Source organism: Dasypus novemcinctus, chromosome 30 (genome assembly GCF_030445035.2).
Source record: "Dasypus novemcinctus isolate mDasNov1 chromosome 30, mDasNov1.1.hap2, whole genome shotgun sequence".
In the NCBI taxonomy this organism is placed as follows: domain Eukaryota; kingdom Metazoa; phylum Chordata; class Mammalia; order Cingulata; family Dasypodidae; genus Dasypus; species Dasypus novemcinctus.
The window spans coordinates 39,887,821-40,031,999 of NC_080702.1; the positions used below are offsets into that span (position 1 = coordinate 39,887,821).

General features: G+C 37.8%; 1 protein-coding gene and 1 pseudogene across 1 annotated transcript; one reads left to right on the plus strand and one right to left on the minus strand.

Annotated features, from left to right (window-relative positions):
- Positions 1-17,023: 17,023 nt before the first annotated feature.
- Positions 17,024-37,561, minus strand: LOC131276825 (vomeronasal type-2 receptor 116-like). Its single transcript, XM_058290400.2, has 6 exons — positions 37,329-37,561; positions 24,930-25,221; positions 22,790-23,596; positions 21,840-22,067; positions 20,916-21,039; positions 17,024-17,946 (listed from the first exon to the last, which is right to left on the minus strand). Exons 1-6 carry the CDS (start codon positions 37,559-37,561, stop codon positions 17,024-17,026), a joined length of 2,607 nt encoding a protein of 868 aa, XP_058146383.2.
- A 3,053-nt stretch (positions 37,562-40,614) lies between these two features.
- On the plus strand, positions 40,615-98,553 carry LOC131276826 (vomeronasal type-2 receptor 116-like; annotated as a pseudogene).
- The last annotated feature ends 45,626 nt before the right edge of the window (positions 98,554-144,179 follow it).

Genomic DNA, 144,179 nt, shown 5'->3' on the forward strand with positions numbered 1-144,179 from the left:
TTATAGCCATAAATTCATATATCAAAAAAGAAGAAAGAGCAAAAATTGAAGAACTAACTGCACATTTGAAGGAATTAGAAAAACGACAAAGTAACGAACAGGAAGAAGAAGGAAGGAAATAACAAAGATAAGAGCAGAACTAAATGAAATAGAAAATAAGAAAGCACTTGAACAGATAAACAAGACCAAGAGCTGGTTTTTTGAGAAGATTAACAAAATTGACAAACCTTTAGCAACACTAACAAAGAAAAAAAGAGAGAAGATGCAAATACACAAAATAAGAAATGAGAAAGGCAATATCACCACTGACCCCACAGAAATAGACTATCATAAGAGGATATTTTGAAAAACTATATTCCAACAAAAATGACAATCTAGACGAAACGGACAAATTCCTAGAAACACATAAGCAGCCCATATTGACAAAAGAAGAAATTGATGATCTTAACAAACCAATCACAAGCAAAGAGATAGAATCAGTTATTAAAAATCTCCCAACTAAGAAGAGCCCAGGGCCAGATGGTTTCACAGGTGAATTCTACAAAACATTCCGGAAAGAACTGACACCAATCCTGCTGAAACTATTCCAAAAAATCGAAACAGAAAGAACATTACCCAACTCCTTCTATGATGCCAACATTACCCTAGTACCTAAGCCAAACAAAGACACCACAAGAAAGGAAAATTACAGACCAATTTCTCTAATGAACCTAGACGCAAAAATACTTAACAAAATACTTGCTAATCGTATTCAACAACACATTAAACGTATTATACACCACGACCAAGTGGGATTCATCCCAGGTATGCAAGGATGGTTCAACATAAGAAAATCAATCAACGTAATACACCATATAAACAGAGTGAAGGAAAAAAATCACATGATTATATCTATTGATGCAAAAAAAGCATTTGACAAAATACAGCACCCTTTCTTGATAAAAACACTCCAAAAGATTGGAATACAAGGAAATTTTTTGAACATGATAAAGAGTATATATGAAAAACCTAAAGCCAATATTGTTTACAATGGAGAAATCCTAGACTCCTTCCCTCTAAACTCAGGAACAAGACAAGGATGCCCACTGTCTCTGCTCCTATTTAACATTGTCTTAGAAGTACTTGCTCGAGCACTGAGGCAAGAACCAGAAATAAAAGGCATTCAAATTGGAAAGGGAGAAGTCAAAATTTCATTATTTGCAGATGACATGATCCTATACATAGAAAACCCTGAGAGATCTACAACAAAGATTCTAGAACTCATAAATGAGTTTAGTAAAGTCGCAGCTTATATGATCAATGCGCAAAAATCAGTAGCATTTCTGTACACCAATAATGAGCAAGATCAGGAGGAAATCAAGAAACAAATACCATTCACAATTGTAAATAAAAAAATCAAATACTTAGGAATAAATTTAACTAAAGAGGTAAAGAACTTATACACCGAAAACTATACAAGATTGTTCAAGGAAATCAAAGAAGACCTGAATAAATGGAAGACTATTCCTTGTTCATGGATAGGAAGACTGAACATTATTAAGATGTCTATCCTACCAAAACTTATCTACACTTTCAATGCAATCCCAATAAATATCAATGCAGCCTTCTTTAAGGAACTAGAAAAAGTAACTATGAAATTTATTTGGAAAGGAAAGAGACCCCGAATAGCCAAAGACATACTGAAAAAGAAAAACAAAATTGGAGGAATCACACTACCTGACTTCAAAACATACTACAAAGCTACGGTGGTGAAAACAGCATGGTATTGGCATAAGGAGAGGCACATAGACCAATGGAATCGAATTGAAAGCTCTGATATAGAACCTCACATATACAGCCACATAATATTCGATAAAGCCACCAAACCCTCTCAACTGGGAGAGAGTGGCATATTCAACAAATGGTGTCTGGAGAACTGGGTAGCCATATGTAGAAGAATGAAAGAGGATTACCATCTCACACCTTATAAAAAGATCAACTCAAGATGGATCAAAGACCTAAATATAAGAGCCAAGACCATACAAACCTTAGAACGCAGTGAAGGGAAACATCTACAGGACCTTGTAATAGGAAATGGATTTATGAATATCTCACCAAAAGCACGAGCAGCAAAAGAACGAATAGATAAATGGGACTACCTCAAAATTAAAGCCTTCTGCACCTCAAAGGAGTTTGTCAAGAAAGTAAAAAGGGAGCCCACACAGTGGGAGAAAATATTTGGCAATCATATATCTGATAAGAAACTTATAACGTACATATATAAACAACTTCTATATCTTGAAAATAAAAAGATAAAAAACCCATTTAAGAAATGGGAAAAAGACTTAAACAGACACTTCTCCGAAGAAGAAATACAAATGGCAAAAAAGCACATGAAAAAATGTTCCAAATCTCTAGCTATCAGGGAAATGCAAATCAAAACAACAATGAGATACCATCTTACACCCATAAGATTGGCAGCTAAGAAAAAAACAGAAAAATACAAGTGCTGGAGAGGATGTGAAGGAAGGGGAACACTCATCCACTGCTGGTGGGAATGCAGAAGGATCCACCCATTCTGGAGGACAGTATGGTGGTTTCTCAAAAAACTAGCCGTAGATTTGCCATATGACCCAGCAATACCACTGCTGGGTATATACCCAGCAGAACTGAAAACAAGGACACAAACCGATATATGTACACCAATGTTCATAGCAGCATTGTTCACTATTGCCAAAAGTTGGAATCAACCCAAATGCCCATCAACAGATGAGTGGATCAATAAAATGTGGTATATACACACAATGGAATACTACTCGGCTGTAAGAACAAACAAACTACAAACACATGTGATAATATGGATGAATCTTGTGAACCTTATGTTGAGTGAAGCAACCCAGACATTGATGGACAAATACTACATGACCTCAATGATATGAAATAAACAAGCTGGCCTAGATAACAAGAGACTGAACGATAGGCTTACAGGAAATCGGAGGGTGGAGGAAGGATATGAGCCGATGTCTGCAGGGGTGGAATTTAAGATGAGATGTTGGTAAGTATGAACACAAAGAAGAGATAAAAGGGGGACTAGGGGTTGCCTTTGGTTGGGGCTTTGCGGGTTTGAGGGTGGCTGGGGAGGGGCGGATGGGTAACATTGCCCAAAAGTGGGGGAAGGGAGGGGTAGCATACGAACACAGGAGAGGGTCAGGTGTTGGTGGAGAGTAAAATGCCGAGAAAATCATATCAAAATATAATAAAGAGGGTTACCTGTTTAGAATGCTCGGAGGGGAGGGTCTGATGCAGGACGGGCTCCTGGGGAATGTCTAAATGCTCATTCTGCCAGAGTGGGCGTCACCATGGGGTAGAAACCCAAGTAGTGAGAGTGGGGGTGAACCCACATCCTGGGGAGGACTAATGCCACCAAATAGAGGGAACTGTATCCCTCGAGAGAAAGGGTGGCTCCCAGGGCATTGGGGCAGTTGAGCAAGTTAGGCCCTGAACACTATTCCATCTATCTCTGAAAGTGGCTCCTCAGGAAACGGAGGTTGGCTGTCACTGTGGGCACCAAGATGGAAGGGAAAATGGACATTAAATATGTGTAACCAAGGTAAATGGGGGGTAAGAGAGGAGTTTCTTGAGAGTACACAAGAATGGATATAAAACATGTAATATTACACCATAACATATAGGAGATGACAGACTGATAATGTAAACCATAATGTAAAACATAGGATAACTAAGAATGTAAAGAACTGTGTATCCTAAAGTATGCACCATAATGTAAGCACAGATGTCACCTTGTTAGAAAGCTAATGTCTCAGACTCTGTACATCACGTTAAGTAAATATGATGTGAATAGGGTGTAAGAGTATCGCTGTGGAAGGAAAAAGGTTTTGTGGTGGATGTATGGGAGTGCTGTATATTATATATATGCATTGCTGTGGTCTAGTACCCCTGTGAAGAGAAGCTGAATAATTAGGGGGGAAAAAAAAAAAAAGATAGGATGTAGAATTTTTTCAAGTCAACATTCTTTATCTAAGTTCTTTATCTAACTTTATCCAAGTTCTTTTTTTTTTTTATTGACTTTGTAATAATATTACATTAAAAATATATATGTGAGGTCCCAGTCAACCCCACCCCCCCATCCCCCCTCTCCCCCCCCAACAACACTCGTTCCCATCATGATGACACATCCATTGGATTTGGTAAATACATCTTTGGGCACCTCTGCACCTCATAGACAATGGTCCACATCATGGCCCATACTCTCCTCCATTCCATCCAGTGGGCCCTGTGAGGATCCACGATGTCTGGTGATCACCCCCAAGGCGCCATCCAGGGCAGCTCCACGTCCCAAATAGGCCCCCATCCAAGTTCTTTATCTAACCTTTAAACCCATCGCTATATGCCATTCCCTAGTAAGGGACCATGACATTATATTGGGCTTCAAATTTCGGGGAGTTCTGGATCACAGAGTGTTTCAACAATGGCAATGGAGGGATACTGGTATGGGATACCAATGACAGGTGAAATATGGCTGACAGGGAGCTGTACAGAACATATGTCCAGGGTGCATGGTAATGTTTGGATATACTCATAGTGTCAACAATTAAAAACCACAGCAGGGGGGGTAGTGGGTTCCTGGCCAGTGGTGCTCTGTCGTGGTCCCTAGGGGAGCAGCGACAGTCTCCCAGGTGCAGCGGCGGGGACCGGGAGGGAGTGAGGGTTCAACAGTGAGCCCCTGATACTAATGACTATGCTTGTGAGCTGATAAGCCTAAAATAAGAACAAGGCCTAGAGCAACATTATGCCTGGGAATTTCCTCCTGTCAGCCTTCATGTTACTCAAATGTGGCCAGTCTCGAAGCCAAACTCAGTATGTAAATGCAATGCCTTCCCCCCAGCGTGGGACATGACACCCGGGGATGAGCCTCCCTGGCACCGAGGGACCACTATCAACTACCAACTGATGATGCAACTGGAAAATGACCTTATACGGAAGGTTCAATGCGGATCAGCAGAATATCCCTGTCTACATAAAATAACATGACTTTAAAATGCTGTTTGACCTAAAGTAAGGGGGAAATGGAAAGGAGAAATGAGTTATATGGCTACGAGTTTCTAAAAAAGAGTCTGGAGGCTGGCAGAAGGATTGCCCTCATGCACAACTGAGCAGAGGCAGAGAGACAGATAAAGCAGATACAACCCCCAGATATTGGTTCCTTTGAGGGCTAAAGAGACCCATGGGAGTTATGGTCATGGCCAATGGGGTTAACTACCAGGTCAGATGGCCCCTCTTTGGAAATGGTGTTTATGTGTAATGAATCTGGACTCAGATGGGATCTTCTTTCATAAGACTTTCATGCTAATGTGCTGGAGGTGCAGTTAATGTTGGGGTTTAAGTTATATTTAGGGGATTTGAATCTCTGGACTGACAATGTGATAGCCAGGTCCTGAGCCTCAACAGACTCCAGCACCTACAATCTGATTTATTGGACTTACCACACTCAGCTAAGATGGAGTTGAAGAAGGACAACCACCACACCATGGAGCCTAGAGCGATTACAACTGAAAGTGGGAGGATTGCATCCAGCATCCATGTGGAATCTGAGCCTCCTCTTGACATAGAGGTGCAATGGACACAACCAATCCAATGTCCACATAGAAGAGGTGGCATTGGATTGGGAAAAGTGGACATGGTGGCTGATGGGTATGGGGAACGGCAGGAAGAGATGAGAGGTGGAGGCGTCTTTGGGACATGGAGCTGCCCTGGATGGTGCTTCAGAGGCAATCACCGGGCATTGTAAATCCTCACAGGGCCCACTGGATGAAATGGAGGAGAGTATGGGCCATGATGTCGACCATTGACTATGAGGTGCAGAGGTGCCCAAAGATGTACTTACCAAATCCAATGGATGTGTCATGATGATGGGAACGAGTGTTGCTGGGGGGAGGGGGAGAGGTGGGGTGGGGGGGTGGGGTTGAATCGGACCTCACATATATATTTTTAATGTAATATTATTACAAAGTCAATAAAAAAAATGAAAAAAATTAATTTTTCTAACCACACTGGAGTGAAACTGGAAATCTGCAAGGGCCAGAGGCGCAGATTTCACACCAAGATATGGACATTAAACAGCACACTCTTAGAAAAACAGTGGATAAAAGAGGAAATCTCAAAAGAAATTAATAACTGCCATGAAACTAGTGAAAATGATAACACAACATACCAAAGGTTATGGAATAGAGCAAAAGTAGTACTGAGAGGGAAATTTATAGCCATAAATTCATACATCAAAAAAGAAGAAAGTGCAAAAATTGAAGAACTGACTGTGCATTTGGAGGAAATCATAAAAAAACAAAAACGTAACCCCATAGGAAGAAGAAAGAAAGAAATAACAAAGATAAGAGCAGAACTAAATGAAATAGAAAATAAGAAAGGAATTGAAAAGATAAACACAACCAAGAGTTTGTTCTTAGAGAAAATCAATAAAATTGACAAACCCTTAGCAAGACTAAGAAAGAAAAAGAGAGAGAAGACGCAAATACACAAAATAAGAAATGAGAAAGGAGATATCACCACTGATCCCACAGAAATAAAGACTATCATAAGAGGATACTTTCAAAAACTATATTCCAACAAAAATGACAATTCAGAGGAAATGGACAAATTCCTAGAAACCACATAAGCAGCCTCTATTGATGAAAGAAGAAATTGACGATCTCAACAGACCACTCACAAATAAAGAGATAGAATCGGTCAGTAAAAACCTTCCAACTTTGAAGAGCCATGGGCGAGACTGCTTCACTGGTGAATTCTACAAAACATTCCGGAAAGAAATAATGCCACTCTTGGTGAAAGTCTTTCAAAAAATCAAAACAGAAGGAACATTACCTAACACATTCTATGATGCCAACGTTACCCTTGTACCAAAACCAAACAAAACACCACAAGAAAGGAAAATTACAGACCAATTTCTCTAATGAACCTAGACACAAAAATCCTCAACAAAATACTTGCTAACTGTATTCAACAACACAATAAATGAATTATACACCATGACCAAGTGGGATTCATTCCGGTTATGCAAAGAAGGTTCAACATAAGAAAATCAATCAATGTAATACATCATATAAACAGATAGAAGAAAAAAACCCACGTGATTATATCTATAGATGCAGAGAAAGCATTTGACAAAATACAGCACCCTTTCTTGACAAAAACACTGCAAAAGATCAGAATACAAGCAAATTTTTTGAACATGATAAAGAGTATATTTGAAAAACCCACAGCCAACATCATTTACAATGTTGAAATCCTAAAATCTTTCCCTCTAATTTCACAAACAAGCAAGGATGCCCAATATCACCTCTTCCATTTAACATTGTCTTAGAAGTACTTGCTTGAGCACTGAGGCAAGAATGAGATATAAAAGGCATTCAAATTGGAAAGGAAGAAGTCAAAATTTCACTATTTGCAGTTGATATGATCCTATACATAGGAAAACCAGAGAAGTCTAAAACAAAGCCTCTAGAACTCATAATTGAGTTTAGTAAATTCGCAGGTTATAAGATCAATGTGCGAAAATCAATAGCCTTTCTGTACCCCAATAAAGAGCAAGCTGAGGACAAAATCAAGAAACAAATACCATTTACAATAGTCAATAAAAAATTGAATATCTAGGAAAAAATTTAACTAAAGATGTAAAAAACTTATACACAGAGAACTACACATGACTGTTCAAGGAAATCAAAGAATACCTAAATAAGTGGAAGAATATTCCCTGTTCATGGATAGGAAGACTAAATATTATTAAGATGTCTCTCCTACCAAAACTGATCTACACATTCAATGCAATTCCAATAAAAATCAACACAGCATTCTTTAAGGAACTAGAAAAACTACATATGAAATTTATTAGGAAAGGAAAGAGGCCCCAAATAGCCAAAGTGCAATGGCAAAGACCAATAAAGATGGATGGTCCAATGGTGAGTCCTTGATTCTGATGGCTCCGATTATGAGCCTGTGTACCTGAAATATGAACTAGACCTAGAGCTTCGGGATGCCTAAGAGTTATGTCCTGAGAGCCTCCATGTTGCTCAAATGTGCCCACTCTCTAAGCCAAACTCAGCATATAGATGCATTGCCTTCCCCCAAGCATGGGGCATGACTCCCAGGGATGAGCCTCCCTGGCACCAAGGGATTACTACCAAGCATCAAGTGATGATGTAACTACAGATACACCATGAACAAAGAGGTCAGTTCAGATCAGCAGAATATCTTAGTCTACATGTAATATCAGGTTTTAAAAACTGCATTTTGACTTTGGATGAAAAGGGGGAAATTGAAAGGACAAGTAAGTTTATTTTGCTAAGAGTTTCCAAAAAATACTCAGGAGGTCATTAGGGGGTGATGCTTATGCATGCCTCAGCAGGGTACCAGAGACAGCCAAGGTAGATTGAAACTCAGGTGCTTGTTCTCCTGAGGGCTGCAGAGACCATATGTACCATCGTCATAGCAGATGGCTCTGGAGTTCAGGGCCATGTCACTTGGCCCTACTTTGGAGTTTGTGTTCCTGAGTGTGATGGAGTTGGACTCAGATGTGACCTTTCTACACATGTCTCTTCTGTTACTTTTACAGGACCTGTGGTTGTCAGAGGGGTTGGTGTATACTCAGGATATCAGAATCTCTGAACTGTCTATGTGATGGCCTAGCCCTGGACCTCAGCAGTCTTGCATTGCAGCTCCACCTTCTGGTTTCTTGGACTTACCCTGGCAAGCTGACAAGGAGGTGAAGAGGGTCAATCACCACATCAGGAAGCGAAGAATGACTACAGATGCAAGCAGGAGAATTTCACCCATCATCCATGTGGAATCTAAGCCCCTTGTTGATGTAGAGGGGGACTGGACATAACCAAACCTGTGTCCACAGGATAGAGGAATAGTGTATGGATTAGAATGGAATTACTGGTGTTCTGTTGAGGAACTATTGTGATTAGTAAGGGAAGAAATTTTAGTGGTGATGTGGATAGGGTGGCCACGGTAGTGGCTGATGGTAGGGAGATGGAAGAAGAGATATTGTGTTGGGGCATTTTCAGGATTTGGTGTTGTCTTGGCTGGTGCTGCAGGGATGGATGCTGAACATTGTGTGCCCTCACATGGCCCACTGGGTGTACTGGGGGAGAGTGTGGACTATGATGCAGACCACTGTCCATGTGCTGCAGTGGTGCTCCAGAATGTATTCGCCAGGTGCAGTGGATGTGCCGTAATGTTGGAAGAGGTTGTTGATGTGGGAGGGGTGGAGTGGGTGGGGTGGGTGGGATATGGGGCCTCATATTTTTTAATGTAACATTTAAAAGAAAATAACGATGGGATCTCTCTTCATAAGACTTTCATGCTACTGTGCTGGAGTTGTAGTTGGTGTTGGGGTTTAAGATATATTTAGGGGATTTGAATCTCTGGACTGACAATGTGATAGCCAGGCCCTGAGCCTCAACAGACTCCAGTACCTACAATCCAATTTATTGGACTCACCTCACTCAGTTAAAATGGAGTTGAAGAAGGACAACCACCACACCATGGAGCCTAGAGTGCCTACAACTGAAAGTGGGAGGATTGCATCTAGTATCCATGTGGAATCTGAGCCTCCTCTTGACATAGAGGTGCAATGGACACAACCAATCCAATGTCCACAGAGAAAAGGTGGCATTGGAGTGGGAAAAGTGGACATGGTGGCTGATGGGTATGGGGAATGGCAGGAAGAGACGAGATGTGGAGGCGTCTTTGGGACTTGGAGCTGCCCTGGAAGGCAATCACCGGACATTGTAAATCCTCACAGGGCCCACTAGATGGAATGGGGGAGAGTACGGGCCATGATGTGGACCATTGAACATGAGGTGCAGAGGTGCCCAGAGATGTACTTACCAAATGCAATGGATGTGTCATGATGATGGGAATGAATATTGCTGGGGGTGAGTGGTGGGGTGGGGGTGGTGGGGTTGAATGGGACCCCATATATATTTTTAATGTAATATTTTTACAAAATCAATTTAAAAAAAAGAAATTAACGAAGAGAAAAAAGTATGAGATTTTCTCACGTTCCCCACACCCTACCCACATCTCCTCCTACATCAACAACCTCCTTCATCATTGTGGCACATCCATTGCATTCAGTGAATACATAAGATCAATTTTTAAATTAAATAAATTTTGTTTTTGCATAACATTGATGCAGAAAATAGAGGATTTCACTATAGCACCCTACCCCAAACTCTCCCATTCATGTGAAACATTGATTACAATTGATAATAACACCATTTTATAATGTCCTATATTTTACAGAAGTAGCCAGAATTCAAAGAGCGAGTTTATATTCTAGACACCATGAAAAGCAAATTACATGAACACCCATTTAAAACACCCAATACAAAGGTCTGTGAAATGCTTCCTGTGGTTATTGCATTAATTTAAATTTGAGATATTGTAGGTTTAAAAAAAAAATACAGCATTCCCTTATGGGCCCATATACTTGGCACTTTGCATTAGTGGTTTTCCTTTATTACAGTTCATGAAATATAATTTAAATAGTATTATTCACTATCAACCAAAGTTTACATAATATCTATTTCTTCACATATAGCAGCCTATAATTACCTCTTTTATTAAACATGCCATATACCCATTATAATTCATGCAAGAACATTCTTATACTAACACTATTAATTGTAGTCTTTTGTCTCCAAAAGGCTCACTCTGTTCTGTGTTATCTTAAAATCTTTTAATTTTATCTTTTAATTTTTTTATCTTTTAATTTTTTCTAATTACCTATGAGACTTAAAGTTTTTACTTTTACCTATAAATTTCACTGTTGGTAATTATACTCTAAATACTGTGCCTCCAAAATGACAGCCTTTTTAACAAACATCTCCCACTCCTCTTGTCAATCTTTCAATGACCTTCCTTGTTCTTAGAATAAATTTCAAAGCCTTAAATGAACTACACCACCTGTACAATCTGACTAGGGGCTTTCTCATCTCACATCTACTCCCTCCTCATTAAGTCCTGGAGACTCTGTTTCCTCTCTGCACCTGGCAACCTCAGGGCCTTTGCTTACGATGTCCCGTGCTTGTAAATTTCTTTTCTATCTCACTGTCCCTTTCCCCTACCTACTCCTAAGTGCCTGTTTCTACCCTACTCCTGCCCATTCTCCAGGTACCTTCTCGTGTTTTTCTTTTTCCTCACTTGCTATAACAAAGTGCAAACATTCCCCTTTATTCTCTCATTGCACCCTCAATTTCCCTTCACAGTCCAGTGCCATCCAATCATCTTTTCAGCTAGATTTGTGAGGGGAGCATGAAGTCCTATTGTGTTTACTTTTATATAAACACAAAACACAGTACTTTAAAGAAACTGATATCATATATGTTGAGTGAATGAAAAAGTAAAACAAAATTAATACACATTCACAAGTTTATTCAACTAATATATTGATGTCTATTATGCACCAGGCCATGTGCATAGAAAGCATTTCCTCTGAAGATTTGTGGATTTATAGTCATAATTTCACTTCAGAGAGGAATTCCTTATGGATCAATAATGCATTATCAACAATATAATAGTATGCACTTAAATTAGACTCAAAAGAATTAGAATAATCTGATCCCAACTTCCATTTTAGTAATTTTACTAAGCAAATGTGCTCATTGAAAAATGTTTCAGGTGAGAGAGGTGTACAAAGGTGGATTAGGATGATACGATGACAAAATCTGAGAGCTGTGTACTGCCCACCTCCACTACCCACACCCATGTGGTAAGACAGCTTCTTCATCCAGTTCATGCTGGGTGTATGAGCTCCTCACTTCTGCCTGCAGTTGGTCATCCTGCCTGTAGTGATGGGATCTTGTTCTGGTTCTTGCAACAGAAACCGATTAATGTTTATTTATTAGCTTACTCTATATCTCAACTGTGACAACCTTCAGTGCTACGAATGCTGCGGTGCTTATCCATGCACTATCTATGCTAGGAATGATTTTTCATTTCTAGGATCATTGGTTTCTATTTGAGTTCAAATCCTGGAGTTATACAAAACAATCTTTGATAAGTGGTTCACAAGTTCCCCAAAGGTATCAGACTGGTTGCTTTACTCTAAATTTACAATGACCTTGAACACATTTGCTTATGATTTGAGACTTAAAAACAAAAGCCATAGTTTTTTTCTGAATGTCCTGTATTTTTTCCCCATAGAAAACATTTTTGCACATTGTGGAACACATTGTACAACAGTGGTCAAAAGAACATAGATTATCATGTTGGTACAGACAAAATAGTACATGAAGAAAGTGATAAGATCTTTGAACCACTTCTTCTTAATGATGATGATGATGACGGAAAAATTAAGGGATAAATAAATGGATTTCCTTTAACAGTAGATCTTGCTTACTGTTCCACAGCTAATTTGCTGTGGTTTGGGGCTCAGTTGACTCATCTGAGAGACAAGGTGTACAGATTACAGGATCCTTATGCTCAGTTTCAGACCAGTGCTCCTGTGACTTGCTGTAAGCAAATGAAATACATAAAACATAGAAGAAAATACACTGAAACATTCCCTGATTCCATACTTCCTAAGAAACTTAGCAGTTTATCAGGTGATTTCAGATATCAGTTTACTCTTTCAAATTTAATTCTCTTTATCCCCTTCCCAGAAACGCACATATGGAGATGGAAAAATCAGCCAAATCATTTGGCAAAAGAAGTAATAGATCAATCTAAAAGTTATGTTGTTCTATGTCATCACCTGATTCATTTCTTCATTTTGAAAGGAAAAAAATTTTCACTTTTAGTCATTCTAGTAGTTCAGAATACATTGTGGTCATCAAGGCCTTTAATATATCAAGCTCCTTTGTAAGTATTATTGGCCATTTTTATATCATAAATTGCAAAATTGTTTAAGTTTTTGTCCATTTCTGATGTGGGCTATTCAGCATATATTAATGCATCATGGAGTTTTTCAGGTATATATATTGAGAATATTTTCTCCTAGAGTGTGGACACTTCATTTTACACAGTACTCTTTTTTATTTTTATCTCTTATTGCCATGAGGATTTCTTCTTAATATAACAACCCAGTTATTTCCTTTGTGGGTATGATATAATGTGATACATGCAGACATGCACTTCAAAAACATTTCAGTTTAATTAACATATTGATATTAACACCATGGTTGGAATTTTAAAATGAAATAATGTGTATGCTTTAAACAATTATTGAATACCTCCCAATAACTATATGAGTCTTATACCAATTCTAAAACCCTAGATTTTGAGGAAATTGCTTCTTTCTCATTGTGCAGAAAATATGTGGTTGGGTGCTATCAAACTGACTTACACCGCCGGCATCAGCTCTTTTGGTTTAAGCTTTTAGAATATTCCTTTGCATCTGGTGCAGTCCATGGGTCAAAAATGAGCATTTGGTCCAATTTCAGCAATGGGAGGAAGTACATTTCAAGATTGATGGAGAAAATATAATTTACACATGCAATGAACTGCATTCTTCTGCTTAAGCAAATTTGAGTTTTGTTTTCTGTTGCTTGAAACCAAAAGATATCCAGGTTATTCAGTGACTTTATATAATTAAAATAGAATTTATGAGAGCATCACTGGGTCTGTCTTTATATAGACAGTCAACAGTAAGACTGATTTTATTTTAGATGTTCTGTTTCTTCTTCCTCTGTTTGCTCACCTGTTCAGTCTTATCATCTCACTCTACTTTCATTTAGTCTTTCTATTCATCAATTGTACTAATCTCCTTCTATTCCTCTATGTAGTCCTTTTTCCATTCCTCTCTCTTTCTGCCTTTCCCTCAATTATTTCATTCATGAATTCATTCCAAATTTTTCCCTTTGACTCTCTCTCTCCATTCATCCATCCCTCTATCCAGTCATTCCTCCCATTGATTCATTTAACAAACATTTTTACTCTCATTTGTATGCTTAAGAATCCAAATAGTATTGCACTAGAAAGAAAAATTATAGGCTAATGTAAATTTAAACAGATGTAATAACTTTTCATGCAAATTTACTTCAGTCTAAAAGAAGATCACAAAATGGCCCATTAAAGTTTTTCCCAATAATTCATATTCAGTTTTATTAATGAAATTTTTAAAGTTAACAGGCAAAGGGAAAAAATATACAGTGTGAAAAAAGTAAAAACTTACATTGTCCAAATCATTATAAATTTCTGAAAAATCTGGAAATGAAAGAAATAGTTTTTATCTTAAACAGTTATGATAAAACAATTTGCCACTAAACCTGGATGATCATGAAAGTTTTGACAAATTTCCCACTTAAGACATGAGAAATAGAAGGAGTTCCATTAGCAACTCTAAGATTATGAATCATATTCAACAAATAAAGAAATAAGACATAAAGAATTGGAAAAAAAAAGGAAAGGTGAAGTTGCCTATAATATATATATGAACCAAGAAGTAAGAGAAATAATAGTTTTGTGTACAACATGAATAACCTTTGAAAATGTAGCAGCAAAAAAAAGACCTTCATATTACCTACAACAAATAGAATTTATTGTCCTTATATGTAAAAAAAATAAGTATGCAAAAAAAACATATTTACATAAATTATCAATGATTGGTGATTAGTAGAGGAGAGAATGGAAAGAGATAGCCAATCCCTGAGAGAGAAAATTTGCCTGTTGCAAATATATCAGCTTTCCCACAAATTAATCAATAATGTAAATTTATTTCAAACCCGAATCTAATAGTATTTTTTTTATAGCTTCTGACAAGCCTTTCCAAAGGTCAAATGAAAGAAAATAAACAAAAATAGCCTTAGGTACCAAGACCAGTCCTCCTTACTTAAATTGTTGTTTTATTCTGTCTCGATTTCCTGGGGGAGAAGGCTGGAGAATGGATGCAGATGGGCAAACAGAAAGTATCTAGCACAGTACTTAATTATAATGCTCATCCTTCCTCCTTCAGTTGCATTTTTCTCATAAAGCAGTACTTACATAAATTTGAAAATTAACCCCAAAGACTTTTTCAAAAACTCTCGTTTCAAAAGGCAGTCATCGGGAAGTGGACTTGGCCCAGTGTTTAGTGCACCCGTCTACCACATGGGAGGTCCGCGGTTCAAACCCCAGGGCCTCCTTGACCCGTGTGGAGCTGGCCCAAGCACAGTGCTGATGCGCACAAGGAGTGCCCTGCCACGCAGGAGAGCTGCCCAGTGCAAAGGAAAGCGCAGCCTGAATAGGAGTGGTGCCACCCACATGGAGAGCTTACACAACAAGATGATGCAACAAAAAGAGAAACAGATTCCCATGCCACTGACAACAGAAGAGGACAAACAAGAAAGCACAGTTAATGGATACGGAGAACAGACAACTGCTGGGGGTGTGTGTGAAATAAATAAATAAATCTTTTTTTAAAAAGGCAGTCATCAATTAGTTTGATCCACATAGCACTTTCTATTAGATAAGCATGACAGGTGGTATTATACTGAGGTTTAGGAGTGTAAGTGACTTTTCAAAGACCAAATAGGGTCTAGGCTTATAAAGTAGATCCATCACATCTATGTGAAATCTCAGAGGTACCGATCTTGAGAAAGGCTCTTTGAAAATGAACAATCTGAATAAGATGAAAGGATCATAAACACCATCATTACCACTGTACTTCCATTGGGCAGAAAGTTGCATCTCCAAAAATGAATTTGATTTTAATTACAATAGAGTTCTTACCCTACCATCCTTCCCTCCTCCTTCCTTGCTTCCTTCCTTGCTTCCTTCCTTCTTCCTTCCTTGTTTCCTTCCTTCCCTCTCCTCTCCCTCCCTCCCTCCCTTTCTCTCTCTCTTATTGACTTTCTTTTTCCTCCATTCTTTTCAAAAAAATTTACATACTTGGCTAATAAAAGAGAATGAGAAATTCAACAGAATGGGATGGAAAATGATTCAAATCCTTTGATCTACTTGCTAAGGCTGAGAATCAAATTTGAATCTGAGTTACTTGATACTAGTAAGTAATTCAATTCTCAATAATTGGAAAAGAAGAATATGTTATTTTCTCAGAAAAAAATGTCAAATATTCTTAGAGATCATATCTAAAACATGTTCTTAAGTAGGACCCCTAATTTAATTAAGATTCTGAATTGCAAAGTAAACATAGTACATCATAAGATTTACAACTAATAAAATGGAATAATATTCCATGATTATTTCTTGAAATCAGGGTAAAACATTAAACTCACTGCATTTCAGAAGCTAATGCTCAGCACATAAAGCTTCCGTCATTCTCTGTATGATCAGACCTGGAATTTACAGAAGCTAGAAAGGAGAACACAAATCCTGTCTCTTTTACATTATCTTCAATACAATTAGCATTTCTGCCAGACACGCTTTTGAGTGGCTTAGACACATTGAGGTTATTCTCTCCAACAAATCCAGAAATGGTGCTGTAATTAGGAACAAAATGTACTATCAAGTATAAAATAAAAGATGTAATCCTATTGAGCATAGGAAACATCGTGGTTTTTGTTCAAGAGGGGAAAAGTCAAATAAATACATTAGGGAGTTCAGAAAAATGAGTTATTTATACATAAGAATTTATTATTCTTAAAATCTGGTCATGGAAATCTGGGAACTAATAAGGAATATTCCATAAATGTTATTGGATCACTAAGACTACCATAAAGAGATGAAAGAAAGGAAATGCTGATAGTGTTTATAAGGGAAATTAGAAAAACAGAAGTGCAAAACAAAGTGGGAGAATTTCTGTAAATTTAGTAATTACACACACAATGAATGCAGAGCACCCATATTCATCAGTGTATTTGATATGAGGAAACAAAAACCTAATTTAAAGTTAAAAATTTAGATGGCTGAAAGATGTGTTCCTGAACACTTTGAGAGAATGTAGGAAATCCATGTGTTAATTGATGGCAAATTACATTATATTTTTATCTAATACCTGAATGCAAGCATGGAATAGATTTTCATCAGTCCCCTGATTTGTTTTAGGAACAAAATGAGTTAAAACTTAAAAAGACTTATTGCCCCCAGAATGTGTTTTATTCCATAACCCATGGTGAGTGTTCTTGTCTGGCCTGAAGAAAATAATATAACACTTTGGAGCAAAGATGCAGCCTAGTAACCCAGCACTGGAAGCCAAGATGGAGAAGATCTCCACAGCTGCCATGACCTTCCCCTTGGTGCTGTGGTAGACAGGGAGGAAAGCGACCCAAACACTGCAGAACACCAACATGCTGAAGGTCAAGAACTTGGCTTCATTAAAGGTGTCAGGCAGGTTCCTGGCCATGAAAGCTACAATGAAGCTCACAAAGGCCAAGCAGCCCAGGTATCCCAGGACACAGTAGAAGGCAGTGGCTGAGCCCTTATTGCACTCGATGATGATATAACCAGGCTCAGAGTGTGCATCTTTATCAACGAATGGGGGAGAGGTTCCCAGCCAGATGCCACAGAGTGTCATCTGGATCAGGGAGCAAAAGGGAATAACAAAGATAGGTGCCCCTGAAATCATCCATTGTCTCATCCTTCTCCCTGGAGCAGTGACCTTGAATGCCAGTACCACTGTGATTGTTTTGGCCAACACAGTGGACACAGCCACAGTAAACACAATTCCAAACGTGATTTGTTGGAGGATGCAGATGGCTGTGTCTGGGCGACCAATGAAGAGTAAGGAGCAGAGGAAGCAGAGCTTGAGGGAGATGAGCAGGATGTAGCTGAGGATCCTGTTATTGGCCTTGACTATGGGAGTGTCTCGGTATTTCACAAAGACCCCAAGAATAACAGTGGTGAGGGAAGAGAAGCAAAGAGCTGTGCAGACCAGAGCCATCCCCAAGGGGTCTCCATAAGCCAGGAAGGGCACAGCTTTTTGGAGGCAGTGATTTCTCTCACTGTTTGCATACTGATGATCTGGACACTTCACACACTCGTCCATATCTGGTGAGAAAAGCAATGTGTCATCAGCTCAGGTTCAGTAATTTTAACTTATTTATAAGTCCCTAAAAGAAACACATTGGGTAATTTTATCCATTTTTGTCAACTTGCATTGACTTCAAGAAAGTGTGTGTTATAATCTGTTTATTTTTCTTCTCTTAAAATTTCTCTTAGAGCTCTGACCTTCTTTCGACATTCAGAACCTCATTTGGATAGGAGATGCTCTTTTCATTCACTGTTGAGTTTTCGTTCAGTTCTTCTTAAAACTTGTACACTGGTGGATAACATATACTCATAAGGGCATCTTTAGACATCCAGTACAAATATGATGTTCCATTACCTGGCCATAAGCTACTTAAATATTCATCTTTGTAAATAATGCCATCCACTTTTCCAACTAGTTACACTAGCTTAAACTCCAGCAATCAACATTCTTTCCAGTTGTACCATGTTCCCTTAGACCATTTACATGCATGTGGTTTAATCTTTGCTATTATGGGGGATGCTTTAAGCTTTTTCACTATGACTTTGGTTTGTAATTTCTTGGTGAGTAATTAATCTGAACACGAGCTCATAAGTGCATTGCACATTTCAAAATGTTTTTGAGGAAAGAGTTTGAGCTCAAGCCATGCCCTTTTGATTGCTGTATTTTCTGTCTCTCTTGTGCTTTAGTAAAAGTACTCTATATATGCTAGGAATGATTTTGCACTGGCTAGATCTATTTTACACATTTTATCCAACTTTGGTCCTTCCCTTCTATTTCTAATTTGGTAAACAATGGTTTTGTTATATATTTTTAAATAATGAATGAACGCTCAATTTTATTCAATATTTTCCTGAATTTTTTTTGAAATGATGGGTTCTCCTTTTCGAGGTGCTCATGTACTGATTTATTTTGCATTAAATAAACTTAGTCACAATAAGTTCTTTATGTTATAGAGCTGGATTTGGATTGCAGCTTTTCTTTTCACCAAATGTGAGTTTAGGCTCAAGAGAAAAATTGACCCATTAATTTTATTTCTTACAGCAATGTTACCAGACTTTGGTACCAATGTTAAGCTCTTCTAGTAAAATTAAATGTGCATTTTTCCAGATTTTCCTAATATCTGGAAAACTTTGTGTAGATAAGGATTCTTTTTTCCTTGAAATTTTGGTTGCATTTTTCAGTGAAGTCATTGGTCCCCCAATTTTTTTTAAATAGATATGTCATTTTAAACTATGGTTTAATATCTTAAGTAGATACGAATATTGTCAGATTTTCCTTTTTTCTTGGGACACTTATGGTAACTTTTATTTTTGTGGAAATTTGAGAATTTATTTTAAATTTTCAAATATATTGACATAAAGTTATTTTTACTATTCTTTATGATTTAATATTTCTGTACATATTCCCCACTTTTAAGTCTTTTCGCTATTTATTATGCAATTTTTCTTAATCATTATTCTATCAATTTATCATAATCTAACAATTTGTCTTCCATTAGATTTAGCTTTGAGTTTTATCCTTTCATATTTGTCTTTTATTACGTTTCCTTTTTATACCTATTATTTTCAGTCTTCCACTTTCTTTAGGTTTACTCTAAGGTTATTATTTTAGCTCATGATACTTAAACATCAGATTTTTTTTACATTTAAATATGCGTACTAATAATACATACATAGGTATATAAAATTTAACATTAAACATTATTCTCTGAGGATACCTTTAGCCTTATCATTAAGACATGAAATGTGGCAATTTCAATTTTAAACATTCCATAAATCCTATCATACTATTTACTTTAAACCATGGGTTATTTAATAGTGTATTTCTTAATCTCCATATGTGTGGAAATTGACTTTGTAGATACACTATTCTTTTACATGTGCACAAGGAGCATTTCCTCAAACTTGCTTATAACCAATGTGTACATAAATCATTTTCCCAAGTTGACTAAATCCAGGTTATATCATTAGAACAACATGTTTTGAAATACTGAAACAACAGTAACCATTTCACGGAATTAAATTGCATATTAACCACCAAAAGAAACTTAGAAATCTACCACCATAGAAGAGTTTCAATAATTTAATATCATGAATATGAATAATTTCAAGATATTAATTATATTACGAGAAGAATATTAAAGACTATTCTACATCATATCTCAAACCCCATCCTGAATATTCTGTGTGATGCTGTCACATAGAAACTCTTTTCCAGTACTCTCAATCTCTGACTATTATATGCAGTGGTGGTTTCCTTTTCTTCATTTATAATAATTTGGCCAAGATTTTATTCCTCCCTTCACTCACTTTACATAATACTAAGTTCCTGCCTCTCTGATGAACCCATGAGACCCATCCCCCCAATGAAGATGTGGGTCAAGAGGTTCCTGTTCAAACATTTACTGTGTGCTTTAAGCATGGACGAAAAAAGTCTATGTCTTTCTCCCCAATTATCTGGGAACTTGAAGAGAGCAGAAACTAAAACTCCTCATTAAGGATAAGTTAGATCATCCTCATTTGTACTCAATAGAAATAAATATTTCTAAAATCATTCCCAAACATTCTGAGCATCTGCTCTGTGTCATAAACAGTTTTAGGCACAGAAACCGAGGAAGGTCTAAACACATTACTTAAATATAATCTAAACAAGCTTTCCCTCAATATGGAAATCAGGTAATTGTAACACCATGTATTAAATTCCAAGAGAGGGAGGAAAGGTGTATTAATTTGGTGGTATCAACAAAAGGGATTCCTAGAGACTATTTGGCTTTACATGTGTCTGAACAATGACACAAATAAGCTAGTTCTGGGCAGAGAATTGTTGTCATTTCAAAGGGAAATATTTTTTATTGTAAAAATGAAATTACTAAATAAAGGAAGGAAGAATTTTGTTTCTTTAGTTGTCCTCCAGATTCTTTCTAATACCTTGTATGAATTTTGGATATAAAGGAGATTTGGGGACATTTTTGTGGGCATAAACTTACCTGTCTCATTGGAAATCTCATTCTCTGGGCAGGGAGTGCAAAGAAAACAACAGGCAGCCCTTCCCTCATGAAAGGTTTTCCTGAATCCAGGAAAACACTTCTCACTGCATACAGATTTAGGAGTCTGGGAAGAAATCAGATATATGCTTTTAAAAGTGAGACTTTAATTCACCAGTATTTAAATTGTTGGGGTATTGGAGCATCAACAAATTTAAATTTCAAATACCTAAGTCAAATTAATTGATAAGATATCAGGTTTATTACATGATATGAAATATAACAATTTAGATATGTATCTTTAAATAAATGTTTTCTTTTTCCATCCTTTGGATAGTAGGTGGGAAAATTTATCAAGTGAAAAGGTAAGTGGTTAAAAGAATAATTAGGTCATTTACTTAGCAGGAAGGAAGGCAGACAGCCTCTGTGATGGTTAGGTTACAGTGTTATCATGGTCAGTGTTTGGTCAAGTAAACTCTGGGCTAATTGTTATAAAGGATATTTATGGACGTTAGTCATCATGTAATAAACTGCATAAATGGCTGGTTACATGTACAATCAACCAGGGAGATTTCTGTCAACAAAGAATGAGGTTTTATACAATCAGTTGACTACCTTAAAGGGGGAATTGATTTCAGGATTTGGAGAGAATTTCCCAGCTCCTGTTTGGACAGGCAGCGTCTCCTGGGAACTGATCAAGGGTCTTCATGGGACCTTCATTGGAGCCCCTGTTTTCAGCCTGCCTGCAGAATCTGGACTTGGCCATCCCCGTGGTCACATGAGAGAATTTTATTGAATCTCATACTATTCACAGATACCTCCTGTTGATTCTGTTTTCTTAGAGAAACTTGACCATTACAACCTCCATGACAAGATTTTTTTGTTATGTTGGTGTAATACTATGCATGGTAGTTGGATCCTACCCACCTCTGAAAATCCTGTGGCCCATTCTATCACCTCCTCAGATATAGACAATTGTTGATCTCGTGGCACATCTGAGTCAAAATGTCCTACTTTAACTTTATGTCCAAAACCTTCTGGGAAATTCCAAAAGTTGAGAATGTCATACCGGGCTTCCAATTTCCTTTCATCATCAAAATACACTGGGTCACCAGCAGGATTGTTAAATTGGATGTTCTTCAGAAATGGATGCAGCTAAAAGAGACACACCTGTGAGGAAGTGTGTCCTCTGATAAAGGACAGAACACCAAGGTCGGAGCATCTGATCCTCTGTAATCCCTCCTTCCTAATGCAATTTTATTATTAACATTCAATTAAGTAAAAAAAAAAAACCTTAAGGAGGACTAAAATGTCATAGCATAAAATACTAAGTTTCAGTGGAAAACTCCAAATACAACGAGATCAAAACAATCTGTGAGTGTGGGATACTGACAAACCTATTGGAAGAATCAAATCTAAACACTCTCAATTGCTAACTGAATTCTCCCCAAGCAAGGTCATCAATATCTGAAGAGTTTGCAGAATTAAATGATATAATTTATATACAGTATCTAACACAGTGCCTAAAACTAATTTTAAAAAAGTTTGTCTCTGCTGTCATGCAAGAGTTCAATGGAAGAGGTCTAGGTATTTTATATTAAAAACTTTAGGTGGGCAGAATATTGAGGGCTTTAGTAAGAAGAAGCATTGCCATTGATTAATAACTCCTTCCCTCCCTGCCATTGGCACCTTCCTGTTCATTACCATTTCTGCATTGGGCTAGATTTACCTCCTAGATAGTGAACAAGCAAATCATCTCTTGCACTTTTCAAGAGACAACCCTAAACTTCCTGACTTGAGCATGTGCTGCGTTCCAAGAAATTCATGATTATGACATGTTGTAAAATACACATGCTGTTCTATGGAAGAGGTATTACCTGCCAAGGGTAAACCACCAGTCCATCTTCATTTTCCACTGACCGCATTTGGACATTTTGAAGAAGCATTTCATGAAAGCTCTGAGCCACAGCATACACTGCATTATAAACATTATAACTTCCTTCATTCATGTCCTTGTCAAATAGCCACCAAGGCAACAACTCCAAGGAGGCATTGGGAGGACATTTCTCCAGAGTGTTACAATCAGATTCGGAAACAAAACAATCAAAAGAGAGGTACCACAATTTAGTGAGGTAAAAGTCTTCTGGATATTTTGAAGGTTTAACTGTCTGGATGAATGTTTTGAATCCAGGCATATCAGCAAGTTGGTGTGAAAAAATGAGGGTCCCATGGTGTGAGTCAAGTAAAAAGTTTCTCTCACTGGTGGTAAAATCCCATTGTGAGGTTGTAACCCAAACTTTCCCTAAAACTAAGAGTCTGTATCTCCAAAAGCTCAATCCCATTAGGGAGTCGGAATCACCATAAATGACAGTCACATTCACTGATGATTCTCTGATCCGTAAATGATATTGCCAGTCTTTTGAGCTAATTGGCCTCTCAGTGACAGGGATCATTTCCAAGAAGGCTGCACAGACTCCATTTTTGTCCATCTCTGCTCTCAAGTCCCATAGAAACTTCACACCTCTCTTGTCTTCTGAGATGACTAGTCCCACCCAGTTCCAGCTGAAATGGAGCAGCATTGAGACCATTGCAAGGGTCAGAGATGTGTCCTTGGGAGCCAACTGATAAAGAGATGACCACTTGCCATCATCACTCAGTTGTGGGTCATAGAGGCCAAAAGCAAGCTAAAGGTAGGAGTGAAAGTGCCAGTATGAGAATGAAGATTGGTCTGCAGCACAAAATCAGGTCTGATGAAAATTAAACAATGTATTATTTTTATTTATTTTATTTTTTATTAAATTGTCTTTTTTAAAAATACATAGATCACATAGAATGTTAACTTAAAAAATATGAGGTTCCCACATACCCAACACCCCAATCCACCACTACTCCTACATCAACAACCTTTTTCATCAGGGTAGCACATTCACTGCATTTGGTGAATACATTTTGGAGCATTGCTGCACCACATGGATTAGAGTTTACATTGTAGTTTACACTCTCCCCGCCAGTACATTCAGTATTTATGGCAGGATATTAATGTCCAGCATCTGTCCCTGCAATATAATTTTGGGGAACTCCAAGTCCCCAAAATGCCCCTACATCCCATCTCTTTTCCCCTCTCTCTGCCCTCTGCAACTAGAGTGCTCACTTTCTCCAGATCAATGCTACAGTTTCTTCCATCACTAGTAAGAATATTTCTTTAGTAGAATACCAGTAAGTTTATTCTAATCCATTTTACTCCTCCATTCTGTGGACCCTGGATTGGTGATGTCCACTCCACTTCTATATCAAGAGTGCACTCAGATGTGATTTTCCTACTTTGAGTTGTAGGCACTCTCAGTTCCTAGTTGTGGTGGTTGACCAACTTCAACTTCCCTGTTAGCTGACCTGGATAAGTAGATACAACCGCAGGTACTGGTGCTCCAGAGGGCTACAGAGACACACAGGTCTATGATCATGGCAGCTGACTCTGGAGTTTAGTGCCTTGTCAGTGGACCCTATTTTGGAATTTGTGTTCCTCAGTGTGATGGAGGTGGACTCAGATGTGACCTTTCTACACATGCTGCTTCTGTCACTTTTACTGGAACTGTGGTTAGCGCTGGGGTTGGTGTATATCCAGGAGACTGGAAACTCAAGAATGACCAAATTGCAGCTGGGCTCTGAGTCTCAGCAGAGTTGTAAATCCTACTCACTTGTTCATTAAACAATGTTTTAAACAGGAAAAAGGGAAGATTGGCTCTTCTTATTTTCTAATCATCTCCCAATCCCTGAGACCATAGTGGAAACTAATTGATCAGTTTCAAGGGTCTACTTAACTCCTTTGGCTTTTATTCACTTGGTTTCACATATGTTCTAGAAAATGACATGTGAACATTGCACCATGTCTTTGTATACTGGCTGTAACATTTGAGACATGAGTAAACACAATTCCTTCATGTGACCTTTTCTTTTAAGGCCCGTGAAATTAGCAAAGGAAATATTCATTTATCTCCCCTCCCATCTAATGAGGCTCACCTGTGGAATTTTGTAGAGTTCCAGCAGTGTTCCAATCTGGGCAGAAACTGCCCATGTTGTTCCTGTAAGGGCTGCTACAGACTTGCTCTCTTTCCTACAGGTGTAATTAGGAATGTCCTTGCCCAGTCCTGATTGCCAAATGATGGGATTCTCCAATGTCCTTTGTTCACTGTGTAATGAATTGTACAGATCAAATCCCAAAGTAATGTTGGGCAAAAGATGGGGGTTCCTGTTGATCTCTTCAATAGCAAAAACCAAGGCCAGAACATACTGGTAGTTCTTGGTCTGAAACCTGTATGGAATGCCAAGTTATATTTAGGCAGAAAACTCAAATCATGATTCTATTCAAATTCAATAAAATTACTAAATTAAGGATGAAAGCACAAGTAGACTCATTCTAGATTAGCTCTTCTGAAGCCTTGGAACGTCGGCTAATCCTAAAAGAGCTAAAAGGTATTTGCATGCTATGATTGAATTCTGCATTCCTGGAGGAAGATGATACTGTTTACAAAGGAAAGTGTAATGAGTGAAAAAATTCATAAAGAAGTTTTAATTTATTCTTTATGTCAGGAAACAAGAATGATTTCTTCATATTCACACATTATTAAATGGTTTATATAATAGCAGGATTATTGACATGAGTTTAGAGTAATTCCAACTGAAGGGCATATCTCTCCAAAATTTCATTTCCACAGCATAAGCAGAATTGGATGAGAGAGGCAGAGGAGCATAACATCTGTTTGGTGAGAAGCGTCCACAAGAAGACTGATAATCAATTAGCCTTAGGTTCTACCCCATCAAGTTGTGGACATGCCCTCTTCCAGTGGTGACATACTGGGAAGAATGTCAGAACACAGAATAGGAAGAATCATGCAAGGCAGGAATATTTGGGAGAAGAAAACTGATGAAGTGCAAGGTGATCCCTACCTATACCTAACAGGACTGGAAACACTCTAGTATACTAAAGGGAAAGGTGTCATGATGTTTAGAAAGTCTCTTAACCATTTCTTAATTAAAATATTACAATAATAACATTAACAATTAATCCAAGATCTTCCTTTGTACTCCCTTCATATGACCCTAATTCTTTTGATCTTTATTGCTGATTTGTGTCCACTTCCTTTATTAATAACTCATTTTGCAGGACAAATGAAGTTCCTTTCATTTTTTTTTTACCTGGCAACTGAACTTCCAAGAAGAACAAAAGTCTCCTGCATCCATTTCAAATATTCTTTTTCACAGGCTTGATTAACACACTAATAGCTATCGCTTACTGTACATTTCAACAGTTGGACACAGGTTTCTACATGTGCTCAATCAATCAAACTTGTTAAATTTTTCAAATATAATTTATATTTAGTCGATATATGTAGTCATTTCAGAGAGAAATATTGAAATTTCTCACTATGATACCTTGTTTATACCTTGTTTCATTGTTTATTTGAGGATATTATATATTTATATGTTTATAATAATTGCTATTTCTTTGTGAAGATTTGAACCTTTATTTTTATGAATGTACAACTCAATGCCTAAGGAAGCATTTTATCCTCATTCATATATAAATATACTTACCTCTGGTTAATTATGGTTATTATCTTTAGTATTCTAAGGTACCTTTATTGCTAAGTATACACATTGGCTTTCAGGTTTTCATTTTTCTTTAAATGTGTCTTATAAACACATTTTACAAGGAGGTAGGATGGTATAGTCTCTATGGAAAAAATTGAATTACCTAGTAGAAATCTCTTCCACAATATAGAAAAAAGAAGGAGCACCATAACCATGACAAACACCAAGAGAAAATAATATGAAATTATCATAAAATGTACTATTAGCAAATTATATAATAGTTTACTATCAGTCTTCATTTTTCTGCAATGATAAAAAAAGTGCACACTCAAAGAAGTAGATAAAGCATTAAAGAACATTGAGCATCTAACTGAGTATATTTGTTTAGGAGAAGAGTATTTTCTTAATATGATTAAACACAAAAAGAAAAATGCACTCGAATTGAGAACTTAGACTTTGCTTAATGCAAAGATAGTGAATCAAAATTGGAGGTGGCTGAAGGTCAGGCATGGAAGGATCACCCCCACACAGGGGCTGATCTGCACAGTCTAATACTCTCCCCATTCAGGATCTGAATGAGCCAAAACCATTAGCCAAGTTTGCTGATGCAGAATGTCATATGCTTCATGTATTGCGGTATGTCCTGTGCTTGAAGAATCCCTGAACAAAAAGCATTCTCTTTAAAATCAAGGGGAGGATGAGGTCTGTTAATTCCAGGATTGCTTTTACCTTACTGGCATTGCTAGCCTATTACAAAACGCAATAAAATAACAGGCAAAAAAGAATGGAAAGAAAGGAGCAAACCACAATCTTGCTGGAAGCAAGATGATTCACATAGAAAACCCAAGACAAAATGTGAAAAGTATTTGTAATTGATAAGGAAGTAGTCAATCAAATATAGACAACACAACGTTTAAATATAATATCAATAATTTATTAAGCTTTATGGGAAATAGATATGATAGCAATAGATTAAATTAAATTCTTAATGTTAATAATGTTATAATATTGGGCATTTTCATTTATATTTTTAATACAAATATTAATTAATATAATTAATAATTGATGCCATTAAGACATATTTTAACAACAAATTCACTGTAAATTTACCTATAAATAAATTTGTCCGTTACCTGTGAACAAGACCACAAAGCTCTACTGAGGAAAATAAGTGCATGACAAACAGGGAAGTGGGTCTAATTCAGTGGATGTAAGAGGTCCCACACTCAATCCGTCGTACATCCCCAAAAATATTACAACCATGTCAAGAGTCTACAAACGTTCTATAAATGTTTAGTAGTATTATTATTGAATTAACGAAAGTTTTCTGATAATGATTGAAGTAATGAATGCAGAAATATGTGATAATACCAAATATCATTGATTGTACACTTTTGATGAATTGTATGCTTTATGAATATGTATCAATAAAATTGATTGTTTAAAAAAAAGTTAGCACAATTAGTAGAGTACCAGTTACCAGGGCGCAGAAGATGAGGTAAAGGAGAAGGTGGAATTATTTTTTAGTGCTTATGGATATTTTCTTAGAGATGATGTACACATTTGGGTAATGGATGTTGGTGATGGCAGCACAATAATGTGAATATCATTTGGAAAATTTAGGTGGTATGTATGTTACTATAAACTATTTTTAGAAATCACTGAGACATTTATAAAGTTAATGTTAATACAGCTTGAGGTTTCTGGAAATATGGTAAGTTCAGGAAATTATTGAAATAATTGAGAACACTATGGGGAGAATATAGCAGAAAAACCAATAATTGTAATATTTAATTAGGCACAATATTTTAAATAGAATGGGAATGGCATTGGAAGATATGAATAAATCAACAGGACAGAACAGAAAAAGGAGACTTAATCTGTGTTTAAGTGACTGTTTCACGCATTATCAAGCTGGTCTTGGAATAATGAACTGTTTGATTAGTGGTGAAAGTATATAATTTTGGAATATACAATTGAGGTAATCTACTACATACTTGAGGCAAAATCTTTCCAATTCTCAGAGGAAACACAAAGTATTAGAATAAGCATATCTATTTATCAACCTGTAGATTAGGGAGATATGGCCAAAAAGGCACTCAAAATAAAAGAAAATATACCTAAATTTTACTTGAACTGAAAGTTCATGTTGTTTTTTATTTAAAGATACGTTACAGAAAAATATTTAAAGCTAGCAACAACATAATGATGAAATGAATTTTTAATGAAAATGCTCTTGTTAATTCCACTAACAACAATATTCTTAAAAACTGAAAAGGCCTAGAAGTGAATAGAAAAATGGCCAAAGCCTTGAAAGGCAAATCGCCACACCCCAAGGTGGTTTGAGTGGATAGCAGAGTGTAAGAAGAAGAGCAGTTAGTGCTTCCTCTTCAGTCAGACATTACACCACTCTTTCCCTCGGCCTTATAGGGTTCTTAAAGCAAGCTGGCACAGATGAGAAAAGTTGGCCTTCTACCCCAGGAAATTCATCTCGAAATGTCCCTGGATGAACCAAGCTGTACTCCTGCATTAAAAGACAGCAATCAGCAGCATCCTTCAAAATGAGGTGTGTGCATCAGTCATTGATGACAATGGGACAAATATATTTTGGAAAATTATAGAGAGGAATTAAGCAGGGAAGCATTAGAGAGATATTAAAGAATGGAAGAGATAGGCAGACAAATATCCAGAAATGGAAAGACAGAAAATTTAGTTGCAAACTCCTTTGAAGGAGAAAGGTGTCCCAAATTTCTAACCCTTCCATCCCCTGTCAAAATTTTGCAGAACTGCTTGCAAATTATATGCTTCAGGCACTTTCAAAAAAGCATTAACCCATCATTTTACTGAGTGAAATCCCCTCTTCTCACATGAGCAGAACCTGTCTGCTGGAGTCTCCTGAATTATTTTTATCAATTTTTTTTGAAACATGATCCCTTGGAGTTTTACTTCATCAATTCATTAGTTGCACCATCAGATATAGAACTGGCAGCCACAAAAACCTAAAAACGGAGGTAGTTTAAATGCCCACATGAATCAGAATCAAGTTGCAGATGAAAATATCTCACAAATAGTTCATCTCTTATACCTGGTCAGGCAGGCGTTTAAGGAGGCATGAATGAAGCCTGAGAGGTAATGATACAGAGATATTTCAAACAGTAGCCAGATGCCTACGGTAAGAAATCTGTCCATGCATGGAGGACACAGATACCTGGGTCATCTTGGTAAGAATATTAGCGACTATCCTCATGGGGAAAGAATAATTAGCAAACCCTTGTTTGGGGAACAGACCTTTACCTGAAACCTTTTAGCAAAGCTCTAATGCCAAAGGATAGGTTTTCTAAGACATATCACTTGATCCACTGCTTGTGGCAGCAGAGTCAGGGGGAAAGGCAAGGGGAGTGGAGATTTTTTGAGAGGGCTGTCTCACTTGGATCCCAGAACTGGAAAAGGGAAAGACATGGTAACTAAACTGAAGAAAACTAGAATATTCTCATTCCCCTTTGAAAGAAAAAATAGCAGTGGGAAGAAACAAAATAAATTACTCATATTCTGGGTTGTGGGTAGCAGGTGCGAATGAGAGGACAGGTAATGTGGAGAATGTTGATCGAGCCATCGGCAAATTGCCTAGTCAGCATTCAACTTAATAACAATGCAGAAAATGAATGAAAAAGCACTTACTGGGTTAAATAGACTTCCTTGGTAGGCTGTGTGATTCCATCATTTGTTAGAAATGTATAAAGGGGGAAAAAGCCACCTATGATTAGATCTCCATCCTTAAATACACTGGGTTTCATTCTGAGGAAGCAGTTAGGATCAGTTAATTGCCACGCAGAGAGGGGAAGCTGAAGTAGCAGGAAAATAAAAATCAGTGGGTACATCGCAGAAGTGTCTCCATGAATCACAGCCAAAGCTTTACATGTGTGCAAAGTATTTATAAGACAGAGCTGAAATGGATCCTGTAGCCACAAACATATATATAGATATAGATATAGAGATATAGATATAGAGATATATATGCCTATATATATATGTGTGTGTGTGTTTGTGCAGGATATTATTATGACCTGGAAAGGGGAATCTAATTTCTCCAAAGACCTCTTTTTGTTAAGCTTTTCCATATTCTCAAAGTCAGTAGGGGGAACTGAACATATTTTGCCCTTAGGCTCTGCATCTGAGGTCCTGTGCCCAGGTGAAAATCAATGGTTGAAAACATGTTTGGAATATCCTTTTCACCCATAGGCGCTATGATTTCATCAATAAGCCTCCAGGGACCACCTCCTCTCCAGGAAGTTTTAGCCTAAACCTTGTCAGTGCAGCAGGTGTACTCAATGAACTAGTTTCCATCCCATCAGAAGAATGCTGTGTCATGAAGGACTTATGCTGGTCAAGTTTTAGGAAGGGCATCCTGGGATCATGGACTCCAGAGTCCATAGAGATGAGCATCCTAAAACACATAGGTCCCAGTGTAGCCACACAACATATACTATATGGCAGACGCAAGTCATGCCTTTCATTGATAAGTCACCCACATGTCAATGTGTCTGTGTCTGGATAAGAAACAGTCATGCTAAAATCAAAACTTACAAATCAGTACCTTAAGAACAATGTAGAAATAAATGTGCATTTTGAATTACTAAAATTGACACATGTATTTACACCTCAGTCCTTATAAACCATCTTAAACACATTAATCAACAAGTTATACTGATCCATTTCTTCACCTCCAGATTGCTTTCCACTAACATTTGCATTTTTGTGGGAGCATGGCCTTATATTGGAAACTCTTGTCTTTTCTTAACATAAGACAGAGAAAAGTAGCTGGAAAGCACCTCACACATTCTAGCACATTGAACATCTATGGCACATTCAACAACTCTAGTTTTCTGTTACCCTGGTATTAAAAAAAGAGGAGGGGTGCTTATGGCAACTGATTTTGAAGGGAATTTAAAGATGTGCTCATTGGGCAGGCACATCCACTTACAAGTGAATCAATGCTAAAAGCAAGGAATTCTAAGTTGTGGGAATACACATAAATTTATGGTCTACCACACTCAAGTTTGCCTTTTCTGACTAGAGATAGTTAATGATCCCTTAGGCTATGGTTGGTAGAGCTCATGTTACCCCAGAAACAAACAGACAACCTAAACAGACAACAAGGACTTATTCTTTCCTTTTCAGGTAGGAGTGAAGGTCACATGTCACTGTGCTCCACTGTGGCTATTTTGCAGTCTTAGAGGCTGTTAAGTTCCTTTCAATATTTGAGGATATATAGGGATGAATATTATTCCAAAGATTAATGGGAAGTTTGTGGTCCAAGGGTTCAAAATTGGCAGAAAGAGCTATCAAAATGTAAATGCAGTCATATCCAGGTGGCCCTTCCCTGGTGATATTGAGGAAAAATATCCCCTTTTCCAATACATGATGGACTAAAGAAGACCTACATTGTAATATAATTTTTCCCTTCTTAATTCCTGGCTTTGTGACTGAAATTTCAATCATTCTAGTTTTCCAAGAAATTGTTGCTTGCTTCTAGATATGATAAGTAGGCTAATGTGGAATAGTGTGGGGTCAGGAATTGAGACTCCAACTTTTGACGTGGGACTTTGGAAAATGTTTATGAATATAGAGCAATGCATTTGCTCAGAAAGGTGATAAGTCTAGAATCTGAGAGGAAGGTGAAAGCGTTGAAATCTTCTGAATCAGGTATAAATACAGTTTTCAATGAGCTTGTAGTTTTTTAACTTTATTTTTTTAAAAAAATTTAGAGTATAGAAATGTTAGAGCAAAAACATAGGGGATATCAATGGCTCTTCTACCTCCCCCATTCATATTTTCAACTATGAATAACACCTTTCATTCCTGTGGAACACTTGTGTCAATTGGTGAATGTATATTGAAGAATTGCTACAAACCACAGGCTATAGTCAGCATTATGGCTTACACTTTGCACCATGCAAATTTATGGGTTTTATCCTTTATAATGGCTGGTATCTGTCATTGCAAATTTATGCAGAACAATTCCAATGTCTCCAAATTGACCAATATTGCACCTCTTCTTCCCTCACCCTCCCTTCAGAACCTCTGGTGACAACTCTCTTTATATCAGTGTTACAAGATGTTCATAATAGGGGAAAATGTGAGAGAGGGAAGGGTTGGAAGAAATGGGAATTTCCTATATTTTCAAAGAGAATTTTCTGTAACCTAAAAGTTCATTGAAAATAAAGTGAAAAAAATAAGACACTGGGGACCATACAGAACAAAGTATAAACATACATTAAAGATAACAGTATATTCTATTTATAAGACGGTTTTACAAAACATAAATACAAATATAATGAAAGAATAAAAAAGAAGAGTAGCTGTATATGACGGGAAGCATAGAGAGATGGAGAGGTCATGATTTTGCTTTTTGTTTTTTATTTTTTATTATTATTGGGATAATGAGAATGCTCTAAGAATGAATGAAGTAATGGATGCACAAATATGTGGCATCAAATACCATTGATTGTACACTTTGGATGAATTTATGTTTTATTAATACATGACAATACAATTGATTTGTTAAAAAAAATAACAGTTCACAGAGGACTGAGCTTGTAATTTTAAAAACTATACTTGAATATTTATGAAAATCCATCTTCTGTGTTAATGGTTCATGAGAGTTCATTGATGCACACAGGAGTGAATCCTGAATGGAGAGAGAAGAAGTTTTAATACTTAAGATAGCATATTAATATTGCAGTGCACATGAGGAAAATTATTAATAATAAATTTAGTTCGGCAGTCAACAAATGAGAGATTAATTCACTTAGGAAAAATATAACTAATGTGAATTTAAACATGAATCTAAATGAAATATAAGTAAGCTCCTCAAGGAGGCATGTGATAGAAGTATATGCCTTTTATTTCATATGATTTGTTTCTTTTCACACATAACATTCTTTGCTTCTTTGAGTTATGATTGGGGACATTTATGGGACTTGGAGTTGTCCTAAATGATATTGCATGGGCAGGGCTGGTCATTATGCATCCTGCCATAGCCCACTAATTGGACTGGGAGAGAGTGTAAACCACAATGTAAACTATTATCCATGCAGTGCAGCAATGCTATGAAATGTATTCACCAAATGCAATGAATGTGCCACAATGATGAAGTTGTTGATGTGGGAGGAGTAAGTTAGGCTGGGGTGTGTGTTATATGGGAACCTCATATACTTCTTTCCCTTTTTTATTTATTTTTATTTTAAATGTTATATTAAAAAATATAAGAGGTTCCCGTATACCCCAACCTTCACCCCAATCCTCTGACTTCAACAACCCCTCAACCTCCGTGGCACACTCATTGCACTTTGCAAACGTACCCTGGAGCACCACCGCACCACATGGATAACAGTCCACATTGTGGTTTACACTCTCCCACAGTCTACACAGTGTGTTGTAGCAGGATGTATAATGTCCAGCATCTCTCCCTGCAACATCATTCAAGGCAACTAGAAGTCCTGAAAATACCCCCACATCACATCACTTCTTCCCTCAACCCCCTGCAACTACCATGGCCACTTTCTCCAGATCAGTGCTACAATTTCTTCCATTACTAGTCACAATATTTCCATAGTAGAATATCATTAAGTTCACTCTAAACCATATTTTATTCCTCCATCCTGTGGAACCTGCGATGGTGATGTCCACTCTACCTCAGTATCAAGAAGGCCTTAGATTCCACATGGATGCTGGATGCATTTCTCCTGCTTGCAGTTGTAGGCACTCTCAGTTCCCTGGTTTGGTGGTTGACCATCTTCACCTACCTGTTAACTGGCCTGTGTAAGTCCAATGAAGCAGAGGGTAGGAATTGCAACACTCTGGATTTACAGAGGCTCAGGGTCCAGCTGACACATGGACAGTCCAGAGGTTCAAGTCTTCTGAGGATAAACCAACCCTAGTGTGAACTACCGGTTAAGTAAAAGTGACAGAAGAGGCATGTGTAGAAAGGCAACTTTTCTGTGTTGTATGTTTATTCAAAAAATACAGTTAAAAATAATTTTAAAAGGCATATACAATTCATGAACAGATAGATATGATAAAGAAAAAGTAGACAGCATGAAAATAATGAATATTCTAGTCAAAATAAATTATCGAATTAAAATATGAAGAGCAAAATCTTTACCTAAGCTGAACATACTCATTAGAAGTTTGACAATTGAGACATAGTTCTGTGGAAATTATCAAGAACTCACAATAGAGTATGAAAGAGATGAAACATTTTAAGAAAATAAGACTTACAGATTTTCTCTAGAGTAGTTCCAGCATTAAAAATGTTTGAGACGGAAGAAGCAGAGTGAATAACTGAAAATCCAAATTCAAAGAAAAAATGTAGGAGAAATTTCCAAAACATATGATAGATTTTTTTTCCATTTAAAATATAGCCAATGTGTGATAGGTAGAGCCAATAAGAATCAAGCCACCCATGAATACATTGTGGTGAGTTTGTAGACTATGAAGGATTTATTAGTTTCTCCAGGAACCATAAAGATCAGATTACTGACAAAGTGCCAAAGTATAACACAATAAAACAAACAAGAAAATATTAGCATTGAATTCAGGATTTATTGAATTTCCAGAAACACTTGTGAAGGTAGCATAGAAGAAAATTATCATGTGATGCTGTTCCTCTTAATTGTTAGAAGTAACACATTCCTGGGCTTTGTCACTTTTCTGGCACTAATCCTTTTTATTCCTTGAAATGGCGGTCAATGCATCATCCTATTTTGCTTTGCCTTAATTCTTGTTCCTTTCCCTCCTCTGCTGGATCCTACATATGCTGCTTCAAAATAGTTTGTTTTTGCCTTCTATTTGAGATAAAACCCTGAAGTAGCTGCCAAACACCAGCCAGTATTCCTCTACACAAAACTTCCAATAATTCAGATCACTTCTCTTTCCTTTTACCTTTTCTAGTAGGGTCTGTGATCATTCTGCTTTAAACCACACATGGATACCAGATGAAGGTCATGACTTAATGACTTCCAGAGGAAATACATGCCTCCTAGGCCAGCATTAAAAGACCTTCAAGATCTGGTCCAGCCTAGTGACTCTTTTCCTCTGCATGAACCCAAGTCTTAATAAAAATGGTGTCTCTACCCCTGGTACTTAAGCCAGTTCTTGAGTCAACGCTGGGCCTAATTTATACATTCAACCTCACATTAATAGAGCCTGTGCATAAATTTAAACTTATTCTATATCCAAGTGTGCCTAGTTCCCTGGAAAGCCAACTGAAATGAATAAACTCTAGAGGCTTTGGATATTCAGGGAGGTGTTAATTAAAGATTAACTGGAATATGGAGGGTTCATGCTAAAAGCTTACCTGGAATGTGGAGAATATGTGTTAATTGAAGTTCACCTGGAGGATATAACCTATTTGATACTCAGATAAAACACTTGAAGAAACTAACAAAAATTCCTTTTGCATATAAGCACCATTTGACACCCCACTCCTACATCCTCTGTATAAAAAGAACCCAAAATTCTTATTCAGGGCTCAGTTTTTATTAGGACAAGTGTATTCCAAGTTTGGCAAGTTGTAACACATCTTTCTTCTCAGAATTCTTGCCTCCTGGCCTTCAATATCATGCACGTCCGACTTCTCTCTACTACAACATCTCTGGGGGCTCATCTTGAGAAGGTCAGAGGCAGCACAGTTGATTGGCCCTCCAAGACATCTCTGAGTAGCCTGGGAGAGCTCAGGTAAACCCTGCCCTGGGTATCCCTGAACTCTCCTTTTGATTCAAATGTGGTTGGGACTGCACAAGAGCCCTCCTGGAGAATCGAGAGACACTGGAGAGTTCAAGGGACCTTGAGAATGAAGCAAAGAGTTCTTCACACCAGAAATGTAAGACACCCAGGGGCAAAACCCAGGAAAGGCATTAATCTGAAAAAAATAGGACAGGAATCTGATCAGCTCTCAAGAGGAGACCCCAGTACTCCTTAGAAAAGAGAGGAAGCCATCTTCTCTAGGTCCAAGAAAAGAAAGGGATGGTTGTGTGTGTGATTGTGGAGGCTGAGTGAGATGAGTGAGATGCCTGAGTGAGGGCCATTACAGAGTCCTGATCCATGGTTCTGTGGTGAACTCATCTAGTCAAGGGTGATTTGGATGGCCTCCCTGCAAGGGGACCCTCTTCTGAGTTGGGTGTTTATACCGACCTGCTAAGGCTAAGAGGTACCATAAGTTCCTGAGAGGCAGGTGGCTGGAAATGGATGAAGCTTTGGGCTGAGTGAGTGTTGTGCAGCATGGGCACAAGGTGGAAACATGGGAAACCCACAAAGTAGGACCACATTAGGTTGTATGCTAAAAAACTTTCCCCGAGTATTCAATAGAGAAGTATTTATCATAAAGTTCCAGCCAGGAAAGCTTAAAATAGTTTCTGAATTAGAATGGCCAACTTTTGGCATGGGCTGGCTCCAGGAGGGCACTTTTGACCCCCAGATCATCCATAAAGTTCACAACACAGTAACCAGAAAACCAGGGCACCCTGACCAGTTCCCCTAAATCAATGCCTGGCAATATGTTATAAGACAAAATCCACTCTGGTTAGGGAAGGTACAACTAAAGAAGCCAGGATTTGCCTAATACAAAAACCCAGAAGAGCTGTCCCAATGAACCAAGCCAAAAAAGCACTGTGCAAAGTTTCCAGAGGAAGTACGCCCCAAATCCAGTGCCAACCCACCCATTCTAGAAGGGCCAAATGAAAATTACCTCCTGCCACCCTATGCAATTGCTGCTACATGGGCTATGATAAGGAATGAGGTGAGCCAATTTCCCTAAGTAGTGCTCACCTGTTGCCATCTGTGCTCAGAAGTGCACCCCCCACACCATTCCCACAGCTGCCTTTATCGCCATCCACACCAGGGAATGCACCTACACCATCTCCACAGCTGCCTTTATTGCAATCTGCATCAGGAGGTGTAACCACTCCATCATCACAGCTGTCTTCGTCATCATCTGCACTGAGAAATGCAGCACAGCTGCCCACACAGACATTTGCCCCTGTCAGCCCAGTGCTGACCATCAGTCAGGAAGGAGTCCCTGAAAAACAACAACTCAGATCATGGGGAGCCTCAGAGGAAGGGGGAGCAGGGAGAACGTCATTCCTACTCTGCGAAGCCCAAACTCAGGTTTATTATGATGCAGATGGCCAGATTCAAGGGGGAAACTATATATATGTGTACCAGCTCTGGACTACAATGGACTAATTTAACTGGAAAAGCCATACCCCACCATACTTGGAGAAGCCTCAGTTCAGGGTTGACCTCGTCCAGTCCATCAAACCCACCTGTGCTGATTGTAAACAACTCATTATGACCTTATTTAACTTTGAAAAAGAATGTGGGTCACACAAGGGGCTATACCCTGCCTCAGAGAGCACCCACCTGAGGGAACCTTGGACAGTGACCAAAATGCCCACACCCAGTTCCCAGTCAAGGACCACCAATGGGATACCAATCACACAACTGGCCTCAACTGACTAGAAACTTTACATAGGACCATAGTCGACATTTTCAGAGCTGGGAGTCAAAAAGCAATAAACATGGCAAAAACCACTGAAGTCCTACAAACTTTCAATGAAAGTCTGGCTCAAATCTATGAGAGACTATGGTAAGCATTTTGTGTCTACACAGCCTTTAACCCAGATGCTCCCAAAAGCCAAACAATGGTCAATGCAGCATTTGTTGCACAAGCACGGGCTGCCATCTCAGAAAGCTACAAAAGTTGTATGGCTTCACTGGAATGAATATTTCTGAGTTCTTGGAAATAGCCACCAAGGTTTACTCAATCGTGATGTAGAGACCAGGAGGGAAGTGAACCGGAAGATGAAAAAAGTAGGCTTTCTCCCAGCAACAATCGTCAATGGATGCAATCCTGTGTCAAGGGAAATAAACCGGGAAACCCCTGCCTCAAGAAGAGAGAGGCGCCCACCCCTAGGGTGAAATCACTGTGCATACTGTGGGGAGGGGGTCATTGGAAGCAGGAATGTCCTAGCTGGCCACTCTACCACATTGCTGAAAAATAAGCAGCCAAAGCATTAGCCAGGAGAGCTAGGGGAATGTCACAAACTTAATATTTGGTTAGCAAAAATTCAGAAGGAAGACCTGCAAATCACTTCTTTGGACTTGCAGGAATACAAGACTCTGATTGTGATTATTAGGACAGACCACGCTCCTATTTTCTCTGCCCCACAGAGCCTATGGTTGGAGTCCAAATTGGGGGTTTCTCCATACATATGATGGTCAACCCTGGGACTGAGCACTCTGTAATGCCCAACCTAGTCCAGGCATTATAAAAAAGACAAGCCACTATCATGGGGGCAATTGGTAAAAGTTCCCAGCAACTATTTCTCCATACCAGGACCTGCAACACTGGGGGTTAGGATATCATTCATGAATTCTTATATCTCCCAGAGTGCCCCCTCCTGTGTTAAGACTTGCTGTCCAAACTACAGGCTCAAATTATCTTTAATGCCACGGGGCAATCCACAGTAACACTGGACCACCAAGCCCTCCAAAAATAGTGCTAACCCACCCCCTGCAGGAGGAATGAGACTGTTTGGCCTCAGGGAAACTCGCCAATCAATGGCCACACAGCTCCCCTTCAAAATGTGTCCAAAACATGGGCAGAGGGCAAACCAAAGTGGATGGCACATGACATTCCTCCAGTTATTATTGAAACAAGCCCACACAGAGTCCAATTAGCATAAAGCAATATCCAGTTTCACCTGAAGGGCAAGAAAAAGTCTGGTACATATTTAGAGATTGCTGAATGAAGGCACACTAAGACCATGCCAATCTCCATGGAATACTCCACTCTTCCCAGTTAAAAAGGCTGATGGGGATTACCACCCAGTCCAGGACTTGCGAGCAGTCAACTCAGCAGTAATAACTCTATATCTTGCAGTCCCTATCCATACACTCTCCTCAGCTTGATATGCTCAAAGGAAATCTACTTTTCATAACTGAATCTTGAAGATGCCTTCTTCTGCATTCAGATAGTGCTCCAGAGTCAAATAATTTTCATCTTTACCTGGGACAATCTGAACTCCAGCAAAAACCAGCACGTAAGTTGCACACAACTTCCTCAGGGATTTTAAAATGTACCCACTATTTTTGGACAAGCCCTGGCCAGTGATCTCAAATCCTTTAAACCAGAAAGCCATAATTGTTTTCTCCTCCAATATGTAGATGACCTCATCCTTGGAAGTGCCAACTATGAAGATATGCTGGTGGAACCCATGTCTTTTTAAAACATCTGCAACAAAAGGGCTATCAGGTGTCCAAGAAAAAAGCCCAAATCTGCCTACCTCAGGTCAAATATCTAGGTTATAAAAGAATGCAGGGGCTCCATGAATGGGAACTTGAAAGAAAGTAATCAATCTGTTGCCTCCCTGAACGCAACAGCCGCCAAAAGTTGTAAGAATTCCTTGGAGTAACTGGATTCTGCCGCATTTGGACCCCCAAATTTGGGGTCCTCACATGCCCTTTATATGAAGCCACAAAAGGGGGAGATAATGACTACCTGCTGTCAGTAATCCCACAGAAGGATGCTTTCAATGCTTTTAAACAAGCTCTGATGGAAGCACCGAGCATTGAACTTCCAGATCTCAGAAAACCTTTCTACATATATGTTCATAATCACCAAAGTATTGCACTAGTACTCACTCAATACTCGGGTTCCTGGCAAAGACCTGTAGCTTATCTATCCAAACAACTGGACACTGGAGCCCAAGGATGGCCCTCATGACTGCAAGCTGTAGCAGCTGCAGCAATACTAACACTAGAAGTCATAAAATTAACTCTTGGGCAACCTATACATTTTTAGTTTCCACATGCATTAATCACAAACTTATAAGCCAAAGGAACACAGTGGCTGACTAACAGTGGCCTGATTAAATATCAAACCCTATTTTGTGAACATCTATCCATCCAACTGGAACTTGTAAAAGCCCTGAACCCTGCTATTCTGCTACACATCAAGCTGGGAATTCCAACCGAAAACTGTCTGCAAACATTGCAAGAAGTTCATTTCAGCCAGCTGGACATTCAAGACCAGCCACTACCAAATCCCAACATGGAGTTCTTCATGGATGGGAGTAGTTTTACTCAGAGCAGTGATCAGCAAGTGGGATATGCTGTAATAACATCTGAGACCATAGTAGAGGCCCAGCTCCTCCCGGGTAACACATCAGCACAAAAAGCCGAAATATTGCCCTTACCTGAGCCCTACCACTGTGGCTGTGGCCAAGATTAACATCTATGCAGATTCCAAATATGCCTTTCTTACTCTGCATGTACCCAGATCAACTTCAAGTCCTGAAAATGTTCCCAATCATATCTCTTCTTCCTCTCCCTACCCTCAGCAGCTACCATGGCCACTTTCTCCACATCGATGCTACAATTTCTTCCATTACTAATCACAATAGTTCCGTAGTACAATATCAGTAAGTCCACTCTAGCCCATACTCTATTCCTCCATCCTGTGGACCCTGGGATGTTTATGGCCACTCCACTTTTATATCAGGGGTGGTCTTAGATTCCACATATATGATGGATGCAATTGTCCTGTTTGCAGTTGCAGACACTCTTATAAGTGCCTACTTACCACAGTAAGTCCAATAAACCAGAGGGTAGGTGTTTCAAGTCTGAATAATTTTCTTATGTTAAGCAATCATGCATCCTGGAATAAATACCACATACTCATGAAGGATCACTCTTTTTATCGCCTGTTGAATTCGATAAGCTAGCTTTTTTTGAAGGTTTTTGCATCTATATTCAAATGGGAAATTGTCCTTGGTTTTCTTTACTTGTGAGATCTTAAAGTAGCTTTGGGTTCACAACAACTTTAGCCTTTAGAATAAATTATGAAGAGATCCCAATTTAGAAGAGTTTGTGAAGTATTGGAAATAATTCTTCTTTGAATATTTGATAGAATTCATCTTTGAAGCTGGCTGATCCTGGACTTTTCTTTTATGGAATGTTTTTACTTACTGATGCAATCCGTTAACTTGTTATAAGTCTGTGGAGACCTATTTTTTCTTGAGTATGTTTACATAAGTTGTATGTTGATAGGAAGTTGTACATTTCTTTTTCTAGATTGTTCCCATACCATTTTCTAAGCTTTCACTTATAATCCTTTAATATCTGCAATTTCTAGCAATGTCCTCAGTTTCAATTTAGATTTTATTAATTTGCCTCTTCCCTTTTTCTTTTTCAATGTCTCTAAAACTTTGAAACTTTATTGATCTCTCCCAAGAACCAACTTTTTATTTTATTTGATCTCTCAATTTTTTTTCCATTTCATGTGTCTCCACTCAAGTATTTATTTCCCTCCATCTACAAGCTTTAAGTTCTGTATTCCCTTCTTTTTATAGTTCCCCCAGATCTGTAGAAAGACTACTGACTGTTCTTTTCTTTTTTAAATGTAGACACTGATAGCTATAAATTTCCTTTCAACTTTTAAATCCACCCCTAGAATGACCTAACATAAGGAATTCATCACTTGAAAAATAAATAATAATAAGGATCTTGATGGGTAGAGGAGTTCATATGCCAGCTGCAGTTCTAGTGAACTGTCAACACTGAAGTCCTTGAGATTCTGTATTAGTGAAGTGGGTTCATAAAGGGTTGAAGTCCAAAGTTCTCCTATGTAAAATCTCTGAAAAGTACATTTCACTGTGGGGATGACTCAAAATCAGGGTCTGATCATGTGGGATGATAAATTAAAAAGTAAGATGAATTCAAACTTTGCCAAAGAAGTTGAAGTGAATACTAAATAATAGGCAGATCACATTTTTTTTCAAGATTAGACACTAGCTCACAGCAATTATTAATCTCAAAATGCCACTCTGGTTTTCAAGTCAAAGGAATGGATGGCTCTGGAGTCAGGTGATGAAGGAGGTATTGGCCTTTTTCTAGTTCACAGAGAACACAGTAGGTTATATAAAAACTCTGGTATTATTTCCTAATATCTGTGAAAACTAATGGTTGGCAGTGGACAAAATTAACACATGGTTCTGCTAAATCAATTTTAATGAAACATATCCATAAAACATAAAATCCCTCTAAAATCTACAATGGACTTTGGTATAATTACAGAGTTGTGCATTCATCACTTCAATCGATTTTAGTGATTTTTCATTTCTCCAAAAAGAAAAATATCTATAAACAACTACAAAAAAACACACAAAGTAATGAAGCAAAAGAACACACAAAAAGCCTACCACTTGGTAGTCACCTCTCAATCATGTTATCCATCTCCTGCCATACATAATTGCTATTCTATTTCTGTCACTAGATTTTATTTGAATTTTCATTTTGTTTAGACCAAATATAACAATAGGCAGTAATTTCTGCCTACATTCTTTCACTTATCATTAATTATTATTAATATAAAATATATTATTTTACTTTACAGTCCATAGTTTTTTTATTCTGTTTTTCCACAAATCATCCTGATACAAACATCTTAGAACATCAACATATATTTTTTACATTTCATAGAAAACATCCTTATATATGCACTATTAACAATATTAATTTTTCACAAGAAGGTTCTCTATGCTACCAAGTTCTAAGTTTTATATTTTCTTCAATTGACATAGTTGACCTTGGAATTCCCTTTCAAACACTACTTTACTCATATACTAGGGCTGCTAATTACAAACACTATGATGTGCTTTCACCATTTTTATGCATTTCCAAATGTTAACAAATACACTTTTACCAAGTCTGCACATATTAAAACTCACCTTTCAAATCTATAAACTCATTCTATTTTCTAATGACTTATATTCTATCTTTTAACTCCATGAATTTGCTCTTTAGGCTCAGTTCATAATATCAAACTCATACAATGTTTTTGTGTCTGACTTGCTTTACTCTGCATTATGTTCCCTTGGTTCCTCTAGGTTGTCATATACTTCAGGATTTCTTTCTTTTCATAGTTGAATAATATTCCATCAAGTGTATATACCACAATATTTTTTTAATTGACTTTGTAATAATATTACATTGAAAATATATATGTGAGGTCCCATTCAAACCCACCCCCCCCACCCCCCCTCTCCCCCCCCCCCCAACAACACTCGTTCCCATCATCATGACACATCCATTGCATTTGGTAAGTACATCTTTGGTCACCTCTGCACCTCATAGACAATGGTTCACATCATGGCCCATACTCTCCTCCATTCCATCCAGTGGGCCCTGTGAGGATTTACAATGTCCGGTGATTACCTTTGAAGCACCATCCAGGGCAGCTCCTTTTCCCAAAGACGCCTCCACCTCTCATCTCTTCCTGCCTTTCCCCATACCTAGGATATGAACATATATCTGCCCTGCAGTGTTCACACAATATTTTTATGAGTTGATACCATAATTGTGAATAATGATGCTATGAACACTGCAGGGCAGATATATGTTCATATCCTAGCTCTCAATTCCTCTGGGTATATATCTGTGGGGAGTCGCCCAGAGCTACGTGCATTTGCCGTCTCCAGCAACATGGCGGTTTTCAAAAGTACGCCTACTCCACCCCTGTGCTTCCGCCTTCTTCTTCCCCTTTCCCCAGTTTCCCGGGCAAAAAGTGTCGCACCTGAGGACAAGATGTTGAAGCCATGACCAGCATTGAAGACCCATAACCTATAGCAAGTGGTGTAACAGCATTTTATTGCCTTATATGGAAGAGCCGCTTCATCAGCCTATCACCCCCTGCTAATACCCTCCCCTTAGTATATATTCTGATGCTCTACCCTCAATAAATGCAGACTTGATCAGAATCCTGTCTTGTCTCCCTTTCTCTCGCCTCTTGTCCCCCAATTCCCACTCGCTCTTTCAGGTGCCAGTTCGTTTGACCTGCGGGCCAGGTCATAAACCTAGTAATGGCAATGTCAGGTCACATGGCAGATCTATATCTGACCTCCTTAAAAACTTCCAAGTGCAATTACAGAGCAGCTGTGCCATACTACAGTTCCATCAATAGTGAATAAGCATTCTTATCTCTCCAAATTCTCTCCAACACTGGTGGAATCCTTTTTTTTTTTTAAATCAAGACTTTCTATTAAGTGTGAAATGACATCTTGTTGTAGTTTTGATTTGCATTTCAAAAAAACTAGTGCTATTGAACATTTTCTCATGTTTTATAACTATTGGATCTCTTCTTTAGAAAACTGTCCATTAAAGTCATTTGCCCCCTTTTTAAAATTTGTGTCCATTTGTCTTTATATTGTTGAGTTGTCAGATGTTTTTATATGTCATGGATATTAAAGCCTTGTCATAAGTGTGGTTTCCAAATATTTTCTCACATTAAGCAGGCTGACTTTTGACCTCCCTCACAAAGTCCTTCAGGTGCAAACATGTTTAGTTTTGAGGAAGACTCGTTTATTTATATTTTCTCTCATTGCTCAGCTTGGGGAGAAAGGGTTAAGAGAACTTCACATACCTAAAGACTTGAAGATGTTTCCCTATATTATCTTCAGGAAATTTCCTGAACTTTATATTTAGATATTTCATTCATTTTGGGTTGATTCTTGTGTGGGGAGTGATTTAGGGTTCCTGTTTCATTATTTTGGTTAGTAATAGTCATTTCTTCCATGAACACTTGCTGGAGAACCTGTTCTCTCTTAGTAACATGAATTTGGTAGGATTATCAAAAATCAGTTGAACATAAAGCAGGGAGCCTATTTCTGAATGATCAATTCTATTCCAGTGATCATTTTTTCTGTCTTTATGCCAATACCATGCTATTCTGACCCCTGTAGCCTTGTGATGCAATTCATCATCAAGAAGCATGAGCCCTCCTACTTCATTCTTCTGTTTTAGAAAGTCCTTGGCTCTTTGGGGCCACTGTTCCTTCCAAATAAATTTGGTAATTGACTTTTATATTTATTTAAAGTATGCTGTTGGAATTTTTTAATATGATTATGTTGAAACTATAAATCAGTTTTGGTAGAATATCTTCATGGTATTTATCCTCTAATCCATGAACAAAGAACATACTACTAATTGCTAAGGTCTTCTTTGATTTCTTTTCACATTGCCTTTTTTTAGATTTATTTATTTTCATTTATTTCTCTCTCCTTTCTCTCCATTGTCTGCTCTCTGTGCTCATTATGTGCTCTTCTGTGTCTGCTTGCATTTTTGTCAGGCAGCACCAGGAATCTGTGTCTATTTCTGTTGTATCATTTTGCTGTGTCTGCTCTCCATCTGCGTGGTGCCACTCGTGGGGGGTAGGGGGCAGCCCTTTTATCACGTGGGGCTGTTCTCCTTGTGAAGTGCACTCTTTGCACATGGGGCTCCCATACATGGCACAGTACTCCTTACCCACAGCAGCGTTCACAAGGGCCAGCTTACCACATGGAACAGGAGACCCTGGGTATCAAACCCTGGACCCTCCATATGATAGGTGGGTCTATCAGTTGAGCAATGTCTGATTCCCTCACATTGCCTTTTATGACAAGGAAATGAGGACTTTTATTGTAGGAAGCATGAGAGAATTTTCCAGAAAACTTCCTGCCTATCAAAAAATTGTTACACAGCAAAACTGCATCTCTGGAATAAAACTGTGATTAGTGATATTATCAGGGTTTGAATAATCAGGTATTAGTATAGCCTAACCTAACATTTGCTGAATGTGCAGGAGAAGGCACATGTGGCATATGCAATATGAATTGTTGAAAACATAATCAGATACTAAGTCACGTTCTGTATGTGATCTCTTTCTGGAACCTATTAACAGAAATTCTAGCAACAATTGTAAAGACTTTGATATAACAGATTTTTTCAACAAATTCATATAGTAAATGACCTATAGCTTTCATCTGGCTGATATTGCAGTTTGTATTCATTCCTCCAACACATACTATAATTCTAAATGTACCAATTACTTGTAGTAAGTATTTTACTACTGAAATTTAAGGCTGAAGATTTCCACTCCAATACTGTATTAGGGAATAAAACTGAAAATTCAAATTATTCAAAAGAAATTACATAAAAAGAGGTGTTTTGATGGACAAAAATTAAAGGGAAATAATTCTGGAAATTAGACCTGTAGCAGATTATCTTTCTATGCACAAATAAAAGTATCTAGATTTATCTCTCTCAGTATTTGATTTCTGTTAATCATGAGAAAATTTCTAATTTCGAGGCAAATGATCCTTTTATAAAGAGAAGTTGTCTCAGCAGGAGAGATTGTTTAAGGTCTGCTTTATATCCTTGTTTCTAAGACTGTAGATTAAAGCATTCTGCATGGGAGTGTTCACACAATACATCACTGAGGGTATTGTACTTGCCCTTGAGTTTTGGGTAGCAGCAGAACTAAGATACACTCTAAAACATGTATCATAAAATAAGGTGACTACTGAGAAATGAGACCCACAAGTAGAAAATACTTTATTCTGGCCCCCAAATGATGAAATTCTCAAAATGAAAGACAGAACCTTAGAGTAAGAGAAAAAGATCCTTATGAGTTGGATAATACCAAGAAATCCAGCTGCAAAATACCTCACTTGGTCATTGCAGAAACGGTCAAAATAAGCACATTGGAATACTTAAGTTCACAGAAAAAGTGGAGGATTTCCAAATCTTCAGAAAAAGACAATCTTAAAACTATTAATCAATGTAAAAGAGAGTCCAGAACTCTGAATAATAGGCATGCCAGCAGCAGGAGGTCACAGAGCCAGCGGTTCATGGTGACTGTGTAGTGCAGGGGGTGACAGATAAAAATACATCTGGTGGAGGTAGTTTATATAAGCCATGATTTTTCTTTCTCTCTTGATATACAGCAGCATTTTGGGGACAGTAAAGGAGGTGATGATATCTGTAAAAACCAGGTGAGACAGGAAGAAATATGTGGATACATGGAGGGGGGAGTCTGAGATGGTGGCCAAGATGATGAGCAGGTTCTCCATGAAGGTGACCAGGTACATGGGCAGGAGGGGCTTCACTTCAGTGTCTTCTGAGAGGTCTAGGAAGATAAATTCTGAAACATGTGTTTGGCCTTCTGGTTCCACATAGCTAATGCAATAGCTGGAAAAGAGACCAAAGCAATGCAAATTTAGCCACAATCAGTGGTCACCAAATTATTATAAATGCTCTGATTTGTAAACACATTTTGCTAATAATTTCTTCTGATAGCTAGTAGGAAGATTAGATAGATAGATAGATAGATAGATAGATAGATAGATAGATAGATAGATAGATAGATAGATAGATAGATAGATAGATACATACATAGGTGGCTAGATAGAGAGAGAGATAGATGTATATTGGGAAAAATTAGTAGAGCATTGCTCAAAACTAAAAGTGAAATATCATGCATGACACTTTGTTAATTAGCAATGTTTTACTGGTCAGCAGCTTTCATATTTCAGAAGGCATAATGAGAACTAAAGTAGTGGGCATATTTGGGGAATGTCTCTAACAGGTAAGAACAGTTGCGTTCGGGGAATATTGTGCTCCTCCCTGGGAAGGTTGGCCATATCTTGGGGATGAAGCATAAACCTTGGAATGTGCTCCCTGGGAGTGTTGTGTTCTTCCCTGAGGAGACTGGCCACTTCCTTGGGAATTGATGGAGTACTTTCAAGTTGGTATCCATAGTATCCAGTTCATTAATTATGACCTCAGTAAAAGAGTTAATCTCTGATGGAGCAGGTTCAAGTCCCACCCAGGGAGAGCATGTTCTGCACAGGTGTTATTTCCAATCAAGACATTGGCATTGGCTGCTGCTTCTGGTCTTCCTAGCTGTGAGCTGGATGGTGGTGAGTTTGCACATACAACTATTCTATGTTTATGTCATTTTGTGACTCTGATCAATATTGCTTTAATCATCCAAATATTATATAATTCTTGTTTCTCACACTAATTGTCAGTATAGTATTTTTAAGCTAGATATGTTTGCTTGTTTGTTTGTTTATTTATTTATTTATTTATACTGCATCCAATTGGGAATTTGGCCGGAGGTGGGCTAGGTATGTCAATGTTTCCCCCAGTTTGATGAGCTTAGGAATGTATGTATGCATATTGTGAGGGACTGGGATATAGCAGTTGAACCCCTGTTTATAGAAAATCCTTCACTTATTTTGTATACTTTCAATGAACAAAGATTCACTATCTAGATCTAGCTATATATATTTACATTTCATCCAAACAGACTCTGGCCACAGGTGGGCCAAGTATGTCGTTGTGTCCCCCAGTTTGGTGAGCTTATAACTATATGTATGTATGTCATAAAGAATTATGATGTAGCAGTTGCACCCTTATTTGTAGACAATCTTTCCTCATTTTATATTCTCCCAATTATTAATAGAATGTTAATAAAATAAATAAAATATATGTCAGTGTATTGCTTTCTTATTGTTGAGTTATTATATCAAAGTGTTAGCAAAGCATTTCCTCTGTCACATCAGTTCCCTTCTATTTTGGCTCTCATTGAGAGTGAGATCTGTTCTCCTCCTAGGATTTGATCTTAACCTGGTTTCCCAGGTATTGGGTGAGGGAAGGTTACACATAGACCACCTTAAAAGACAAAGCTGAAGTGCATCTTAGCAACCTCATTTGCTGTTTCTGTTGTAGTAGGAAAAAACACTTAGTTTTGTAGTCTGCCATCCCTCCCCAGGGTATGGAGTGGGCAGGTTTAGGAATAAGAGCTAAGAAGGAGACCTGGGTTAAACATATCTTTCACCTGGTGTGGGGTGAAGACTGTGAGAAGTCACCCCTGAATTAATTTGGTGGTCTCATTAATTAAAGGATTTTTCCCCCTACTGCTCTCAGGCAAGGTTGCTATTCCTTTATCTTACAAGCATGTTTATTAACTACTTAGAAAATGAAGATTACTAGAACATTTAACATGTTCAATTTCCCCTTGCATATTATTTAGAATAGACAAAATACCATCACAATCATCAATTATATAAGTACAATTCTTAATAATACTTAATGCACAACAAAATGCCTAAGTTTCTCTTTGAGTTGCAATTTTTTAATTTTTTATTTACTTATTTAATTAATTTTTTAATATTATATTAAAAAAATATGAGGTCCCAATATACCCCACACCCCCCTCACCCCACTATTCCCCCCATAGCAACATTCTCCTCCATCATCATGAAACATTCATTGCATTTGGTGAATACATCTCTGAGCATCGCTGCACCTCACGGTCAATGGTCCACATCATAGCCCACACTCTCCCATGTTCCATCCAGTGGGCCATGGGAGGATCTACAATGTCCGGTAATTGTCCCTGCAGCACCACCCAGGACAACTAAAAGTCAGGAAAATGCCTCCACATATCATCTCTACCTCCCATTCCCCACACCCAGCAACCACCATGTCCACTTTTTCCACACCAATGTCACATTTTCTTCAATTACTAACCACAATATTTCATGAATAGAATATCAGTAAGTCCACTCTAATGCATATTCTATGCTTCCGTCCTGTGGATCTTGGATTGGTTGTGTCCATTCCACATCTATGTCAAGAGGGGGCTTAGATTCCACATGGCTGCAGAATGCAATCCTCCTGCTTTAATTTGTAGGTACTCTTGGCTCCATGGTGTGCTGGTTGACATTCTTCAACTCCATGTTAGCTAAGTGGGGTAAGTTCAATAAATCAGAGTGTAGGAGCTGATGTCTGTTGAGGTCCAGGGCCTGGCTATCATATGGTCAGTACAGAGATTCAGATCCCCTGAGTATATGTCAAACCCCAGCACCAACTACAATTCTGGTAAAGTAACAGGAAAGGCTTGTGAAAAGTGATCACATCAGAGGCCAGCTCCATCACACAGAAACACCAACTCCAAAGAAGGGCCAACTAACATGGCAGTGAACTCCATCTGCAATGACCATAAAACCTCTGGGTCTTTGTAGCCTTCAGAAGAACCAATAACTGGGGTTGTATCTACTTTATCTGTCTCTGGGACTCTGCTCAGGTGTGCATAAGGGCAACCCCTCTGTTAACCTCCCAAATTTTTTTAGAGACTCATAGCCATATAAACTCATTTGTCCTTTCCATTTCCTCCTTGATTTAGGTCAAAAAGCATTTTTAACTCCTGTTATTATATGTAGATAGAGATATTCTCCTGGTCCAAATAAAAGTTGAACCTTTTATTCAAGGTCATTTTCTAGTTACTTCATCAGCTGGTACTTGGTAGTGATCCCTCGGCACAGGGAGGCTCATCCCTGGGAGTCATGTCCCACACTGGGGGGAAGGCAATGCATTACATGCTGAGTTTCACTTCGAGACTGGCCACATTTCAGTAACACAGAGGCTCTCAGGAGGGAACTCTTAGGCACACTCCTGCTCTAGACCTTGTTCTTATTTCAGGTGCACATGCTCACAAGAATAGTCATTAGTATCAGGGGCTCATTGTTGGACCTTCATTCCTTTTTGATCTTTGCCATTGCACTTGGGGGATTGTTGCTGTTCCTTTAGGGATTGTGATAGAGCTCCCCTGGCTAGGAACTCAGCACTCCCTCAGTTGTTGTTTTTAATTGTTTCCACTATGAAAATATCCAAACATTTTTACGTACCCTGGATATATGCCCTGTAGAACTCCCTGCCTACCATGTGTCCCCTGTTAATAACATCCTACACCAGTATTCCTCCGCTGCCATTGTTGAACCACTCTGTGATCCAAAACTTCCTGAAAAGTAAAGCGCAATATATTGCCAGGTTCCCTTAATAGTAAAATGGAATGTAGTGATGAGTTTAAAGTTTAGATATAGAATACATATTAATTTGGAAAAATTCTACATCCTACCTTTTTCTTTTTTTCTAATTATTAAGCTTATCTTCACAAGAGTTTTAGATCACAGTAATTCATATATACAATATACAGTACTCCCACATATCCAACATAAAACCTTTTCCCTTCCACAGCAATAATCTTTTAACATGTTCATACCATATTTACTGAAACTGATGTACAGATATTGAGACAATAGCTTTCAAACAAGTTAATATTTGTGTTTACATTGTGGTTTATATTTTAGACTATACAATTTCCTAAATTTTCAGTTATCATTCGTTTAACATTATGATATACATTTTATCCTATCAGCCCCTGTATATTTTTGGTGTAACTTTACATGTCATATCCATCCTTGCGTACTCTTGTGAAACACTTCTATTGCCCTCACAGTTACACTGGTTCCATCTATTCAATACCTATTTCCCCCTCCCTTTAGGGCCCACAGTGACAGTTAATCTTCATTTCTTGAAGAGCCATGTTCAGAGATACTTGCACCAGTGTTGAGGGCTTGACATGCTCAACTGCCCGAATGCCCTGGGAGACACCATTTCTCTTGAGATATACAGTTGACTCTATTTCATGGCCTCAGTCCTCCCCAGGATGTGGGTATACCTTTACTCTCATCATATGGTCTCTACCCAATGATATAACCCACTCTGGCAAAATGAGCATTCACATATTCCCTAGGGGTCTGTCCTGAGTCAGATTAACCCCTTTAAGTAACTTAAGAGGCAACTTTCCTTATTATATTTTTGAAAAGGTTTTCTCAGTATTATACTCTCAACCAAATACCTGACAATCTCCGTTTGTATGTTGCCCCACCCTCCCCCTAATTTCTTGAGCAATGTTACCCATCCTCCCATCCCTAGTCCCCTCAAGCCTGCAAAGCCCCAATTAAAGGTGACCCTATTCACCCATTTTATCCCTTCCTTGTATGCATACTTACCTCCAGCTTATCATAGATTTCACCCATGTAAATGTCACCTTACATTCTTCCTCTACTCCCCCCCCCCCCCGATTTACTGTAAGCCTATCATCCAGTCTCTAGTCTCTGAGGCAGCTTGGTTTACTTATTTCATATAATTGAGGTCATGTAGTATTTGTCCTTCAATGGCTGTGTTGCTTCACTCAGCATAAGGTTCTCAAGATTCATCCATGTTATCACGTGTGTTTGTAGTGTATTTGTTCTTAAAGCTGAGTAGTATTCCATTGTATGTATATACCGCATTTTATTGATCCATTCATCTGCTGTTGGGCATTTGGGTTAATTCCAACTTTTGGTGATAGTGAACAATGCCACATATGTTGTGCACATATCGGTTTTTGTCCTTGTTTTAATTTTGCTGGGTATATACCCAGCAGTGGAATTGCTGGGTCATATGGCAAATCCTTGGTTAGTTTTTTGAGAAACCACCAAACTGCCCTCCAGAATGATTGGATCCTCCTTCATTCCCACCAGCAGTGGATGACTGTTCCCATTCCTCCACATCCTCTCCAGCATTTGTAGTCTTCTGTTTCTTATCATAGGTGCCAATCTTATGGGAGTGACATGGTATCTCATTGTGGTTTTGATTTGCATTTCCCTGATAGCTAGAGATTTGGAACATTTTTTCATGTGCTTTTTAGCCATTTTATTTCTTTGGAGAAGTGTCTGTTTAAATCTTTTTTCCATTTTTTAAATGGGTTGTTTGTCTTTTTATTTTCAAGATATAGGATTTCTTTATATATGCAAGTTATAAGTCTCCTATCTGATATATGGTTACCAAATATTTTCTCCCATTGTGTAGGCTCCCTTTTTACTTTCTTGACAAACTCCTTTGAGGTGCAGAAGCTTTAATTTTGAGGATGTCCCATTGATCTATTTGTCTTTTGCTTCTCGTGCTTTTGGTGTGATGTTCATGAAGCCATTTCCTATTACAAGTTCTTGTATATGCTTCGCTATACTGCTTTCCAAAGTCTTTATGGTCTTGGCTCTTATATTTAGGTCTTTGATCCATCTTATGTTGATCTTTGTATAAGGTGTGAGATGGTAATCCTCTTTCATTCTTTTACATGTGCATATCCCATTCTCAAGGCACCATTTGTTGAATAGGCTCTTTTTTCCCAGTTGAAAGGTTTTGGTGGTTTTATCAAATATTATATGGCTATATATATGAGGATCTATGTCAGAACTCTCAATTCAGTTCCATTGGTCTGTGTGTCTGTCCTTATGCCAATACCCTGCTGGTTTCACTACTGTAAGTTTGTAGTATGTTTTGAAGTTAGGTAGCGTTATTCCTCCCATTTGATTTTTCTTTTTCAATTTGTCTTTGGCTATTCGGGGCCTCTTTCCTTTCCAAATAAATTTCATAGTTAGTTTTCCTTGTTCCTTAAAGAAGGCTGTGTTGATTTTTATTGGGATTGCACTGAATGTGTAGATCAGTTTTGGAAGGATAAACATCTTAATAATATTTAGTCTTCCTATCCATGAACAGGGAATAGTCTTCCATTTATTTAGTTCTTATTTGATTTCCTTGAACAGTTTTGTGTAGTTTTCTGTGTATAAATTTTTTACATCTTTAGTTAAATTTATTCCTAGGTATTTGAATTTTTATTGACTATTGTAAATGGTATTTGTTTCTTTATTTCCTCCTGAGCTTGCTCATTATTGGTGTAAAGAAATGCTACTGATTTTTGTGCATTTTTCTTATACCCTGTGACATTACTAAACTCATTTATGAGTTCTAGAAGTTTTGTTGTAGATCTCTCTGGGTTTCCTATGTATAGCATCATGTCATCTGCAAACAACGTAATTTTGACTTCTTCCTTTCCAATTTGAATGCATTTTATATGTGGTTCTTGCCTCAGTGCTCGAGCAAGTACTTATAAGTCAATGTTAAATTGAAGGGGAGAGAGTGGGCATCCTCGTCTTGTTCCTGATCTTAGAGGGAAGGATTTTAGGATTTCACCATTGTAAACGGTGTTGGCTGCGGGTTTTTCATATATACTCTTTATCATGTTCAAAAAATTTCCTTCTATTCCACCTTTTGGAGTGTTTTTATCAAGAAAGGGTGCTATATTTTCTCAAATGCATTTTTCTGCATCTATAAATATAATCATGTGATTTTTTCCCTTCAATCTGTTTATATGGTGTATCACATTGATTGATTTTCTTATGTTGAACCATCCTTGCTTACCTGGAATGAATCCTACTTGGTTATGGGGTATAATTCATTTAATGTGTTGTTGAGTACGGTAGCAAGTATTTTGTTGAGTGTTTTTGCTTCCAGGTTCATTAGAGAAATTGGTCTGTAATTTTCCTTTCTTGTGTTGTCTTTGTTTGGCTTTGGTACTAGGGTAATGTTGGCATCAGAGAATGAGTTCGGTAATGTTCCTTATGTTTTGAATTTTGGAAGAGTTTTAGCAGGATTGGTGTTAGTTCTTTCTGGAATGTTTTGTAGAATTCACCTGTAAAGCCATCTGGCCCTGGGCTCTTCTTAGTTGGGAAGTTTTTAATGACTGATTCTGTCTCTTTAATTGTGATTTTTTTTGAGATCATCAATTTCTTCTTTCGTCAATATAGGCTGTTTATGTGTTTCTAGGAATTTGTCCATTTCCTCTGAATTGTCATTTTTGTGGGAATATATTTTTTCAAAGTATCCTCTTATGATAGTCTTTATTTCTGTGGGGCCATTGGTGATATCTCCTTTTTCATTTCTTATTTTGTGTATTTGCAACTTCTCTCTCTTTTTTTTCTTTTTGTTAGTCTCACTAAGGGTTTTTCAATTTTATTGATCTTCACAAAGAACCAGCTCTTGGTCTTGTTTATCTTTTCAAGTGCTTTCTTATTTTCTATTTCATTTAGTTCTGCTCTCATCTTTGTTATGTCTTTCGTTCTTCTTCCTGTGGGATTATTTTGCTGTTTTTTTACTAATTCTTCCAAATGTGCAATTAATTCTTCAATTTTTGCTCTTTATTCTTTTTTGATGTATCAATTTAAGGCTATAAATTTCCCTCTCAGTGCAGCTTTTGCTGCATCCCATAAGTTTTGGTATGTTGTTTTATCATTATCATTAGTTTCAAGGTAGTTACTAATTTCTTTTGAGATTTCCTCTTTGACCTACTGTTTTTCTAAGAGTGTGCTGTTTAATTTCCATATCTTGATGTGAAATCTGGGCCTGTGGCCCTTGCAGATTTCCAGCTTCACTCCACTGTGGTGAGAGCTATTATTTTGTATGATTCTGATCTTTCTGAATTCATTGAGCCTTTCTTTGTGGCCTAGCATATGTTCTATCTTGGAGAATGATCCATGTGCACTTGAGAAAAATGTATGTCCTGCTCTATTCAGGTTTAATAATCTGTATATGTCTATTAGATTCAGCTCATCTAAGATAATGTTCAAATATTTTGTTTCTTTAATGATTCTCTTTTGAGATGTTCTGTCCAAAGTTGATCGTGGTATATAAAAATCATCCACTCTAATTGTGGAGGCATCTATTCTTTCACTTAGTTTGTCCAGTGTTTACCTTGTGTATTTGGAGGCGCCCTTGTTAGGAGCATAAATATTTATGATTATTTGTCCTTCTTGAGAGTTTGCCCCTTTCACTAATATGTAGTACCCTTCTTTGTCTCTCACAATTCTTTTGCATTTAAAGTCTATTTTGTCTGATATTAATATAACTAGTCCTGCCTTTTTTTTGGTTATTGTTTGCTTGTAAGATTGTTTTCTAATCATTCACTTTGAACCTCCATGCATCTCTGGATCTAAGAGGTGTTTCTTGTAGACAGCATATAGATGGGTCGTATTTCCTTATCCAGTGTTCCAGTCTGAATCTTTTGATAGGTGAGTTTAATCCATTGACATTCAGTGTGTTTACATTCAAGGAATTATGTTAGCCATATATTGATTGGACTTGCATTTTTCATATTTTGTTTATTTTTTTCCTTCTGTTTTTGTCATTTTTGTTGCTCTTACACTCTCCTTCAAGTCTGCCTCTCCTGTTTTTTTCCTTTCTTCCTGCAGAACTCTCTTTAGTATTTCTTGAAGGGGAGGATTCTTGTGGCATACTCTTTCAATTTCTGTTTATCTGTGAATATTTTGAACTCTCCCTTACTTTTGAATGCTAGTTTAGCTGGTTAGAGTATTCTTGGTTGAAAATTTTTTTTCTTTTAGTACCTTTACTATATTATATCACTGCCTTCTTGCCTTCATTGTTTCAGATGAGTAATCAACACTTAATCTTATGAGGCTCCCTTGTATTAGATGGTTTTCTTTTCTCTTGTTGCTTTTAGAATTTTCTCTTTGTCTTGAGTGTTGGATAATTTGACAAGTATATGTCTTGGGGTGGGCCAGTTGGGGTTTATGATGTTTGGGGTGCATTGTGCTTCCTGGATATGTACATCCATCTCTCTCAGTAGATTTGGGAAGTTTTTGGCCATTATTCCTGCAACACCCCTTCTGTCCCCTTTTCCTTCTCTTCTCTTTCTGTAATGCCTATAATATGTATGTTCATGCATTCTGCATTGTCATTCAGGTCCCTAAGTCCTAGCTGTATTTTTTCTATCTTTTTATCAACCAATTCTTCTATCTGTTTGATTTCTGATGTACTGTCTTCCACGCCACTAATTCTCTCCTCTGCCTCTTCTAATCTGCTGCTATTTACTGCGAGTGTATTTTTTATTTCTTGAACTGTGGTGTTCATTCCCATCAAATCTGTTATCTTTTTGCATATGTCTGCAATTTTCTCTCCAAATGTTTTCTTCATATTGTTAAACTCTTCCTCTACTTCATTACGTTGGTCTATAATATATGTTTTGAGATCTTTAAATACTTGGCCAATGTTCTCCTTTTCTTTCTGGTTTTTAGTTTGTTCATTGTATTTGGCCATCTTTTCCTGATTATTGGTTTGATTTGTAGTTTTTTGTTTCTGCCTGATCATCATTTTGTCTTGACCAGTATAATCCATTCCTTATCTTCTTTGTCTAGTCTTGGTGATTTATTAGTTTTTGTTCTTGCATAAGTGTTATGTCTTCTCTTTGTTACTTTGTTCTTCTTATTCTAATTTCTTATTGCTGGCTAAGTTCACTTTGAAGGAATATATTAGGGCCCGGGCAAGGAAATTGTGTAAGAAAAGAAAATGTGTAAAATAGTATTGGTAGTAAATGTTAGCAGAGCAGCAATGTGATACATGGGAGAATGGATATTAGATTCATGTAAGTTGTGGAGAGTTATAGCTGTAAGTAGAGCACCTATAATGAGATAGTCAACTGAATAATGAGAGGAATATAGTACAAATTAAAAAGTCAGTATTTTCATAAGAGAGGGAAAAAGAAAAGAAAGACAATAATATTGAATGGATAAAAGACAGAAAACAGAAGAAAGTTATTTGAAATTGAAAGTTAGACAGTTTGGGGACCAAAGAAAGGGAGGTGGACTGTAAGAGAGACAGAAAATGATGGAGGATATCAAGATGTGGGTGAAAGGGAATAGTGTAGGTGGACAAAATCGAATCACACAAAAATGAGAAAATGAAGGATGAGGAAATACAGCAAATATGAGCCACTCCCTGCAGCACCTATTGTATAAATAAAATAGAATAAGAAGAAAAAGAGAAAAAAGAAAAAAGAAGAGAAGAAAAAAAGGGGCGTGGGCCAAGCAAACGAGGGAAACAAGCAAGAAAAAAAAGAAGAAAGAAAAAAAATCCTAAATAAACAAAAAAGGACCTTGGGGGATACAATGGGAGAAAACACCAGGAGATAATTGCAATATTAGCAACCAAGACAATAAAAAAAGAAAAAAGGTAAAAAAACCACTCAAACGCCAAGGGCTAGAACAGTCAAGGTCCTCAGATGGACCTCAGGGCATGGTAGATTCAGGCGTGGGAAATCTGTGATATTGCAAACTCAAGAGGTGTGAGTCTCTGGGTTGTGGGCCACCAGGGTTTAGGGGACACAGACCTGGGAACTATGCATCCAGTTAACAGGTAGCCTGGAGCGCTGCAGTATAACACAGCTTTCCGGGTTCCCTGAAGCTCAGCGCCAGCCCTAGGGGGAGGGGTCACACCCACAAACTCTCACCTCTGTGTCAGAAACCCAAAATTCCACCTCTCACAAGAGTCTATTTTTTTTTTTTGTTTACATTATGGTTTATATTTTAGACTTTTCAATTTTCTAAATTTTTATTTACATTTTAATCTATAGATTTTTATACATTTTTGGTGAGATTTAACATATCTTATATTCATCATTGCATGATCTCATGGAACACTTACATTGCCCCCAGTTACCCTGCTTCCATCTATTCTTTTTTTTTTAAGTTTTGTATATCAATTTTATTTTATTTTATTTTTTTTCAAATTCTACTCAATTTATTCATTTTCTCAAAAAGATATTACATTAAAAAAATTTGAGGTCCCCATTCACCCCAACCACCTCTACTCCACCACATCCCCCACAATAACACTCTCCCCCATCATCATGTCACATCCTTTGTGTCTGGTGAGTACATCTCCGGGCATCGCTGCACCACATGTCCCGTGTTCCACACCTATGTCATTGTCTCACCAAGTTGACTTCAGGACACCTCCCTCCCTGTAAGCCCCTGAAACAGCCTGCTGCGGACACCACTCTACTACAAACAATTCAGGGACCACCACAGATGGGACACCAGCCCTAGGTGGAGGGGCTCCAGCCGCAAGCTCTGATCTCCGTGTCAGAAACCCAAAATTCCACGTCTTGCAAAAATTTCCCCTGTCTCGGTCTCACCAAATTGGCTTCCAGACACATCCCGCCTTGCAGTCCTCCAAAACAGCCTGCTGGGGGCGCCAGTGTAATACAAACAATTCAAGGACCACTGGAGATCGGCCACCAGCCCTAGTGGGAGGGGATCTAGTCGGAAGCTCTGATCTCCATGTCTGAAACCCAAAATTCCACGTCTCACAAGAATCGCCTAAATCTCTGTTTCACCAAATCGACTTCCAGACACCTCCCACACTGCAAACCCCCTAATAGCTCGCTCAGGGCTTGGGAACTCCCAAGCACGGTAAAGCCTCCAAGAATCACCACTGCCAGCCTGCCAGACCCAGGGGGAAGCGTCCCACACACAACCCCTATCTCTGTGAAAGAGACCCAAAATTACACCTTTTACAATAATCTTCTCTGTCACTGTCCCACTAAATCATTGTCCAGACACCTCCTGCCCTGCAAACACCCAAAACAGCCCAGTCCAGCAAAATTCCAACCCTATTCAGCCACCTCTTTATAAGAGAAATTATAAGGTGCACTCACTCAGACACCATCTTGCTCCACCATCTGAGCTGCAATTTTTAATTGCATGTTAGTTCTTTTTAAGAACTAAGCTCCAGGTTTGCAATATTGTAGATGTTATCTTTCCATAGGAGCAGGCTATATGCTGATTTTGTTTAAGTTCTACTTACATCACTCTGGAAATCAGTGTTCCACTTGGTATGTCCTTAACACAGCCAGCAAGCTGCAGCACCATTAAACCTAGAGAGAACCTAGGAAGGTGGACTACATTATTTTACCAGCCTGGTGCATCATATGGTTGGCACTATGAGACAGTGCCAGGTTGCAGGCAATATCCATTGTGTATTTGACCATGTTGAGCCACCACTGGCTACTGCAGAAGTATGAGACTGTAATGTATTTTCCAACCACTTCAGGAGCACAACCAGAGATTTAGTAGATAACTTTAAGTTTCTCAGGGATCCGTGAACAACCTAGCCAATAACTCCAATGGAGAGGCAAAATGCAGTTTATTGAAGACCTGGTTTGAATGTACAGGAGTTTAATAATCCTGAGGTTTCTTTTGATTTTTACATATTTAAATTTTCTTTAAAAGCATTTTTATATTATTTATTTTCTTATGATTTTTGTGAACTTTTCTTAAAAACTTCCCATCTAATATATACCTTATCGTTTTAGGCTTTACCACTACTTTAATATGCAGACTTTCTCAGTTATTTTATGAAAACTGAAGATTCTCAATGGTTCCAACATGTTTCCATATTATTAAATTACTTTTTGCATTAATATCAATTAAGCTTTTTATAAATGGTTAATCATGGGTCCCAGGTAGAGAGAAAGGGGCTGGAGAGTAGTAAAGCAGGCTGATTTACCGACTACAATTCCACTTTATAGATAATAAGTTGCCAGGTTTTACTTGTTGCCATAATGGCAGGGGATAAATGGCAAAAGCAGGGTGAAGATGGCAGGAAAAGGCACTGGGACAGAGTGAATGCAAGAAAATGCAAAGAGATCTTTATTCTCGATTTTTAAACCATTAATTATTCTGTCTCTTTGCTACTAGCAGGGGAGGAGTTCCAGCTATTTACTGTTTTGATTAATTACCCCACTCATCAATCGCCCAGAATGGCCAAAAGATAAAGTCCTTGGGAAGTATCAGTGGTTTCCTGGCTTCTGAAGGAAATCTTGATTGTGGTTCTTGCAGCAGCCATCTTCAGGATATTGATGTCAACATGGAGTCTTTGCCAGGTCCAAATCTACCTATTGATATCCTATTTTACTAGCCAGCTTCGATTACCTTAAATTCCATTTAGCAAACATGGAATTTACTTTATCCATTTAAAGAGGACAGACCTACATTTCTTTAACTTAATTTCTCTAGACATGAATTTACAACTTACATCATGTTTTATTTGTTTTAATTATACTTTAGAAACTGTCTTTCCTTAGCTTTCAAGGATTTTTTTTTCTCTTATTGAAATTCAGTAATAAGATTATTAACCACCTTTATTTTAAGGCTGCTAAAATGTTTAAATTGAGGAATCACAGGGTAACTATGATTTTTAATTCCCCACATCAGAAGATTGAGTTTTAATCTATCACACTGTCTTTTCCCCACAGCTCTTTCAAAGAAAATGCCTAGGCAGTAGTGCAGATTAGAGAGTCTAAGAAAATATTTTTCCTTTCCCTATAGTTTCTATATCCAGTTTTCTATATTACCTCTCCATTCTGCTTAGCTTAATTTGGGATCTAGGAATACTTCTTCACATGTATAACTGCATATTTGATATTTCAATTCAAATAGAGCTCCACTAAGAATTTTCACTTGTAACTTTGATATTACAATCCCAATATATGAAGATATATATTGAACTCATATACAGACACAAGTAGAGTTTTAAAAAGACATGAAGCAGGCTAGTAAGCTAGGGAATCAATAGATGGATCTGGAACTTGGCATGAAGTCGCTGTGGACATGACAAACCACAAGATGGCTGCTGGAAGACCCTTGGCAAGATTCTGCCACATCAAAGACCTCCTCTGCAAGCCACAAGCAGACCCAGATACTCCCCAAGGACGTTATCATTGGGCCCTCATGTGAGATTGATGGGAGAAATGAGCATTCAAAATGGTAAACAGTTGAACTCCTCCTGTGCCATAAGCCAGGGGTGGGATAATTGACAGTTCAAAATTGAGCATGAAGCTCTCGCTCTCTCCACTGGGCCCAAACTCTGGCTGTCTTCTCCCCATCTTGGATCACTATGCAAGTAAGCCTGGGGATTTATAACCTACAAAGTGGGATTGCAGTCTTTAAATCAGCCCTCCTCATCACTTTTTAGGCTTTGCCTCTCTACCTGGGACCCCTGAACTGTTATTTTCTCCCATTTCTCTTCCTTCCTACCTGAATAAATTACTGGACTAGCTCACCTGACCAGCTCTTGCAATTCATTTCTGCAGCATAGTCAAGAACCTAAACAAAATCTGGTGACATATTTGGTGAGCCCATCCACGAGTTTATTGCCGAGTGAAACTATAGCCTGCAGCTTGTTTGAAGCCTTCCTTTTTTTTTTTTTTCATTTTAAATGGGTTAGCCTATGAGCCCCCATTGGATGAAATCCCAGAAGGGAAGGGGCTGGGGCATTGGAACTCACTGTGTCCATGCCACAAGCCTGGGCTTGTTACATCTGACCCCAGCGGGGTGGTCTGGGGTACAAAACAGGAGCACACTGCCCTATGATGCTCTTTTAAGTAATTTTAGCAGCTGTCGGCTCTGCCCTTGGGGCTGGCGACCATTGTCTTCTCCTACTCTCTACCCTATGTGGTGCACAGCAGTAATGGGGAGCCTGGGGCTTCTGGGGCCCACAACTTTGCAGGCCTGTCCAGTGGCAGGCAGTGCCAAAATGGATGCTGTGGAAGTTCCCTTTCCCCAGGGTGGTCACAAGCCAGGATACTTTTGCTTGTTTAACCTTAACCCATGTTTTTACCTTTCCACTTCTTGCTACTGAATTTCTCTTTACAGATTTTTGTTAGATGCTTTGGAATGTCTTAAAAACAGTGAAACTGGGAAGCAACCTTTGCTAGAAAGGAAGCCATTGCCTCAAGGCACCAAGGCCTATTAGATAGCACCATTAATCTCTAATCAGTTAATGACCGTTATTTTATTTTATATTTTAATTGTATTTTTGAGAATACATAGATCACAAAAATGTTACATTAAAAAATATGAGATTTCCATATACCCCACATCCACTGAACCAACTCCTCCCACATCAACCACCTTTTTCATCATTGAGAGATATTCATTTCATTTGATAAACACATTTTGGAGTATTGCTGCAATGCTAGGAGAATATTTACATTGTAGTATACACTGTCTCCCAGGATATTCAGTGGGTTATCGCAGAATATAATGTTCAGCATCTGACCATGAATATCATTTAGGACAAATCCAAGTCCAGAAAATGCCCACACATCACATCTATTCTTTCCACTCCCTCCGTTCAGCAACTACTTTGGCCACAGTCTCCACATCAATGATATAATTTCTTCCATTGCTAAGGTCATAATTTTTCTATAGTGGAACACCAGTAAGTCCATTCTTATATATTTTATTCCTCCACCCAGTGGACCATGGGATGCTGACCTCCACTCCACCTCTATATTGAGAGGGAGCTAAGATCCCACATGGTTGATGGATGCAAATCTCCTGCTTTCAGTTTTAGGCACTCTTGGTTAACCGGTATTGTGGTTGAATATCTTCACCTCCTTGTTAGCTGACCTGCGTAAGACCAACGGACTGGAGACTAGGAGGTGCAGCACTGCTGAAGCTCAGGGCTCAGCTGGCACACGACCAGTCCAAAGATTCAAGTCTCCTGAGTATACACCAACTCCAGTGCCAACCACAGGTTCTGTAAGAGTAACAGAAGAGGCATGTATAGAAAGATCACATTGGAGTCCTTCTCCATCACACTCAGGAGCACAAATTCCAGATTATGGCCCACTGACAAGGCACTGAACTCCAGAGCCAACTGCCATGATCATAGAACCTGTGTATCACCATAGCCTCCAGGAGCACCAGTACCTGGGGTTGTATCCGCTTTGTCAGTGTCTGAGATTCTGCTGAGTCATGCATAAGTGTAACCCTTCTGATATCCTCCCAACTCTCTTTTGAAGACTCTTAACAATATAAACTTATTTGTCTTTACCATTTCCCCAATTATTCAAGGTCTTTTTCTAGTTGCATCACAAGTTATTGATTGGGGTTAAACCCTCAGCACTAAGGAGGCTTATCCCCAGGAGTCTTGTCCCATGCTGGAGGGAAGGTAATGCATTTGCATGCTGAGTTTGGCTTAGAGAGAGGCCATGTTTGAGCAACGTGGAGGTTCTCATTAGGTAATTCTTAGGCACTCTGCAACTCTAGGCATAGTTCATGTTTCAGACACACAGGTTCATAAGTATTGTCATCAATATCAAGAACTCATCATTGGGCCATCCTTCCTTGTTGGACTTTGCCATTGCTCTTGGGGGATTGTTGTTGTTCTTTTGGGGAATGTGAGAGAGCTCCCCTGGCTTGAAACTCTGTACTCCCTCTGTTGTCATTTGGAACTTTGGCTACTATGAAAATACCCAAAGAATCTTCAAATATTTTTGTATACCATATGCTGGGAAATTATCAGTCAGTAAAATCTTAAAACTAGGACTGAGTGTAAGACTTCTGGAGGGATATGGATAATACGTTTTCTGACTCTTCTCCATGGAAGGAACAGTATTTAATTTGGAAGGCATCTCATCTATTCGATTGGTCTTCCAAGTTCAAATGGCCCCAGGAATGCCTGGAACCAGGGACTCTGTTATGATCAGAGTAGCAAGAATCAGAAAGTAGTCAAATATTTCCTGAGATTAAACTCAAAAACTTCTGTTTGGGTAATCATGCGGTCAATCAAAGACCCTGAAATATCAGAGATGATGAGAACCAGAGTAGTAAACTGTGAAGAGTCCCATTGCTTGGCCCTTCCATTTAAAGGACAGCCAAATATCCCCTGAGACTTATCTCACACACTTCTGAATGCTCAGAATATCTCCCACCAGCTCATCTTGGGTACACTGAACTGAAGCATCAGATATCCCCCAAGATTTATGTCACCTGTAAGGATGCCTCTAGGCTAGGCAGGCTCTGAGAGTTGAAATTTTCAGTATGCTGGGACAGGGGATCAGCTTCAAATTGTGTGGAGTGGTGAACATTTCAGGCAGAATAGTACTCTGGGATGCCAGATTGGTGGCTAAAAGATGATTCTTCATTCTTCCTAGAATAATGGGCACAACTGCTAGCATACCAACACATTCCCCATAGGAGTCTCTTTTCAGGAATCAGGAAATTCTGCCTCCTGCTGGCCTACATGGCCCCAATATAGCGAAGAGCAGCCTCTGTAAATGACCCTGAATTCCACTTAAACCCATGTAAGAAAAGAAGACAGATAGATCTGATGTCCAGAAAGCTCAAGTCATGTCTCCTTAAAGAAATGAAAAATTAAACCTCAATCTTCTATTAGTTTAAACTCAGTTGTGCCTATGAAAGTTACGAATAGAGACCAACATCCAGACCAGTTAATAAGAATCTCCTGGACAATAAGAAAACTCACGTGCCATCAGTTGAGATCAAAGAGCTTCTAGAAATGCTAAAGTTATAAATATTTTGTTTGTATGTGTGCTTAACCTTGCATTCACCTATGAAATCTGTGTTTAACATTGTCAGTTTACTTGTGTCTTGGAAATCAGATTTGGGGTTTACCTGTTAAAAATTGAGTAATGGTGAAAGGTCACCTAATTACAAGCCTTTAAATGTCAATACTGTCTTGGGAGTGGATTTAATGTATAAATCACAAGTGGAATTTATTTAATTGCTAGTTGTGGTTAAGTATAAGGAATTTGAAAAAGCCTCTTCTAAACTGAAGCATTTAAATGCCCATTTCTAAGAGCCATTATTAGCTAGAAACAGCAAAAAGTAACTTCATAGCAGTAAAATCTGTCTGGATGTCACCTTGATTGCTTATTCAAGTGGTGGTATTAAAAAAGTTTCCTTGATTCCATTGGAAATCTTGTTTTCTTTTTTTTTTTTTTAAGAAAGGAGTAGTTTTTCCTCTACTGCTAAAATAAAATACCTGCTAAATAATGTCTTCATGGTAGAAGTGTAAAGGTAAAAATCAAAGTATTAAATCTTCACTTGATATGTAATGCATTGTATACAAAGTTTTTAAAAAGTATAAAAATCAAGAGATGAACTTCAGCATTGTCAAATTTTCTTGTGCTTTCAAAAAACTCCCTTGATACACTGCAGGTTTCCTCTCCATTTGAGTTTTTGGTTAAGTTATTCACTGATCCCTAAAGTAATAAAATCATCTACTACATCTCTGGTTGTGCTCCTAAAGTCAATGGAGACTACATTGCAGTTTCAAACTCCTGCAGCAGCCAGTGATGGCTCAGTACAGACAAATGTACAATGGATATCACCTCCAGATTGGCATTGTTTCATAGTACTGAAGGGTGCTACACACCAGGCAGGTGGAATACAGGAACCTACCTTCCTAGCTTCTCCCTAAGGTCAATGATGGTGCAACTTGTTGGCTCTGTGAAGGACATACCAAGTGGAACAATGATCACCACAGTACTGTGAGTAGAAGTTAAACATAACTGGCATTATTGCCTGATCCCATGGAGATATAAGATGTAAGGTATTGCAAACCTGAAACATATACTTGTTAATTGCACCTCAAAGAGAAACTTATGAATTGGATAGTACATTAATTAGTATTAAGTACTATACCTAATCCCATTCTAGATATAAATTTAAGAGGTTCCCATGTACCCCAATCCCCACCTCCCAGCCTCAAAAAAAATGACCTCTTTCTTTAGGGTGGCACTTTCATTTCATTTGATGAATTCATTTTGGAGCACTGATACACCACATGAATTATTAGTTACATTGCAATTTACACCCCCCCCCCCAGGCCCATTCAGTGGGTTAAGGATATATATATATAATCCCCGTGTCTGTCCCTGCAATATCATTGAGGACAATTCCAAGACCCGAAAATACCCCAATATCAAAACTCTTCTTCACTCTCCCTGCCTTCAGCACCTCCTGTGGCCCTCGTCTCCACATAAATGATACAAATTCTTCCATTGCTATAGTCACAGTGATTCTAGCATAGAATACCAATAAGTCCACTCTAATCCACATTTATTCCTCCATCCTGTAGACTGAGGGAGGGTGATGTCCACTCCACCTCTAAATTGAGAGTGGGCTTAGACCCCACATGGTTGATGGATGTGATTCTCCTGCTTGCAGTTGTAGACACATTGGGTCACTGGTGTGCTGGTTGTCCATCCTCCCCTCCCTGTTAGCTGACCTGGGTAAGTCCAATGAAGCAGAGAGTCAGTGTTGCAGCTCTGCTGAGGGTCAGGGTCCAGCTGGCACATGTCCTATTCATGTCCACAAATTCCAAAATAGTGTCCAATAGCACGGCACGGAACTCCAAGGCTATCTGCCATTACCCTAGGACTTGGTTGTCTCTGCAGCCTTCGGGGGAACCACTTCCTGGGGTTATATCTCCATTCAGTTTCTCTGGGATCCTACTGAGACATGCATAAGCAAATCCTTTGATGACCTCCTAATTTATTTTGAGGTCTCTTAGCAATATAACTCATTTGCCTTTACCATTTTTATTCAAGTTGTTTTCAACTTTCATCATTAGGTAATGATTGACAGTAATCCCTCAGTCCCAGGGAGGCTCATCACCAGTAGTCATGACCCATGCTGGGGGAAATGTATTGCATTAACATGCTGATTTTTTGCTTAGACAGTGGCCACATTTGAGCAAAATGGAGGCTCTCAGGAGGAAACTCTTACACACCTCGCAACCCTAGGCCTAGTTGAAATTTAGAAATATTTTTTATTATCATTTTTTAAAGACACATGTAAAGCATATAATGTTACAATAAAAAATATAAGAGGTTATCATATACCCTCCTCTCCACACTCCCACTCCTCCTACATCAACAATTTCAAGCACAGACTCATAAGCATAATCATCAGTATCAAGGACCCATCACTGAAACTTTCTTTTTCACTGCTCTTTGCCCTTGTACTTGGGGGATTGCTGCTCCTCCATTGGGGAGTGCAACAGAGATTCCCAGAATGGGACCTCAGCACTCCCTTAGTTGTCCTGTGAAACTCTACCTCTTATGTCATAACCCATCAACATCCAAACATATCTACATATCCTATATGCATGCCTTGGAAAATTCCCTCCAACACATGCATCCCCATCAAGGACATGCCCCATCTGTGCTCCTCCCGTGACAGAGTTGAAAACCCCTGTAATCCAAAACTTCTTAAAAAAATGAAGCCTAATATCTTGCCAAATTCAATTAAGAGGAAAATGCAATGGTAATGATAGGTTAAAGATTAGAATTAGAATATATAACAATTTAGAAAAACTAAAATAAAGTAAAAAATGAACTGGAATAATAAAAGAATGAAAAATATTATAAGAAAATTTTTGATGTTTTCCCTTTCATCACTGTAATAGGTTTTGCCCTGTATGTACAGTGGCAAGGCAATCTCTTCCGTTTCTTCCTCAGTGTCTCCATTTTTTTGTGTGTGTCTTCAAAAAAGTTTTAGGTCACAGTAAAGCCATATATAGACCATAGGGGACTCCCACGGGCTCAATATCAAACCCATTTCCCCCTTCCCGAGAAATGATCTTTATACATGTGAATGTTACATTTGATGCGACTGATGTACAGATATTGAAACACAGATAATAATCATAGTTTCAATATTGTTTGCATTATTGTATACATTTTAGACTGCACACTCATAAAATTTTGGTTACATAATGGTTTACATTATAGTCTACATTTTTATAAATTTTTGGTGATATTTATATATTTATTTACTTCTATTTTTTAAATTTTTTATCTTTTTAAAAGATAAATAGATCTAACAAAATGTAACATTAAAAAATATAAGGGGCTTCCAGATGCCCCACTCCCCACACCCGCCACTCATCCCACATCAACTTCTTTCAGGATAAATGAGTTTACATGGCCATGAGTCTCCAAAAAGAGCTGGGAGGTTATCAGAGGAGTTGCCCTTATGCACACCTCAGCAGATTCTCAGAGACAGATAAAATAGATACAACCCTAAGCATTGGTTCTTCTGAGGGCTCCAGAGACCCACAGATGCTTTTGTCATGGAAGATGGAGTTCAGTGTCATGTCATTTGGCCCTACTTTGGAGTTTGTGTTTCTGTGTGATGGAACTGGACTCAGAGGTGATTTTTGTCCACAAGTCTCTCCTGTTACTTTTACCAGAATTGTAGTTCATGCTGGGGTTTAATGTATACCCAGGGTTCCTGAATCTCTGGACTGACCATGTGATAGCCAGGCACTGAGCCTCAACAGACTTGTAACTCCTACACTCTGGTTGATTGGACTTACCCCACTCAGCTAACAAGGAGGTGAAGAAGGTCAACCATCACACAGGGAGCCAAGAGTGCCTACAACTGAAAGCAGGAGGATTGCATGCAGCATCCATGGGGATCTAAGCCCACTCTTGATATAGATGTGGAGTGGAGACACCATTCCAAGGTCCACAGGATGTAGGAATAGAGTATGAATTAGAGTGGACTTACTGATATTCTATTCATGAACTGTTGTGATTAGTAATTGAAGAAACTGTGGCATTGGTGTGGAGAAAGTGGCCATGGTGGCTGCTGGGGGTAGGGAGTGGGAGGATGAGATGAGATGTGGGGGAATTTGTGGGACTTGGAGTTGTCCTGGGTGAGGCTGCAGGGACAGTTACCGGACATTGTATGTCCTCCCACGGCCCACTGGGTGGGCTGTGGGAGAGTGTGGGCTATGGTTTGGACCATTGACCATGAGGTGCAGCCGTGCTCAGAGATGTATTCACCAAATGCAATTAATGTCTCATGATGATGGAGGAGATTGTTGTTTTGGGGGGAGGAGTGGGGTCAGGGGGGTGGGGTATATGGGGACCTCGTATTTTTCTAATGTAATATTAAAAAAATAAAGAAAAAAATAAATTTAAAAAATTAAAAAAACAGAAAAACACAGCTCAACGATTTATGGAAACATTGTTCCTATAATGCTCATTCCAGGAACTTTGAGCTCATCTAATTCCAACTACTAACTCAGATGTTCCTCTAGAGTTCAGGAAGATACACAGATGAACGGAGATTAAACGGCCTAGTCACTCCTTATTAATGAAAAAAAATTAGAAAAAATGCTAATCATATTCATAGCTCACAAAACCAGATTTCTGATTCTTTTTTTAACCTTTAGCATTAATATAGTACCAACTTCAGTGTCATCTCGGGCAAAACACTCACTTCCCCTGCTCTTCAACCTTCCTATCTTTGAAAGGAAGATAAAAGCATTTTTCAGGCTAAATCACCACACATTTTGAGGTAAAGCTCATATGTTGTAACTGAAAGTGTTTTGTAAACTTTAAGGTGCTACTCTAATATCATAGCAAAAGATGACAGGGTGTGCCCAGGTACAGGGTAATTGGTATTCCTATCATTTATAATGTGCCAGAGATAGAAACAGGAACGGGGGAGCCAAGTAAAATTCTCCTCAGTTAAATATGTGCCAAGGTGAAAGAGAGCAAAGAACTTTTCTATCTTTCCTGGTAAACAGAAAAGGAAGGTGGTAAAGAGAATATTTGCTAATAAAGTGGTTAGCCAATAGAGGAGTGGGTGATTAAATAGTCTACAGTCATTGTTTTAAAATGTATGTAAATGTGTACAAAATGTCAGCTCTAGAATATACCTTCATGTAATGAGCAATGAACCGTGTAAGTATTTCAATAAATCCTAATTTCAGATCTGTAAAAAGAAAATATAGTACCAACTTTGCTGTTGCTTCAAAAATATTACAGTTGTGTTCTTAAGTATATTCCATATAATATATTATTTGTATGTTCCGATTGTATCAGCACATTCTTAAAAATGTGTAGAAGTCCATTCCTCCTTTTATATTATTAACCACAATTCTCATCTCCTTCCAAAATCATTTTTATACATTCCCAATATCATCCTCCAGCTGTCCTCCATATAACGATAATTTCACTTGACTACTTGTTTCAGCCACATTCATTCCACAAATCAGTGTTTCTTACATTCATTATTTGTAGCCATCAATTGCCACCATTACCACCTATTTATATTTTACCTGATTAAACATTCTACATACATCCCACATTCCATCTGCCACCAACCTATACTTCACAGTTCCACTCCAGAAGTCAACTCATTGTATTTAGATCATATCAGTGAGACCATAAAATATTCTTCCTTTTGTGTCTGAATTTGTTCAACCTAATATTCTGAAAGTTCCTGCTTGTTGTCATGTGCTTATCCAATTGATTTCTTGGTACAGCGGAATAATAACCCAATGTATGAATATATTACATTTTGTTTATCCATTCATCAGTTGATGGACACTTACATTGTTTCCATCTTTTAGCAATTATGAATAATATAATTGTACTATTAATTATAACCCATAGATTCCTTTACGGTTCACTATAGTGCACAGTCTTATCATTGCTTACCTTTAATTTGTATTTTAGCAACATATATACTACCAATATTTCCCCTATTACTCCACATTCAGTTATATAATTTATGAATGTTGATTATATTCACAAAGTTGTGTTACCATCATGACTATACATTAACAAATCTAATTAAGTGAACTTTTGAGGCTCAAGTTTCTTTTTCAGTCTGTTCCTATTCTGCTCTACATGGATGATTTACTTAACATGAATTTACTCTTTTTCCTTTTGCATTTATTTTTTTCTCTGTTATCATAAACATTTCATTAAAAAATATAGGAGGTCTGCATATACTCCCACCCCCCTCATCCCACTCCTCTCACATCAACAACCTCTTTCAACATTGTGTGGCACATTCATTGCATTAGGTGAATACATTTTGGAACACTGCTGCACCACTTTGCAGCTTACATTCTCCCCAGTCCACCCAGTGGGCCATGGAAGGACATAAAATGTCTGGTATCTGTTCCAGCAGTATGACCCAGGACAACTCCAGGTCTTGAAATTTCCCCCACTTCATATTTCTTCTTCCCCTTCCCTACACTCAGCAGCTACCGTGGTCACTTTCTGCACATCAATTCTTCAATTTCTTCCATTACTGATCACAATAGTTCCATTGTAGAATATCAGTAAGTTCATTCTAATCCACACTCTATTCCTCCATCCTGTGGACAATGGGATGGTTGTGTACACTCCACTTCTATATCGAAAGGGGGCTTAGATTCCACATGGTTGACAGATGCAATTCTCCTGCTTGCAGTTGTAGGCACTCTCAGCTCCCTGGTGTGGTGGCTGACCTACTTCACCTCCCTGTTAGCTGACCAGGGTAAGTCCAGGAACGGGATGATAGGAGTTGAAAGTCTGCTGAGCCTCAGGGTCCAGCTGCCACATGGACAGTCCAGAGATTCATGTCTCCTGAGTATACATCAAACCCAGCACCAACCACAGGTTCAGTGAAAGTGACAGAAAAAGCATGCATAGAAAGGTTACATCTGAGTCCAACTCCATCAAACTCTGGAACACAAACTCCAAATTAGGGCCATCTCACATGGCACTGAACTCCAGAGCCATCTGCCATGACCATAGAAGCAATAGGTCTCTGTAGTCCTCAGGAGAACCAGTACCTGGGTTCTATCTACTTTGGCTGTCTCTGGGATTCTGCTGAGGGGTGCATATGTGTGGCTCCTTTGATGACCTCCCGACTCATAGACATATAATCTCATTTGTCCTTTCATGCTCCCCTTTTTATTCAAGGTCAAAAAGCAGATTTTAACACCTGACATTACCTGTAGGTTGAGATATTCCTCTTGTCTGAGTTGACCCTTTATTCAAGGTCTTTTCCTAATTGCATCACCAGCCGGTGCTTGCCTACCATGAAGTTTGACAACTGTAATTTTGTATTGTATTTTAAGTTCAAGTAACATCATCCAATTTATTTTTCTTTTAAAATTTTTTGGCTATTTGGGGCCCCTTACACTTCCAAATATATTTGATAATTTGCTTCTCCAAGTCTGTTTATAAGTTGTTGGAAATTTATTGGAATTGGGTTAAATCTATAAGTCAATTTGGAAATGACTGACATCTTAATTATATTTAGTCTTCCAATCAGTCAATATGAAATATGCTTTCATTTGTTTAGGTCCTATTTCACTTGCTGTAGGGATGCTGTGTAATTTATGCCTACAAGTTCTTTACATCTTGCTTAAGTTTATTCCTAGATATTTAATTCTTTTAATTGCTATTGGAAATAGAATTTTTAAAATTTCATCTTCAGGTTTCTCATTACTGTTGCACAGAAAAACTGATTTTTGCCTCTTGCTCATATATGCTGCCACTTTACTGCACTGTTTAATCATCTCTAGTGGCTATGCTGCAGATTTTTTTTTTTTTTTGGCTTTCAACATATAGAATCATTGCATCTGCAATTAATGAAAGTTTGTCTTTTCCAAAACTGGATGCCATTTATTTGTTTTTCTTGTCTAAGTGCTCAAGGAAGTACTTCTAATGCAATGGTAACCATGAGTGGGACAGTGGCATTTTTGTCTTGTTTTCAGATCATAGAGAGGAAGCCTACAGCCTTTCATCATAGGGTATGATGATAGCTATGGGGTTTTCTTATAGGCTCCTTATCATGGTGAGGAAGTTTCCATCTAATCCTATCTTTTGAGGTGGTTTTATCAAGAAGGAGGCTGTGTGTTGTTAAATGTCTTTTCTGCATCTGTTGAGATGGTCATGTGATCATAGACTGAGTCGGGTAATGTTCCCTCTTCTCAAAACTTGAAAAATTTTAGGCAGGATAAGTATTACTTCTTTCTGGAATGATTGATATAGTTTGCCCATCCTTCCATCTGGTCCTGTGATTTTCTTGATAGACAGAATTTTATCACTCTTTCAATCACATTGCTGGTGATTGGACTGCTCAGTTCTTGAATTTCTTGAATTTCTTCTTTCATCAATGTAGTTTGATGTGCCTTTCTAGAAATCTGTACCCTTCATCTAAATAGTCCATATTAATGGCATAATTTTTTTTCAATATATCCTCTTATAATACTCTGTTTCTTTGGGATCAGTGGTGATATACACTCTCTCATTTCTGATTTTATTTATTTGCATCAACTCCCTTTTTTTCTTTCCTATCCTACCTAAGGGATTTTCAATTTTATAATTTTTTTCAAAGAATCATTTTTCATTTTCTTTATTCTTTCTAATTTTTCTTAATCTCAATTTCATTTAATTCTGCTTTATTCATTATTTCTTTCTGTCTGCATGCTTTGGGATTTGATAGTTGTTCTTTTTCTACTTCCTCAAGCTGTGTAGTTAAGGTTTTGTTTTTGGCTGTTTATTTTTTAATGTACTTATTTAAGGCAATGAGCTGCCTTCTTAGCACTAATTTAGCTGCAACCAATACATTCTATGTTTTTTCTCATTTTCATTTGTGGTAGTTACTATTTATCTGCTGAGTTCCTCCAAGTCAAACTGATTGTGTAAGCGTGTGTTTAACTTCCATATAATTTTTCTAATTATGTTCTCGACCCTTTTTGATTTCCAGCTTCATTTCACAGTAGTCAGAAAAAGTGCTTTGTGTAATTTCAATATATCTAAATTTATTGAGACTTGCTGTATGTGCTTGCATTTGTCTCCCCAAGTTTGAGGAAATTGAAATTGTTCTGCATGAATTTTCAAAGACAGATACAAACCATTATAAATGTCAAAATTCACAAAATTGTATGGTGCAAATTGAAAACCATATTGCAAACTATAGACTGTGGTTTGTAGCAATGCTTCTGTATGAATTCACCAATTGGCATAACTGCTCCATACTAATGAAAGATGCTATTGATATTGGAAAATATGAATGGGGGCGGTAGAAGGGCACATGGATACCCTCCATGTTTCTGCTCTAACATTTCTATAATCTAAAACTTCTTAAAAATAAAGTAAAAAATAACTCCAAGCTCACACACTGAAAACTCTATTTAAACCTGATTCAGAAGATTTCAAGGTTCTTATCTTCCTTTCAGATTCTAGAGCTATCACTTTTCTAAAAAAAATGCCTTGCTCCATATTCATAAACTTTTTCCACAGTCACTTGTCAATGCTTGGAGTCTCAATCACTGATACCACTCTCTTCCACATAAGCATCCTTTAGATTATCTAGAACCAAGCAACAAGTTCTTCTTGGCAAAGTAGTGTAAGTGAAATTTCAGCCACAAAGCCAGGATTTAAGAAGAGAAAAATGTGATTACATGGTAGGTCTTCTTCTGTCCATCATGTATTGGAAAAGGAGACATTGCTCCTCAATATTACCAGGGAAGGTTCACCTGGATATGATTGCATTTTCCTTTTGATAGCTCTTTCTTCCAATTTTGAACTCTTGGACAACAAACATAAATGCAATCTTGGTCATAATGTCCATCCCTACATATCCTCAAATATTGCAAAGAACTTACCAGCCTCTATGACTAGAAAAAGGCCACACTGGAGCACAGTGATATGTGTCCTTCACTCCTACCTGGAATGTATAAGGAATAAGTCCTTGTTGTCTGTTTAGGTTGTCTGTTTGTTTCTAGGGCTTTGTCAGCTCTACTATCCGTAGGCTTAGGGATCATTACTACCTCTAGTCAGAGGAGGCAAGCTTGAGTGTGGTAGACCATAAATTTGTGCGGTATTCCCAAAACTTAAAATCCCTGCCTTGTAAGGGTATGGGCCTGCATGATGGTCACATCTTCAAATTCCCTTCCAAGTCAGTTGCCTTAAGTCTTTTACTTTTTACATCGTGGTAATAGAAATCTATCATTGCCTGTGTCATCAATGTTTGATGTCGTAGAGTGTAGGGGATGCTTTCCTGATATGTTTCTCTGCCTTATGTTAAGAAAAGACAAGAGTTTCTTACGTAAGGCCATGTTTCCCCAAAAGTACAAATATCTGAGGAAACCAATCTGGAGGTGGAGGAATGAATCAATATAACTTGCTAACCTATGGGTTTAGGATGCTTTATAAGGACTGAAGGTTGTCACATTTTAGGAATCATAATGCTAATGCACATTTATTTTAACATTGTCCTTAAGCTACTGATTTCCAAGATTTGAATTTAGCATGACTGTTGCTTATCCAGGCAGTGACACATTGATTTGTGGGTGGCTGTGATCCATTGTATGGCATGAAGGCTTATGTCTGCCATATCGGGTGTATTGTGTGGCTACTCTGGGCCCTACATGTTTTAGGCTGCCCATCTTTATGGGCTCTGGAGTGCATGATTCCAGGATGCTCTTGCCTAAATCTTGACAAACATGAGTCCTTCATGACACAGCATTGTTCTCATGCAATGAACACCAATTCATTGACTAGACCTGCTGCACTGACAAAGGTTAGACTAAATTGCCTGGAGAGAAGGTTGTCCCTGGAGCCTTATTATCCGTGGACTTGATGATATCATAGCACCTATGGGTGAAGAGGATAATCCAAACATGTTTTCAACCATTGGTTTCCACCTGGGTGCAGGACCTCAGATGCAGAGCCCAAGGGCAAAATATGTTCCAGTTCCCCCTATTGTCTTTGAGGATATGGAAAAGATGAATAAAAAGACGTCATTCCAGGAATTAGATTTCCCTTTCCAGGTCATAATAATATCCAGCACAAACATCCATGTGTGTGTGTGTGTGTGTGTGTGTGTGTGTGTGTGTATATATATATACACACACATATATATATATACTTCAGGCTACAGATTCTCCATTTCAGCTCTGTCTGCTAAATCCTGTGCACAGACTTAAAGCTTTGGCTCTGATTCAGGGAGACATTTCTGTGATGTACCCATTTATTTTCATTTTCCTGCTCCTTTATCTTCCCCTCTCAGCATGGCGATTGACTGATCCTGCCTGCTTCATCAGAATGAAACCCAGTGTATTTAAGGAAGGAGATCTGATTATAGGTGGTTTTTTCCCCCTTTATACATTTATAACATACGATGGGAGCACCAAACCCAACAAGGAAGTCTATATGAAGCGGTAAGTGCTTTTGAACTCATTTTCTGCTTGATTATTACAATGAAAACTGCCTAGGGAATTTGCAGGTGGCTTGATCAACATACTCCACGTTACCTGTCCTCTCCATCCCACTTGCTATTCACATCCCAGAATGTAATTTATTTTTTCTGTTTCTACTGGAAATTTTTCTGTGGGAATGAATATTATATTTTTCTTCCTTTTAGTTCATTTCCAGTGCTGGAATCCAAGTGAGACAACCTCTCCAAAAAACTACACCCTCCTTGCCTTTCCCTCTGCTTCTGCACCACAAGCAGTGGATCAAGTGATATTCTTTAGAAATGCAATCCACTGGTGTTAGAGCTTTGCTAAGTGGTTACAGGAAAATATGTCTGTTCCCCAAACAATGGTTTGCACATTTTTCTTTCCCCATGAGTATAGATGCTAATAATCTTACCAAGATGCCCCAGATACCTGTGTCCCCCATGCATGGACAGACTTCTTAAAACAGGCATCTGACTACTGTTTGAAATATCTCTGTATCATCACCTGTCAGGGTTCCTTCATGCATCCTCCAGCTGCCTGCCAGTCTAGGGATAAGAGATGAATGATTTGTGAGATATTTTCCGCTCCAGCTTCATTCTCATTCATGTGGGCATTTAAATTACTTTGCTTTGTAGATTTCTGTGACTGCAAGATCTATATCTGACGGTCTAATTAATGAATTGATGAAATGAAACTTCAAGGGAACACGTTTCAATAAAATTGATTAAAAAATTTCCGGGGATTCCAGCAAATAGTTTCTGCTCACGTGAGAATAAGGAGTTTCACACAATAAAATAATGGGTTAATGCTTTTTTGAAAGTGCCAGATACATATGATTTGCAAGAAGCTGAGCAAAATTTTGACAGGGGATGGAAAGATTAGGAATTTGAGACCTTTTTCTCCTTTGAAAAATTTTGCAACTAAGTTTTCTTTCTTTTCATTTCTGGATATTTGTCTGCCTATCTTTCATTCTTTAATACTCCTCCAATGCTTCCCTGCTTATTTCCTCTTCATAATTTTCAAAACATATTTGTCCCATTGTTGTCAATGTCTTTGATGTACACACCTAATTCTGAAGGAGGCTGGTGATTGCTGTTTTTCAGTGCAGTTCAACTTGTTTCATTCAGGGACATTTTGACATGAATTTCCTGGTGTAGAAGGCCAGATTTTCTCATGTGTCCCATCTTGTTTTAAGAACACTTTAATGCCGAGGGACAGAGTGGTGTTGTGTCTGACAGAGTAGGAGGCACTAACTGCTTCCCTTCTTACACTCTGCTGGGCACTCAAACCACCTCAGGAAAATATACACCTTGACAGATTTGTTTTTTTTTTTTTTTTAATTTTTGTCTGAAATTAAATCCCGATGTGACAGTAATATGCACTTGCAAATATATAAGATTTTTTCACCTGGGAGTCATATTCACTAGTCTCAGCAGGCACAGTGCTCACTGCTCACAAGCTTGGAGGGTGTGATGATTTGCCTTTCAGGATTTTGACCATTTTTTCTATTCATGTACAGGCTTTTTCACCTTTTAAGAATATTTTTCTTATTGGAATTAACAAGAACTTGCTCATTAAAAATTCATTTTATTTTGTTCTTGCTTGTTTTAAATATTTTTCTATAACATATGTTGAAGTAAAAAAGAGCATGAAATTTCACTTAAAGTAAAATTTAGGTGTGATTTCTTTTATTCTGTGTGCCTTTTTGGTCAGGTCTCCCTAGTCTACGGTTTGAAAAATAGATGTGCTAATTTTACTATTTAATTTTTCCTCTGAGACTTGGAAAGATTTTGCCTCAAGTATGAATTAGATAACATCAATTCTATATTCCAAAATTATTTACTTTCACCACTAGTCAAACAGGTCATTATTCTTGTACTGTTTTTCAAGACCAGCTTGATAATGCATGGAAGAGTCACTTAAACACAGATTGTTTCTCCATTTTATATTCTGTCCTGGTGCTATATCCATATCTTCAATTCTATTTAAAATATTTTGCCTAATAAAAAATTGCAACTATTGGTTTTTCTGTCATATTCTCCCCTTAGCATTCTCAATTATTTTCACTAATTTCCTGAACTTACCATGCTTCCAGAAAACCTCTTAAGCCATATTAACATTACCTTATAAATATCTCAATGAATTTTTAAAATAGTTTATACTAATATACAAATCATCCAAATTTTCCATTTTAAGCACTGTTAAGTGTACAATACAGTGGTATTAATGATATTCACATTTATTGTGCTGTCATCACCAATATCCATTACCCAAAGGTTTTAATCATCTCTAATAGAAAACCCTCACCCACTAAAAAATAATTCCCTTTCTCCTTCTCATCCTCTGGGCCCTGTAACTTGTAATGTTTAATTGTTTTAACTTTTTTTTAACCAAACAATGTTATTGATGCATATTCATGGAGCATACAATTCATCAAAAATGCACAATCAATGATATTTGGTATAATCACATATTTGTGCATTCATCACTTCAATCATTACTGGACTATTTTCATTAATTCCATCATAATACTACTAAACTTTTATAGCATGTTTGTTTGCAGACCATTCACATAGTTGTGACATTAATTTAGGAGGTGCCAGGGATTGAACATGAGACCTCATACATGGGAAGCAGGTGCTCAAGCATAGAATTAAACCCAGTTCCCTGTTTTTAGATGCTTTTACATTCCTCAATAGATCTTTATGATACTGTTCATTGGTAACAGAGGAATTGATTTATGGGTAAATTTACTGTGAATTTATTGTTAATAAATTTCTTAATAATAATCAATCATGATTATGTTAATTGTTATTATATTAAAATGCATAAATGAAATTGCCCAATATTATACCATTAATAATATTAAAGAATTTATTATTAATTTATTGCTATCATATCTATTTCCCATAAAGCTTTAATAAATTATTGATATTATATTTAAATGCCACTAACAGTTGTATATATTCGGTTGACTACTTCCTTATCAATTACAAACAATTTTCACATTTCCTCTTGGGTTTCCCATTGACCCATCTTACTACCATGAAAAGATTGTGGTTTGCTCCTTTCTTTCCATTCTAATTTGCCTGTTATTTAATCGCTAGCAATTCCAGTAAGGTACAAAGCAATCCTGAAATTAACAGGCCTTATCCTTACCTTGATTTTAAAGGAAATTCTTATTGTTCAGGGATTCATCAAGCAAATTACATCCCATGATACATGAGGCATATGACATTCTGCATCAGCAAACTTGGCTAATGGTTTTGGCTCATTCAGATCTGGAATGGGGAGAGTATCTGCCTGTGTAGATCAGCCCCTGAGTGGGGGTGATCCTTCTTTACCTCACCCTCAGCCACCTCCAATTTTTACTCAATATCTATCCATATAAGCAGAGTCTAATTTCTGATTTTGAGTGTTTTTTTGTGTGTGTGTTTATTCATATTAAAATACTCTTCTCCTAACAAATATATTCAGTTACATGCTCAATTTTCTTTAATGCTTTATCAACTTCTATGAGTGCATACATTTTAATCATTGCAGAAAAGTGAAGACTGATAGGAAATTATCTAATTTGCTAATAGTCTTTTTTTAAAAGATTGTTTCATATTATTTTCTGCATGTTGTTTTTTTCCCTATGTATTAGAAGAGTTTCCTTCAGGGTAATTCAATTTTTTCCATAGGAGATTTTATTATCCTACTTCCTTGTAAAACGTGATTACAGGACACATTTAAAGAAATAAATGAAAACTTGAAAACCAAAGTATGCAATTAGTTACAAAGATACCAAAGATTACTAAAGATAAGAGCCATAATTAACCATAGGTAAGTATATTTATAGATGGGTGAGGAAAAAATGCATCCTTAGGAATCGAATGGTGCATTCATAATAATAAAATGTTCAAATCTGCACAAAGGAAAATCAATTATTATAAATACATAAAGATATAGTAGCCTCAAATAAATAAACAATAAAGAGAAACAAGATATAAAATCAGGCATCATAGTGACAAATTTCAACCTTTCTCTCCCAAATGATAAAATATATCTATTAAATATAAATTATATTTGAAAAAAGCTTACCAAGTTTGTTTTTTTTTGAGCACATTTGGAAACCTGTGTCTAATGGTGAAATGTACAGTATGGAATACCTATTACTGTGTTAATCAAGTCTGTAAAAAAGGACTTTTGAAATGAAAGCAGATTTTCATTCTTCTTGGAAATTCTTTTGCTGGGTAATAAAAATGTAAAGAATTTCATTTGTGCCCAGAAATGACTTATTGATTAAGGAAGTGAAACTGCACAAATCAACAATAAATATGAAAAGAATAAGAGTCATATGAAGGGAATAGAACTGAAGATCTTGGATTAATATTAATGTTAATAGGACTGTAATATTTTTTGTCTTTATTTATTTAATATTACATTCAAAAAACCTGAGGTCCCCATATACCCCCCATACCCCTTACCCCACTCCTCCTCCCATGGCAGCAATCTCCTCCATCATCATGAGACATTCACGGCATTTGGTGACTGTCTCTGAGCACTGCTGCACATCATGGTCAATGGTCCACATCATAGACCACAGTCTCCCACAGTCCACCCAGTGGGCCATGGGAGGACATACAATGTGCAGTAACTGTCCCTACAGCATCACCCAGGACAACTCCAAGTCCCAAAAGCGTCTCCACATCTCATCTCTTCCTTCCATTCCCCACACCCAGCAGCCACCATGGTCACTTTCTCCACACCAATGCCACATTTTCTTCGATTAGTAATCACAATGGTTCATGAATGGAATATCAGTAAGTCCATTCTAATCCATATTCTATTCCTCCAAACTGTGGACCTTGGAATCTTTGTATCCACTCCACATCTATATCAAGAAAGGGCTTAGATTCCACATGGATGCTGGATGCAATCTTCCTGCTTTCAGTTGAAGGCACTCTTGGCTCAATGGTGTGGTGGTTGACTTTCTTCAATTCCATGTTAGCTGAGTGGGATAAGTCCAATAAACCAGAGTGTAGGAGCTGAAGTCCGTTGAGGTTCAGGGCCTGGCTATCATATAGTCAGTCTAGAGATTGAAGTCCCCTGTGTATATATTGAACTCCAGCACCAACTATATTTCTGTTAAAAGTAACAGGAGAGGCTTGGGGAAAAGATCACGTCTGATTCCAGCTCCATCACACAGAACCATAAACTCCAAAGTAGGGCCAACTGACATGGCACTGAACTCCATCTGCCATGTCCATAGAACCTGTGGTTCTCTGTAGCCCTCAGAAGAACCAATTACTGGGGTTGTATCTACTTTATCTGTCTCTGTAATATTTTAATAAAGAAATGGTTAAGAGACCTTTTAGACATCATAACACTTTTCCCTTTACAATACTACATTGTTTCCAGTCCTATTAGGTATAGTTAGGCATAAACTCACACTTCATTATTTTTCTTCTCTCAAATATTCCTGCCTTGCATGATTCTTCCTATACTGTGCTCTGATATTCTTCTCAGTTTGTTGATGTTGGAAGATGGCAGATCCAAAATTTGATGGGGTAGAGCCTTCAGTGAATTGATTGTCATTCTTTTTGTGGACACTTCTCACCATGCAGATGTTATGCCCCTCTGTCTCTCACATCCAATTCTACCTAAGCACTGGAACTGAACTTTTGAAGAGATAAAACCTTCAGTTGGAATTACTCTAACTTCAAATTCATGACAATAATACTGTCATTATATAAACCATTTAATAATGTATTAATATGAAAAAAATCATTTTTATTTCCTGATATAAAGAATAAATTAAAAATTCTATATGAATTTCATCACTCATTACACTTTCCTTTGTAAACAGTATCATCTTCCTCCAAGGAAGCAGAATTCAATCATAGCAATCAAATACCTTTTTGCTCTTTTTGAATTAGATAAATTTCTAAGGCTTCAGAAGAACTCATTGAGAATGAGACTACTTGTGCGTTCAACCTGAATTTGGTCATTTAATTGAATTTGAAGATAATCATGATTTCAGTCTTCTGCCTTCCACACAGGTTTGAGACCAAGAACTACCAGTATGTTCTGGCCTTGATTTTTGTAATTGAAGAGATCAACAGGAACCCCATCTTTTACCCAACATTACTTTGGGATTTGATCTGTACAATTCACTACACAGTGAACAGACAACATTGGAGAATCCCATTATTTGGCAATCAGGACTGGACAAGGACCTCCCTAATTACACCTGCAGGAAAGAGACCAAGTCTATAGCAGCCCTTACGGGAACAACGTGGGCAGTTTCTACCCAGATTGGGACACTGCTGGAACTCTACAAAATTCCACAGGTGAACCTCATTAGAGGGAAGATGAATTAATGTTTCCTTTGCTATTTTCAGTGACCTTAAAAGAAAAAGTCAAAAGAGGCAATTGTGTTCACACATTTCTCAAAGGGTACAGCTAGTATACAGAGACATGGTGGGATGTTCACATATCCTTTCCCAGAACATAAGTGAGGTCAGGTGAGTAAGAGACAAAGGAGTTTCCTAGACCCTTGAAACTGATCAATTAATTTCCATTATTCTCTCAGGGATTGGGAGATGATTAGAATATAAAAAGAGCAAGTCTTCCCTTCTTCCTCTTTAAAACATTGCTTAATTTTCATCTGGGCTGAGTTTGTGCTTCTGACTAATTCTCTTTCTCATACTGGCTATTTAATCCTTCCCCTTTAGCTTCCTTATGGCCTTTATGACCCACAACTGAGTGATGATGGACAGTTTTCATCTCTCTATCAGATTACCCCCAAGGACACATCTCTGGCTCTTGGCATGGTCTCACTGATGCTTCATTTTAGTTGGAACTGGGTGGGACTGGTCATCTCAGAAGATAAGAGAGGTGTGAAGTTCCTATGGGACTTGAGAGAAGAGATGGACAAAAAGGGAGTCTGTGCAGGCTTTCTGGAAATGATTCCTGTCACTGAGAGGTCATATTACTCAAAAGACTGGCAATAACATTTACGGATCAGAAAATCAACAGTAAATGTGACTCTCATTTATGGTGACTCTGACTCACTAATGGGATTGAGCTTTTGGAGATGGAATTTCTTAGTAATAGGGAAAGTTTGGATCACAACCTCACAATGGGATTTTACCACCAGCAAGAGAGACTTTTTACTTGATTCATTCCCTGGGGCCCTCATTTTTTCACAGAATATTGGTGAACTGCCTGATTTTAAAACTTTCATGCAGACAGTTAAACCTTCAAAATACCCAGAAGACATTTACCTCACGAAATTGTGGTAAGTCTCTTTTGATTGCTTGGTTTCTGAATCTGATTGTAACACTCTGGAGAATTGTCCTCCCAATGCCTCCTTGGAGTTGCTGCCTTGGTGGCTGTTTGACAAGGACATGAAAGTAGGAAGTTACAATGTGTATAATGCGGTGTATGCTGTATCTCAGATCCTTCATGAAATGCTTCTTCAACGATTAGAAATGCAGTCAGTGGAAAATGGAGATGGACTGGGTGTTTACCCCTGGCAGGTAATACCTCTTCCATTGAACAATATGTGTATTTCAGAACATGCCATAATCATGACTTTCTTGGTGTGGAACATATGCTCAAGTCAAGAAGTTTAGGGTTGTCTCTCCAAAAGAGCAAGAGATTGTTTACTTGTTCACTGTCTAAGAGGTAAACCTAGACCTAGGTAGAAATGGTCATGAACAGGAAGGTGCTGATAGCAGATATGGAGGGAGTTATTAATCAATGCCAATGTTTCATGTTACTAAGGCCCTCAACATTCTGCCCTGCTAATATTTTTAATATAAAATACCTAGACCTCTTCCATTAAACATTTGCATGACAACAGGAACAAACTTGTTTTTGAATTAGTTTTAGGCACTCTGTAAGATACTGTACATCAATCATATCATTTAATTCTGCAACCTCTTCAGGTATTGCTGACCTTACTTGGGGAGAATTCAGTTAGTAATTGAGGGTGCTGAGATTTGATTCTTCTATTAAGGTTTGTTCATATCACACACTCACAGATTGTTTTGATTTTATTGTATTTGGAATTTTCTCCTGAAAATATTTTGTAAATGCTATAACATTTTAGTCCACCTTACGGTTTCTTTTTTCTTTTTTTTTTTTTTTACTTAATTGAATGTTAATGATAAAGTTGCCTTAGGAAGCAGGGATGACAGAGGATGAGAGACGTTACCACCTTGGTGATCTGCCTTATTCAGTGGGCACAATTGCTCACAGGTGTGTCTCTTATAGCTACATCCATTTCTAAAGAACATCCAATTTAACAATTCTGCTGGTGATCCAATGAATTTGGATAAGGAAAGGAAATTTGAAGCTAGGGATGACATTCTCTACTTTTGGAATTTTCCAGAAGGTTTTGGACATAAAGTTAAAGTAGGACATTTTAACTCAGATGTGCCACGTGATCAACAATTGTCTCTTTCTGAGTAGATGATAGAATGGGCCACAGGATTTTCAGAGGTAGGTAGGCCACAATTACAATACTTAATATTACACAAAAGTAACAAAATCTTGCAATGGATATTTTATTAGTGTAGATTCTCTAAAGAAAGATAATCAACATGAGATATCTGTAAATAGTAAATGAGTTAATATAGTTCTCTCATGGGACCAAGGGATGAACATGTCCAGATTCTGCAGGCAGTCTGCAAACAGGCATTCCGGTGAAGGTCCCATGAAAGTCCTTGGTGGAGTTTACAGGAGATATTGGCTATTCAAAGAGCAGGGAATTTCTCTCCAAATGCTGAAATCACTTTTTATTTTAAGGCACTGAATTGATCGGATAAAAACTTATCCATTGCTGACAGCATTCTCCCTGGTTGATTGTACATGTAATCAGTCATCTGTGCAGTCAATTCACTGATGACTAAAGTCCTTAAGTGTCCTTTATTACAATTAGCCCAAGGTTTACTTGATCAAACACTGGCTGTGTTAACACATTGACCTAACCTCCACAGCAGTTGTCTTCCTCCTTCCTGCTAAGTAAGTGTTCACATTATTAGTTTAACCACTTACTTTTACACAAGAAAATTTTTCTCACATACTGTCCACAGGATGGGAAAAGAAAACATTTATTTAAAGATACATTTCTAAATTATTTTATTTCATATCATAAAATAAACCTGACATCTTATCAATAAATTTGATTTAGGCACTTAAAATTTAAAATTGTTGATACCCAATACCCCAAACCATCTAATGGTTGGAGAAGTAAATACACAGCTGTTAATAACATGTATCTGGTTTTCTTCCCAGACTCCCCACTCTGTATGTAGTAAGAAGTGTTTGCCTGGATTCAGGAAGACCTTTCAAGAAGGAAAAGCAGCATGTTGCTTTCTTTGCACCCCCTGCTCAGAGAATGAGATTTCCAATGACACAGGTAAGTTTTGCCCTCAAAAAGGTCCCCACCTCTCCTTTATATCCCCTGACCACACAAGGTAGTGGAAAGAATCTGGAGGAAAACTACAGAAACAAATTTCTTCTTTCCTTTGTTTAGTAATTTCGTTTTTATAATAAAAATATTTCCCTTTGATATAACACCCTTTCTATGCCCTTAAGTAATTTACTTGAGTCATTGTTGAGACACACTGAAGGCCAAATAGTTTCTGGAAAGACCTTTGTTGACCGCACCAAATTAATATACCTTTCATGCCTCTCTTGGAATTTAACACATGTGATTACAAGTATCTGCTTTCCATCTTGATTGAAAGAATGTTTAGATTATAATTAAGTAATGTGTTTTAACCTTACTCCATTTCTGTGTCTAAAACTGTTCATGACACAGAGCAGATATTCAGAAAGTTTGGAAATGATTTAGGGAATATTTAGTTCTATTGCGTCCAACATGAGGATGAAGTAACAAAATCTTAATGAGGAATTTCTGTTTCTGCTCTCCTCTAGTTCACAGGTAAATGGGAAGGTAAACATAGACTATTTTTGTCCATGTTTCAAATATGCTATAAATATTTGAACAGGGTCCTAGGGACCAGTACTTTCCTTGGGAGGAAGGTTTGATGGAATTCCTCACAGAGGCAGTCACATTAGTATTATGTAAGAAGAGTGGAGGATGTGATAAAATCTTGGCCAAATTATTATATATAAAATAAAATAAAATAAAATAAAAGGAAATAATCACTGCACATAATTTTCAGAATTTCAGAGTACCAAAACACAGTTTCTATGTGACAGGATCTCACAGAATATTCGGTATGTGGTTTGAGACATGATGTAGAAAAGAGCTAAATATTCTTTACATAATATAATTAACAAGTTTAAATTTTTTTTTCAGTATTACGTATTTCAATTTTTTTTATTGACTTTGTAATAATATTACATTAAAAATATATATGTGAGGTCCCATTCAACCCCACCCCCCCACCCCCTCTCCCCCCCCCCCCCAACAACACTCGTTCCCATCATCATGACACATCCCTTGGATTTGGTAAGTACATCTTTGGGCACCTCTGCACCTCATAGACAATGGTCCACATCATGGTCCATACTCTCCTCCATTCCATCCAATGCGCCCTGTGAGGATTAACAATGTCCGGTGATTACCTCTGAAGCACCATCCAGGGCAGCTCCATGTCCCAAAGACGCCTCCACCTCTCATCTCTTCCTGCCTTTCCCCATACCCATCGTCCACCATGTCCACTTTTCCCAATCCAATGCCACCTCTTCTATGTGGGCATTGGATTAGTTGTGTCCATTGCACCTATATGTCAAGAGGAGGCTCAGATTCCACATGGATGCTGGATGCAATCCTCCCATATTTAGTTGTAATCATTCTAGTCTCCATGGTGTGGTGGTTGTCCTTCTTCAACTCCATCTTAGCTGAGTGCGGTAAGTCCAATAAATCAGATTGTAGGTGCTGGAGTCGGTTGAGGCTCAGGACCTGGCTATCACATTGTCAGTCCAGAGATTCAAATCCCCTAAATATATCTTAAACCCCAACATTAACTGCACCTCCAGGACATTAGCATGAAAGTCTTATGAAGGGAGATCCCATCTGAGTCCAGATTCATCACACATAAACACCATTTCCAAAGAGGGGCCATCTGACATGGTAGTTAACCCCATCGGCCATGACCATAACTCCCATGGGTCTCTTTAGCCTTCAAAGGAACCAATATCTGGGGGTTATATCTGCTTTATCTGTCTCTCTGACTCTGCTCAGTTGTGCATGAGGGCAATCCTTCTGCCAGCCTCCAGACTCTTTTTTAGAAACTCGTAGCCATATAAACTCATTTCTCCTTTCCATTTCCCCCTTACTTTAGGTCAAACAGCATTTTAAAGTCATGTTATTTTATGTAGACAGGGATATTCTGCTGATCTGCATTGAACCTTCCGTATAAGGTCCTTTTCCAGTTGCATCATCAGTTGGTAGTTGATAGTGGTCCCTCGGTGCCAGGGAGGCTCATCCCTGGGTGTCATGTCCCACACTGGGGGGAAGGCATTGCATTTACATGCTGAGTTTGGCTTCGAGACTGGCCACATTTGAGTAACATGAAGGCTGACAGGAGGGAATTCCCAGGCACAATGTTGCTCTAGGCCTTGTTCTTATTTTAGGTTTATCAGCTCACAAGCATAGTCATTAGCATCAGGGGCTCACTGTTGAACCCTCACTCCCTCCCGGTCCCCGCCGCTGTACCTGGGAGACTGTCGCTGCTCCCCTAGGGACCACGACAGAGCACCACTGGCCAGGAACCCAGTACCCGTCCAGCTGTGGTTTTTAATTGTTGCCACTATGAGTATATCCAAACATTACCATGCACCCTGGACATATGTTCTGTACAGCTCCCTGTCAGCCATATATCACCTGTCATTGGTATCCCATACCAGTATCCCTCCATTGCCATTGTTGAAACACTCTGTGATCCAGAACTCCCCGAAATTTGAAGCCCAATATAATGTCATGGTCCCTTACTAGGGAATGGCATATAGCGATGGGTTTAAAGGATAGATAAAGAACTTAGATAAAGAATGTTGACTTGAAAAAATTTCCACATCCTATCTTTTTTTTTTTTCCCCTAATTATTCAGCTTTTCTTCACAGGAGTCCTAGACCACAGAAATGCACATATATAATATACAGCACTCCCACACATCCACCAGAAAACCTTTTCCCTTCCACAGTGATACTCTTACGCCCTATTCATATCATATTTACTTAAAGTGATGTACAGAGTCTGAGACATTAGCTTTCTAACAAGGTAACATCTGTGCTTACATTATGGTGCATACTTTAGGATACACAGTTCTTTACATTTTTAGTTATCCTATGTTTTACATTATGGTTTACATTATCAGTCTGTCATCTCCTATATGTTATGGTGTAATATTACATGTTTTGTATCCATCCTTGTGTACTCTCAAGAAACTCCTCTCTTACCCCCCATTTACTTTGGTTCCACACATTTAATGTCCATTTTCCCTTCCAACTTGGTGCCCACAGTGACAGCCAACCTTCGTTTCCTGAGGAGCCACTTCTAGAGATAGATGGAATAGTGTTCAGGGCCTAACTTGCTCAACTGCCCCAATGCCCTGGAAGCCACCCTTTCTCTCGAGGGATACAGTTCCCTCTATTTGATGGCATTAGTCCTCCCCAGGATGTGGGTCCACCCCCACTCTCACTACTTGGGATTCTACCCCATGGTGTCACCCACTCTGGCAGAATGAGCATTTAGACATTCCCCAGGGCCCGTCCTGCATCAGACCCTCCCCTCCGAGCATTCTAAACAGGTAACCCTCTTTATTTTATTTTGATATGATTTTTTCGGCATTTTACTCTCCACCAACTCCTGACCCTCTCCTGTGTTCATATGCTACCCCTCCCTCCCCCCACTTTTGGGTAACGTTACCCATCCTTCCCTCCCCAGCCACCCTCAAACCCGTAAAGCCCCAACCAAAGGCAACCCCTTGCCCCCCTTTTATCTCTTCTTTGTGTTCATACTTACCACCATCTCGTCTTAAATTCCACCCCTGCAGACATTATAAATATTCATATATTAAATTCTAGAATCACTTCTATGGTTGGAAATTTCTAAGTTTTTTTTGATAATTAATATGTAGTTGAATTTCCTGAAATGTTTACTATTATTTCAGTTATTTGAGACCTGTTCAACTGATGAAATAACATGGAATTTAGTCAATGTGGAAAAAGGTTCATGTACACATTTTTATATGGTAAGTTTGAATAAATGTTCCATGTGCACATATAAAGGAATAGTCTAACCAAAAATTCATTTCCCAAACATATGGAGATTAAGAAATTCACTATTGAGGAAGTGGGGCAAGATGGTGTCTGATTGAATGCACCTTTGTCATCTCTCTTGTAAAAACCTGGATAAGTGGAAAGAGAATCCTCCCTGAGGGGGCAGTCTGGTAATTTACAATGCAGCAGGTGTCTGCAAACCATACCCAAAATCAGGAAAACATGAACAAATCCAATGAACAAGCTAAAAACCAGGAAGAGAATCAGAACATTGAACAACCAATTAAACTCTCAAAACATTATAACATGGATCAATTTAATGAAGAGAAGGAAGAGATTAAGGATGTTAAGAAAACACTTGGGGATCATAGAGAACACATTTTAAACATATGTAAAAAAGATAACAGATATGATGGTGATAAACAGTACCATCCAAGAAATCAAAAATACACAATCAGCAAACAACAGCAGTTTTGAAGAGGCAGAGGAAAGAATTAGTGATGAGGCAGACAGTACATCTGAAATCAAACAAATAGTAGAATTATTGGTAAAAAGAGGGAAAAAAATACAGCGGGGACATAGGGACCTAAATTACAATGCAATATACTCAAACATGCATCCCAGAATGAGAAGAGAATGGAAAGGGGACAGAAGGGGTGTAGGAGGAAAAAATGACTAAAAGCATCACAAACCTATTGAGGGAGATGGATAAACATGTCCAGGAAGCACAACATACCCCAAACAACTTTAATCCCCAAATGCCCACACCAAGACATAATCTTGTCAAATTATCCAATACTCAAGACAAAGAGAAAATACTGAAAACAGTGACAGAAAAAGAACCATCACATACAAGGGAGGCTCCATATGATTAAGTGCTGATTTTTCATCTGAAAACATGGAGGCAAGAAGGGAGTCATATGTCATCCACAAGGCAGTAAAAGGAAAAAATTTCCAACCAAGAATACACTATTCACCAAGCTAGCTTTCAAAAATGATGGAGAGTCAAAATATTCACAGATAAACAGAAACTAAGAGAGTATGCCAACAAGAAGACTGTCCTTCAAGAGATAACAAAAGAAATTCTCGATGAAGATAGAAAAAAAAAACACATGAGAGATAGAGTTGAAGGAGACTGTTAGAACAACTAAGAAGAGAAAAAGAGAGGGAAAAAAAGAACCCAAACATATCACAAAGACAAATGCAAAGAAAATATGTCTAATAAAAGTAATTCCCTGAAAGTTATAACAATGAATGTCAAGGGATTAAACTCATCAGTTAAGAGACACAGATTGGAAAAATGTGTAAGGAAATAAGACATATCTATAAGCTGTCTACAAGAAACACATCTTAGACCCAGGGATTCGAGGACATTAAAAGTGAAAGGCTGGAAAACAATCTTACAGGTAAACAATAACCAAAAATGGGCCATATTAACATCGGACAAAATAGATTTTAATGCAAAACTATCATGAAAGACAAACAAGGACACTACATACTAGTGAAAGGGATAATCTTTCAAGAAGAAATAACTATCATAAACATTTATGCCCATAATGAGAGCACCTTCATATATATGAGACAAACACTGGAAACCCTAAGTGAAAGAATGGATGTCTCTACAATTATAGTCAGGGTTTTAATATACCACTATCACCTTGGACAGAATAACTCAACAGAGAATCAGTAAAGAAACAAAGACCTTGAACAATATATTAAAGGACCTGGACCTAATAGACGTATACAGAGCATTACACCCAAATACAGCAGGATTTATATTATTCTTAAGTGCACATGGATCATTCTCCAAGATACCCTACATGCTCGGTCACATTATTAAGATGTCTATACTACCCAAACTTATTGACAAACTCAATGACATCCCAAGAAAAATCAACACAGCATTTTTTTAACACTTGATGTGGTATAATTTTATATTTTCATTCTTCTTTATTTTTTATTAAATTGTCGTTTTAAAGGATATATAAATAATAAAAAGTTACATTTTTGTCTTTATTTTTTAATATTACATTAAAAAAATATGAGGTCTCCATAACCCCCACCCTCTTTACCCCACTCCTCCCCCCATAACAACAACCTCCTCCATCATCGTGAGACAGTCATTGCATTTGGTGAATACATCTCTGAGCACCACTGCACCTCATGGTCAATGGTCCACACCATAGCCCACACTCTCCCACTGCCCACCCAGGGGGCCATGGCAGGACATATAATGTCTGGTAACTGTCCCTGCAGCAACACCCAGGACAACTCCAACCCTGAAAATGCCCCCACATCATATCTCTTCCTCCCACTCCCTACCCCCCAGCCACCATGACACTTTCTCCACACCAGTGCCATATGTTGTTGATTACTAATCACAATATTTCATGAATAGATTATCAGTAAGTCCACTCTAAATCATACTCTATTCCTCCATCTTGTGGACCTTAGAATGGTTGTGTCCACTCAACATCTATATCAAGAGGAGGCTTAGATTTCCCATTTTGATACTGGATGCAATTTTCCTGCTTTCAGTCATAGGCACTCTTGGCTCCCTGGTGTGGTGGTTGACCTTCTTCACCTCCTGGGTAGCTGAGTGGGATAAGTCCAATAAACCAGAGTGTAGGAGTTGCAAGTCTATTGTGGCTCAGGGCGTGGCTATCACATGATCAGTCCAGAGATTCAGGTCCCCTGGGTGTACCTTAAATTCCAACACCAACTACAGTTCTGGTAAAAGTAACAGGAGAGGCTTGTGGACAAAGAACTGATGACAATTCTTATGGGCCTGTGTGCTTGAAATTTGAACTAGTCCTAGAGATGCAAGGTGCCCAAGATTTACCTCCTGAGAGCCTCCCAATTGTTCACATGTGGCCACTATCTAAGCAAAACTCAGCATGTAAATTCATTACCTTCCCCCCACCATGGGACAAGACTACCAGGGATGAGCCTCTGTGGCACAGATGGATTACCACCAATCACTAACTGGTGATGCAACTAGAAAAATGCCTTGAATAAAGGGGGAATGGCAAAGACAAATGAGTATATATGGCTAAGATTCTTTTAAAAAGTGTCAGGAATGATGATGGGAGACTGTGTTGCTGTGGGGGTAGTGGTGGGGTGGGGATGGTGGGGTTGAATGGGACCTCATATATTTTGAATGTAATATTTTAAAAAAAGAATTAAAAAATTAAAAAAAATAAAGGCAAAAGGTAGAGAACAATTAAAAAAAAGGGGGGGGGTCCTTAGCAGTCTTGCAGGCTGACATTTAATTTCATGGGGTATGAAACTGGGAGTCAGACACACTGCTCTTTGGAGTAACAGAGAAGGTTCCAATTCTGGCCTCAGGACCCTCTTTCCTACACTATCCCGAGAGCAGTGAACTGAGTCAGGCTTGTTGAGGATTATTGGCAGGAATCCAGAAAAAGAGTGTGTAAAAAGAGACAAACCCATCACTGAAGGAAGCCGCTCTTACCCAGACCCTGTGATTCCCCAGAACTTCCAAGAGCTGTGCACACGTGGTGCCTTGAGGCTGCTCAGCTGGTGTTCTCCACTCTCCTCACCCTCCACCCTTTTCCTGGCATTCACCCCAGAGCAGAGAAGGCTCTTCTCGTCCTTCTTGAGTTGAGGCGAACATCCCTTGTATCTTGAAAGCTCACTACTTATGACTTAAAGTAAAACTTTTGTCTTTAGAAAAATACAAATAAAAAAATAAAAAATAAATAAATAAAATAAAAAAGTGTCAAGAGGTCATCAGAAATGTCATCTTAATACCCACATCATTAGGATCCCAGAGACAGCACAAGCAGATACAATCCCAGTTACAGGTGCTCCTGAGAACTACAGAGAACACAGGTTCTATGATCATGGAAATTGGCTCTGGAGTCCAGCGCCTTGTCAGTGGACCCTACTTTGGAATTTTTGTTCCTGTGTATGAAGGAGTTGTACTCAGATATGAACTTTCTACACATGCCTCTTCTGTTCACTTTTACTGAACCTATAGTTGGCCTAGATTTGGTGTTTATCCAGAGGACTTTAATCTCTGGACTGGTTATGTACATGCTGGGCTTTGAGCCTCAGCAGAGTAGCAGTGCCTACTCTCTGGTTTGTTGGACTTGCATATGTCAGCTAACAGGGAGGTAAAGATGGTCAACAACTGTACCAGGGAACTGAGAGTGCCTCCAACTCCAAGCAGGAGAATTACATCCATCAACCATGTGGGATCTAAACCCCCTCTCAAGATAGCAGCAGAGTGGACATCACCAACCCAGGGTCCTCAGGTTGGAGCAATAAAATATGGATTAGAGTGAATTTACTAGTATTCTGCTATAGAAGTATTGCATCTAGTAATGGAGGAAACTGTAGCATTGATCTGGGGACAGTGGCCATGGTAGTTCCTGAGGACAGGGAAGGGGGAGAAGAGATGAGAGGTGGTGACATTTTCAGGACTTGGAGTAGTCCATAATGATATTAGAGGGGCATATGCTTGACATTAGATATCCTGCCATAACCAACTGAATGGACTGGGGGAGAGTGTAAACTACAATGTAAACTTTAATCCATGCAGTGCAGCAGTGCTCCAAAATGTACTCACCAAATGCAATGAATATGCCACAATGATGAAAAATTATGCTGTTGTGGGAGTATTGGGGGAGGTGTTGGATATGTGGGAGCCTTTTATATTTTTTAATGTAACATTTTTTTGAGATATATGTACCTTAAAAGATATTTTAATATAAAAATAAAAAATTAAAGTAAAGAATTACACGAATAAACCATGGTTTAATGTAAATAGCACAATAAGATTTATAAAATGTATAAAACTGGAATTTCCACATTTCAAGTTTCAGGTAATTCAGCTAAAGATATCCTCTGAATATAATATATCATCCTAAATTTTATATATGTGTGTGTGTACTATTAGTATATATATTTTAATGTAAAAATCTGAAGTTATAAGTATCACAAATTAAAATAAGAACAGTAGAATAAATATAAAATAAAAGAATATAATAATTATGAAAATAAAATGTAATGAAAGACAAATATGAAAGGATAAAAACTCAAAGCTGTCTAATGAAAGTCAAAACTGATAAATTAGTAGAATAATGAATTAAGAAATATTACATAATAAATGATTTAAAATTGTAAAATATGTACAGAATTTTTAAAATCAGAAATGGATAGTATAAATAAATTCATTCAAGTTTATGTGAAAATTGAAATGAAATTCCCAAATTCCAAAAAAAATAAATATTACCATATACGTCCCAGTAATAAAGGAAAATCTGAAAAGATTCATATCTTGTTAGGATATTAAACCATAGTTTAAAATGAGATATCTTCTCAAAAAGTTTTTATAAGTCTATGACTTTCCTGAGAAATCCAAACAAACTGTCAAGGAAAAAAGAATACTTATCTACTCAAACTTTTCCAGATACTAGGAAAATGTGAAAAAGACTTCACATTTAATTTTATGAGAAGAGTTTAACATTGGTACCAAATTCTGATAAAATTTTTGCAAGAAAGCAAATTTACAGATCGCTTTTTTTCTTGAGACTAAACTTCTATTTGCTAAAAAGAAAAGCTGCAATCCAAATCCAGCTATATTACGTAAAGAAGTTATTGTAATGAAGTTTGTTTTATGCAAAATAATTCAGTAAATGAACCCCCAGAAATGTAGAAACAATCATTTCAAAAAGTTCAGGAAAACATTTAATAAAAATCAGCACTCATTCATTATTTAAAATTAAACAACAAAAATAAGACCAAATTAGAAATAGAAGGGAACAACCAAAGTAGGAGAAAATATGTAAAATAGATCTAGCCAGTGAGAAATCATATCTGACATATATAGAATGCTTTTACAAATGCAGAAGACAGACACAAAATACAGTAATAAAAATGGCCTGACTGGTGCACAGGCTCTTCTCAGAAAAACATTTTGAAATGTGCAATGCACAGATGAGCTAGTGTTCAGATTAACTAGGCACCAAGAAATTCGAAACAAAAATCATGGTGAAAAAAACTAAAAACAGGAAAAGGCCTTGGCCCAGTGGTTAGGGCACCTGTCTACCACATGGGAGGTCCATGGTTCAAACTCCAGGCTTCCTTGACCTGTGTGGAACTGGCCCATGTGCAGTGCTGATGCACGCAAGGAGTACCGTGCCATGCAGGGGTGTCTCCCGTGTAGGGGAGCCCCATGCGCAAGGAGTGCGCCCATAAGGAGAGCCGCCCAGCAGGAAAGAAAGTGCAGCCTGCCCAGGAATGGCGCCACACACACTTCCAGTGCCACTAAGGACAACAGAAACGGACAAAGAAACAAGACGCAGCAAATAGACACAGAAACACAGAGAACAGACAACCGGGGGAGGGGGGGAATTAAATAAATAAATAAATCTTTAAAAAAAAAAAGAAATACTTTAAAAAAAAAAAAGCTAAAAACATTCCTCATAATAGCAAAAATTAAACAACTTCCATGTTAAGGTTCTGACAGAAAAAGGTACACCTGGAATGAATATTGTTTGTTGGAGTTTAAACTGGTGTAACCATTTATAAAACAGGATGGCATTATTTACAAAGATGTTTATATAGTCTATTACCCAGTAATGGAGCATGATATTTGTACTAGATGTACAAAGATGCTCAGAACAGCATTATTGGTAATAACTAAAACCCATAAGCATTTAAACTTCTATCAGCAGTAAAATGTGTAAATAAAATATGATGTATTATTATATTGAAATCTATCCAGCAATATAAGTGAATAGTTTATACAATTTTAAAAAGACCACTATATTTTAGAAATATAAAATAACAAGTGGTGGAGAGGAGTCGTAGAAATTGGAACTCTAGTGACCCATTCATGAGAATGTAGTGTAGTTCAGTCCCTGTGGAATGCATTACAGCACATCCTCAAAAATTTAATGATGCAATCACCATATGATCTGGTAATGCACTTCTAGGTTTACATTAAAAGTGAAAAGAGGTTCTCAGAATAGTAATTGTGTACAATGTGTGTAGCAGCATTATTCATAACACCAACATGTGGAAATAATCCAAGTGTCCATCATAGCTAAATTGATAAAATATGGAACTTGCACATCAGAGAATATTATTCGGCCACAAGGAAAAAATGAATTTCTGAGATATGGTGTTACTTGAAAGAAACTTGTAAATATTACACACTTGAAATATGGAAGTTACAAAAACAAAGAGATTGTACTATATTACTTGCAATAGAATTCTAGAAATATCAAATCTCCAGAGTCAAAAGTTTAGTAGAGTTTACTAGGTAATGGGGGCAGAGTGAAGAGAAAATGAATGTTTAGCAGACTAGATGTGCTTGTAAAAAGAAACTGTATTTGCATACTGTGACATAGTAGAATCTCACAAAAATAGTATTGGGTCAAAGTACCCAAGCAGAAGGAATCTAGGTTACATGTCAACAAGTTAGCATTTTTGAAGATGTGGGAGATGTAATTATTTGCATTTAGGAAAGGTGCTTCAGATGGGCTGCGTAACAGAAGAAAAATATACAGATTATAGCACACAGTTATATGAAGTCAATGCACACAGAGAAACAATGGCTAAAACTACCCAATGTGTTTCTTTTGGTGTCTTGTAAATAAGTTAAAATTACTGAACCTGAGCTGATGACACATTGTTTTTCTCACCAGATACGGACAAGTGTGTGAAGTGTGCAGATCATCAGTATGCAAATAGTGAGAGAAATCACTGCCTTCAAAAAGCTGTAACCTTCCTGGCTTATGGAGACCCTTTGGGGATGGCTCTGGTCTGCACAGCTCTTTGCTTCTCTTTCCTCACCGCTGTTATTCTTGGGGTCTTTGTGAAGCACAGAGACACTCCCATAGTCAAGGCCAATAACAGGATCCTCAGCTACGTCCTGCTCATTTCCCTCATCCTGTGCTTCCTCTGCTCCTTACTCTTCATCGGTCACCCTAACACAGCCACCTGCATCCTCCAACAAATCACATTTGGAATCGTGTTTACTGTGGCTGTGTCTACTATCTTGGCCAAAACAATCACTGTGGTTCTGGCATTCAAGCTCACTGCTCCCAGGAGAAGGATGAGGCAGTATTTGGTGTCAGGAGCACCTAACTTTGTTATTCCCATTTGCTCCCTGATCCAGATGGCACTCTGTGGCATCTGGCTGGGAACCTCTCCCCCATTTGTTGATAAAGATGCACACTCTGAGCCTGGTTATATCATCATTGAGTGCAATAAGGGCTCAGCCTCTGCCTTCTACTGTGTCCTGGGATACCTGGGCTGCTTGGCTCTCGGGAGCTTCACTGTAGCTTTCATGGCCAGGAACCTTCCTGACACCTTTAATGAAGCCAAGTTCTTGACCTTCAGCATGTTGGTGTTCTGCAGTGTTTGGGTCACTTTCCTCCCTGTCTACCACAGCACCAAGGGGAAGGTCATGGCAGCTGTGGAGATCTTCTCCATCTTGGCTTCCAGTGCTGGATTACTAGGCTGCATCTTTGCCCCAAAGTGCTATATTATTTTTTTAAAGCCAGATAGGAACACTCACCAGGGTTTAAGGTATCAAACACATTCTAGGGGTAATAAGTCTTCTTAATTTTTAACTCATATTTTTCCTATAACAAATAGAGGGCCTGATAAAAATCTACCAAATGCTTGTTTTCAGGTATTAGAGAGAAATAAAGTGTAATTTTCCTTCAGTTATCACATGAATTTCGTACAGTTTGTCAGTGTTCAGAAACACATCTCTCAGCCTTCTAAATTACTTTTAATCTAAACTACATAATTTGTTTCCTCAAATACAGAGATGAATATGGATATTCTGCCTTCATTGTGTGTGTAATTACCAAATTTACACATATTCTCCCATTTTATTTTGCACTTCTGTTTTTTCTAATATACCTGGTAAGCACTATCAACATTTCCCTCTTTTCATCTCTTTATAGTAATCATAATTATCCAATACTATTTATGGAATATTCCTTACATTCCCCCAGATTGCCATGACCATATTTTAATTATAATAAATTCCTATGTATAAATAACTCCTTCTTCTGGACTTCCTAATGTCTTTATTTGACTTTTTCCCTCTTAAACAAACATCATAATATGTACAACACGATGACACCTTTTATTTTATAGTTGATAGAACATTTCCCTCCTTACTGTACCATTTCAGGACTTGTTGGAGAGAATATCCTCAACATGTCTATGCCACTCAAAAACCTGTCTGTCAGAAATGCTAGTTGTTGGAAAGATGATCTAAAAGAGAAGGGATTCTCTTCCCCTTTCTAGGTTCTCTTTAGAGTCCAGGTCTGATCACACAGGACATGCTGGACGTTTATGTGCTGATCATTATCTTCTGAAATGCAGTGTGTTTAATATTTTACTCTGATTTCAATAAAAATTCATGAAAAATCCTTACACTTGTTATTATTATTTCTTGTTGTTTCTTTTTTTTTTTTTTTTGGTCTTTATTTTTTAAAATGTTACCTTAAAAAAAATAAGAGATTTCCAAATAACTCCCACCCCTCTCATCTCATTCCTCCCATATCACCAACCACTTCCATGACCATGGCACATTCATTGCATTTGTTTAATACATTTTTAGTTGTATTATGAAGTACTGTGTTTATTTTGCAGTTCAGAGTCTTACTTAAAATTAGGGGTCCTCCTTAAGAGTTTATTTTAAATTTGATGTCTAAGAATATCTCATATTTTTTCTGAGAAAATAATATGTTCTTCTTTTCTGACAATTAAGAATTGAGATATTTACTAATATTAAGTAACTCAGAATCAAATTTGATTTTCAGCCTTATAAGTAGATCAAACATTTTGAATCATTCTCCAACATATCATGTTGAATTTCTCTTGCTCTTTTTTAAGCCATGCATGTAAATTTTGTTGGAAAGAATGGATGAAAGAATGGAGGAATGGAAGAAAGAGAAAATTAGATAGAAAGAGAGAGAGGAAGGAAAGGAGGAAGGAAGGAAGGAAGGGAGGGAGGAAGGAAGGAAGGAAGGAAGGAAGGAAGGAAGGAAGGAAGGAAGGAAGGAAGGAAGGAAGGAAGGAAGGAAGGAAGGAAATCAAATTCTTTTTTGGAGATGCAGCTTTCTGCCCAGTGGAAATACAGTTATAATAATGATGTTTATGATCCTTCAGTCTTACTCAGATTGCTCATCTTGAAAGATTCTTTTTCAACATGTGTTTCTCTGAGATTTTGCATAAATTCAATGGATCTATTTTATAAGCCAAGGCCCTCTTGGTCTTTGAAAATTCACTTAATCTCCTAATCCTTGGTACAATTCCACCAATTCCACTTATCTAGTATTAAGTGCTATGTGGATCAAACAAATTGATGACTGCCTTTTGAAGTGAGGTTCTTTGAAAAAGTCTTAGTGGTTAATTTTTCCAATTTACATATATAATGATTTATGAGAAAAATGCAACCTAGAGGATGGAGGAAGTGCACTAATTTAATTAAGTACTGTGCTGGATATTTGTTTGCCCTTCTGCATCCATTCTCCAGTCTTCTCCTTCAGAAAATGGGAATGGAGACAATAACATAAGTAAGGAGGAATGATGTTGAAACCTATGGCTATTTTTGCTTAGTTTGTTTTATTTGGCCATTGGAAATGACTTTAAAAGTTATAGTAAAATACTGCTATATTTGGATTGGAAATATATTGAAGCTATCGATTAATTTAAGGGAAAACATATTTTTGCAACAGTAAGTTTTTTCTTTCAGGATTTTTTCTATCTCTTTCCATCTCTCCTCTGCTCATCACCACCACCACCACCCCACCTCTCCCCCCCCCAGCAGCACTCATTCCCATCATCATGACACATCCATTGCATTTCGTAAGTACATCTTTGGGCACCTCTGCACCTCAAGGTCAATGGTCCACATCATGGCCCATACTCTCCCCCAAAAACCTTATTGGGCCTTGCTGTGCTGTTCTTTTGTTAGACTGTTCAAAGTAAATCTGCATAAAGAGTTATTGCATGCATATAAAATGTCATTAGCCTATAAATTTTCTTTCTAGTGCAATGCTTACTGGATTCTTAAGTGTACAAATGAAAGGAAACATATTTGTTAAATAAAAGGGTGGAAAGAGTGAAAGGATAGAGGGATGGATGAATGGAGAGACAGTCAAATGGGAAAAGATGGAAGGATATGATGAATCAATGAACCGAGGGAAAGAAGGAAAGAGAGAGGAATGGACAAAGGCAATATAGAGGAATAGAAGTAGATTAGGACAATGGAGGAAGAGAAAGACTGAATGAAATCAGAGAGATAAGACTGAAGAGGTGAGCAAATAGAGGAAGGAGAGACAGAATATCTAAATTAGAATGAGTCTTACTTTTGACTCGTTATATAGATAGACCCAGTGAGGCACTCATAAATTCTATCATAATTAATAAAGTCACCGCATACCTTGGATATCTTCTGGTTTGCAAACAACAACAAAAAATTAAATTTGCTTAAGCAGAAGTATGAAGTTGATTGCATTTATCTATGAATCTATGAATTATCATATCATCTCCATGAATCTTGAAATATACTTCCTCCCATTGCTCAGTTTTGGTCAAACACTCATTTTTGACTTCACCAGATGGAAGGGAATATTCTAATAGTTTAAGCCAAAAGAGCTAATGGCAGAGGTGTAGTTCAGTTTGATAACACTAAAGCACCTATATGCTGCACAATGAGAAAAAAAAAGCAATTCACTCAAAAACTGAGGTTTTAGAATTAGAATAAGGCTCACATCAATATTGTGAAGTATTCAAAAATTGTTCAAAGCATATATATTATTTCATTTTAAAATTCCAACCATGGGTTTAATACCATAATGTTAATTGAACTGAAATGTTTTTGAACAACATGTTTGTATGTATCATATTATATCACATACACAAATGAAAGAAATGGGCTGTGATATTAATAACAAATCCTCATTGCAATAAGAGCCAAAGCAAAACAGAGTACTTTATAAATTGAAAAGTGTACAAAGTCTAGGAGAAAATATTCTCAATACATATACCTGAAAAAATACCTGATGCATTAAAATATGCTGAATACCTACAAACAGCATAAATCAGAAATGGATGGAAAAACCATGAAAATTTCAGAAAATATGATACACAAATGGCCAATAATACTTATGAAAGAGGTCAATATATTAAAAACCACAATGACCACAATCTATTCTAACCTTCTAAAATGGATAAAATTGAAAGCCTTTCCTTTTCAAAATGAAAAAATGTTGTGGATGATGACATGGAACAGCTTATAATTTTTAGACTAAACTACTACATCATTTTTCAAATGAATTGGCTGGTTTTTCCATCTCCATATGTGAGTTTCTGGGAACAGAATAAAGAAAAATTTATTTATATTTTTCCTTTTTTTATTGAAGTTTATCATTCATACATGAAAACACATGAACTCTAAGTGAAGATTGCAAACTTACAAAATTAACATACATAACATCACACAGGGGTCTCATACATTAACCCTCCACCAACTCTTCTCACTGGTGTGAAACTAGAGAGGAACAGCAGTGTGGGGTGTTATTGAGGGGGGCACATGTTTGGGAGGGCATTCCTCATGACATGTATATAGGGCACATAAAAATGAATGGATATATTTTGGGAATTTTCACAGTAGTTACTGTTAGAAATGACAACTGGGGGAATGCTGAGTTCCTACCCAGGGGAGCTCTTTCACATTCCCCATGGGAACAGCAAGAATTTCCCAAGCACAATGGCAAAGACCAACAAAGAAGGATGGTCCAGCAATGAGCCCTTGATACTGATGACTATGCTTATGAGCCTGTGTGCCTGAAATATGAACTTGTCCTAGAGCTGCAGCATTCCTAAGAGTTACCTCCTGAGAGCCTCCATGTTGCTAAAATGTGGCCACTCTCTAAGAGAAACTCAGCATGTAAAATGCAGTACCTTATCCCCAGCATGATACATGACTCCCAGGGATGAGCCTCCCTGGCAGAGGGTTTACTACCAAGCACGAGATGATGATAAGGCCTAAGCTCAGGTTTTGTTGAAGATTTTTGCCTTTAGGTTCTTTAGAGATATTGATCTGTAATTTTCCTTTCCTCTCGTGTCTTTGTTTGGCTTCGGTACTAGACTAATGCTGCCATCAAAGAATTTGTTAGGTAATGTTCCTTTGGTTTTGATTTTTTTGGAAGAGTTTAAGCAACGTTGGTGTTAGTTCTTTCCGGAACGTTTAGTAGAATTCACCTGTGAAGCTATCTGGCCTAGGACTCTTCTTCATTGTGAGGTTTTTAATGACCGATTCTATCTCTTTACTTGTGATTGGTTTATTGAGATCATTAATTTCCTGTTTTGTCCATGTAGGCTACTGATGTGTTCCTAAGAATTTCTCTATTTCCTCTAAAGTGTCTGTCTTGTTGAAATATGATTTTTCAATGTATCCTCTTCTGATAGTCTTTATTTCTGTGGGGTCAGTGGTGATATCTCCTTTCTCATTTCTTATTTTACATATTTGCATCTTCTCTCTTTTTTATTAGTCTAGCTAAGGGATTGTCAATTTTATTGATCTTCTCAATGAACCAGCTCTTGGTTTTGTTTATTTTTTCAAGTGCTTTCTGATATTCTATTTCATTTAGTTCTGCTCTGAGCTTTGTTATTTCTTTCTTTCTTCTTCCTTTTAGGTTAGTTTTTTGTTTTTTTACTAATTCCTCCAAGTGTGCAGTTAGTTGTTCAATTTTAGGTCTTTCTTTCTTTCTTTCTTTTTTGGATGTATGAATTTATGGCTATGCATTTCTTCTCAGTACTCTTTTTGCTGCAACACCTAAGTTTGGATATGTTGTGCTATCATTTTCATTATTTTCCAGGTAGTTATTAAATTCTTTTGTGATTTCCTACTTGACCCACTCTTTTTTTTTTAAGAGTGTGTTGTTTAACTTCCAAGTTTTGGTACCAAATCTGGGTCTCTGTCCCTTGCACATTTCCATCTTCATGCAACTGTCATCAGAGAAATTATTTTGTATATTTGCAATCTTTCTGAATTCATGGAGACTTTTCTGAGGACTAGCATGTGGTCTGTCTTAGAGAATGATCAATGTGCTCCTGAGAAGAATGAGTATACTACAGTATTTGGGTGTAATATTCTGTATATGTCCATTAGGTCCAGCTCCTCTAATATATTGTTCAATATTTTTGTTTCTTTATTGATTCTCTTTTGAGATGTTCTGTCCAAAGTTGATAGTGGTACATTAAAGTCCTCCACTAAAGTTATAGAGGCATCTATCCCTTCACTTAGTTTTTTCAGTGTTTGCCTCACATATTTGGAACCTCCCTTATTAGGAACATAAATGTTTTTCCCTTTCACTAATATGTAGTGTCCATCTTTGTCTCTCACAATTGTTTTGCATTTAAAGTGTCTATTTTCTAATATTAATATAGCAACTTTTGCTCTTTTTTGGTTATTGTTTGCTTGTAAATTGTTTTCCAGCCATTCACTTTCAACCTCTTTGAATCCCTGAGTCTAAGATGTGTTTCATGTATACAGCATATAGATGGGTCAGATTTTCTTATTCAATCTTCCAGTCTGAGTCTTTTGAAATTTGAGTTTAATACTTTGACATTCAATGTTATTACTTTCAAGGAATTACTTATAGTAGCCACAATTTCTTTGGATTTGTGTTTCTCATATTTTGTTTGATTTTCTTTTTCTTTTGTTTTTTTCTTTTTAGTTGCTCTTATACTCTCCTCCAACTCTGTCTCTCTTGTGTTTTTCTTCCTTCTTGCAGAACTCCATTTAGTATTTCTTGAAGGGCAGCATTCTGGTTGGCATGCTCTCTTAGTTTTTGTTTATCTGTGAATATTTTGAACTGTCCATCATTTTTGAATGCTAACTTTGCTGGATAAAGTATTCTTGGTCGGAATTTTTTTTCTTTTAGTACCTTGACTATGTCATACTACTGCCTTCCTGCCTCCATGGTTTCAGATGAGAAATCAGCACTTAATCTTATGGAGCCTCCTTTGTATGTGATGGTTTTCTTTTCTCTTGCTGCTTTTAGTATTTTATCTTTGTCTTGAGCATTGTATAATTTGACAAGTATATGTTTTGTGGTAGGCCTGTTGGCATTTATGGTGTTTGGGGTGCATCATGCTTCATGGACATGTACATCCATCTCCTTCATTAGTTTTGGAACATTTTCAGTCACTACTTCCTCCAATACCCCTTCTAGAACCTTACCATTCTCTGCTCTTTGTGGGATGCCTATAATGCATACGTTTGTGCATTTTGCATTGTCATTCAGGTCCCTCAGTCCCTCCTGAATGATTTCTATCTTTTTATTGGTCAGTTCTACTTTCTGTTTGTTTTCAGATGTACTGTCTTCCATATCACTAATTCTTTACCTCTTCAAGTCTGCTATTATTGATGAGAGTATATTTTTTGATTTCTTGAATCGTGCTGTTCATCACCATCATATCTGTTATCTTTTAGCATATGATTGCAATTTCTTCTGTATTCTCTCCATATTTTTCCTTCATATTCTTAGTCTCTTCCTTCTTTTCATTGAATTGGTCCCTAATTTATGTTTTGAGATCTTTCATTACTTGTTTGATGTTCTGTTCCTCTTCCTGATTTTTAGTTTGTTCATTGAATTGGGTCATGTTTTACTGGTTTTTGGTATGGCTTGTAGTTTTTTTGTTGCTGTCTGGTCATCATTTTATCTTGAGATTTTAATCAGTTGCTAAGCTTCTTTTTCCAGTTAGAGATTTAATTAGTTGTTTTTGTGTGTTAAGTCTTCTCTTTCTCCATTTGTTCTTCTTATTTTATTTCCATTTTGTTGACTAATTTCAGTTGAGGGAAAATATTAGGGCCAGAGCAAGCAAAAGGAGTAAGAAAATAAAATGAATAATGGTAGTATTGATAGTAATTATTTACAGAGGAAGCATGTGAGATCTAGGAGAATGGATATCAGGCTCATGTGAGGTATGTAGAGTTATAACAGTAATAAAATTAGAGTACGTATAATGAGACAGCAAACTGTATTTGGAGAGGAAAATAGTGTGAATTAAAAGGACAGTGTTTTCAGGAGAGTGTGAAAAGAAAAAAAAGGCAATAATATAAAGAGTGAATATAGGACAGAAATCAGAAAAAAGGTATTAGAAATAAAAACTCAGGAAAATAGGAGAGTAAACAAAGAGAGGTGGAAGGTAAAAGAAACAATAAATGATGGAGGCTAGAAAGATGTAGAGGAAAGGGTATAGTGTTGGTGCCAAAATCTATACACACAGAAAAGAGGAAATGGTGGATGAGGTAATACAACTAATGTGAAATGATCCCTGTAGTGCCTAATATAAAAATAATAAAAAAGAAGAGAAACAAAGAAAGAAAATAATAGAAAAAGGGACAAAAGGTAGGGGGGAAGCAAGTAAGAAAAAGAAAGAGAAAAAAAGGAAAAAGAAAAAAAGGACCTTGAGGGGATTAAGAGGAAGGAAAAAGAAGACAAAAAATTTGAAGCAAGGAAACCTCTTTGCAGTTAAATAATATCTTAGGGACCTGATATTACTTCTTTCTCCCTTCCTCCCTTCCCTCTCTCCCAGGGCAGCAGGGAATCTGCCTGAGAGGTCTGGTAGGAGGTTCAAGTGGTTCCTTGTTGAACCAGCTCTGCATAGAAAACAATGACTGTTAATTTCCCATACAGAGCACCCACACCTCACCAGGAACCCCAAGTATGCTATTGGAAACTTGAAAATCACCTCCTACAGTTAATCTCCTTTAAGTGTGCTGCCAGAGGGCTAGTTGATTTTCTGACTTCACCTTCTTCCAGACCACATTTCTTATCCCAGGGTATTTAGGTGAATTGGGCTTTCTCAATAGATTCATCACTCATTTCTTCCCAGGCTCTTCCCTTGCCAACTGGTATGTCCCTCCAAGTATAAAAAAATTTTAGAAATGTGGGGGAGAGGGAAACAGAAATTTGAAGCCTCACTAACCCGGTCCCTCTGCTGCACCTCCAACTGAATCCCTCCCACTTACAGAGTCAGTCCAAAACCAGAGGACTAGGGCAATCGCAGACCTCAGGGAGTGCTTGGGAAAGGGAAGTCTGGAACACTTGAAGACTTAATGTATGTAGGTCTTAGAAATGTGAGTTATAGGGTCTTAAGGGACATGGACCTTGGGACCACGACTCTGGGGATCATGGGCCCCAGGAAAACCACCGCTCAAATGACAGTTCTCAGGGAACATGGTGGCCACTGTCCCTAGGGGGAAGGGCCTGACAGCCCACGACTACTGGCCGCTGTACTTGTAACCAACAATTCTATTTTTAGCAAGCACTACTTCTGTCACTGTCTCTTCAGATCAACATCCATATACCTCCTGCCTTTCAAGCCCCCAAGACCCTCCAATTCTGGCAAGACTCCAATCCCATTTGACTGGTTCTTTGCAGGAGAGACTGTAAGGTGCACTGTTTCAGATTCCATCTTGCCTCACCTGCCATTTTTTCTATTTTAAAGACATCAAATATGTGCACAAAAAATTATATTTAAGGTCTTATGTGACTCTTGGTTAAGCTCTAGTTTCATGGATTATTCAAATAATTGAAACTCTGAGATCTAAGGCTTTGAGTCTTGCAATCAAGTGCCCTTATTCAAAAAAAAAAAAAAGAGAGAGAAAAAGAGAAGAGAGAGAAGCAGCAAGATGGCGGTGGAGTAAGGAGACCCTAGAGACAGCGCTTGCTACAGGGCAGTTAGCAAACACCCATAGCTCTCTGGAGCTAGCTGAAGCACTTGTTTGGGGCCTCCAGGAGTCCACAAGATCACCCTGCAACATCCTTGAATGAGTGGAAAGAGGAGACTGCCCATCTTCAGTGAAGACTTGTTAAGTAGAGCACTCCATGCTGTGGAGGTTGGTATCCATCCTCCCCTGGAGGCAAAATTTCCTTGGGAGCTGCTCTGCAGATGTAATTGAAAGCTCCTCTTCCCCAAAATGGGGGAGGAAGAGATGGTTGGGCACCAATTTCAGCTATTGATGAGTAAATTCAGCAGGCTACAGTATAATTCTGAGAACAGCTAAATTTTGAGCCTGTGCAAGTCAGAAAAAGCCTGGGACCCACCATCTTACCTCTTCAGCTGGCATGAGGGGAAGTGGGTCAGACTGAAAACCTCAGTGCTGGTAAGAACCAGCTTCTTTCCATCCAGATCAAATTGAAGCTCCAGCCTAGGTCCCAGCCCCACGTCCAGCAGGGAGGAAGCTGTGGCGACTTGCACCTGCCTCTCCAGGAAATTACTGGCCAATCCATGGAAACTGGTGATTTTCCTACTCTAGCTGCACAAGCTGCTTCAGGAACTATTTTTGGCTGGAATTGAAGCTCCATTTCCCAGAAAAATCGGAGGAGACAGTTGGCAGCAGATTTCCGCTACTGATTTGCAGATTTGGCTGGATAAGGTATAACCATGGGAATAGTTGGGGTGTGAATCAGGTAAAGTCAGAAAGAAGTACTTACATACTTATGTACAAAGTCCTTGCAACAAAACTATCATCACAAATTTTATCATATTTGCATTTTTTTGTGGGGTAAAGAGGAAGAAAGGTTAGGATAAAAACATTAGCTGAGGGGATGTTAAACTTAGCTGATATTCCTGCTTCAGTTTTCTCATCTGTAAAATGGGGATAATGATTTGCAATGTGTATTGAATAGAGCCCAAGTGATATTTTCGTATTTGCTATTATTAATATGATTATTATCATTGTTGTTTTTGGTTTTATCATTGTAGAAACACATATATAGAATTAAAATTATTTGCACATGTACTATTAGCACCTTTCTATTCTTTCTTTCCACTTGTACTCTCCCCTTTCTGCCATTTTCATATTAGGGAATATTTATATGCTGTACCTCTTTTTTAAAATTTAATCTTTTTTGTTTTTAAGTAAGCATTAGATTACATAAATGTTACATCAAAAAGATGGGGGTTTCTCATGTACCCCACTACCCCTCACATTTTCCCCTCTTAGTAACATCTTCTGTTAGTGTGGTACATTTGTTACAATTGATGAACATGTATTGAAGCATTGCTGCTCACCATGTTCTGTAGTTTACATTATAATTTACATTTTGCAACACACAATTTTATAGGTTTTGACAAAATGTATAATGACCTGTATCTGTCCTGAGCTTTTCTGCTCTGGCTGTAGTGTCTTGGTATCTCTGGAGCCCTCAGGAGCCAGGCTCTTTGGGGCACTGTTTCTATGGCAGTCAATGAGATTCTGCTGAGACACGCACAAGCGTTCCCTCTGGAATGACCTCCTGACTCAGTTTGAAATCTCTTAACCATAAAAACTCATTTGTACTTATCATTTCCCCCTTTTGGTCGAGGGCTTTTTCCAAAGGCAAAGCTAATGGTGCTGTGCTTCTATCTTAGGACAGTTTTACTTAATTCTTCATTCTTCATTGAATACACTTAAAGAGCTATTGGGTTCTCAAAAATATACATACCAAACATTACTAGGCTTTGGGAGGGGTCTTCCAAGGAATGCTCTCCCCCTTCTCCTCCTTCCACATCCCTCCTGACTGAGGGAGACAGTTCACTTAACTAAATATTATTGTTCTCCCAGAAGATTGTAATAAGTGCAAGGTTCCCTTTTATAGTCATTTCTGAAGATGATGCCCTGCTAAATACTATTCCTTGCTGTGGATCTCACATTTATTCCAGAGAAGGAATCATGTGGCCATTGATAGCCATGGTACCAATATCATATCTTTGTGTGATGGCTTCACCATCACTAGCAAGAACATTTATCCCTCTGTGACATGAACACAGAGAGGGATGCATTATTGTTCTTTACTAGATGACTCCCGAGTTGTAAATATCAGCACCGAGTCCAGTTTATGTCCCCTTAATATGTTCTCAGACTCCTCCATTAATATCTAGAGCTGTGTGTCTTCTGAAGATACCTGGTGGTATCAGGTTATTTTTCTGAAAGAAAGAAAGACAGAGAAAGAGAGAGAGAGAACATCTATAGGCAAATGTGTTTGTGAAGTGTTACAAATAATTTGGTTACTAAGCCTGAATAGAATTCAAGGGAAGCATGTGGAGTACCTCAGAACATTCAGGTTAAAGTGAACCACCAGAGCTTGGGAAGAGGCGGGAAAATGGAGTGACACTTCATGGCACTGAATTTGTCTTTGTGTCCAGCTCCTAAAGTGGCAATTTCTCAGGAGGAGCCTGATTGGCTTAGGCCGGGTCATATGTCCAGCAGTTTGGGAAAGGGGAAAAAATTTGAGCACTCTGATGGAAAGTCCCAAATCAAGTTTCCATCTTGTTCCCCAGAGAAAAAGTGGGCAGCTTTACTGAAACCTGGAGAAAGAACCCTGGGAAGAATAAATAACAGGAATCTACAACACACTACTCTCTCCCTTTACAGTGCCACAGTGCACAATAGTTGTAAATATTCTCTCCAGTAAAGTAATCTATTCAACCACATGTTGCCTGACCCTCTCATAGTTTTTGCTGTTTATATGATGTCTGTTAACCTCAGGAGAAACTAGTACTCCTTTGAATATCCTTAGGGATTGCTGATTTATATCTCTTGGGCATCACACTTTAATCTTCGTTTTGATTTTTCCTGTACTCTATTATTATTTTCTAGTGATTTGATAGAATTAACCTCACAATTTTTCATATTTTAGAATATCAGCTCATATGGGTGACATGGGTGTTTGCTTCTTAATCATGTTGAATAAAATAATATTCCTAAAAGCCCTGCTTTAGGGCCTTCCAATTTCTTTTTCTCTTCAATGCCATTTTACTGGTTTATGCTCCTTCTCTCCACCCATTTGGAATATCCTTTGTCTTCTCTGGCTCACCCTGCTAGTCCTTACCCATATATGGCTCCTCACAAAGCCTTCTTTCTTAAGGACTTCTGATTTTCTAGTTGTTGTTGACCTTGAGCCCTTCCTTGCATTTCAATTGGACCTATTGTATAAATACTGCCACTCACAAGATGGCCCACACCTGCCCTCCATCTCACTGCTGTCTCATTCTTTTGTGCAAGTGCAACTTTACTTATTGATTATTTAATCTTTCTTCAATCCAGGGTCTCATATTTTTTCAGGTTGTTTCAGGATTTGACTTGTAATAGCAAATTCTGAATTGGCAGCAGCTCTGGACATAGAGAGGAATGATTCACACAGATTTCAACAATGATAACTACGTACCAAGTGTAATGCCATCCAGTAGTCTGGAGGAAAATTCAGAACATCAGATATCTGAAGAAACCACAGGCTCAGTCAAATTATTGTGGTGTACCGAAAATAGAGATAAACTTGTGTTCATGATTAAAGCCTATTTATTAGTTGCTTATTTGTTTTATAGCTATCATTAGGTGATAATTGAACTTACCAAGAAATGACAATCATATTTTATGGAGGATTATATGCATTCATTGTGCTGTTTTCAAAAGATTTACATTTAGGTTTCATTTCTGTCACTTTCCTACACAGTCCATTTCCCATTCTGCTTATTTTCTTTATTTTACTTTAAAATAGAGAAGAGACATAAATTGACCACAGGAAAGGCACCAATTTTTTCTCTGCTCAAGACCAAAATCATTTACTAATATACCACCCTTTTTTTCTTTTTTTATGGGAAAAAAAAAAGAAAAAGGAGGAAAAAATACTTTCTTCTCTGATTTGTAACAGTTGCCCAGTGACATTCTCTATTTATTACACAGTGACAGATAATAGAATTGAACAGACTTCCTTTAGTCCTGTCCCCTGCCTTTATGCCATCAACTATCTAATCTTTTCTAGCAGGCACCCAGGCTTTTTCCACATCACATCAGAAGACACAGTGTTTCAATGTTATTCTTTATGTTCTCTCCATGGATCTTCTTCCAATGTGGACCCTGACTTCAGAAATGTGTCTGGAGAATTTGAGATGGCAGATTATTCTTTGTGACTATTTAAACAAATATTGTCTATTTCTGATTCTGACTATAAATAACAGCAAATATTTATTGGGCTCTTTTGAAGTTCCAAGTCACTGGGGCCAAGGAGTTTGCAATTGTGTTCTCATGTAATCTTCATAACAAACTGAAGAATGAGAGATGGCTTGAACTACTACTTAACCCTCTGTATAGATTTTCCCCTTTATCCTTTAATAATAGTAGAAACTTAGGTATAGTTGGACACAGGATGTCCATCTACCTAAAAACTACATTTCCCAGATTCTCTTGCAGCTAGGGTGGCCAGAGTGTTAAATTATCTTTGGCAAATGGGTGGAAGTGATAGATGAAGATTCCAGGCCATAGCTTAGAAGGTGCTAAAATAAAAGCTTGAGCAAATTTTGATTGGATATCAGAGTTTTAGTGAATCAATTCATGAAATAGGGAAACAAAGAGAGAAATTAATTTTTACAGGTAGAATAAACAAGTACATTGGGAGATACATTTTATTGGTTAGCTCAGACTATGTTTCCTAAAATGGTTTGTGCAAGTGTTGCTTGGGATGGATGAAGTTAGTTGGTGATACCTAATTGGCTGTATGTAAATTTGGTTTTCTGGGTGAGTCAGGCATTTATATGAAATAGAGATTTGCTTAGGTTTTTTATCTTGCTGATGTGGGGCTTAGCATGGGTGCCTCCACGATGGGTTTCCTAGATTTTATTTATCAAAAGATAGTAATGTCTTTCCTTTTTTCTCTTGCTGACTAAAAACCCCCCTAAAAACTTAGTGAGGTAAAACAACAAGCATTTACTTTTATTCAGTTCTGCAGCTGAAAATTTGGGCCAGGATCAATTGTTTGATTCTTCTGGCAGTCACTGATATTTTACAGTTGTGGTAATCTGGCAGCTACTTGGGGGATTGACTGTGAGCTGGAGCCATAGGAGCAGTGGTGCTCCACATCTGACTTTCATCCAGTGGACTAGTCTCTGCTCGTTTATGCAGTGGCTAGCATGTTCCAGGAGAACAAGCACATTTCAAGACCTCATGAGACTGTGATTCAGAACTCTCACAATGTCATTTTTGTTGCATTTTATTAATTAAAGCAAATCACAAGACTGCACATATTCAAGGGGTGGGAAAATTGACTACTTTATAGGAATTGCTGCAAGTCATGTTGTAAAAGGGACATAGATACAGGGAAGGGTGGAGAACAGTGACCATTTTTGTGGTCTACCTCACTTCCTTTTCATTTATTCATTTTCACACTGGCAAATATATAAACATGAAACTTGAACTTAGGCAGCATTCTTTGGACAAAAATATGGAAGTTATATATTGAAAATGGCAAAGCAACATGATAGAATGAGCCCTGTCCCTGGTACTCTAGAGGTGCTATTTCAACCCTAGACTGCCTATGAGCAGAGTTATTATCTGAGAGAAAAATAAACGTCTATCTTATTTAATTCAGTATCATTTTATTGTCTTTGCTATAGCAGTTGAATTATATACCAATCTTACAAATGATAAATCTGAGCCATAGAAAAGACAAAGTAACTTGCCCAAAGCCATCCAGCAGGTAAGTAGCAGTGACTCCATTTGCACCCAGGACCTAGCTGATTCCAGAGCCCATGTGGTTAGCACTGTACTGCATTTGTATATTGCCACAGTATTTACTTCTCTTATCTACAAGAAATAAAATTTGAAAGGTCTGTTTTACATCTTCAGAAGGAATTTTTGACTTCTATTGAATGGGTACACCAAATTTAAAGACTCAATCATTTGTAATTCAAAACATTTTTGACCTGTATAATTTAAACATATATACACATACATCCTTTTTTTAAAATCAATTTTCTTTTTTTAATATACATATATCACACAAAATGTGTGATATCACACATAAAAAATATAAGAGGTTCCCATAGACCCTGCAAACATATCCTTGAAGCATGTAAATATTGGTGTTTCAACCAGTCAGCTTTTAGGACTTTTTGTGATATTATTAATATCAAACTTAAATGGTTAACCAATAAAAACAGAAAATATTCAAAAGAGCAAAACATACCAGATACTCTTATAATCTATATGTCAGTCTGACTGTGTGATAAGAAAGAGGCTCTGTATTTGTCTACTCTTGGGATAGAAATAGCAAAATAAGTAGAAAATGGCATAAGTATAGCATAAGTATAGCACAAAACCTTAGGCATTGTGTGGGTATGTCCATAGTTACAGACAACTTAAATATGTGGACATTAAGTCATCCCTGGTTTCTATCTGTAATAGCACATTCTACTAAGCTAATTAAGTTTGAAATAACATCATTTGTTGGACTTCTCTAGAGATATGTTGAAATTGGGAATGAGTGCTGACTCTTTGTTGAAGCTTGATTTTTGTCTGTGTCACAGGTAAAGGATATTGGTGATACAGAGAAACCGTTTACCAGTACCAGTACTTTGCTTTCTTATATTTTGGGACATTGAATTATTCTTTTCATTTCTAGTCCTTTCTAAACACTTAAAACTAGAAATTTCTATGTTCAAGTGAAGGTTTTTCTATGTCAAGTTATTGGGCATGGGAGCACGTCTCAATACTGCCCATGTAGGAAGCTGAGACGCTTCTATAATTTCTTTCAATCCTTTTTGTACATGATGAGCTCGAATAACCTCACTGAACTGAATTATTCTTCCATGGTATGGTTCAATGAATACCATAATATTTTAGCACAGCTTGAGTGACTTTGAATGCCAAAAACATCAGCAAGAAATACAAATGTTACAAAATATTGAAGCAATACCATAAAAAAGCCCAGGATCATAAATCCTTTACTTTACAAGGTCTGAGAGGTCAACATAGCAATACTATTGAAAATTAAAATGCTCTGTGTGAGAGCCTTTCAGGGGAAAAGACACACAGACATACTCAGCGGTTTACTATCAAGATGCAGAAAACTGTTCTCTGAATATATTTTAGGCTGATTATCAAAAAGTAACTTTTCTGGGAGTAAAAATTTATGAAGTTATTCATCTACATGTTTCTCTATTTGGTTTTAATTAGAATCTAATTAAAGGAGAATTATAGCCTTTGATAGAGAAATGACTTTTATATAAATTATGTCCTGAATCACACAAAGGAAAATGGCATGCAGAGAGAAGTGAGCCGAGGATTTGGATTTGGGCAGTTACGGTATCAAAAACCGTTGACTAAGAACAGAGGCTTTGAATCTCGGAAACTTCCTTTCAGCCAAGGGCTTTTTGAGTCACTCTGCCATAGGCATATATAAGATCATTCAGAAGAAAGAAAGAAAAAATCTTGTAATATCTGTACACAGAGCTATGAAAAACTGGTCTTCATGCATCCTGTGGTACTCAGGTGTGTGCTGGCTCCTAATTGACTGTCCACTAAAGGTTAAATCTTCCCAGCCAGTTTTCCTGGGTGATGTGTCAGCTTCAGCTGAAATCAGTGAATCTATGGAAAAATAACCAACACTGATATGTCTAATAAGAATATGTTGGAGTCGGGGCAAGATCCTGCCCGAGTGAACTGTTTTGGGAACTCACAGAGCAGGAGGATTCAGGGCATTGGTCTGGAGAGAGCTGGACAAAGAGATAAACCGTTCAAGGAAAAAGCATGAGTTTCTTGACCTTGACGCTGGAAACTGCAGGACGGCAAAGCCCTACCTCAAGGAAAAAAGCCGTGGAGAGCCCCTACCCAGCTGGAGGACCAGTTCTCTGAAAGTGGGAGTGTTCTGGTGGAGGGCAGAGAGGAGTTTTCTTTCTGTGATTTGGTTGCCTGGAACCCCTTTGGGCTTTGAGGAGCATACCAGCTGGCTTGAGGTGGCACCAGGAGGAGGAGAGAGGCAAAGCTGCTGAGGCACCTAACTGCCCTGGGATAGGGAAACTTGGCCTGGGAGAAGGTAGTCAGTCAATTGACTAGTCCTGTGCTGAAAACTAAAAATTTCAACTCCTCTAAGGGAGGTGGGCAATAGGAAGTGCTTAATAAGCTTCCAATAGTCTATTAGGGTCCCCTGGGAGGAGGAGGTGGTCTCGAAGAGGGTTGGTGGTCATTTCTTTCTGCAGTGAGTTAAGTCACCAGGGTCCCATTTGAATTTTAAAAGGGAACACAACCTAACCTGGTGAGGTGAGGGGGGAAATGCTCACATAGGCTATTACATCCAGCTGCCCTGGGAGAGAAAGCAGTAAGAATAAAGACGAGGCTGGTACAGATTCCCAATCAGCAGGAATTCATCCAACTAAAGAGAGTCAAATCTGCCCAAGGGAAAGTGACTTGACAGCTTTCTGAAGAGCTAACTGACCCAGGGAGACAGTTTAGCTCAGTGGAGGAGTTTCCACCTTGAATATACAAGGTCCCTAGTTTCAATCCTGTCTCCTCTTAGAGTAGTGATCCCCTGGGATATCAAACATCCAGCTGGTATTTTAGGACAGGGAAAACATAGATATTATTTTTGTATTAGCTTCTCTTGGGTCTCTTATTTTTCCTAAGAAAAGGTTATATTTGTTTAAAAATTTAACTTAGTTTACTCACTAAAATATGCTTCAAAATCTGCAGAGGGAAGGCTGCAGGGTAATGGATCGATGAACACTGGCACCCTGAGAAGCTCCACAGGGGCCTAAGTGGGAAGACAGTTCTTCCTTAATTTTTGTTTGACTGCTTGCTTGTGTGTTTGTTTGTATTGTTTCCTTGTTTTTCTTCCCTCTTTCTTCCCCTTCCCCCCCAATTTTCTTTTTCTTTAGGTGCTGCTGATTTGTTTCTTCTTTCCTCTTCTTTGATTGCCCCTTTTCTCTGTATACTGATTTTGTCTACTAATGCTATCTCTTTTCCTTCCTTCATATTACTATCTTTGACTCTCTGTGTTGTTCCTACATTCTACCTCTTTGTTTAGCCCTCATTTTTTTCTGGTTTTTGTTTCTATCTCATCTATTCTGTTTTCTTTCTTTTATCAACTTTTTCCTTTTTTTCCTCTGTTTTCTCTTTCCCTCTTCTCCTCATCATTCTGGCCTTATAATTCATTATATAATTTTTTTCTATTCAGTTTCCCATTTCATTGTAGGTATTCCATTTTTTTTATTCCTATTACTCTACCCTGCTTATGTAAGTTAAACATTCACTTTCCTAGCCTTCAGTGATTCCTTTTCTAACTCTGACTATTATTATAACCATTATCCCTTTTCATTTCTAACATCTTTTGCTTTCTCAGGCCCTAATCTTTTACCTACAAGGGACCAAAGAAAACAGCAAGGAAATAGAACAAAAACAATGTGTCAAAGAGAAAATGTAATACACACAAAAAAAACAAGCAGCTAAATAAAATCCTGGATTAGAGAGAGAAAGTAATCACCTGACTAAAACCATCAAGATAAAAAGATGGCCAGACAGCAACAAAAAATTACAAACCAGATCAAGAAACAGGAAGACATGACCCAGTCCAGTGAACAAACAAAGAACCAGGGAGAGATTCAAAACATGGAACAATGAGTCAAAGCTTTTCAAACAAATCTCATGGACCAACTTAATGAAGTGAATGAAGAGATTAAGGATATTAAGACACCAGGAGAACATACTGAGGAAATTGTAAACATAGAGAAAAAGATACCTGATATGATGTTAATGAGTGGCAGAATCCAAGAAATCAAAAATACCCTGGAAGCACACAGGAGCAGATTTGAACAGGAAGAGGAAAGAATTAGCTATGTGGAAGGCAATACATCTGAAATCAAGCAGATCGTAGAACAGATAGATGAAAGATAGAAAAAAGCCCAGCAGAGAATTAGGGATTTGAATGACAACACAAAATGCACAAACATAGGCATTATAGGCATCCCAGAGGGAGAAGAGAAGGGAAATGGAACAGAATGATTGTTGGAGGAAAAAATGGCTGAAAATTTCTCAACCCTGTTGAGGGAGATAGATGTATATGCCCAGGAAGTGCAGCAAACCACAAAAGGTATAAATTTCAGCAGGCCTACTCCAAGACATACATGTGTGAAACTCTTCAAGCTCAAGACAAAGAGAAAATAAGGCAGCAAGAGAAAAAAGAACCATCACATAAAAGGGAAACTCAATGAGATTAGTGCTCATTTCTCATCTGAAACCATGGAGGCAAGAAGGCAATGGTATGACATAGTTAAGATACTAAAAGAAAAAAACATTCAGCCAAGAATTCTTATCCAGTAAAACTGAAATTCAAAAATGATGGAAATCAAAATATTCACAGATAAAGAGAAATTAAGAGAGTATGTCACTAAGAAACCTGCCCTTCAAGAAATACTATAGCGAGTTCTCTAGGCTGAAAGGAAAAAACAGGAGAGAGAGTTTGGAGGAGAGTGTAAGAACAACTACAAAGACAAAAAGAGAAATAAAAACAACATACGACATACATGAAATAAACCCAAAGAAAATATGTCTAATGTAAGTAATTCCTTGAGAATAATAACACTGAATGTTAATAGATTAAAGTCACCAGTCAAGAGAAACAGACTGGCAGAATGGATAAGGAAATATGACCCACCTACATGCTGTCTAAAAGAAACCCACCTGAGACCCAGGGATTCAAGGAGGCTGAAAGTGAAAGACTGGAAAACAATCTTACAAGCAAACAATAACCAAAAATGGGTGGGAGTAGCTATATTAATACTGGGTAAAATAGACTTTAAATGCAAAAGCATTGTAAGATGTAAAGATGGACAGTCTATATTAGTAAAAGGGGTAATCCTTCAAGATGGAAGAACAATTATAATCATTTATGCACCTAATTAGGATGCTTGAAAATATATGAGGCAAAGATTGGAAAAACTAAGGTGGAGAAACAGATGCCTCTACAGTTATAGTGGGGCACTTTAATACACCATATCACATTTGACAGAACCTCTTGACAGAATATCAATAAAGAAACTTTGAATGATACATTAGAGAATCTGAACCTAATAGACACGTACGGAACACAACACACAAATACAGTGGGATAAATTTTTCTTGAGTGCTCATGGACCATTCTCCAAGATAGACCACATTCTAGGCCACAGGAAAATTCTCAATGAACTCAGAAAGATTGAAATTATACAAAGTAATTTCTGTGAACACAATAGAATGAAGCTGGAAATCAGTAAGGGGCAGAGAACCAGCTTAGATATGGAAATTAAGATATGGAAATTAAACAACACACTATTAGAGAAACAGTGGGTCAAGGAGGAAATTTTGAACAAAATCAGTAATACCTTGAAATTAATGAAAATGACATGGGAAGCAGCTAAAGCTGTACCAAGAGGGAAATTCATAGCCATAACACATATATCAGATTAAAAAAAAAAGAATTAAATTCAAGACATAATTGCACACCTGGAAAAATTAGAAAAAGCACAACAAAATAACCATAAAGGAAGTAAAGGGAAGGAAATAACAAAGATTAGAATTAAATGAAATAGAAAATAATCAAGCACTAGAAAAAAATAAAAGTGAAAACTGGTTCTTCAAGAAGATCAATAAAATTGACAAACCCTTAGCTAGACTAACAAAGAAAAAAAGAGAGAAGCTGCAAATATAAAAGATAAGAAATAAGGAAGGTTATATCACCACTGACTGCACAGAAATAAAGGGAACCATAAGAGGATACTTTGAAAAAATTATATGCCAACAAGTAGGACAATTTAGAAGAAATAGGCAAATTCCTGGAAACACACAAGCAGCCTACACTAATGACAGAAGAAATTGATGAACTCAACAGACGAATCACAAGTAAAGAGGTAGAATCAGTCATTAAAAACCTACCAACTAAGAAGAGCCCAGGACCAGACATCCTCACCAGAGAATTCTACTGAACATTCCAGGAAGAACTAACACTAATGCTGCTTAAACTCTTCCAAAAAACAGGAGTAGAAGGAACATTGCCTAACTCATTTTATGATGCCAAATTTTCCCTAATACCAAAGCCAAATGAAGATGCCACAAGAATTGGAAAACTACAGATCAATCTCTATAATGAACCTAGATTTTAAAATCCTTAACAAAATACTTGCTAATCATTTCAACAACACATCAAATAAATTATATGCCATGACCAAGTTGGTTTCATCCCAGGTATGCAAGAATGGTTCAAATAAGAAAATCCCTCAATGCAATACACCACATAAACAGATGTAAAGAAAAAAATCAGGCAATCATTTCTATAGACAGAGAAAAAACATTTGACAAAATATAGCACCCTTTCCTGATAAAATCACTGCAAAAGATAGGAATAGAAGGGAACTTTCTGAACATGATGAAGGGTATATATGAAAAACCAACAGCTAACATCACATACAATGGTGAAATCCTAAAAGTTCCCCTCTAATAATCAGGAACAAGACAAGGATGCAAACTATCTCCATTCCTATTTAACATTGTGTTAGAAGTACTTGCTTGAGCACTGAAGCAAGAGAAAGATATAAAAGGCATCCAAATTGGAAAGGAAGAAGTGAAAATTTCACTATTCACAGATGACACGATCCTCTACATAGAAAGCCCTGAGAAATCTACAATGAAGCTTCTAGAACATATAAACAAGTTCAGTAAAGTTGCAGGTTATATGATCAATGTGTAAAAATGAGTAGCATTTCTGTGCACCCATAATGAGCAATCTGAGGAGGAAATCAAGAAAAAATACCATTTACAGTAGTAACTAAAAAATTCAAATACCTAGGAATAAATCTAACTAAAGATGTAAAAGACTTACATACAGAAAACTATACAATACTGTTAAAGGAAATCAAAGAAAACTTAAATAAATGGAAGAATATTCCCTCTTCATAGGTAAGAAGAGTAAATATCATTATATGTCTATCCTACTAAAACTAATCTACAGACTTAATGCAATCCCAATAAAAATCAGCACAGCATTTTTTACTGAATTGGAAAAACTAACTAGGAAATTTATTTCAAAGTACAAGAGGTGCTGAATAGCCAAAGGCATAGTGAGAAAGAAAAATGAAATCAGAGGAATCACACAACCTGATTTTAAAACATACTACAAAGCAACAGTGGTCAAAATTTCATGGTATTGGCACAAGGATAGACATACTGACAAATGGAGCTGAATTGAGGCTTCTGATACAGAACCTCACATATACAGTCTTCTGATATTCAACAAGGCCACCAAGCCTACTCAACTGGGAGAGAAAGGCCTCTTCAACAAATGGTGCTTGGAGAGCTAGATATCCATTTCCAGTAGAATGAAATACAAACACCATCTCACACCTTATACAAAAATCAACTCAAGATGGATAAAATATCTAAATATAAGAGCCAAGTCCATAAAGACTGGAAGATAATGTATGGAAGCATCTATGAGAACTTGTAATAGGAAATGGTTTCATGACCATCACACCCAAAGCATGAGCAGTGAAAGAAAAAATAGATAAATGGGACTCGCTCAAAATTAAAATGTGTTGCACCTCAGAGGATTTTGTCAAGGAAGTCAAACGACAGCCTACACAATGGGAAAAAATATTAGGTAACCATTTATCTGAGAGGAGCCTTATATCCAGCATATATAAAGAAATCCTATATCTTAAAAGTAAAAAGAAAAACAGCCTATTTAAAAAATGGGCAAGTGATTAGAACAGACACTTCTCCAAAGATGAAATACACATGGCTAAAAAGCACATGAAAAGATACTCAACATGACTAACTATTAGAAAAATGCCAATTAAAACTACAATGAGATACCATCTTACACCGATTAGACTGGTGGCCATTGAAAAAACAGGGGACTACAAATGTTTGAGAGGATGTGGAGGAAAGGGAACACATGCACTACTGGTAGGTCTTTAGAATGGTCCCACCATTGTGGTGGACAGTTTGGTGGTTCCTCAAAAAACTAACTTTAGATCTGCCATATGACCCAGAAATTCCACTGCTGGTTATATACCCAGGAGAACTGAAGAAAAGGACCTGGAAAGATGTATGCACATCAATATTCATAGTGGCATTCTTCACTTGATATGAATTAAGGAAATTGAGCTGACTCAGAGAGTTGGGTCTGGAAGATAGTTTTACAGGAAATAGAAAGCGAGAAGGTTGTGAGCCAACACCTACACCAGTGAAATCTATGAGAAGGTGGAAGTGAGTATTTGTGCAATAAAGGGATATGACAGTGGTGTAGGGATATTGGATTGGGTGCTGCAAGCTTGAAAGAGGACTAGGATGAGGAGGATGGATTGGAAGGTCCATGGAACTGGGGGGAAGGTTGGGGCAGGGAGCAGGTGAACATGGGGGATTGGCAGGTATGTGGTTGAAACTACTATATTAAGAAAACTCTTTTGGCAATATGACAAGGAAGGGTTACTGGTTTGGGTGCTGGATGGGGGAGGGGCATTTGGCACAGGGGACACCTGGGGCAATCTTCCAGAGAATGTGTGAGTGATCTTTTGGTCATAGTGTGTTGTATCAGTGGAGGGAGAGCAACATAATGAGTGGGAAGTAGTTGGACTCCCAAATTGGGGAGGCTCAATATGTTCTTAAACAGAGGGTAGGTGTCTCTGAAGAACATGGGCGATTCCTAAAAGGGCAGGACACACTAGTGTGTCAAGTCCTCAGCATTATTGCAAGCATCTAGGAATCTTGCCCTTCAAGCAGTGAAGTTGGTTGTCACTGAGGGCCCTGAGGAGAGGGGGAGGGAGGAATAGAATAGATAGAAGAGTAGTAGTTAGGGGGCAATGGAAGTGTTCTGCATGATCTTGCATTGATGGATACAGGCCTTGTTAAATTTCATCAAAAATTTATAAAAGTGTATGGTCTAAAATGTAAACCATAATGTAAACCACTGACCATGATTTCAATATTTGAACATCAGTTGTAACGAATGTACCATCCACATGTAAAAAGGTTATTAATAGGGAAGGGGGAAAGGAGGAGGATGTTACATATATGGGAGCCCCTATATTCTGTATGTGACTTTACTGTGACCTAAGATTTCTTTGGAGTAGCAGACTTGGAGAAAGATAGGGCATCCACTTACCAAATGGGAGGTCCTCTGTTCAAACCTTGGGCCTCCTTGACCCATGTGGAGCTGGCCCATGCACAGTGCTTATGTGCACAAGGAGTGCCCTGCCACACAGGGGTGTCCCCTGAGTAGGGGAGCCCCTTGCAAAGGAGTGCATCCTGTAAGGAGAGCCACCCAGCATGAAAGAAACTGCAGCCTGCCCAAGGATGGCACTGCACACACAGAGAGCTAACACAGCAAGATGACACAACAAAAAGAAACACAGATTCCTGGTGCTGCTGATAAGGATAAACGCAGTCACAGGAGAACACACAAAGAATGGACACAGAGAAAAATTGCTAAGGAGGAGGGGGCAAGATGGCGGCTGAGTGAACATCCCTGTCAGAGTCTTCTGCAGGGAATCGGCTGGGCGGCGTTGGAGACTCTTTGGGACCGGATTGTTTCGGGATTTTTGCTGGTCCGGAGGTGTCTGGACATCGATTTGGAGGGAAGTTTGTTGTTTTTTTTTTTTGTTTTTTTTTCGGTTTTCTCTTTCCCTCTTGTCCCTCATCTTCCACTTATTTTTACTTTAATTCAAATATACAATAGGTGCTACAGGGAACACCTCACATTTGCTGGGTTTTCCCATCCTCCACTGCCTCATTTCTGTGTGAACTGATTTAGGCTACCTACACTATCCCCCTTCCCCTGCATCTTGATATCCACTATCATCTACTGTCTCTCCTATATTCCACCCCCCACCTCCCGTTCTTCGATCCACAAAGTGTCTAACTCTTAATTTCTAATACCTTTGTTCTGTTTTCTGTCTATTATCCACTCTTGAAACTATTACCTTTCTTTTCTTTTTCCCTCTCTCATGAAAACAATAGCTGTGTAGTTCATACCATATTCCTCCCAAATTCAGTCATCAACTTCATAAAAGGTACTCTACCTACAGCTATAACCCTATACAATCTACATGAATCTAACCTCCATCCTTCCAGATCTCATATTCCTGCTTTATTAACATACATCACCAATACAACTTTACACTTTTCCCTTGCTTACACAATTGCCTTTCCCCAACACTAATACTTTCCTCTAAAGTGAACTTAACCAACAACAAGTAACTAGAATAAGAAGAAAAAAGTGACAAAGAGAAGATATAACACCTGTGCAAAAATAACAACTAATTAACCTCCAAGAGCAGACAAAGAAGCTAAGGAACTGATTAAATTCGTCAAAATAAAGAGATGACCAGAAAGCAACAAAAATCTACGAACCAAACCAATAATCAGGAAAACATGGCTGAATCCAATCAACAAACCAATAATCACGAAGGGGAGCAAAACTTGGCACAAGCAATGAAAGATCTCAGAACATTTATCACCGACAAATTTGATGCAGTAATGAAAGAGGTTAACAACATGAAGACATCACTTGGAGGGGAAATTGCAGACATACGCAAAAACATAACAGATATGATGGGAATGAACACCACAGTTCAAGAAATCAAAAATACACTTGCAGCAAATATCAGCAGACTAGAAGAGACAGAGCAGAGAATTAGTGATGTGGAAGACAGTACATCAGAAATCAAACAGATAGTAGAAGGGGTCAATAAGAAGATAGAAAAAATCCAATTAGGATTTAGGGACCTGAATGACAATGCAAAACGCTCAAACATACGTATTATAGGCATTCCAGAAGGTGAAGAGAAGGGAAAGGGGTCAGAAAGAGTGTTGCAGGAAATAATGGCTGAAAACTTCCCAAATCTACTGAAAGAGACAGATGTACATATCCAAGAAGCACAGTGCACTCCACAAGTCATAAACCCCAACAGGCCCACCCCAAGACATATACTTGTCAAATTATCCAATGCTCAAGAAAAAGAGAAAATCCTAAAAGCAGCAAGAGAAAAGAAAACCATCACATACAAGGGAAGCTCAATTAGATTAAGTGCTGATTTCTCTTCTGAAACCATGGAGGCAAGAAGACAGTGGTATGATATAGTCAAGGTACTAAAGGAAAAAAATTTCCAACCAAGAATACTCTATCCAGCTAAACTAGCATTCAAACATGATGGAGAGTTCAAAATATTCGCAGACAAACAGAAACTGAAAGAGTATACCAACAAGAAACCTCCCCTTCAAGAAATTCTAAAGGGAGTTCTGCAGGAAGAAAGGAAAAAACAGGAAAGGCAAAGTTGGAGGAGAGTATAAGACCAACAACAACAACAAAAAAGACAAAAAAAAAATATACAAACAAAATATGACAAACACAAATCCAATCAAAATATGGCTAACACAAATAATTCCTTGATAGTAATAACACTGAATGTCAATGGATTAAACTCACCTATCAAAAGATTCAGACTGGGACACTGGATAAGGAAATATGACCCATCCATATGCTGTCTACAAGAGACACATCTTAGACCCAGAGACGCATGGAGATTGAAAGTGAAAGGTTGGAAAACAATCATACAAGCTAACAGTAACCAAAAAAAGGCAGGAGTAGCTATATTAATATCAGACAAAATAGACTTTAAATGTGAAACAATTGTGAGAGACAAAGAGGATACTACATTTTAGTCAAAGGGAAAATCTGTCAAGAAGATCGAACAATCATAAATATCTATGCCCCTAACAAGGGTGCCTCTAAATACGTCAGGCAAACGCTGGAAAAACTAAGTGAAAGAATAGATACATCTACAATTATAGTGGGGGATTTTAATACACCACTATCAACTCTGGACAGAACATCTCAAAAGAGAATCACCAAAGAAACAAAACATCTGAATAGTATATTAGAGGAGCTCGATCTAATAGATATATATAGATCGCTACACCCAAACACAGCAGGATATACATTTTTCTCAAGCGCACATGGATCATTCTCCAAGATAGATCATATGCTAGGCCACAAAGAAAGGCTGAACGAATTCAGAAAGATTGAAATCATACAAAACATTATCTCTGACCACAGTGGAGTCAAGCTGGAGATTTGCAAGGGAAAGAAGCCCAGATTTCACACCACGATTTGGAAATTAAACAACACACTCTTAGAAAAACAGTGGGTCAAAGAGGAAATCTCAAAAGAAATCAATGACTACCTTGAAACAAATGATAATGATAACACAACATACCAAAATTTATGGGATGCAGCAAAAGCAGTACTGAGAGGGAAGTTTATAGCCATAAATTCATATATCAAAAAAGAAGAAAGAGCAAAAATTGAAGAACTAACTGCACATTTGAAGGAATTAGAAAAACAACAACAAAGTAACCCAACAGGAAGAAGAAGGAAGGAAATAACAAAGATAAGAGCAGAACTAAATGAAATAGAAAATAAGAAAGCACTTGAACAGATAAACAAGACCAAGAGCTGGTTTTTTGAGAAGATTAACAAAATTGACAAACCTTTAGCAACACTAACAAAGAAAAAAAGTGAGAAGATGCAAATACACAAAATAAGAAATGAGAAAGGCGATATCACCACTGACCCCACAGAAATAAAGACTATCATAAGAGGATATTTTGAAAAACTATATTCCAACAAAAATGACAATCTAGAGGAAATGGACAAATTCCTAGAAACACATAAACAGCCCATATTGACAAAAGAAGAAATTGATGATCTTAACAAACCAATCACAAGCAGAGAGATAGAATCCGTTATTAAAAATCTCCCAACTTAGAAGAGCCCAGGGCCAGATGGCTTCACAGGTGAATTCTATAAAACATTCCGGAAAGAACTGACACCAATCCTGCTGAAACTATTCCAAACCATCGAAACAGAAAGAACAATACCCAACTCCTTCTATGATGCCAACATTACCCTAGTACCAAAGCCAAACAAAGACATCACAAGAAAGGAAAATTACAGACCAATTTCTCTAATGAACCTAGACGCAAAAATACTTAACAAAATACTTGCTAATTGTATTCAACAACACATTAAACGAATTATACACCACGACCAAGTGGGATTCATCCCAGGTATGCAAGGATGGTTCAACATAAGAAAATCAATCAACGTAATACACCATATAAACAGATTGAAGGAAAAAAATCACATGATTATATCTATTGATGCAGAAAAAGCATTTGACAAAATACAGCACCCTTTCTTGATAAAAACACTCCAAATGATTGGAATACAAGGAAATTTTTTGAACATGATAAAGAGTATATATGAAAAACCTAAAGCCAATATTGTTTACAATGGAGAAATCCTAGACTCCTTCCCTCTAAACTCAGGAACAAGACAAGGATGCCCACTGTCGCCGCTCCTATTTAACATTGTCTTAGAAGTACTTGCTCGAGCACTGAGGCAAGAACCAGAAATAAAAGGCATTCAAATTGGAAAGGAAGAAGTCAAAATTTCATTATTTGCAGATGACATGATCCTATACATAGAAAACCCTGAGAGATCTACAACGAAGATTCTAGAACTCATAAATGAGTTTAGTAAAGTAGCAGGTTATAAGATCTATGCGCAAAAATCAGTAGCATTTCTGTACACCAATAATGAGCAAGATCAGGAGGAAATCAAGAAACAAATACCATTCACAATAGTAAATAAAAAAATCAAATACTTAGGAATAAATTTAACTAAAGAGGTAAAGAACTTATACACTGAGAACTATACAAGATTGTTCAAGGAAATCAAAGAAGACCTAAATAAATGGAAGACTATTCCTTGTTCATGGATAGGAAGACTGAACATTATTAAGATGTCTATCCTACCAAAATTGATCTACACATTCAATGCAATCCCAATAAAAATCAATGCAGCCTTCTTTAAGGAACTAGAAAAACTAACTATGAAATTTATTTGGAAAGGAAAGAGACCCCGAATAGCCAAAGACATACTGAAAAAGAAAAACGAAATTGGAGGAATCACACTACCTGACTTCAAAACATACTATAAAGCTACGGTGGTGAAAACAGCATGGTATTGGCATAAGGAGAGACATATAGACCAATGGAATGGAATTGAAAGCTCTGATATAGAACCTCACATATACAACCACATAATATTCGATAAAGCCACCAAACCCTCTCAACTGGGAGAGAGTGGCCTATTCAACAAATGGTGTCTGGAGAACTGGATAGCCATAGGTAGAAGAATGAAAGAGGATTACCATCTCACACCTTATACAAAGATCAACTCAAGATGGATCAAAGACCTAAATATAAGAGCCAAGACCATAAAAACCTTAGAAAGCAGTGTAGGGAAACATCTACAGGACCTTGTAATAGGTAATGGATTTATGAATATCTCACCAAAAGCACGAGCAGCAAAAGAACTAATAGATAAATGGGACTTCCTCAAAATTAAAGCCTTCTGCACCTCAAAGGAGTTTGTCAAGAAAGTAAAAAGGGAGCCCACACAGTGGGAGAAAATATTTGGCAATCATATATCTGATAAGAAACTTATAACTTGCATATATAAAGAACTCCTACATCTTGAAAATAAAAAGATAAACAATCCATTTAAAAAATGGGAAAAAGACTTAAACAGACACTTCTCCGAAGAAGAAATACAAATGGCAAGAAAGCACATGAAAAAATGTTCCAAATCTCTAGCTATCAGGGAAATGCAAATCAAAACCACAATGAGATACCATCTTACACCCATAAGATTGGCAGCTATGAAAAAAACAGAAGAATACAAGTGCTGGAGAGGATGTGAAGGAAGGGGAACACTCATCCACTGCTGGTGGGAATGCAGAAGGATCCAACCATTCTGGAGAACAGTATGGCGGTTTCTCAAAAAACTAGCCATAGATTTGCCATATGACCCAGCAATACCACTGCTGGGAATATACCCAGCAGAACTGAAAACAAGAACACAAACCAATATATGTACACCAATGTTCATAGCAGCATTGTTCACTATTGCCAAAAGTTGGAATCAACCCAAATGCCCATCAACAGACGAGTGGATCAATAAAATGTGGTATATACACACAATGGAATACTACTCGGCTGTAAGAACAAACACACTACAAACACATGTGATAACATGGATGAATCTTGAGAACCTTATGTTGAGTGAAGCAACCCAGACATTGAAGGACAAATACTACATGACCTCAATGATATGAAATAAACAAGCTTCCCTAGATAGCAAGAGACTGAACGATAGGCTTGCAGGAAATCGGAGGGTGGAGGAAGGATATGAGCCGATGTCTGCAGGGGTGGAATTCAAGACGAGATGGTGGTAAGTATGAACACAAAGAAGAGATAAAAGGGGGGCAAGGGGTTGCCTTTGCTTGGGGCTTTGCGGGTTTGAGGGTGGCTGGGGAGGGACGGGTGGGTAACGTTGCCCAAAAGTGGGGGGAGGGAGGGGTAGCATACGAACCAGGAGAGGGTCAGGTGTTGGTGGAGAGTAAAATGCCGAGAAAATCATATCAAAATAAAATAAAGAGGGTTACCTGTTTAGAATGCTCGGAGGGGAGGGTCTGATGCAGGACGGGCTCCTGGGGAATGTCTAAATGCTCATTCTGCCAGAGTGGGTGACACCATGGGGTAGAAACCCAAGTAGTGAGAGTGGGGGTGGACCCACATCCTGGGGAGGACTAATGCCATCCAATAGAGGGAACTGTATCCCTCGAGAGAAAGTGTGGCTCCCAGGGCATTGGGGCAGTTGAGCAAGTTAGGCCCTGAACACTATTCCATCTATCTCTGGAAGTGGCTCCTCAGGAAACGGAGGTTGGCTATCACTGAGGGCACCAAGGTGGAAGGGAAAATGGACGTTAAATGTGTGGAACCAAAGTAAATGGGGGGTAAGAGAGGAGTTTCTTGAGAGTACACAAGGATGGATATAAAACATGTAATATTACACCATAACATATAGGAGATGACAGACTGATAATGTAAACCATAATGTAAAACATAGGATAACTAAAAATGTAAAGAACTGTGTATCCTAAAGTATGCACCATAATGTAAACACAGATGTCACCTTGTTAGAAAGCTAATGAAAAAAAAAAAAAAAAAAAAAAGAATGGACACAGAGAGCAGACAACTGGCGGGGGGGGAAGGGGAGAGAAATATATAAATAAATCTTAAAAAAGAAACAAAAAAAATTTCTTTGAAGATGAAATGAGAAAAAGTAAGACACTGGGGAAGAAATGGAAGAAAAGGCCACTGTACATACCGATAATACTTATTACAGTGATGAAAGGTAAAATGTAAAAAAAATTTTTTAAATTATTTTTCATTTTTAATGCCCCAATTTTTTTTAATTTTAGTTTTTCAAAATTATTACTTATTTTACTTCTTATGTTTAAACCTATTGTTATTATTTCATTTTCTTTTTAATTGAAATTGGGAATATTCTTAGGTTCATTTTTGAAGAAGTTTTGGATCACAGAAGGGTTACAACTATGGCAGGGGAGCATCATTGGTTTGAGGTGTCAGTGATGGGGGATACATGGGAGGAAGTTCATCTGTGCATATGTAGAAGGTATATAAATACCTTCAAATGTTCATGGGGCATGGCCACAGTGGGTAGAGATCTGCACAGCAACTGAAAGAATACTGAATTTCTTCCTGGGGAGCACTGTCACATTCTCTAATGGAACAGCAACAATACCCCAAGTACAGGAGCAATGACTAGTGAGTAAGGCTGATCCATTAATAGCCCCTATATATTGATGAGAATGCTAATGAGCCTTTTGCTCTTGAAATTGAAGATTAGGCTAGCCTTGTAGGGTGCCTAAGAGTTACTGCCTTGGAGCCTCTATGTTGCTCAAATGTGGCCTCTCTCTTAGCCAAACTCAGCATATAAATGCATTACCTTCCCCCCAGTGTGGGACATGACTCAAGCATCTCTGGCACCAAGGGATCACTACCAATAACCAGCTAGTGATGCAACTGGAAAAAGAACTTGAATAAAAGGGGGAAAAGGTAAAGACAAATGAGTTGATATGGTTAAGAGACTTCAAAGTGAGTTAGGAGGTCATCAGAGAGGTAATGCTCATGCACATATCAGCAGGATCTCACAGACAGCCAAACTAAATACTATTCAAAATAGTGGTGCTCTTGAGGGCTCTGAAGACACCCACATCCTATTGTCATGGCAGATAGCTCCAGAGTTTGATGCCTTCCCAGTGGGCCCTACTTTGTTTTTTGATTCCCAAATGTGATAGAGTTGACCTCAGATGTGTCTTCTCTACACATGCCACTGCTGTTGCAACCTATAGTTGGTGGTGGAGTTGGTATGTGTATGTCCAAGAGACTTGAATCTCTGGGCTGTCCATGTGCCAGCTGGGCCCTGAGCCTCAGTGGAGTTGCAACACCTACTCTCCAGTTCATTGGACTCACCCAGGACAACTAACAAGGAGGTGAGGATGGGCAACCACCATACCAAGGAACCAAGAGTGTCTACAACTGCAAGCAAGAGAGTCCTATCCATCAGCCATATGGGATCAAAGTCCCCTTTCAATTAGAGATGGAGTGGGCATCACCATCCCAGAATCCTCAGGATTGGGGAATAAAATATGGACTAGAGTAGACTTACTGGTATTTTACTATAGACTTATTGTGATTCTAGCAATGGAAGAAATTATATCATTGATGTGGAGACAGTGGCCACTGGAGGTGCTGAAGTCAGAGAGAGGGAAAAAAGAGATGTAATATGGGGGAATTTTCAGGACTTGGAATCATTCTGAATGACAATGCAAAGATAGATACAGTCCATTACATATTCTGCCATAACCTACAGAATGGAATGGGAGAAAGTACAAACTACCATTTAAACTATAATCCATGCTTATGGCAGTGCTCCAAAATGTGTTCTTTAATTGCAGTGAATGTACCACACTAAAAAAAGATATTGTTAATGTGGGAAATGTGAGAGGTGTGGGGAGTGGTGCATATGGGAATCCCATTTATTTTTTTATATAACATTTTACATAATCTAAGTATCTCTTAAAAATAAATAAAAATATATTAAAAAAAACAAATGCACACCTAGGCATAAAAAAATAAAAAAATAAAAGAATATGTGGTCATGGCCTTGGCCTTTTTCTCCTTGCTTTTCCTGATCTTGGTGCTGCTGTTCATAGTGGTATGGTGCGGCTGTGAAGGAGGAACATGCTGCCTCGGGGTGTCATTGCTCAGAGCCAAAGGGCCGCTTTCTAGGCCATTGGGTGGGTGTTAGTGGCACTGGGACCCTGTTCCAGGATAAAGTGTGTCTGATGAGACACTGCAAAAGTAATGAGTTCAAATTCCTTAAGCCTGTCTTCTCCAACCTTCTCCCTTCCTGGGAGGAAAACAAGGAAACCCCATCTTGCTGAACTGCTTAGATCCCTGAAACTTCCCCACTGAGTGTATGAGTTTTGTCTCTATCACTACTTTTTTTTAAGCTGGTAATAATCTGTAATCCTACTTTTTCTTCTTTTTTCTCTACTATTTTCCTTACTAATATTACTCCTGAATTATTAGCTAGGTTGCTCTGTAATTGCTTTTCCAATTATTTCATTTTAGTAAAAATATAGGTCAGGAAATTTCACAATGTGGACACTTGGATATAGCAGTGTTTTGTTCAGTTTTGTTTTTTAAGTATGGCTATCTGTTGTTGTTTAGGGCATCTCATGTTTTTAGAGCCTTCTGTATTCTCTCAAGCCTCTCTCTCCCATCTCCTCAGTTATCTTTTTAGACTGCTCATTTCCACCTTAGGTAGCTTGCTGCATATTACCACAGTATCAGTTAGGTCCATCATTTTATTTGTTTCATTTTTAAAAGTTTATCAAAGAGTTTGAAATATCTGGCCCATTGATACAAAGATTTTTGGAATGGAAAATTTTTATTATGGCATAATTACTGGTGCTATTAACAACTGGGCCCTTACACTATGGCCCTGCTCAGGCATTGACCAGGGGTTGCCCAGAAAAGAATACAATTTCCTCCCAAAAGCTGAGACAGACCCTGAAAGAGCTAACAGCTGAAGGATGCCATACTCTTGGCAGATGGGCAGCAAGTGCTTTCCTGATGGGAGTTCTGAGCAGGTACATCCATGCTTGCTTCGATGGTTATTGTGTGGGTTGCTGGCCGAAAATGATTCTGAGGTAGTGTTGGTACTCAATGGGCAAAGGCAAACAAAGATGTCATAATTGATTTAGTCTTTGTTCAAGGCTGTTGAGCAAGGAGGAGAGGCCTGCTTATCAGGAAATTGCACTACTAAAATAGATTTTCTCAAAAATCTCCAGCTCTGACAAATTTAGTTCTTTGGTTCCTTCTTCAGCAGTTCTCTGACCCAAGTTGACAGGATGTGCTGACCCTAAGACCTTGCTGCTCCCTTCAACATAAAACTGTCTATGCTATCTCCTGAGAGGGAGAAAAGTATTCAAATATCAGGAAGCTCCAGACTCATGGAATCATAGCTCACTGTTCAAAGTCCCACCCTCAGTTTTGGCACATGTGTCCTTCTCATAACCTTGTCCAAGGCCAGGAGTTTCTCAGCCACCTTCAGAATGTCAGTCCCAGGTCTTTAAAAACAGTTGCTTCTCTGAGGGTTTAGCCAATTCCTGGGTTCCTTGAGAGTGTTCTGGAGTTCAGAAGTCCAGAATAAGTCTCACTAGACTAAAATCAAGGTATGACAGGGCTCTATTTCTTTGGATGCTCAAGAGGAGAATCCATTCCTTACCTTTTCCAGTTTCTGGATGCTACTTGCATTCCTTGGTTTGTGGGTCCCTTCCACAACTGATGTCACTTTTACCTCTGCTTTCATCACTGCACCTGCTTCTCTTTCTCTGCTTCCATCATCATGTCACCCTCTCTGACACTGCCCCTCCTTCTTATCAAGGCCCTTGTGATTACATTGAGCCCACCAGCATGATTCAGACTAATCATCTGATCTTAAAATCCTATATTTAATCATATCTGTGAAGTCCCTTTTGCCACATATGGTAAAATGGCAGGTTCCAGGCACTAGGATATGGACATCATTGGAGATATAATTCAGACAAACCACAGTGACCCTGCAGCTGCAGAGGCAACTACCATCTTGATTCTCTGAAGTTTCTTGTTGTAGTCTCATGGGACAGAAATAATGTCTCTTCTTGGGCACATAGGAAAAACATGTTCCTTGACCGCTTTGCAATTAGGTTAGAGCAAATGAAGGATTCAGGCCAAAGGGATGTTTTCAAATGGAATTTGAGTCTGTGCTTCTCGAGGCAAAACTACAATCATCAAAACTACAATCCATAAAAGAAAAAAACCCAAAACTTTGGGCTTAATCAAAATTAAAAATTTCTGCTCTTTGAAAGATAGCATTAGGACAATGAAAAGTTATTGGTTGAGGGAAGATTTTTGCAGAACATGCCTGTATTCAAATATAAAAAATACTTTCAAAGCACAAATTTAAAAAATACTCCATCTAAAAATATGGGAAAAGGTTTTGAGTGGATACTTCACCAAAGAAGATATATGGATGGCAAAAAGGACAAGGGAATATGTTCAACATCATGTGTCATTAAGGAAATTAAAATTACACTGTGATACTCCATACCTATTACTAACAATGAAATCTGGAAAAGTCCACTGCTGGTTGGAATGAAGAGCAATTGGAATTTTCATACTTTGCTGCAGGGACTGTTAAATACGATAGCCAAACTGAAAAACAGTTTATCAGTTACAAATATAGTTAAAAATATACTTACTGTATCACCCATCAATTTAATTCCAAAATGTTTACCTAAGAGGAAACTGATGTTCACAAGCAAACTTATATAAAGTATATAGTGACTTCATAAATTATTGGTAAAACCTGGAAACAACCCAATGCTTTTAAACTGGTGAATAGATAAACTGTTGTGCATACATATAATGGAATAAAACAGCAATAAAACAGAAGGAACTGTTGAAGCATCTAATAATTTGGATGACTCTCACATGCATTATGCCAAATCAAATTAGCCAGATTCAAAAGTCTACAAACTGTGATTCCCTTTATATTACACTCTGGGAAATGCATAACTACAGAGACAAAAAGTGAATCATTTGCTGCCATTGGCTTGAGTTAATCACTAAATGACATGAAGAAATTTTGGGGGCCGATGGACCCATACTATATTTTGATCATTCTGATAATTACACATTTGAGTGATAGTAACATACTGTATTTTTTAATAAGATTTATTTTATTTTTTTATTTCTCCCCACCCCCTCATTGTTTGCACCTGCTGAGTCTGTTTGCTATTTCTTTAGGAAGGCAATGGGAACTGAACCTGGACCTCCAATGGGGGAAGGAGGTACCTAATCACTTGAGCCACCTCCATTCCCTGCTTTGTTGTATCTCTCGTTATGATTTTCTTCTTATGTCTCTTGTTGCATCATCTTGTTGAGTCAGCCTGCTGTGCCTGTCTGTTACACCAGCTCTCTTTCTTCTTTCGGAGGCACTGGGAACCAAACCATGGACCTCCAGTGTGGTAGGAGGGAGCTCAATCTCTTGAGCCACATCTGTTTTCCTGTACTCTATTTTAATTGGATAAGTTCATCAGTGTATGTGTTTGTCAAACCCATAGAATCTTACACTAAAAAGGGTCATTTTACTACATTTAAATTATAGCTCAGTAAACAAAGTACATTAAACCAACTTAGGTAATTTGTTGAATCTCTCATTAGAGTCAATCATTATGATAATAAATATAGATTTGTGTCTATTATAATTTGTATCTTACCAGGTCATTAGTATATATAGATTGTACTCATCAAATACCTTATTCTGTGCCAAATATATTTTTGCTTGTATATGCTGTTTGGGTTTGAGTGTTGGGGTCAAGGTGTTGAGGCAATGGGGTTAGGAGAATAAAATAGCAAATCTGATGCTCACTTATATTTTCTCCTGTATTGCTACATTGCCTATATACATAAAGAGCTTGGGTAGCCATTTTAATTCTTAGAAACAACTATTTAACTTCTATCCATACTCATGTATCCATGGACACACAGAAACACACACACACACAGTGAAGTCTTGCCTTCCTATTCAATATCACCTCCTATTCTCCACCCCCCAATCTTCTATCAATAATGAATAACGCAAAAATTCCCTAAAAGGCTATGCATTCCATGCCACTCTTTCTTTTTACTCACCTGAGATCTTCCTGGATTGTCCTTGCTCCACTGATCTGACTGGTGAATTCCTCCTTATTTGTTTACATTTTAAGAACTAAATTAAGGTTTATATTCTCATTGAAGCTTCCTGCTCCCTCAGGGCAGTCACTAATCAACTTTGTTCTGAATTACTATGTTTCCTCCATTCTGTCACTTCTGATGCCTTCATGTGATTGATTACAGTTATGGTTATTTTACATAATAAGTAAATATCAAATTACTAAACAAAACTCCTTGTTTTAGAAATTTTCTATCTCATCTCCCTGTATAGTGCATAACATGTAGTGCGTTCTGAGCATGTTTTCACTGACTGAACTAATGGAAAAAAATACACTTTCTTGAAAAATAGCAATATGTCTGCCAATTGTACTATACATTTGTTTCTTTCTTTTTTTTTTTTTTTTGGTTTCTTCTTAATTGACTTATAGATACTCTTTTTCCACCACATGTAAAATGGTAAAGGGTATAATTTCTTCAAAATGTATTCTTTAATTTTAAAAACCATCTGCTCATTGCATAAAACAAAAAACTAAACAGAAAAATAAAATGACAAATTTTAAATGGGTTTAGGCTACTGATCCATTTCTATTTCTGGAACACAAACTTTGCTTTAGTTTAGGATAAAAGGGGTAAAGCATTTTGATCAGAAGTGTTCCCATTATCATCAGCCTTTTGGAAAGTATAAACCATCAATTGGCCTCTTCATTTATTAGCATTTAAAAAGCAGAGTCTGGAAGAAACAAGAGATATGATTATTGAGAGTCCCATGAGAAACACAGAATTTATTAATCACAGTCATATGATTACATTATGCTCGTGAACGGAAAGGATTGCAGCATCTATTTTTGATGTGTGGGCAAGGCTCGTGAGTATACAAAGGTTGACAGTCTTTGACTGGTGGTCATTACTAATTTAATAAGCAGTCTTCAAAGTTCTTGCAGATACAAAGGAATCTGAAGTTATATGTATAATATACAGCATGAGCAAAATACTTAATTCCACTCACTTTGAAACCTAAAGGAGAGTTATTAAAATATTATGGTGCAGATTAAAATTTAAGTTTAAAATACAGGATCAAAAGAATCTTACCTTTTCCCTCAGTGCTATTAAGAATCAGCTTTTTGAATAGAGAGGCTCAATGTCCAATGTCATGTTCTTTCTCTCTGGAGAGCCAGATTAGAGCTAATCAAAAGTGACTAGAGAAACAGCTCTTGGTATTTTTCTTCAAGGGGGAAGTTTTTTATTACCTCCTAGTATATAATGTAACTGAAGTCACAAAGTAGAAAGTACAAATCAAATATGACTATGGCAAATTTTGGAGAAGCAAGTGTGGTGTGATGTTGCTGCCTCCCTTCACCCCTCCTCCTAGCCTTTGTTATCTCCCTTTTCCAGCCGTTGCTATCCTTCCCGCCAGTCCCGTCCACTTAGCCAACTCATAATCTGCCCCCTTTCTTAATCACCGCCTACTTCATAGCTGCCTGCACAGTTCCGCCTATCCACTACCGCCCCGTAGTTTACCCGCCCCAATTCCTACCCCTCCCTTGACCCGACCTTATATAATCAAGTGTGTTTCCGCAATAAAGTGGACTAGCTCATTCTCACAGGCTGTCTCCGTGGTTTTTACCGCGCGTCCCCCACGCCTGGAGAACCTAGGCCTACGCGCTGGCCTAGGGGCTCACCGCCGAGCCATGGAAGCCCGCCCGGTCCTCCTAGGTTGCTAACTTAGAATAGCAGCCCACAGCAGGAGTTGCTAACTTGGAATAGCAGCCCACAGCAAGGGTTGCTAACTTGGAATAGCAGCTCACAGTGTGAGACAAGGCAAAATTTACATTGATGATACTCTTAGCACTCTGAAAAACTATACCCTTTAAGGACAACAGACACTTGAAACCTGAGCAAATACAGAAATTCACAATTTCACCTCTACCCTTGACTACTTGTGATTTTAAAAAGGCATCAATTACCATATGACCCAGCAAACCCACATCATGGTATATACTGAAAAGAAATGAAAGCAGAGCCTGGAACACATCTTTGTAAACCAATGTCCCTAGCAGTATTATTCACAATAGCTGCAAGGTGGAAGGAATCCAAGTGTCCATCAACAAATGAATGGATAAACAAAATGAAATATTAGTCAACCATAAAAGGAATGAAGTTTTGATACATGCTACAACATGGATGAAGCTTGAAGACATCAGGCTGAGTGAAATAAGCCAGAAACAAAAATGACAAATATTGCATTGATCTCACTTATGTGAATTATCTAATAAACAAATTTCTGAGAGAAAGAAAGGAGATTACAAATTAACCAGAGGCCAGGAGCGGGGAGGTGAGAGGTGACTTATTGCTTAATGAGGGCAGTATTTGTTTGAAGAGATGAAAAAGAGTAATGGATATTGGCTATGGCAGCACAATAGTGGTAATGTAATTAATAACACTGAATTGAAAGTGTTAAATGGACAATGTTCTGGATGTCATATTTTACGTGAGAAAAGAACTGGTACAAAGGAAAGTGCTCTAGATAGTAGAGGGAGTTGAGAAATGATGGCCTAGAAGGAATTGTTGAAAGAATTTAAGACATTTAACCTTAAGAGAAAACCTAGAAGGGTAAGAATCTTGGATTTCAAACTCAAAGGCATAAAGACTGAAGTAGGCCAGAAGGGCAGTCCTAAGAAAAAAAGAGGTAAATTGTTGCCATGTGGACCCAGTATTTCTGGATATTTGGATTTTATAAGAGCAGACAGAAAGCAAGGTTTCATGTGAACTTCTCCTTAATTTTTAAAAAATAAACACCTATCATCTATATCTTTTTAAGATTTATTTTATTTCTCCCCACTCCCTTGTTGTTTCTCACTTCCTGTGTCTGTTTCTCTTCCTTGTTTCCTTAGGAGGCACTGGGAACTGAACCCAGGACCTCTGATATAGGAGGGAGGTGACTAATCACTTGAACCACCTCCACTCCCTGCTTTGTTGTGTCTCTCATTCTGTTTTTCCTCCCCACATCTCTTGTTGCATCATCTCATTGTGCCAGCTTACCACACATGCCCATCACATGAGCTAGTTGTCTACTTTAGGAGACACAAGGAACCTTCTGCTCCTTGCTTTTGTTGTGCCTCTCAGAATGTTTTCTTTCCCTCCTTCTTGTGTTTCTTATTGTGTCAGCTTGCTGCACCTGCCTGTTGTGACAGCTTGCTATTTTCTTTAGGAGGTACTGGGATCCAAACCAGTGACCTCCCATATGACAGGCAGGAGCCCAGTGGCCTGAGCCACATCTGTTTCCCTTCTTCTTATTTTTAATTATCAACACTCTCTCTTTTTATAAAAATCACTTGGTGGTCCAAGGTATATCTGCAGATCTTGTCTGGATATTGTGTGTCTTTTGGTTTATGCTAGTAATCAGAAAACTATGGTTTATGTGTCAAATCAAGCCTGCCACATATTTTCTATGGCCTGATAGCTAAAGATAATTTTTATATTTTATTACTGGTTGAAAAAATCAAAAGAAGATTAATATTCCATGGCACATGCACAATATATGTAATTTAAATTTCAGTGTAGAAAATGTCCATGCTTATTCATTTGCATATTGTCTATGGCTGTTTTGATGATACAAAAGCAAATTAAGTAGCTGCAACTTAGACTGTATGTGACTTTCTCATCAGGCTCAGCACATTACAACTTGCATTGACACAGTTATAAGTTGACACATTTCAAAACACATATGATCATACTACAATGCTTTAGTTTTTAAATTATCAATGCATATTTACCATTTCAAAACAATTGAAGAAGAGAAAATAGGCTTTGAATGTGTGGTAGATTGAATATCCCAAAGGTATCCATATCCTAAACCCTGAAACCTGTGAAATTATCACTAATTTTTCTTGGCAAAAGCAACTTTGCAGTTATGCCTAAATTAAGGATCTTGAGATGTGGAGTAAATCCTGGGTTATCCTAGTGGCTTCAGTGTAATCACAAATGTCCTTCTAAGAAGGATGCACAGAGAAGTCAGATGTAGAGAGAAGGCAATGTAATGAGAGAAGCAGAGATTGCAAAGATGCAGGGAACTGCCAAGAAATGCCAGCAGCCTCTAGAAGCTGGAAGAAGCAAAGAATAGATTAATCCCTGGAGACTCCAGAAGGAACTGCCCTGTTGACACCTTGATTTTAGCCCCATAGGACTCCTTTCAGGCTTTGAACCTCCAGCACTATAAGAGGATAAATTTGTGTTGTTTTAAGCCACTAAACACATGATAATTTGTTACATTAGCAATAGAAAGCTAATATGGAATGTCATACATTTAATTAACAATGGGATGTGAATTATTTTATTATTAAATCCATATCATTGTGTTGATGATGAAGTGACAGTATGGCTGTGATAAAAGAATATGTCATATATGGACCTTGCCAAAATGAACACTCATCAAAATATCTCAACAAACCGGAAAATACTGATCAGGAAAATTAGAAAGTGTTTTTTTAATCTCATCTCAGCAGAAATTCTTCACAAAAATAGAAAATGGACACACAACCAAAGTAAACTTTCAGATGGCTCATTTGTTAAATAAGGAAGAAAAGCCGTTGATTTATTATAAGCTAATTGGATCATGTTTGATTGAATACTTATGTGAAGAGTTTAGGAAATTTGTAACAACATCAATTGCCAATTAAAATAAAGACAAACAACTTTGAGAGAATTTCCTTTGGTGAGTTTGGTGAGTATAGATGCCACCTATACTTCTCAGTTGTTTATTTAAGGGTCAATAAAGAATTTGAAGTATGTCAAGAATTAGCCTCTACAAATACTCTGTGGAACATTTACAGGCAGAATATTTTCAAAGAATTTAAGAAAACACTAATTCAATACTACCTGAAGTGGAACCTGCTAAGATGTTTAATAAGTAAAAGTAGTAAAATTACATGTCAAACAGAAATAGATTTGGTTGGACAAATTTACAATGCTTGTGAAAAAGTAAAATGTATAAAGCCTATGGTTATTCATTATATTATTAGCAGGTAGTTTATATAAAACTTTTGAATCTATAATGTGTTCTTGAACTGGTAGTGTAATAGTGAACTTCATTTACTCTTGCAAAATAATCATGATTTTTTTCTGAATTTTTATATGCAGTAGAAGCTGAATGTCCTGATTTGCCCTACCACACAGAAGTATTATGGCTTCCCAATGATACGGTTTCTTTAGATTGAGTTCAGTACGGAGATTGAAATTTTTCTGAATGAGAGTCAACTTCAACCATTATTATGAGACACTGCATGCTTTTTAAATTAGCTTTTGCTATAGGTTTAATAATAATTCTTAGTTAATTAAACCTAAATTTACAAGGCAAAACAGTGCTTTTGTGTGAAATTATCCTCTGGTAAAGTCATTTTGAAAACAATTAAAATTGCTTAAATCACAAGTAATGTTAAACTGCTTTATATACTTCCTAGACTCTTAAAAGTGAAAATAAGAAGTGAGAAATCCAATCTCACAAAAATTTGTGCATATGTTCCAAACTGATACTACAGTCCTGAAGCATTTTTCAGATCTCAATACAAGTGCTTCCACCTAATCTTCAATTGGAGGTGACTAATCTGTATGTTAAAGACATTCTAAAAAGCAAATGTCAATAAAAGAATCTAATAGACTCCCAAATGATGTAGATCCTGAGTTAAAACCAACTGCTTATGACCTGGTATCAGTACTTAGCAGTGCCTATTGGTCTGAAAAGACGTTTTCAAAGATAAAGTACATCAAATCTCATTACAGATCAGCATTAACAGATTAAAATTGCAATTGATTTGGATGATAAGGAATTCTAACTTTTAATCCAATTAAGTGAAATCTTATCTGCCAAAGAGAAAATAATCCCTTTCTCCTCATTAGTAGACTTGTATAAAAAGTAAATAATTATTATTATAATTTCAATTTTTTTCAGTAAATATTTTTGGCATTTGTTTTCCCTTTTGTTATACAACTTTCCTAAATTTTGCCTCCTAATTCACAAATATTGAGCAAAATAGTTATTACCTGGCTCTTTACAGAAAATCTATTGACACTTGTTCTAGTTGGATTTTTTCCAACACCTGACTTGAACTGCCTATGTCTATCTTGATTCGTGTGGATGGAAAGTATGTTCAGGAGTGAGGGGAGCTCCCAAAGTACAAATTGAGGATGTTTCTCGAAACAGAAAATCTTCTGGTAGGCAAACAAAAATGAACACTCACCCACTGAATACCAGAAGTTCATCTACCTTCAAACCAGCCTCAGAGTAATTATTTCGCTTCCAGAGGAGTCCTTATCTAGAATCACTGATCAGACCTCTACACTCATAAGTGGCCAATTGCAAGCAGTAGAGAGCCAATAGGCATTTGGAACTGTAAATCAGAGGAAGATAAGGTAAAGTACACCACCAGTCTAAGTACACACCCAGGTCTTTGATGTATTCCTGAAGACTCACCACTGGTACCTCCTCAGGTGTTAGGACTGTCTTGCACCACTTCTCTGATTGCCAATTCCCTATTGATTCTCTCTGGCATCCAGAGGCTCATCTCCCCAGGCCCCTGGCAAACTAGAATGGGCAGAGAATTAGCACTACTGGGAATCACCTTCTGCAGACAATTCCTCTAGTAGCACGACTCTGATACACACGGGTCACACTGACCCCCAGATCCCCAGTAGTCCCCAGATCCAGAAGAATGACTTGTTAACATGCACTTCATAGCTACCTCCCCTTCTCTGTCTCACTTTCCTGATCATCTTTTGCTTCCTGGGGTCAATTACTCCCCAAATCTTGTCTCAGGGTCTACAACCTAGAAGTCAGGGTTGTAAATATTTCCTGCAAAATACCTATCTTGTACCAAAGCATTAAAAATAGGACTGGGAGAGGTTGCATAATCTCTTGGCCCAGAAGTCCCCTTTTAGCATGATTTCAATTAAAATTAAAAACAATATACACTTATATAATTGGAAGATATAAATAGTATGAAGGGAAAAATATTAAAACTGAAAATCCACACACTCATCTCTTCACAGTTAAGGCTATTAATTATCTTATGATTCTTCTAACAGAAAGAATAAATGGAGAGAGAGAGAGAAAAAACAAACAAATAAAAAAATAAAGAGGGAAGTCTCACTAGTTTTTGAGGAAAGCCAGCTACTAAATAGAACCAAATATGTTTCTTAAAACTTGTACCAAAAAGATAGTTTGATTTTTTAATATCTTCCAATAATATAACCTGTAATTTTACAGGTATATTTAAGGTGACGAATGTGGTACTGGTTACTAAATATGCTCAGTTAACTGCATGCCCCAAATTCCCATTGGCATTTAGATCAATTTCTAGATTCTACTCTGTTTCCTTTAATTTTGTCTCTATCCTGGTATTATACCACACTGATTTAACTGGTTGCTTTCTACTATGTTTTTCTCTCAGATGGGCTAGTTGTCTCTCCTAATCCTTATTTTTCATGTATCTTCTTCATGTATTATCTTCCTACTTAAACTGATCTGGGTGCTCTGGGTCAAGTCTGACAGGAGAAAATCAGAGTTATTTCCATGGTTTGTAATCTTAATAATGAAGCTATCATTATTACAGCTATGCTATATGCCTGCTGAAATGGGAGATAAATATCTATGTATGCATGTGTGAGTGAATATAGCTACTCAGTATTCATTGTTTTAAGAATTATTGAGAGGCCAATAGTATTTTGGTTAAAACTTAAAAAGTAGAAGTGAAAAATCAGAAATCTTTTCAAAAAATAAGTAACATAGGTTAATACTTTCTTTAAAAAGTTAATATTTTCTTTATAATACTTCAGCTTCTCCTCACCTGGTCTCAAAATCCAGTGGGTTTAGGACAGGTTGGGGTCAAGACTTTCAAGAGCTTCTGGGAGAAGTTCTGGGGAGGATAGCAGAATGCCCATAAAATGATTTTGCTGCACAAAAATTACTGTCTGAACATATAAATTATTAAATTATTCTTCTAATTAAATTATTTGGCATGGGGGGGGGTCCTAGCAGCTCTCTCAAACTTGTTGGGTGCCCTTATAGTATCTGTAATAGCATGTACATTGCCAACTCATGAGTGTATGTGGGTACATGTGTGTGTGTTTAATCAAAATGGAATAGTTTGGGTAAACTTGAAAGATAGCTGAATTTT

Excerpts from the sequence above, each read along its gene's own strand:
- LOC131276825 (XM_058290400.2), bottom strand. The coding sequence starts at position 37,561 with ATGGTCAGCACTGGGCTGACAGGGGCAAATGTCTGTGTGGGCAGCTGT. Across the intron at positions 25,222-37,328 it reads CTGAGCACAGATGGCAACAG|GTTTCAGACCAAGAACTACC; the intron begins GTGAGCACTACT and ends CATTCCATACAG. Across the intron at positions 23,597-24,929 it reads AACTCTACAAAATTCCACAG|CTTGCTTTTGGCCTCTATGA; the intron begins GTGAGCCTCATT and ends TCCTACCTTTAG.